At 46.2% G+C, this 137652-nt stretch overlaps 12 protein-coding genes and 2 long non-coding RNA genes across 38 annotated transcripts; 7 read left to right on the top strand and 7 right to left on the bottom strand.

Moving 5' to 3' along the window:
* The first annotated feature begins 1884 nt into the window (after window positions 1-1884).
* Window positions 1885-4872, top strand: LOC120643832 (serine/threonine-protein kinase RIPK-like). The gene is made up of 4 exons (XM_039920314.1): window positions 1885-2605; window positions 2740-2876; window positions 3825-3948; window positions 4052-4872. The coding sequence occupies exons 1-4, from the start codon at window positions 2104-2106 to the stop codon at window positions 4570-4572; spliced, it is 1284 nt and encodes a 427-aa protein (XP_039776248.1). The 5' UTR covers window positions 1885-2103; the 3' UTR covers window positions 4573-4872.
* A 41-nt stretch (window positions 4873-4913) lies between these two features.
* On the bottom strand, window positions 4914-7119 carry LOC120643838 (anamorsin homolog). The gene is made up of 8 exons (XM_039920319.1): window positions 7007-7119; window positions 6739-6880; window positions 6157-6317; window positions 5971-6073; window positions 5730-5882; window positions 5501-5637; window positions 5320-5394; window positions 4914-5194 (listed from the first exon to the last, which is right to left on the bottom strand). Exons 2-8 carry the CDS (start codon window positions 6860-6862, stop codon window positions 5156-5158), a joined length of 792 nt encoding a protein of 263 aa, XP_039776253.1. The 5' UTR covers window positions 6863-6880; window positions 7007-7119; the 3' UTR covers window positions 4914-5155.
* A 1386-nt stretch (window positions 7120-8505) lies between these two features.
* On the bottom strand, window positions 8506-36412 carry LOC120643810 (protein OPAQUE1-like). 4 transcript variants are annotated; one of them, XM_039920285.1, is made up of 38 exons: window positions 36002-36412; window positions 35146-35295; window positions 34309-34454; window positions 34074-34230; window positions 33874-33932; window positions 33570-33726; window positions 31284-31433; window positions 31022-31158; window positions 30371-30517; window positions 29386-29487; window positions 28865-28922; window positions 28678-28779; window positions 21514-21551; window positions 21295-21421; window positions 21050-21223; window positions 20759-20890; window positions 20008-20117; window positions 18971-19031; window positions 18295-18472; window positions 17293-17498; window positions 17068-17187; window positions 16659-16757; window positions 15775-15996; window positions 15181-15320; window positions 13039-13150; window positions 12795-12845; window positions 12614-12703; window positions 12284-12454; window positions 12042-12191; window positions 10573-10749; window positions 10353-10490; window positions 10165-10235; window positions 9703-9802; window positions 9529-9585; window positions 9383-9439; window positions 9208-9288; window positions 9055-9137; window positions 8506-8973 (listed from the first exon to the last, which is right to left on the bottom strand). In XM_039920285.1, exons 1-38 carry the CDS (start codon window positions 36119-36121, stop codon window positions 8835-8837), a joined length of 4569 nt encoding a protein of 1522 aa, XP_039776219.1. In that variant the 5' UTR covers window positions 36122-36412; the 3' UTR covers window positions 8506-8834. The 4 variants fall into 4 exon arrangements, 3 of the variants coding, with proteins under 3 accessions (XP_039776219.1, XP_039776236.1, XP_039776228.1); XR_005663187.1 differs by lacking the exons at window positions 8506-8973; window positions 9055-9137; window positions 9208-9288; window positions 9383-9439; window positions 9529-9585 and adding an exon at window positions 11766-11799 and having other exon boundaries at window positions 9697-9802; XM_039920302.1 differs by lacking the exons at window positions 8506-8973; window positions 9055-9137; window positions 9208-9288; ... (4 more) ...; window positions 10353-10490; window positions 10573-10749 and adding an exon at window positions 10995-11207.
* Window positions 36413-39548: 3136 nt separating this feature from the next.
* Window positions 39549-47808, bottom strand: LOC120643765 (LRR receptor-like serine/threonine-protein kinase ER2). 7 transcript variants are annotated; one of them, XM_039920242.1, is made up of 27 exons: window positions 47594-47808; window positions 46757-46898; window positions 46601-46672; window positions 46434-46505; window positions 46150-46221; window positions 45987-46058; window positions 45849-45920; window positions 45543-45614; window positions 45386-45457; window positions 45236-45304; window positions 45075-45146; window positions 44902-44973; window positions 44653-44724; window positions 44493-44564; window positions 44341-44412; window positions 44192-44263; window positions 43976-44047; window positions 43823-43894; window positions 43676-43747; window positions 43513-43584; window positions 43296-43364; window positions 43138-43209; window positions 42964-43055; window positions 42750-42878; window positions 41544-41915; window positions 40866-41239; window positions 39549-40337 (listed from the first exon to the last, which is right to left on the bottom strand). In XM_039920242.1, exons 1-27 carry the CDS (start codon window positions 47664-47666, stop codon window positions 39969-39971), a joined length of 2985 nt encoding a protein of 994 aa, XP_039776176.1. In that variant the 5' UTR covers window positions 47667-47808; the 3' UTR covers window positions 39549-39968. The 7 variants fall into 7 exon arrangements, with proteins under 7 accessions (XP_039776176.1, XP_039776185.1, XP_039776181.1 ...); XM_039920251.1 differs by having other exon boundaries at window positions 41544-41894; XM_039920247.1 differs by having other exon boundaries at window positions 41544-41909; window positions 47594-47761.
* Window positions 47809-50571: 2763 nt separating this feature from the next.
* On the bottom strand, window positions 50572-51487 carry LOC120657855. Its single transcript, XR_005668393.1, has 2 exons — window positions 51198-51487; window positions 50572-51085 (listed from the first exon to the last, which is right to left on the bottom strand). It is a non-coding gene; the product is annotated as an uncharacterized LOC120657855 (long non-coding RNA).
* A 7404-nt stretch (window positions 51488-58891) lies between these two features.
* Window positions 58892-62815, bottom strand: LOC120657839. 2 transcript variants are annotated; one of them, XR_005668382.1, is made up of 3 exons: window positions 62774-62815; window positions 61612-61789; window positions 58892-59108 (listed from the first exon to the last, which is right to left on the bottom strand). It is a non-coding gene; the product is annotated as an uncharacterized LOC120657839 (long non-coding RNA). The 2 variants fall into 2 exon arrangements; XR_005668376.1 differs by lacking the exon at window positions 62774-62815 and having other exon boundaries at window positions 61612-61848.
* Window positions 62816-67827: 5012 nt separating this feature from the next.
* Window positions 67828-79777, top strand: LOC120643758. Its single transcript, XM_039920237.1, has 20 exons — window positions 67828-68020; window positions 68837-69148; window positions 69554-69745; window positions 69856-69939; window positions 70962-71021; window positions 71241-71285; window positions 71355-71554; window positions 71868-72434; window positions 72831-72957; window positions 73040-73237; window positions 73350-73439; window positions 74137-74199; window positions 74843-74917; window positions 75007-75057; window positions 76808-76885; window positions 77284-77418; window positions 78066-78173; window positions 78390-78455; window positions 78768-78883; window positions 79238-79777. Exons 2-19 carry the CDS (start codon window positions 68846-68848, stop codon window positions 78834-78836), a joined length of 2511 nt encoding a protein of 836 aa, XP_039776171.1. The 5' UTR covers window positions 67828-68020; window positions 68837-68845; the 3' UTR covers window positions 78837-78883; window positions 79238-79777.
* Window positions 79778-85961: 6184 nt separating this feature from the next.
* LOC120643753 (growth-regulating factor 1-like) lies at window positions 85962-88066 on the top strand. Its single transcript, XM_039920228.1, has 3 exons — window positions 85962-86486; window positions 86607-87539; window positions 87668-88066. The coding sequence occupies exons 1-3, from the start codon at window positions 86270-86272 to the stop codon at window positions 87673-87675; spliced, it is 1158 nt and encodes a 385-aa protein (XP_039776162.1). The 5' UTR covers window positions 85962-86269; the 3' UTR covers window positions 87676-88066.
* A 3471-nt stretch (window positions 88067-91537) lies between these two features.
* On the bottom strand, window positions 91538-101258 carry LOC120643713. Of its 7 annotated transcripts, none has more exons than XM_039920167.1 (18): window positions 100968-101258; window positions 100543-100625; window positions 100339-100458; window positions 100090-100238; window positions 99256-99528; window positions 98968-99104; window positions 95078-95208; window positions 94969-94989; window positions 94548-94637; window positions 94393-94431; window positions 94253-94318; window positions 94033-94155; window positions 93816-93940; window positions 93557-93740; window positions 92964-93055; window positions 92704-92834; window positions 92093-92134; window positions 91538-91999 (listed from the first exon to the last, which is right to left on the bottom strand). In XM_039920167.1, exons 2-18 carry the CDS (start codon window positions 100613-100615, stop codon window positions 91921-91923), a joined length of 1875 nt encoding a protein of 624 aa, XP_039776101.1. In that variant the 5' UTR covers window positions 100616-100625; window positions 100968-101258; the 3' UTR covers window positions 91538-91920. The 7 variants fall into 7 exon arrangements, with proteins under 7 accessions (XP_039776101.1, XP_039776114.1, XP_039776132.1 ...); XM_039920180.1 differs by having other exon boundaries at window positions 100111-100238; XM_039920198.1 differs by having other exon boundaries at window positions 100144-100238.
* LOC120643743 (ubiquitin-like protein ATG12) lies at window positions 101257-103344 on the top strand (the record flags this gene model as incomplete). The annotated part of the gene is made up of 5 exons (XM_039920218.1): window positions 101257-101479; window positions 101584-101642; window positions 102126-102194; window positions 102278-102340; window positions 103027-103344. Coding segments are annotated over 5 exons (474 nt in total), but the record flags the coding sequence as incomplete, so codon positions are not given.
* A 444-nt stretch (window positions 103345-103788) lies between these two features.
* Window positions 103789-107156, top strand: LOC120643683 (replication protein A 70 kDa DNA-binding subunit A-like). 3 transcript variants are annotated; one of them, XM_039920136.1, is made up of 2 exons: window positions 103789-104269; window positions 105151-107156. In XM_039920136.1, exons 1-2 carry the CDS (start codon window positions 103992-103994, stop codon window positions 106832-106834), a joined length of 1962 nt encoding a protein of 653 aa, XP_039776070.1. In that variant the 5' UTR covers window positions 103789-103991; the 3' UTR covers window positions 106835-107156. The 3 variants fall into 3 exon arrangements, with proteins under 3 accessions (XP_039776070.1, XP_039776083.1, XP_039776074.1); XM_039920149.1 differs by lacking the exon at window positions 103789-104269 and adding an exon at window positions 104297-104720; XM_039920140.1 differs by lacking the exon at window positions 103789-104269 and adding an exon at window positions 104297-104789.
* A 51-nt stretch (window positions 107157-107207) lies between these two features.
* On the bottom strand, window positions 107208-116901 carry LOC120643694. 2 transcript variants are annotated; one of them, XM_039920157.1, is made up of 9 exons: window positions 116620-116901; window positions 115120-115280; window positions 114848-115013; window positions 114604-114665; window positions 113336-114292; window positions 108401-108514; window positions 107973-108224; window positions 107844-107900; window positions 107208-107696 (listed from the first exon to the last, which is right to left on the bottom strand). In XM_039920157.1, exons 2-9 carry the CDS (start codon window positions 115219-115221, stop codon window positions 107523-107525), a joined length of 1884 nt encoding a protein of 627 aa, XP_039776091.1. In that variant the 5' UTR covers window positions 115222-115280; window positions 116620-116901; the 3' UTR covers window positions 107208-107522. The 2 variants fall into 2 exon arrangements, with proteins under 2 accessions (XP_039776091.1, XP_039776087.1); XM_039920153.1 differs by having other exon boundaries at window positions 116676-116901.
* Window positions 116902-119199: 2298 nt separating this feature from the next.
* On the top strand, window positions 119200-120663 carry LOC120656390 (protein BIG GRAIN 1-like). Its single transcript, XM_039934469.1, has 2 exons — window positions 119200-120053; window positions 120606-120663. The coding sequence occupies exons 1-2, from the start codon at window positions 119200-119202 to the stop codon at window positions 120661-120663; spliced, it is 912 nt and encodes a 303-aa protein (XP_039790403.1).
* A 5139-nt stretch (window positions 120664-125802) lies between these two features.
* LOC120643653 (nuclear transcription factor Y subunit A-4-like) lies at window positions 125803-131634 on the top strand. Of its 6 annotated transcripts, none has more exons than XM_039920091.1 (6): window positions 125919-126116; window positions 126728-126773; window positions 127846-127952; window positions 128086-128169; window positions 130605-130775; window positions 130897-131634. In XM_039920091.1, exons 1-6 carry the CDS (start codon window positions 125934-125936, stop codon window positions 131299-131301), a joined length of 996 nt encoding a protein of 331 aa, XP_039776025.1. In that variant the 5' UTR covers window positions 125919-125933; the 3' UTR covers window positions 131302-131634. The 6 variants fall into 6 exon arrangements, with proteins under 6 accessions (XP_039776057.1, XP_039776051.1, XP_039776025.1 ...); XM_039920085.1 differs by having other exon boundaries at window positions 130590-130775; XM_039920123.1 differs by lacking the exon at window positions 126728-126773 and having other exon boundaries at window positions 125803-126116.
* The last annotated feature ends 6018 nt before the right edge of the window (window positions 131635-137652 follow it).

The following is a 137652-nucleotide window of genomic DNA, read 5'->3' as shown; positions in this document are numbered from 1 at the left end:
GTAATTTCCCTAGGTAAGACAGTCCAACTTGGACACTCCTACCCGGATCACGTGTTTCATGATGCTCCGCGACCTTTGGTGATGGCCTTCGCCGGGCTTTGCAGGGCTTCGCCTTCATTGTTCATCACCTCCGCGTCGCCCGCCACGTCCCGAAGGTTCTGGATGTCACCTTCGGGACCTTGGGTGATGACCTTCGCCAAGCTTTGTGGGGCTTCGCCTTCATCGTTCGTCAGCTCCGCGTCGCTCACCACGTCCCGAAGGTTCCGGAAGTCACCTTCGGGCGTCGGACATCGACGAGTTCCTCGGGCCTCAGACATCGAGGATTGATCATCATCCCTACTTTTCACAAACCGAAGGGGAAAAATGACCCTCAATGGTTGGTGGGTGTCGCGACCTTCGGCGGACCTTCAGGTCGCGCCACCTTCGCGAGGGGGCGATCCCCAACAGGGTTGTGTTTGGACTCCGATTTGGTCCTCTCTTTTGACACCGATTAGATGGACTAAATAAGGGCCAATTTTCGAGACAAATCCATTAAACCTAATAAATTCATAATTAGCACATGTTTACTGTAGCAATATTGCCAAATCATGATATAATCACGCTTAATGGATTTGTCTCTACAATATTAGTCTCCATTTATGTAACTGGTTTTGTAATTAGACTACATTTAATACTTCTAATAATTAGTGTTCAAACATCCAATGAGACATGACCAAAGTCTAAAGGTTTTAGTCCCTAGAACAAAACAGGGCCTAATTCATTTTTAAATTATCCCTACCTATGACGACGTTGAAAAAAATTATCCTAAAGTAGTAGGAATACCTGCATATAAATTCACAACTTTACTATAGCAATATCTACGTATACTCGTTGATCCATCTCTGTCATTATTTTTAGAAAAAAATAGAGTGAAGAACACAAGTGATCAATGTGTTTTAAAAAAATAATTGCTAGCCCATGAATCTATACGTATTTCTAAAGCAAGTAAGATTTTCACCTAAATTTTTTATTTGATCCGATCCGTCTTGTGTCATTGACGGATAGACCTAGTCTATTCTGTATGCGAGTTGAAATAGTTCTCCATTCATGACTCCATCACGTAAATCCCTACTACATATTAAGACACGGGCAACTATATGTATGTGACACTCACGTCAGCTTTGTTCGTGACAACGCACGGGCATATTAGCCTATACATTTAAACGGAGTCTTTGTAAAGGCGTGTTCATTTCCAGGTCTTTTACAAACAAAAAGAAGTAGGAATACATTTATTTTCTCAAAGCATGGGAAAAAAGTTCCTGCGATAGAAGCATCTTTGGATGCTAGGGTTGTGGTGCGGTGTCACATCTTTCGCACGGGATGCCGTCATCATCCGATACAAAACATAAATTAAACTACTAAAGCGCAGCCATCAAGTCCCATCCTTCCTAACAAGTCCAAAAACAACACCTTCTCCACAGTATCTCTCCCTCCTCACCTTTTACATGTGTGTACAACAAATCATTTTTCGAATGGACGCCAAAAATGGATCGTTGATTCTTCTTACTTGTGTGCACGTCGTCAATGGCGATTTTCCTATAGCAAAGTCGCATTCACCTTCATCATCCGTAAAGAATACTAGTACCAAGTCCCAGTCACCGATCCGTTTAACTACTACTGTAACCCACACGGACCTCGCCTGAGGACTCACCGTCGCCGAGCCCAGTCCTTCTCATTCTCCATCCGCCGGATCCGGTCAAAACGGTGGCCGTTTCAGACTCGCCTCCGCCGGCCCAAGCCCCCAACCAACCTAGCTACTCGGCCAACCGGGCCACGCCGAGCCGAGGCCACCCGTCGCCCGCAGCCGCGCCCGTCCCCCACCCGCTATATAACCCCGCAGCCCCGACCCCTCGTGTCAAACCATCCGATCCAACTCGGTCTCACGCGCCAAGAACTCAACTGCACCGGAAGAAGCAGCAGTGATCGATTTGTTAGTTGCACTCGATCGATCGATCGCGTCAAGAACTGCATCAGCGCCACCAGTACGTCCACCACCACCGGCACCTCAGCTCAGCTAGCTCGCCGGGGAAGAAGAAGAAGAAAGATTAACTAGGACTAGTCACCATGAGGATGCTGCTCCGCTGCTTCGTGGGCTCGGAGGCGGCGGGGGCCGGGAGCGAGAGCGGCGACGAGACGAGGGAGAAGAAGGCGGTGCGGCGGGTGCGGAGCGCGACGGCGCGGCTGCGGTCGCTGTCGCTGGACGACCTGTCGCGGACGCTGGCCTCCTCGGGCCTGCACGCCTTCACCCTGGCGGAGCTCCGGTCCGCGACGCGCAACTTCTCCAGCAGCCACTTCATCGGCGAGGGCGGGTTCGGCCCCGTGTACAAGGGCTTCCTCGACGAGCGGCTCCGGCCCGGGGAGCTCCCGCCGCAGCACGTCGCCGTCAAGTACCTCGACGCCGACGGGCCGCAGGGTCACCGCGAGTGGCTGGCGGAGGTGGTGTACCTGGGGATGCTCAGCCACCCGCATCTGGTGAAGCTCATCGGGTACGGCTGCCAGGACGAGCAGAGGATGCTCGTCTACGAGTACATGGCCAGGGGCAGCCTCGAGCACCACCTCTTCAAGAGTAAGCTCGCCATAGTTACTTACCTTGCTTGCTGCCACGATCGATCGATCGATCGATCACCAGCTATGCATCTTGCATTGGGGAATGAATGAAAGGCACTGATCGACACGAGTGTGTGATTGTGGATGGTGCAGACCTGCTGTCGAGCCTGCCGTGGTGCACGCGGCTCAAGATCGCGGTGGGCGCGGCCAAGGGGCTGGCGTTCCTGCACGAGGCCGAAACGCCGGTGATCTACCGCGACTTCAAGGCCTCCAACATCCTGCTCGACGCGGTGAGTGCCTGCACGATGCCTGCCTGGTCTTACTTACTCCTAGTCTGCTACTACCAAGTCTCATCTCTGTCAGCTCGACCGGTTCATCTCTTCTTCTTCTTCTTCGTTAGCAATAACTGCGACCAGTAGGCCGGGTTAATTAGCTTTGCTTTAATCCCAAGGAATTCCTCTCTCTTTGCCGACGCTAGAACCAGTACCAGATGCCATGCCACCACGTTTAATTTTCAATCAACCAGTTGGCCAATCTCTGTCGATGTGTCGTACACACCCATAGATACATCTGTCTGAGCGAGAGGACTTCCATGATAATGCTCTTAATTATCTCATTAGTTGTGGCCGCCAACTTAACTGAAATAAAAACAATCATAAGTAAAATACCTGGGAGTGAACCCAGCAAATTAGTAATTGAGAAGAGAAATTAGGTGTCCTTTTCTGATTTGTTTACTTCTCCTACCCAATCTGACAACAAAATCATTAATGCTCCTATCATTCTAAGCAGGCAAGAAACGTACTTTTCCGGTTAGTTGGCGCATCCCGGCCGGACGACGATTACAAATTTGGTTGTTGCCTTGTCTTAGCCTAGCAGATAGATGGGATAGACCTTGGTACCAGCTAGCTCCAAGCCTCTACAGTACTGCTAGAATTGGCTAACCTAACACTCTTCTCGACTCTTTAAACTTGAGCAGAACCACAAAAATGGGCAATCGAGAGACGATCCATGCGTACTTTTCCCAGACTAGCAAAATGCGCGCAGGCATCGAATTTTAACACGGAAACAACGTACCAAACGTACCAAAATTAGCAAACACGACACGCGTCGACCTGACACGTACAGTTATCTATTTATCTAGTAGGATAACGGTCGAAGCAAATTAAAACGATATGCCAGGATGAACATTGCGGCTCCTGAACCTGAACTGACCCAAGACGATGTCTGTTCTCTCGCAGGACTACACGGCGAAGCTGTCAGACTTCGGCCTGGCCAAGGAGGGCCCGCAGGGCGACGACACCCACGTCACCACCCGCGTCATGGGGACCCACGGCTACGCCGCCCCGGAGTACATCCTCACCGGTAAGCACGTCGTTAATTAACCGCGCGAGCACCGCGTTAATTAATTACTGGCCACGATCAGAATGAAACTGACAGCGTGTGCTGCTGTGATAATGATGCGCAGGGCACCTGACGGCGAAGAGCGACGTGTACAGCTTCGGTGTGGTACTGCTCGAGCTGCTGACGGGGCGGCGCAGCGTGGACAGGCGGCGGCGCGGGCGGGAGCAGAACCTGGTGGACTGGGCGCGCCCGTACCTGCGCCACCCGGAGCGGCTGCACCGGGTGATGGACCCCAGCCTCGACGGCCAGTACTCCGGCAAGGCCGCGCACAAGGCCGCCATGGTCGCCTACCACTGCCTGCACAGCGTGCCCAAGGCGCGCCCCACCATGCGCGACGTCGTGGACGCGCTCGAGCCGCTGCTCACCATGTGCGCCGACGTGCCCGCGGGGCCCTTCGTCTACACGGTCCCGGCCGACGACGGGAAGGCCGGCGAGGAGGCGGCGAAGACGACAGCCAGGAAGAAGTGCCTCGCGTCGGCCGTGCACGCCGAGGGCGAGCTGCCGGCGGGGGACCGACGGTACGCGAGCTCGGTGGCGGGGCGCAAGAGCTCCTCGCCGATGCAGAGCAGGGACAGGGGCGCGTGAGTGCGCGACGGAGCAGGCATCAACTGATCAACTTACGGTCGATGCATGCGTGCTAGCCTGTGCATTTCTTCCAGACCAAATTGTGAAGTGTAAATAGTTAGTGCCAGCAAGGTGCAAGCTTAAATTGTTCGTTGATTCATTTTTTTTTCTTGGTTATCCTGCCGTGGATAACCGAGAACAAATTGTATTTTTTTTTAGGAAGAAAGGATGTCCTTTTTTCCTTTACCTTTCTGGCATGCACTGCCAACTCTAGCTTCCGGAGAACAAAAGGAAGATAAGATCATTGTGTTACTATGTTCAGTTGAGAAGTAAGATCATTACGCAGATATGAATATCATCCGTTCAGGTCAAACAAATTATATATGTTGCCCGCCTCAGTTATGTATATCATCCGTGACGCGCATTGCTCAATCTGCCACACGCGCACATAGGTCAACACGGCAACGTCAAATTCATTTGTTCTTCCAGTGATAATCACCAATTAACCACCAACGCGACGTCCAAACAAGCGGACAAATTGATAAAGGTAAGCTTTCTGTCCTGCTCTTGCCGACGTTCACTTGCATAGTTGTATCTGATACCATCATATGTCTGCGGCAAGGAAGTTGTCAGACAAGGAAACCTGCCAATTAGAGAAAGTAGTGAGCAGCCAGCATCACAAATCAGTATCCGGAGTACAATTGACATCTTTGATCTACTCCATTATCTAGAATTTAGGGAAGGAATTATAAAACTATAAACTGTTACCTTCTCGCCAGGCTTGAATGGGGGCAGACCTCTGTACGGACAGGTGCCGCACCGGAACGCATCACCCAACCCACACTGCAAGAATCATTCGCAGAGATCACTTGAGGAAATATAATGATGGATGAATGGATCCTCCACACGAAAGCACTAATGGAACTATAATTCCAGAAGCAATACTTACACTGCCACAAGATGACTGAGGATTATTGATCTGCTCGGCAGTGAGCTCTAGCTTCTCTACCTTTGCCTCAGCCTCAGCTCGGCCACAAGTACAGTTCTTGCATGCCTTCCTTGATGCCCCCACTTCACAATCCCCAACTAGTGAAACACAAGAGGGACTTTTAGAACCTAAACTTAAGTTGAATATATTGACAGATGTCAAAATAGGTCGAACGGTTTTATGACTGCACCAACTGGAAGTTGTGGTTTCTTCAGGTCCTCCTCAGTCAAGAGGCTGTCTTCATCAATAAGTTCCGAGTCATCATCAGTTTGAATCTTAGGAAGGGCCTTTGTTCCTTTCTTAAGGGGGAAAGAAGAACCCATGCTCCAGGCCAGCTCGCCTTCTTTGCCTTAACCTGTAAGTGGTTAAAGTTAGCATCAAATTAAATCCTGCACAACAACATTAACACGTTGTAATACATAAATTTAGACCACTCACAACAATAGATTGCACATTATCTTGTGAGCTTGCAGCGGAAGCTTGCACTTCAACAAATCCCCCCATCAGTAACTTGCATTCAATATCAGTGTTTGGCTGACAGAGACAAACATAAAATTAGAAAACTCTCTATATAAAACACAGGAAGGTTGTCAGTAAGATATATTCAAATAAGTTACCTTCTGACTGGAGGAAGGTGCAGAGCTCTGAACCAGTACTCTTCCGCCAGCTTTCAGAACCCGGCTAATTTCAGCAACCAACTGTTCCCTCAAGCTTTCCACATTCTTTACAACAGCAAGAACAGCGCCAACTGAACCATCGTCAAAAGGCAACTTCCCACCTGTTCCATGTCAACATAATAGTTAGATAATAACAGGTTCATGATTAAGCAAAAGTTCATACATTAATTAGTTCAGGACACCGAAGCATAACACAAATCAAAACTGAACATTAATTAATTATTGAATATGGCTTCCCAAAATTCGATATACTAGCCTAGCTTATGCATGCAAAAAGACACCTGCTCAAATTCACAGCTGTGAAGCATCCATGGCTAAGAAATCGATTTCATTTCACCGTATTGTTATTACAAATCCTAAGAAGCCAACGTGCATTACAAATTTGATTGGTGAAGGAGCACCCCTTGCAACAAATTTCAAACATCCAGGGAGAGGGGTGATAATCGATCGGTTTCTGAATCCATACAATCCACTCACGGACTTCGAGCTTTATCAACAAAAAGTGGGGGCCGAAATGCTAACCGAGCGAAGCGCACTGAGTGATGACGGCCACCTCCTCGCGCGAGACATCGGCGGCTGCGGCCAGATCCCCCACCGCCCGGATCGGAACCGCCACCTCGTCCGTCAAGGCGAGCGCCGCCGCCATGGAGTCAGATTAAGGCACCTGCAAAACGCAACCGAGAACCCAAAGCGGAGACGATGAACACGAATTCGCTCCGACAGAAGCGATCGAATAACAATACAGTTACACATTTTTGGCTGCCCACGACGCGGATTCAAGTCACCATACCTGAAACTAGGGAGCGGAGGTGAAAACCCTGGTGGAAGCAAAATTGGGTTTTGGCCACCGCCGAAGTCCCGACACGTCTTTAAAAAAAAAACTGGTGGATGCGAATTTTGGTTTTATGTAACTATTTTATCTGAAATTTACAACTAAGCCCCTAGTTTAATCGTGATCCGATAAAGTGGGTCTTTTGAAAATTACCAACCCCGGATATTTATAAAATGACCCCTGGCGGGGGTGTTCTGCAAATATCCCGGGCTGATGCCGGAGAAGACGACAAGCCCACTGCCGCCGTCGCGATGAATATCGCGCAAGTCTCCCACTCCCAAATGCCTATCCGTTGCCTCCAGATCCCTGCGGGAGGAGAGGCCGAGTGTGAGGAGGAAGCGGGAGGCGGAAGGGGGCAATGTTGGGGAAGAGCTCGGCTAAGGTCTTCTCCATCTTGTACGGTGCGAGTAGGGATGGTAAAGAGATTTAAAATTTGATTTGGATTATCTAAGGGCCAGATCCTACTCTAATCTAATACAATTTGAGCTAAAAATATTTAAAGACCCACTTAAATTGTGAAGAGACGACTAGGAGCATGATCCATTACTGCACCAACGTGCGAGTGCCGTACATATGCGGAGCGGGCAGTAGGGGCGGAGCTATGTGTACTCGTTGGTATCAGCTGACATCAATAGTTGGCTAAAAAACAGTAGTGAATTACTGTTCTATACTGAATTACTGTTCTATACTGTTCACCAAAGGAGCTGACATCGGTGGCTCCACCGGCTAGCTCCGCCCCTGCGGGCAGGATGTGTTGGCAGGGGGAGGAGGTGACTAAGGCTGACCTCAGTAGCGTGTATAAGCCGCGTCCGCCCGCCCGCGTGAAGCCGCGTCCGCCCGCCACCTCAGCAGCGTGCCCCGCCGCGTCGGCCCGCCCGCCCACCACGTCAACGCCCGCCCGCGTCCACCGCATGCTGCTGAGGTCAGCCTAAGGAGATCAAGATCAGCGCCACCGTCTTTTTGCCGGTGCCCGTGGGCATCTCAAGCACAAGCAGCGCCACCCGCGTGAGTCGAGGCCGCGCTTGAGCTCCCCCATGTACACGTGCTTCTCCGGGTAGATCGCCATTCGACACGAACGGTTAGTGGACCAGCAAAGTCCGGCATCCAGGTCTCAGTGCTGTGGCCCGTGGAGAAGACGGACGATCACTACCGTCCGTCCGTCCCGGCGTGCTTCCCTGCTGAACAATATGTTTTAGCCTATGCATTTGTTCCTGTCGAAAACTGTGAAGCGTATATAGTCACACTGGCAGTAAGGTGAAAGGTTCCGTTGATTCATTTTCCTGGTTATCCGGTACAAACCGAGAACAAATTGTATTCCCGCTGTTTTTTAAGAAAAAAGAGTCCTTTTTTTCCTTTACTTTTTATGCCATGCACGGGAGAATAAAGGGAAGAGAAGAATATTATTCCGTCCTACTGTGTAGTTGAGAACTAAGATAACTACATAAATATCCGTTTCAGGGAGTCAGCACTATCCCTTGAGATCAAACAAATAATGTTGCGCGCGTCAGCACTATCGGTCATGCTCACTGTTCAGTTTTCCGGATGTACTCATTTTGGGCCAGTGCAACAGTTCTTACAACAATCCCCTGTACAACGAACTATATATAGCTAAGAGTGGACGCCCATGATTTGGCATCTAGCAACAATTGTTGCTTTTAATAACTTAAAAGACCACTCCCCTTTGCCTGCCTAGGCACCTAAACAACAATACAACATCGCAGATGGATGTAACCCCATAAAAACCTGGAGACCAACAAATCTTCAAGGCAGCCTTACCATATTCATTCTATTGGACAGGCTGTGGGTCCTGCTGTCTGAGTAGAAACTGTACTGATGTATAGTGCTGAAGAGATTCTGGAAGATCGACGTCAGCATAATCCATTGCCGGGATAGCCATGGACAGATCCTCGGTCGAGAATGGTATACTGTAGCAAGCATGCATCAGATGTCAGTGCAAAACAGCAAACCACTCTAGTCTGCTCCACATCAGCAAATATTTTCCCTACCTTAAGTCATCATCCAACAAAAAAGAATTTGACACAAGATTCTGGGTATCCTTGTTGACCATCTCCCGCATTGCAGCAACCACCTGCCAAATCTTACTTTTCAGAAATGCATGAATCCTAGAAAAGTGTAAAGTTGAAGCCAAAAGGACCTACCTCGTTTGATATGCCTTGGGTATTGTATTTGTCATCCCAGTACATCGAGCATATCCTGTAGATTTGGCGAACACTCAAGGACTACATGAAGCAACAGAGAAATTACTAGTTAACACAATCGTTCAGAAATTACTAGTCTGCTATAGATGAACTGCCATAGATATGCATTTCATACCGGGCAAAGATCTTGCCTGATCTCCTCAAGTGTCTTTTTTCTTTTTTGATGTATAACCTGCGTTATGTAATTAGTGAGAATAGCCAATGACATAAAACAACCAACAAATAAGAGGGGGGAGGGGGGGAGCTTGCAGAATGAATTACCAAAAAACCAACAGCTTGTCTGATATAATTTAGCTCATGCCAAGATGTCCCCGCAAACTGAAATGAATATAAACTTTTGAAGAAAACTGAAAGATGCTACCCAATACTCTTAGTAAAGAAGAATCTAAACCAGTTCCAACAGGTAACAGAAGGATAAGAATGTAAATATGACACCTCCTCTGTGACATCAGTAATCCATTTCTCCAACAAGGATAGCCCAGCTTTCACGTATTCCCCATTGGAGAATGTACAACATTCACGCCGGAGAAGAAGACTGACAAAAGAAAATTGCTGTCAGTATATTCATGAAATTGAAGTGGTTATTTTCCTTCTTATTTTATTCCAGCCGTATTAGAACAAGCATGTATCCGGCAGTGTCTCCATCCCATCATCCATAACCTTCAACGTTACTTCAAAAATAAGCAGGCCCTTCTCTCGTATTCAACATTCAATAATTTCCAAATTTAACAAAGATCGAAATGGAATTATATTATTCATCGAAAATTTCTGGTTGTAAAAATGATATAGATATTCCAGTAATCCATTCCTAGACATTCAATGGCTAGCATGGCCACACTGTTTGCATGTTATAATGCATATATACCTATTGACAAGTTTCTGAGAAGGGGAAAATACCTGTTAAACAACTGTATATTGATGAAGGAGAATAATTGTGTGATAAGTTTACGAATAAAGAAGGATGGCACCTGCAGCAAACTGATATTAGACTCACTTGGACAAGGCAATAAAGGCTATCAATGCCTCTTTGATGAAGTTTGCAAAAGATCAATCCTTACTCAAAGCAGGATGATAATAAGGCTTACATAATTTTCTCGCAATGTATCCATAAGTAAGTCAAGGAAATTGACAATGTTGTCCCAGTTAGAATTTAATGCCGGTTGGGCACCAACCCCAGGTGACTTGGATGCTTTTCCGGGTTGCCCACGTGTTGATTTCGGAGCCTGCATGTAATCACGAAGAGTTACCATAAGATCCAGTTGACCAATGCAGTTGTTATTACTAATTAAAGAAACAATCGTATACCTGGATGCAAACATTAAGAAGAGGTGATATTTCCTTTTTCAGATTATCTCTGAGCTGCCCGAAGATCTTTTCGACACATGCAGTAAGCTGCTGTTTGAATAGTATGGCTGGATATCGCGCATCCACTTGTGGCAGAGAATCACTGTGGCCTACAAGCTTTGAAGGAGACCTCAGCGACTGAAAGAAACATAAAGCGCTGTTATTCCAGTGATCCAGTCAGAAAGCAAAATCAATTCTATTCATACACAATTTCAGTAGAAAATCATCAAGCCACTATTACAACAACAACATAGCCTTTTTTCCCAAGCAAGTTGGGGTAGGCTAGAGATGAAACCCGAAAGAAATAAGTTCAAAGTTCAGGCACATTGATAGCTAGTCTCCAAGCGCTCCTATCCAAAGCTATCTCTTTAGAGATCATCAAGCCACTAATATAGTACTCAAATTAAACTGTATACAACTATTTTTGCGCACCAGTTACAAAATGTTACGAAAGGTAATTGCCCCTAAAAAAACAAGATTTGAAATGAAGGTAATTGATGCCTCCCTTGTTTTCAGGTAATTGCTGCAGATTTAATTGTTTTAGGGGCTTTTGTGCAAGAAATCAGGGGCCTCTCCGTAAACCTTCATTTCAAATCTTGTTTCCAAATCAGCAAAACTTGTTAAATCCATTAAAAAATCGTAGAAGCCCTCTGCAGCACTGTGCTCGCCTCTGGCAGGGGGGCCAAGCAGGAGAAATGACACGAGACACAGCCGGGGGGAGGGGGGGGGGTATGTGGGGGGTATTAGGGAAGGGGCAGTGGTTGGGGTGAGTCAGGCCCAACCGAGCAGATGCATGGTGTTAGGGGTATTTTCGTCCATGAATAAAATGTTTCACATGCCAACAGTGTTTTATAATGGAAGATACTCACAGAAGTGCTAGGAAAGGAACCAAGAAAACTTTTCGGTGTCAAATAAGGAAGAACGAACTTTCGAGTGCTAAATAAGGAACCGAGTTTTTTCCCACTGCTAAATAAGAAATTTTCTCAATATTTCACGCAAGTATAAATGTTACCATTTTGTCATTCTGTTTTATCAACTAGACTAGAAATTCCCATCAACAATTCGAAGCAAAGCAACTCTCAATCTACGTACGGCATGAGCAGGGGTAAGGCTACATACAAATTGCCTTCATCAGACCCCCAACACCCACCCACCTTCTGTAGGAGCTTTAAGCACTGGGTATGCCCCCTTCATACGAAAATGTCAGTCAAAAGAGCATTGTGGTTGGGTGCAGTCAACTATCCTTTTCTGTATGTAGTCAAACTCAAACTATCTAAATGCTAGCCATCAGTGAAATTTCGTATGTAACAACTGAACATCTGAAACTGTTTTGAATAGCTTTGTCTAAAAATATATATTATGATACATTCTGTGACCAGGAAGGATTCAATATCAATAGAAATAATAACAGACATGTTCGAATTCCTTACTTGCACTAGCTTCCCGCCTAGCCCTAGAGCTCCAGACCGACGAGATGGTGTAGCAAATAATCCATTTGACCGCAGATTCCTCTGCAGAAGGCATAGCAATGCAGAAGTATTGGACAACCAATAAGGTAATCTCCCATCAGCTTCCTGCCCCTGTATAAAAACCAAAACAGAAATTCCCAAATTGTAACCTTGAGAACCCACCTGATGCAAACAGAAAAATATATGGGTTCAAATTATTTTACCTTTAGGACATCATTTATGGCCTCAATTACATGATCAAAAATAGCAGTCCTCTCTGATTCAAAAGCACGCCAGTGTAGAAGGCATTTGTAAATGATACAGGCTGCAACTGGTTTGCCATCTTTAAAGCCTAAATTTTCTTTGATGCATCTTAACAAAATTTCATGATTTTCCTGCATGAAACAATAAGCAAAATATTGAGATACCTGAAATTCTTTAAATAAGACCAATGGTCCCTAATAAAATATTATCAATACCAAATGAGCAGGCATGAACTGAACAAGAATATGAAGGCGCATCTATATCTGAAAGTCTACCACAGACAAGTTTACCTCATGCCTTTCAACAGGCAACCTTGATCTTCGCGATCCAGTCAAAGTCTGCGGAAGAGGAGCCAGATATTTTGTTGGTGTTGGGCTTTCCTAAAATTTTATTACTTTTGTTAGATCAAAGCTTTCAGACAGGAATTTGAATGATTGTGATATCCAAGTTCAAACAAAAGAATAAACTTACAAATGTACTCTTCGACTCACAATTGGAAAGCCCGGTTGATGCAGCAAATTTCTGCATTCAGAAATCATGTCGGTGAAATAAACAAGAAAGATATCGTGGCTAGGTTTGAAATCAAATAGAGGGTTAAAATATCAATAAGAAAACTTAGTAGAGTCGGCATCACATGTCAGCTCTAATTGTATTCCAGGGCAGTGGAGTCAACAACAAAAGCATTGAACTGGGAAAGGGTAACAAAAAAAATCACCTCAGATAACGTCTTTGGAGCTACAGCTAGATTGTTCATTGCTGGTGTATTAAATGCCTTCTGTCTTAGGACATGATTTTCGTTTTCCAAATTAGTGAGTTTCTCCTGCAATCTGAATTCACGAAACCATGAGAGGTACACCAAAAACATAGACATCACATATTGTTTCCAGTATCCTGCAGTTTTAGATACAGATACAACAACAACAACAACAACATAGCCTTTTTTTCCCAAGCAAGTTAGGGTAGGCTAGAGATGAAACCCGAAAGAAATAAGTTCAAGGTTCAGGCACATTGATAGCTAGTCTCCAAGCGCTCCTATCCAAAGCTATCTCTTTAGAGATGTTCCAATCCTTAAGGTCTCTCTTAACCGCCTCATCCCACGTCAGTTTAGGTCTACCTCTACCCCTCTTTACATTATCGACTAGCTCGAGGATCCCATTACGCACCGGCGCCTCAGGAGGCCTTCGTTGGACATGTCCAAACCATCTCAGCCGATGCTGAGTAAGTTTCTCCTCAATTGGTGCCACCCCGACCCTATCCCGAATAACTTCGTTCCGGACTCTATCCCTCCTTGTGTGCCCGCAAAACCACCGCAACATCCGCATCTCTGCTACACTCAGTTGCTGCACATGTCGTCTTTTTGTAGGCCAACATTCAGCACCGTATAATATCGCCGGACGAATTGCTGTCCTATAGAATTTGCCTTTTAGCTTTTGTGGCACCCTCTTGTCACAAAGGATGCCAGAAGCTTGCTGCCATTTCAACCAGCCAGCTGAAATTCTATGCCTAACATCTTCATCAATGTCGCCATCCTTTTGTAACACCGATCCTAAATACCGAAACGTATCCTTCTGGACCACCACTTGCCCATCTAGACTAACGTCTCCCCCCTCATGCCTAGTCACGCTGAAATCGCACATCATGTACTCGGTCTTGGTCCTACTAAGTCTGAACCCTTTCGACTCTAACGTGCGTCTCCACAGCTCTAACTTCCTATTAACCCCTGCCCTACTCTCGTCAACTAGCACCACATCATCAGCAAAGAGCATACACCAAGGGATCTCACCTTGTATATCCCTTGTGATCTCATCCATCACTAAAGCAAATAAATAAGGGCTCAAAGCTGACCCCTGGTGTAGGCCTATGTTAATAGGAAAGTCAGTGGTGTTGCCATCACATGTCCGGACAAACGTCGTCGCATCTTTGTACATATCCTTAATGAGGGTAATGTATTTGGTTGGGACTTTGTGCTTCTCCAAAGCCCACCACATGACATTTCTCGGTACTTTGTCATATGCCTTCTCAAGGTCAATGAAGACCATATGCAAGTCCTTCTTCTACTCCCTATATCTCTCCATCAATTGTCGTATTAAGAAAATCGCCTCCATGGTTGACCTTCCAGGCATGAACCCAAATTGGTTTTGGGTCACACTTGTCCCTCTTCTTAGGCGATGCTCGATGACCCTCTCCCAAAGCTTCATCGTATGGCTCATCAGCTTAATCCCACGGTAGTTAGTACAACTTTGAACATCGCCCTTGTTTTTGAAGATAGGTACTAATATACTTCTCCTCCATTCTTCCGGCATCTTGTTTGACCGAAAAATGAGATTAAAAAGCTTAGTTAACCAAACTATTGCTCTATCTCCTAGGCATCTCCACACCTCAATGGGAATACCATCAGGACCCAACGCTTTACCTCTCTTCATCCTCTTCAAAGCCTCCCCGATCTCTACCTCCTGAATTCTCCTCACAAAACGTCTGTTGGTATCGTCAAAAGAGTCATCTAACTCAAGGGTAGGGCTCTCACTCTCCCCATTAAACAGCTTGTCGAAGTACTCTCTCCATCTATCCATGATCTCATCATCCTTCACTAGCAGTCGATCTGTCCCATCCTTAATACATTTGATTTGGTTGATGTCCTTTGTCTTCCGCTCGCGGATCCTAGCCATCCTATAAATGTCCTTTTCCCCTTCTTTCGTGCCTAGCCGCTGATACAGGTCATCATACGCCTTACCTTTTGCTACACTCACAGCTCGCTTTGCAACCCTCTTCGCTAATTTATAGCCCTCGATGTTGGCTGCACTCTTGTCAAGATGACCTGATACAGTTTTAGATACAGATGCAAACACGAAATACATACTTGTCCAAATTTTGCTGTAGATGGTTGCATTTTCCCTCCACATCCTTCAATTTTTCCATTGTATCATCGCTACTTTTACGAGCCACATTAAGTTCTTTCTCCAGTACTGAATTTTTCACAGATAATGATTCGACTAAATTCTGTAGAATGTAAAAGAGATGCTTCAGCAAAAGTACAATAAAGGGATATGTCAAAAGGCCCAAAAGGAAATAACTGTAGGTGACAGGTGACAACAGAGCATGCTGCCCGCTGGAGAAGTGCAGCAGCACGCATCAGCTTACTTCCTTAGGGACTATGTTATATCATAAAGTTTATCCACTATGTTATATCAAAAAGTTTATCTGCTCCATCTTAAATGAATAAAAGGATGCCAAACGACGCCAATTGAAAACAGAGGCCAACCAAGCATATTCATGATCATGGCAAACTTACTCTATAACAACACAAAGTCTCGCACCCTAAATTTTTAGTGTCCTTTAGACAATTGTCAGCTTCACAGCGAGCTACAGCAAATGCTACAACTATGTAGTGCCCTAGATCGGCGGAACCAATTCTTTTGATGATAGAATAAGAAGATGATAGAAATTATAAAACCTTTAGGTTGGAGTTTTCTTTTTCTGCTTCTGCGGTCATAATTCTTTTACTCTGCAACATGGTGATCTCTCTCAAAGAATCATCCAGCTGCCTCTGGAGCAACAAATTTTTGTCATGTTCAATTTGAGCAGCTGACTTAGCAGCAGCACATTCTGCGCTTAATGATTCAATTGTTTTGTCACGCTTCAATATTTCTGATGACTTTGACTCTTCAACGGCAGCCTGCAATTAAAAGTTCAGCCACCAGATACAGATGAATATAAAAACAACTATTATGACAAATCAAATCAAGAAAAATTACATTAGTAATTGCTGTAGCAACTTGCGTCTCTACCAGAAAATCAAACCAAATGTAAGAAAAACTTTCAAATTTTTTTGCAAAACTAACCAATTTAAAGGCCTGAAAGTGGTAATGTAGATAAACTTGGGCCATCTAGAGATACATAATTTTAAAATACAATCCAAGGACTGATTTCAACCAGGGTTCAGACACTGCCTCCAGTCTTTTTATTTCACTTGTATTACAATTTTTGTAATAGAATTGACAAAAAAGATGTTTCAAAAACCCAGTATACGCCTTGTACTATTTATTTCTGCCACTATATCAGTTCCCAAGTTTCTTTCGTTCTTTACATACTTCCCAGGTTTTCGCAAGGTGAAGTAGAAGCCCTTCCCGTCAGTTCATATTACTAATGTATCTGACAGGAAGTAGCAAGCTTCAAATGCTTATAAAAAAATAACTGGCCGAATATAAGCACAAACAAGAACCAAATCAAATACCATGACACAGTAGAAGAATACAACAAGTAATAGCTTTCAAAAAAGAATACAAGTAACGTTAACATATAGTACACTAATGCAATAAAGTGGCACATAATACTTACCCGCAGTCTCCGTTCAAGAGTAAGTCTTAAAGCAAGATCGTCCATCTTTTTCTCAAGCTTATTCTTTGCCTCACGCAATGCACCAGCTTCATTTGCAGCCTATCACATGAGAATTCCCATTACATTACAATCACAGGAGAGAAGAGAAGATTCCATCCAGGCTACTAGAGCATACAAGGATAGAAACTTGAAAAATAAATACTATAGAAACATGGAGGAATAAAGAACAGATATAAAATAATATCTGAAGAACATAAGAAAAAGATTGCAAATACTTAATGCAGGTTCCAGTCATTTATAGAGCTTTGCTGTGCAAAAAGTTTGAGGTTTGGAAAGCGCCAAGCAAATATGGACCAAATTTCTTCACTTAGAATCAGCCTAAGAAGATATAGGATAGAAACCATATCACCATTTTAAGTCTCCGTAGCTCCCTTCTTGCAAGCTTTTGTCTCCAAGCACACTGAATTGCCACAGTGGCTTTCCTGTAATGCTGGAAAAGCATTACAACCTTCCGCCTTCTCCATGCAGACTGCAGTGTGCCAATATGGTAAATAAATCCAACCATGAAATCCCATATGTTGAGTGCAAGAGGGAGAGTGTGTGTGTGTGTGTGTTGGGGGCGCGGGGGGGGCACCTGTATCACTGTAGCAGCCTTATGCTCCCTAATGGCTGAGAAATAGCGGCGAGTGATAAACCCTCGAACATAAGACTGAATAAGCAAAGCAGCCAAACACGCTTGCTGGTGAGCTCGGCGTAGCAGCCATCTTCGGACATACTTCTGAACAATTACAGCTGCAGCTGTTTCTCGTCTGATCGCATACATCTTCCTTGCCAAACAGCCTAATTAGCAAACAGACTGCATTAGCAATTTAGTATCGGAAAGAGCATCCATTCTTAACAGAGAACTCAAGATGATCAATCCTAAAATGTGAAGGATTGATTCTTCCCCAACAAATAAACTATCAACCTCCAGTTCAATCAATATACTTTTCTGTAGTAAAAACATTTAACTATTAACCCAATAAGCTACACCAGTTGCCAAAGATTGGTATTTTTTGGGTAGTTTATAAAATTCATTGTGATTCATGATGGATGCTTACAAGAACCAGAGGATAAGTTTTGAATTTGCCAGTCATGCAAATTGCATGCATGAGAGTAATAAAATGAAATGAATTGTCCACAGTGAGAAATAAATTCTATCCTGGTAGGTAGCAAGGGTTTGGGGATAATTGGCACCCTATGCAACCAAACCTCTCATGAATTACAACAATCTAACAACCATCAACCGCGTTTAACAATAACTACCCCTGGTGGCAAAAGAATGGTTATGTTTGAAGCATGCAGTCAAAATTTCTGACACTTGGCCATTAATATTCCCCGGTTACGTTGAAACATGAAGATAATGTATTTGGATGACTGTATTTATGTAATGATGCCTGCAGTCTAACTTTTTTTTATACTTGGCCATTCATTATCTTTTCAGTTATATTGGGACATTGAAAATGATGTATTTCATTCCAGTTCATTTGGAGGACAAAGAATAAGTCTCTTTAGTGTTCTCTGTCATCATTTGACTGTTGTATGTCGCTTTTACAGAACAAAACAATAAAGCAATATGATAGGCCCACGTGTTTACCTCTGCAATATGCTTGTACAGAAATTGATGCCTCCCTTGTTTTCACGAATTCTTTGCGTGCGACAAATGTTCTGAAACGGCCTTGAATATGTCGCGCAGCATTGCCCAAAACCTCAGCACGACGCAGATCTAATATGGCAATTTGACCAGCCCTAAGGAATACCTTTGTTCTACCAAGCTATCATGTAAAACAAAATGTCAATATATGATTTTAATACCTTTCTCAATCAACTCAAGCTTATTACCAAATCAATTACTTCAGTTTCAAAAAAACAAATCACAAGCACACAGGAGAGCTGAGCATCACCTCATTAAGAACAGAATAAAATTAAATACCAAAACAAAACACAAAGTACTAGAACACATGCCACAGTGCAAATAGTAATGCAGCACAGGTTCCACATGTAGACCTCCTGGCAAACAGGTTCCACATGTCCTTAGCACAGCAGCGGCAGTAATGCAGCACTAACAATTCTATTTTCTAATTTCTGGATAATTGGATGTTTTATATAATAGAGCAGTGGTATTTTTTTCCAAATAAAGACCTAAACCTTATACAAAGGCTTCAGAGATATATACAAGATTCAGTTGTGTAAACATGTTTGATTCATTTAGAGCATCTAATCAACAGAAAACTTGTACATTGAAACAATAGCATCTCAGCTGAGCAGATTACTTGAAAATTATCAAGCTTCATCTTTTCGAGAATTCCCTTTGTCAGCGTTCTTTCGTCATAACTGCAAAAGTAAAATAAAAATGATATCAGGAAAGGTGATGCAATTAACAAACGACCATTCTTTTTTTAATAAACAGACTTTATAGACTCCCAACTTATTATCATAAATGAAATTACTACGATAGTGCTGTTCAATTAAACATTTACAAATAGTCAGATGATGCGCACATTTTTCCATACTGCACTGCACTGCTGTTGTGGACTCATTTGTGGGCAAGCACGTACGAGAGAAGGAAGAAGAAGAATGGGTGAATTGGCATGTATTTCTTAAGATAGGAAGTAATGTCATTTAATTAGGAAGTTAAGATTTTCTAGACGATTGTAATCCTCCGGCCTCTATATAATGAGGCCGGCTTCATCAATGAAAAGCAAGCAGAATTAGAGTCCAATTATCCCAGAGCCTCCAACGTGAGGGCGGGTATACCCTAATCCTGCTAACCACCATATCATCGGCTGAGGACACTTCCTGGGAGTCTTTGGAGTCATTCAAGAAGCGATATCCAGCTTTTCAGCTCGAGGACGAGCTGTTTAAAAAGGAGGGCGGAAGTGTTGTGGACTCATTTGTGGGCCGCACGTACGAGAGAAGGAAGAAGAAGAATGGGTGAATTGGCATGTATTTCTTAAGATAGGAAGTAATTTCATTTAATTAGGAAGTTAAGATTTTCTAGACAATTGTAATCCTCCGGCCTCATTAGGCTTCATCAATGAAAAGCAAGCAGAATTAGAGTCCAATTATCCCAGAGCCTCCAACGTGAGGGCGGGTATACCCTAATCCTGCTAACCACCATATCAACTGCGTAGTGTAATAAGTTTTGACCAGAAAAGCCTTATTTCAAGGACAAACTAGTTTGTTGGTACGTATCAAAAAGATCGAGCCATTATGCATGGTGTTTCCGGCCACAAAGAAACAGTAACTCCCCTAAATTTACATCTCTTTATATAACTACTTAACTAGTTTTTTGGGATATAGGAGATACCTTCCAATCATCAACTCTGGAACTAGAACAGCAAACCGATCAACAAATTCAGCGTAAGTCCTTCTGGTAGGATAGCCAGCAAGACTAATACGGACAGCCTCTAAGACACCCTGTCATGCCACCAAGTGACAATTTCAATGAAAATGTCAATTAGAAAAACATGAATGTAACAAAAATACAGAACCAAAAACAATGAAACGTCAGTTAAGTATGTCTCACCAGCCAAAAAATAAGTATAAACCTAGGAAGTTTTTTTACAACAACATTTCTACGAATATCTAAACATACATTTTATTTGATTTTGCAAATCTGTACAACAGAAACTAGTGGTCAAACTATGTTTGTTAGTTCTGGAGTATATGATGTATAGCTTGAGAATAACTTAGAGAACATATGGTGGAAAAATGATAAAGATATCTCAAGCAATCTCAAAGATATGGTCCAGTTACTGCCCAAAACTGCCCACCCAAGTCAAAAGTTGGGATGGTTTAAGATTGAACATGACAACAGTAACATTTGGCTAAGCCAGCATAGAACCACAAATCATTTCACATAATCTTATTGATATATTGCATGAAAGTACAAGTCAAAGCAAAAAAAATGAATACATTTTAATATTAAATGCTTAGTGCATGCAGCAAACAAGACGATCAGCAACGAACTGCTACGTCGGCAGATTTGCTGACTATTAAAACAATGAGAAAAATTGTAATACTGCTTTAGTATTCCATGCTTCAGTGAAAGTTCTTACTCCACAACGCAGTTGATGCAAGACGCTTTGATTTTCAAAAAGCTGAGGTCGATTGGCAGAGTTAGGCTTCACACAACGTACATAGTGAGGTTCCGTTGAGTTTAGAGTTTCCATGAGGGCATGTAGTTGTAGCTTCAAAGAAAGCAATAAAGTGACATATGAATCATAAGAATCGAGAAAAATGAGCAGAACGGCAATAATCAGTGTTTTAGTTGTATGTACAATCTAAGAATGAAACAGATATAAATATTCAAAGCTGTAGCAAAATGGCAAGGGACTTTTTATTGATACCTTAAATCTGGAAGCAACTGACGAAAACTTGTAGGAGGATCTTATAGATTCTTCTGGCAACGAAGTGAAAAGTCCAGAAACAAATGGGCACCTTGAAGATGATAGAAGATTGCAGTGCTCTGCAACAATATAATCTCGATTCTTTTCCAGAAAAGAATCCGTTTGATATGTAACCTGCAGATAGCTGGATGCTATTAATATAAATACAGTAATAATTAATGGCATAGCTGGCGATCCTGGCTTACCTTCCCAGCATAGTGTGAGATGGTAAAATCTGTTTCTGAGAATTTTGTCCTCTCAAGCCTAGGATGGCAAGAGAAGTTTCTGAACATCTTTGTTGCGAAGGTCTCATGAGTAGATTTTGGAAACATGCTGTAAATGAGCAAATCTTAGTTGAGGACAGTGATTCATTCTATATTACTATGTAAATGGTATATTCCAGGAGAAACAAACTAGCAGCTTACCAAGCTTCATCCAGCAGTGCAATAATTCCAATCGGTTTCTGTTTCAAGGACATAGAATACAATTAATACCAGTTTACAAAACATGTTTGATAGCGTCAAGTAACAGACTTGGTAGCCGTGAGCCCATGGTACAGATTTTAACAGCAAGCTGAAATGAAATTCCTGCTCATATGTCTTCCACTGTAAGCATATTCTCTAAACGCTTTTACGCAAGGTTCTTAAGGCATACCCAAGTAGCCACAGGATGCCTCACCACCTTAAGAACCTTGATTTAAGGAAACGGCAACATGCTGCGCCCACTTACAGAGACGAGAGTACTACCAACCATTGTACACACAAATAGTTCTAAGGGAACATATCTAGTGCAAACCACAACTTCGTGAAAATTCGTGCAAACCATGACAAAAAACTCGTCTAAATTCAAAAAAAATAACACATCTAGATGATATGATGATACACAACCTTGTAAAATATCTTGTCCAAACTCGACTTCGTCTGTGAGATATAAAAAGAACAAATTTCAAGCCAGGAAGTTGTCGAGATGATTTGTTAGAAATTTGTTATTTTTATATCTCACAAACGAAATCGAGTTTGGACAAGATATTTTACAAGGTTGTGTATCATCATATCATCTAAATGTGTGATTTTTTTGGTGAATTTAGATGACTTTTTTGCCGTGGTTTGCACGGATTTTCACAAAGTTGTGATTTGCACTAGATATGTTCCCTAGTTCTAAAGCCTATTTATAATCTTAAAAGAAAGGTAGACTTTGATCAAACATATTCCTTACAAGCAAATACATCGTTCAAACCTATACCACAAATGACCACAAGAAACAAAAACTATACCACAAATGGAGACACAACAAATTAGATGATTATTTCCTAAACTTGCTAGTTATGCAAAAGCCAAAAACTGGTGCACCATCAGTGTAGAAGGGATAGAATTGGTGTAATTGATGGATTGCATTGAGGCCTCGGCCGGTATATATTAGAGTACAAGACTTGGGGGGTAAGGCTCCCCGGGATACATATGGCAGTTTACGATACGTATATCTACAACTACCAAATATACTCTAATACTCCCCCGCAGTCACAGCAGGAGCACCGCAAACGGTGAGACTGGAGAAGAAGCCGAAAGCAGTAGCCAACAGACTAACATCCCCCCCCCCCCCGCATTCATAACGTCGGTGTGGTGCGGATGCTGCGACTGGAGAGAAAACCGGCGAGTAAATCATGCGGATGGTAGCCCTTTGTGCCGATGTCGAGGTAGCCGAGCTGGAGCAAGTAGCCGTGGTCGAGGAAGTCGTGCGTAGGGTAGCCGTGGTCGATGGTGAGCTGTCGAGGTCGCCGATGGTAAGGAGCCGCACAGGAAGCCGCGGGCGCACTAGGAAGCGCCATGGTGGAGGCGTAACGGAGACGACGCCGGAGACGAAGACGGCGAAGCGTCGAGGCAGTCGAAGAGAGAGTTGATGCCGCAGTCGACGCAGACACGCCATCGAGCGACACATCCCCGGGTTTGCCAGACACGTGAATGCATCGGGGACGATGGCACGCACCGGTGTTGCCAAGACCGGACGTGCGAGGGAGAGTGCACCACCAAGACGCCGTTGTCTGAGGGACCAGCAGAGAAGGCCTCCATGACGGTCGCAGGCGCAGAAGAACGGCGAGGAAGAAGATGCCGATGCAGCCCGCAGTTGCTGGAGTAGGGGTAGAAGTGGACGGCGACGATGGCGACGAGGTGGTGCTGGATGAAGCGACGAGGTAACCCCGGACGATCTGGTGCAAGGCCTGATGATCCGGAGGACGCGGCGGTGGAGCTCGAAGAAGGCGACGAAGAACTCGAACAGCTCGGTGAAGACCATGTGCGCGCAAGGCGCGCACTGACGTAGTCATAGACGATGTCGAAGATGCGGTCGAAGTGGCCGGCGTGGACGAAGTCGAGGACGTAGTCGGCGGCGGTAAAGATGCAACGACGAGGAACACCACGGACGGTACCGCTGCTGCCCGAAGAGGCGAAGCAGCGACCACCCTCCATACTCGGGGAAGAGGCGCGCAATACGATGACGGACGTCACGGGAGCCAAGGGGATCGCGCATATCGGCTGATCAGACCGAGTATGTGCGAGGCGAGACGAAGATGGGCGAAGTTGGTGGAGGCGGACGATCAGTGGAGGCGACGACGAGCCGGCGAAGATCGACGTGCGGACGCGGCGACGAGGTGGGCGGCACAGATGGGCGGGACCCTAGGGCACCGTCCATGTCGCTATGCCGCACAGTCGAAGACGAAGAAGAGGCCGATGAAGTCGATGCTGATGTCGAAGTAGAGGCGTGCGGTCGACTCAATCTCGAGCAGTGCTCGAGTAAAAAACAGAGGAATTACCAAAAAAAACAAATCAGCAGCAGCTCGTGTAGCACCTCTGGGTGCGCGTAGTGCAATCCTCTCAATCTCCTCTTTTTCTTTCTCTCCCGTCACGGTCAACGACCGCATCTGAAGTGGAAGAAACAGAGTGAGAGAGAGGGACGGCGATGAGGGAGGCGGGCGGCCGGCTCCCTGCGGCGGCGCTGGAGGTCCTGCGCCGAGCGGCTCCCCGCCGGGAGGGGCCGCGGAGGGGCGGTTGAAGCCGGGTGGCTCCCTCCCTTGCGGCGGCTGGAGCCCGCGCGGGGAGAGGCGGCTGGAGCCTGCGCGGTGAAGGGGCGGCGCCGTCATGCATGCCGCCGGTGACGAGGTTGACGCACTGTGCCGGGGCCCTGCTGCCACCACGGCAGCACGGGGTAGGGCACGGACGCCAGAGGAGACTGCGACTGCCACCACGGCAGCGCAGATCGGGGTCGTCGACGACGGCTTTCATGGCGGCGGTGACGAGGTACGTCACGATCTGCTGCTGCTAGATGCGAGGACGGCGGCGGATTAACTCGATCCACCGCGATAGAGGGCGCTGCCCCCGGCGGAGGTCATGGGGGACCTCCCCGAGGGCGCGCTAGGAGGCCGTCGAGGGGGCGCCCTGGATGGGAGCCGTGGGGGACGGCCGGCGGCGCGCAAGAGGCAGGATGTAACATCCCGAAAACTCACCAAAATAAATCATGCGCTAAAGTTGTTTTTGTCATTGAGCTCGACTCAAACCCTGAACCCTAATTCCCAGAACCTCTCCTGAACAACCCGACACCCGAGTTCAATCCACGTCACATCTCTTTCCCCATCCAACGCGACACGTCGTGACCGGCCGCCGCGAATCCCGCCCCCTCCTTTTCCCTCTCTCCTCCAACCGCGTGCCCCACCTCCCGCGTCCCGCACGCCACGCGTGGCCGACCGCAGCCGCGGTCGCCGCTGGCGCGCACCGCCCCCCCCCCCTCCCTCCTTTTCTTTTCCCTCCCTCCCATTTTTCTTTTCCTCTATTTCCTTTTCCTTTTTCCCCATTTCTTTTTCCCTTTTCTCTTTTTCCTTTCTCTTTTCTCTCTCCTTCCTTCCTTTCTCCCTCCTCTGCCTTGCTCCCGCTCGCTCCCGAGCCGCACCCCACGCCACCCCTCACTCCCTGCTCCCTCTCCGGCCTGCCCCGGCCCCCCTGGCCGCGACGCCGCCACGCCACGGCCGCCAGCTCGCGCTCCACCCACTCCCCGCGCGCACACGCTGCTCCCCACGCACGCCTACATGTGCGCACCCACGCACACCCGCGCGCTCGACGCACCGAGGCACACCGAGCGGCGCACGCTCGCCCGACTCGGCGCCGCCGCGCACGCACGAGCGCCCCTGCACCCCGGCCACCTCCACCACACCGCGCACCACCCAACCCTGCCGCACGCCTCGCCTCGTGGACGCGCACGCGCACTGCTGCCCTCGCCGCGCGAGGCGCTGCTGCGCGCACGAGCTCGCTGCCCCGCTCGGCACCGCTCGCGCGCACGCGCCGCACCGCCTTGCCCCTGCGCGCCACGACGCGGCCACCTGACCGGCGCCCCGCCATCACCGCCCCGCCGCACGCCGAGACGGCCGCCGCTGGCACCTCGCCCCGGTCCCGCTCGCCCTGTGCCCATGTGCAGCCGCCGCGCCGCGCGTTGCCTAGCAGCAGTGCCGCCGCAGAGCCGCCGCCTCGCCGCCCGCGCCAAGGTCAGCGCCCAGCCTTCTCCTCCACGTGCCACAGTGGGCGGCCTCGACGCCCTCGCCGCTGCACGCCGCTCCGCGACAACCTAACGCGGCCGCCCGCCATTACTCCCGCCCGCAAGCCTCGTCGAGCCGCCACCCACCTCCACCGCCTTAGCTCGGCTATAAAAGAGCCCCCGAGCTCCCCGGCCATCCCCGCAACCGCACTCACCAGCCCTAGCCCTTCCTCCTAGACCGCAGCGCCGCCGCCGCAGCCACTTCCGCCGCCGCCGCCTGCTCCCGTCGCCCCGCCTCTGCGCGCCACCCTAGCACGAGGTGAGGCCGGGGATCGAATCGCCTCCCCACCCTCTCTCTTTTCCCCTATCCCGGGCCGCCGTCGAGCCCCTGGCCGCCGGGATTGACCGGCGCAGAGGCCCCCTCCCCCTCCTCTGTTCCACGCCGACGGGAGGAGGAAGAGGATGGCATTTTTGCCAAGAACCCCCTCCACTTCCCTCTAATCAGTAAAGAGACCCCACCCTTTTAAGCCCCTTTTACATTTAAACCCCTTTTTTTGTTATATTCCCAAAACAAACCCCTGCCATATAAACTTAATTACAAATAAAACCCTGACTCTTTTAGATTAACCCTAGAAATTTCTAGAAATTACTAATAGGCCCCTACCTCCTCCAGATTAATTACAATTAGGCCCCTGACCCTTTATCTGATCCCAAACCTTTACTAAACCTATCATTTCATGTACCAAACGACCCCGAAACAACCCGAAACTTTACCACGCCTCACTTAACCAAGTTTTGGCCTTACCATTAAGAAACCACTCAAAAATGCCACTTCTATCTCCATATTTTATGTGATTCCGATTCGAGCTCAACGATAGATCCTGTTTTGATTGAGTGCTTGTTTGTGTGCGCTGTAGACCACGAAGTGATCGAAGGAGAGCCCGTCAGCGAGCAGTACTGTGAGCAGGTGAGCGAGGACCAGTTCCGCGACCCCGACCCCGAAGGACAGGACTTCCCCGAAGGCTACGAAGACGGCAAGTTCAATCCCATCCTTTGATGCATGTTTCTGTCCTAGCTTTTATAAACACAACCCAATGGCTTGTTTAATAAAATTGCATATGTTTTACTTGCATGAAAACACGGTTGGATAGCCACCCCTTGATTTGTGATGACCATTCCTTGACCACCTAAATTAATGTCTGATTTTGCTTGGACGTTAATCAATATTAGAACGCTTAGGACTTTATTCATAAATACTATTTGATTTATAAAGAAAAGGTGTGTGTGTGGGAAGGGATAAAATGTGGATTTTCGAAAGATGAGTATGGACGAGATGGACGGCATTTCTGTGTGAATCGCCGATTGGTGTGCTTATGCCTGTGTGGCAGGGCAAAGAAGGGAGATATCCATTTTGTCGTGTCTAAGGACCGAGTTGGTGTGTCATCTCACCTAACTCCACTATCGTGCAAACCACTCGACCGTTGAATGGGCAACGGCGTAGCATAAACCCCACTAGTTGGTGTGGTAGCCATCAGGAGAGCTGAGAGCAACGGGTGACTAAGGAAAAGGGATAAGCCCCGAGTGACTTATGCCCGGTTATACCTAAGTGAACGGTCAATGACCCCTTGGTGCATCCCGTGATGGCTAGTCAGGCTTAGCTATGGTGGGTAATGGTTATGTTGGGATCTACACCGACACGACGGTGTTCGAGTTGTGGTATCCTACTTGTGGGTAAAGTTGCACACCTCTGCAGAGTTAAGAATCTATTCGAATAGCCGTGCCCACGGTATTGGGCGAGTTATGGTGTGGTCACATAACTAGTGTTTCATTGGGATGGGCTGGTGTGAGTTGTTTTGGAATTGCGTCCGGCAGATGTGCCGTGTGCTACGACGGACGGGGAGTCCGGTAGCAGTTGAAAACTTGAACTCCGTATTACTACAGAAACTGTTTTAAAAAAAAAGGTTTTCTGTTAAATGAACCCCTGCATAAAATAACGTTTTTCCGCAAATTAACCCGTAACCTTATCCTTGATTTACCTATGCATGATATTCTGTTATAACCCTCCATGGGTGTGGTTGGACTTGCTGAGTACGTTTGTACTCACCCCACTCTTACTTTTTCAGAAGAAGACCCAGACTTCGTGCCAGACGACGCTGAGTAGGGTTATCGTTCTACACCCAACCTTGCCTGTGGAATCGGCCCTGTCGAGATGTCTCCGCTGTCGCAGTACTCTGAGCCCGTGGTAGACCCTATGTGGTTCGCGGTCTGGTGTTATGTTGTAGCCTGATTAATTATTATCATTATCTGTATCGAGTGTCCTCCAAGGTTTGTACGGTTTTGAACCATCTGATGTAATAAATGTGGCATCAGCCTCCTGGGACTGGTGCTTTGTATCACATTTAAGTCTTCTCTTATGAGGGGACGCTTCACAGGAGGGGCGCCGGCGGCGCTAGGGTTAGGGCAGCGGAAGATAGCCTAGGATCTTAAACCCTAATCTCATGATACCATGTAGAAGGGATAGAATTGGTGTAATTGATGGATTGCATTGAGACCTCGGCCGGTATATATTAGAGTACAAGACTTGGGGGGCAAGGCTCCCCGGGATACATATGGCAGTTTACGATATGTATATCTACAACTACCAAATATACTCTAATAATCAGTCGGGTTAAACAGAACTCAAAGTGATGGACACCGCAAATGTCATATCGGCACTGGCAATTAATAAGTGTTCCAAACAACCTCAACATTTGGTGATTCCATCATACAAGTAATGCTCAAGGCGGAAGAGTGGCAACCGATCCCAGCACTACTGGTCCACAACAAGCACCACTACATGTTCGAAGTTTGAATGAAGAATCAAGGTATTGGACACAGATAACTTAATGCATGTGCAAAGCGCCAAATGCAAGGTGATAGTAATATTTAAACTGCAAATAATCATATATGAGAACATAGTTCATAAAAAGATAAACACAGTTGTTTACCAGTTACCACACTAAAATGAATCAAGGTCACTGAGACAGATCACATATCACTCAGCCTATGTCAATAAGTAAAGTTAAAGAAACAACCTTTTCAATCAAATCCAGCACATCCTGATTGTCAATGAACTCAATGTAGCTCCAATTAATTTCCTCACTTTTGTACTCCTCCTGTTCCATCTTGAATACATGCTGAGGGAAGACATTTGCAACATCCAATGTTAAGAGAAGTAAAGAACACATCCTTCTAAATCAAACAGACAAATATAGTACATGCCTCATTAAAGTGTTGCTGTAGTTTTTCATTTGCAAAGTTAATGCAGAACTGCTCAAAGCTGCACAGGTAAATCAAGGAATGTTGTTAGAAACTAGCTAGAAATGCAAAATCAATATTTCAATGTGATGGCTACTAATAGCAGCATTCACAAACGTTTCACCAGAATTTTAGTTATAATGTGCCAAATGCATGCCGGCGCGCAATGACGTCTTTCAAGTAATTCAAGTATATATCGCCAATAAATAGCCTACCCCAACTTGCTTGGGACTCAAAGGCTTTTGTTGTGGTGGTGGGGTGGGTTATATAACGAAAGGAGAATACTTAATAATACGGCGAAACATTTATACAAAACACCTATCCCGAGCACACAAATGCTGTAAGTAAACAGTTAACTAGGCTCTTTACTTGCTAATGGCACACTTCATTTGGAGTTTGGACAAAAGAATTAAAAGGTACACTGCTACGGAACATTAGTGCATTGCTATAAATGAAATGAAATAAATGACAGGCTATCTGTATACCTATTGTTTTTGAAGCTTTCAAAGCCGTAGATATCCAAGACACCAATTTGTACCTTGGAATCAACATCTTGACCAATTGACTTATTAATATTCTCGACAAGCCTGAAAATAGTTTTAAAACAGAGTTACTTAGATCCATGCCATTACAACTTTCTCGTTTTTGAAAAATACCACCACAAAGGTTGAAATCGGGCCAGTGCCGTTACAATTTGCCTCTTGTTTGAAACACGCCACTGATATATGTATTTTACTTGCACTTTGCAAGTATTGGACATAAACGCCCTTATTCAACCTAGTTATCTCTCGCTCACCTATCAGAACTATGCTCATAGCTGCTATCGCACACCCAACTGCCCTCATGTGAGTTCTCCCAACCTGCAGACGTCCATCCCATCTTCATCCTTGGTCCATTCAAGCATTCCCAACTTGCACCTCAAACAGCACGAGTGAGCCCAGATTTGATTTAATCATCTCTATTGATGAGGATCCCAAGCTCTGGCTCTTTTTTGTGGACCTCACGAGAAGGCTAAGTCCATAGTGCTCCAGCCAGAGTTGAGCTTTGGCGAGTCCATGGTGACGATGAGACAAACGTCAGGGCTTGAACTTGAGCGGCCATGGTGTTGCCGTCACCACTGTAGATCTAGTTCCTCAAGGCTCAGCTCAGCGGTAGCCATGGGAAAGCTTAGCGGTTCCCAGATCCAGCTACTTCCCATGGGTGTTGTGTAACAGGGCCTACCCAGGCATCAGCCATCTGCGCCGCAAGCTGGTGCGGCCATTTGGGGGGGGGGGGGGGGGGGTGAGCATTTTTTTCCAATTTTTTACATAATGGCATGTTTCAAACAAGAGGCAAATTACAATCGTACTGACCCCATTTCAACCTGTACTGATATTTAAAAAAAAAAGAAAACGAAAAACTACAATGGATCTAATCAACCCATTAAAATAGGCCATCACATGTGAAATATAATATTGAAGAAGAAAATACCAGTCAAATAATCTGGCATATACAGTCTTCGCTAGAGCATCACGATTAGCTGCAGCCGCAGAACAGTCTAATGCTTTAATAATTATTCCTTCACGAGTATTTATAGACCGACTACATAATGTTGAAACCAATAGATCTGCGTCACACCTGTTGCAAGAACCAAAAATGAAACTATAAGCAGCAAATTCAATTAAGGTAAGGAACAGTATTATCTGTCAGTTTCAATAAACGGAAGTCTACTACAAGAAAACAAGAGTCCTAACAACAGTCCATGATACTTTATACATGGAAACATAATTTGGCCTGTAGGTGCACGTACATTAATCATTAATGTGCATTTTCAACATGTGCACCAGATTTAGAGTTCCTCTGATCTTCTCTGCCTATAAATAGGCAGCATGAAAAGTGACCATAGACACCATAGTTTTAATTCTCTACGGTGCAGGTTCAAGGTGAGGTCTGGAAATTAACTATTTTTTGGGTGGATATGGTCATCCTTTGCTCGTCCTCGTCTAGAACAAATTAAATACCAATTCATCTAATCGACACAATTGCTGAAACCTAAATTCTGGAGAATGACAATTATGAAGGGGGGGGAGGAATAATTTCCCCTAAAAACATCATGATGCATGAAGCAAAGAAAAAACATACATAAATAAGTTAGCTGCCGTTTGGAGGTGAAAATTTGAAGTTGAATCCTTAATTTTTGAGGAATCAGAATCTTTTCCTGGAGCAAACTCAATATTGCCAAGATGAAGAATGGCTGCCAATGTCCGAAATATAGCATCCTGAAGAAAATACAAAATGCAGTTTCATTTTCTGAAATACGGAAAAGAACTACACAAAAGTACAATGATTCTCTAGGAAGATATTTTCCAAGATACATCTAGGTGTGTTAGCATCCTGTTAGAACCTGATCTTTTCTGCTAATCCCAACAATGTCCATTGCTCTTTTCGTCTTCCAGTACTCGTCTTTGTTGTTTGTCCCTTCCAAAACATAACTCTTGCTTTGGTTCAAGTAATGAAAACTACTTGCATGCCCAAGCTTGTACAGCTCTGCATCCTTTAAAGACAAACAATGCAATATCAAAATTAACCTACCACGTCATCATATCATTAACATAATTTTACAGCTAAATATATAGTTGAAAAAGATTAAATTGGAAGATAATAAATCGCAGCACCCCTAATCAACGAACACAAACCTCTGAAATAGTGCACCCTCCAAAATAAGTATAATTTAATAAGCAAGGTAAAATAAAGGAACTTTGACTGGCAGTTTTAGAAAAAATAATAGCCACGTAATTATCAGTTCTGTGGCTAGAAATGTTTTCATATTTTTTTCCAATTTTGCATAGATTTAGGAAAGGCAGGATACAAGTATCCATATATGCCAATATGCATCGGAAATGCACCTGAAACATGCTAAGAAAGTTTGGTCGCTTTTTTTTTTTGTTGACGGGTGATTAGCTTCTAGTTTCACTAGGGCGTGTTTGGGTCTACGTAAGACTCCCTTCTATTAATACAAGGGTTAATTGAATCCGTGCCATTACAAGTTTCCAAGTTCTCTAATCTACCACTACAATTCAGCTATTTGGAGACATAACATTACAACTGTTTCTATACTCGAGATATGCCATTTTCATATCGCCCAAAATACCCCTGCTGCCTCTCCTCTCTCCACTTTTGCTTCCTCCTTCCTTTCTTCTCCAACCGGCCAGTCCATCCATCTTCCCAATGGAGGCTGTCCACCCCCGTCCACCCCCCTCCCCTTCAGCTTCTGCACGGCGGGATCACGAAGCCGGTCGCGCACGGAGACGAGGATGGCCACCATCTTGAGCCCCAGCGCCGCCGCCTCGTCTCAGAGGAACACAATGCAAGGCCTAGGAAGAAAAGGGAGGAATGCAATGCCGGGCCCAGGAGACCGCGGCGCCGGCGGAGCACACGCGGCGGACTAGGAGTGGCGTCGTGAGCTCCAAGAGGATGAGATGAGGGGAGTAGGTGCACCCGCCGCAGAATTCTTCTGCTGATGTGAGCGAAGGCGGAGAGAGAAAGATTGAGGGGGTGGGACAGCCCCGCCACCACAACCAGGAAGGCAGGCGCCCCCTACCGCTCCACGTCGGCGCACGGCGGCAGAGAGCGGATAATGCAATCCAGCCTGGCGGATGGAGCATAGCAAGAGATCAAGGCGACGCAGAGCTCGGCGGCGTCGGCGACGGCGCGGCCGGTGCCTTGGTGGTGCCCGTGCATAGCGGCTGCGCTGCTCACCGACGTGCTACCCGGGAGCGCGGCGCAAGAGCTAGCGGCGCCGGCGATGGTGCGGCGAGGATGGGTTGGGGAAGAAAGGAAGGAGGAAGGAGATGACATGCCAGGAAAGAGATAGAGCTAAATCTAACAATGGATAAAAAAGAAATGCACCAATACGTCTTGAATGATTCCCAACTAACTAAATAACCCTATTGTAAATTGTTTGATTCTTCATCATGCATGCCTATGTTTGATGTAAGCTTGCCTATGCACTTAATCTTTGTTGTAATTACAGTAAATGAGAAAGAAATAGGTATTAGATGCTTGTTCTTTCTTCCTTCACGTCATATTCTACTTCCCTTGAATTGCATGGGTCACAGGGTGATAGAATAAAGTCATTTAACATTTATACTGAAAGTTTCAGGCTTGTGCTGTTTACACTTGTGTGCATCTAAACAAATTAAGCTTCAAAATATGCTACTGATGGTACCTTCTGACTTTTTAGTGAATAACCATCATATCATGTTATAAATAAGCTCAAGTACTTTTAAGGAATTGATGCCACATCATGAGCATTTTGAGCAGCATACAATACTACAGTGATTTCCTTTACGAATATAATAATAGATAGAAAGATGTATACACATTTCAGTAACACTAGAACCCCAGGACAAATACCAAAGAAAATGCAAGCCACCAGTATAGTAACAGAAAAGCATTTATAACTACATACAAGTCAAATTAATAGCTTGCAATTGGGATTTTGTAGAGCTGTAAGTTGTAAAATGAGCATGGCTTACAAATTAAGTTCAAGAATGTCCTCCACAAGTCCATTTGGACACTATCAACTTCACATGAAAATGTGAATTATGTCATGAAGTAATCGAACTCGTATGGGGTACATTCGCATGATAAATAATTCAATCGAAATATTAATAGTTGGTAGATGTACCTTCCCAGAAGCACACAACTGGTAGAAGCAATGAAAATTCCTTTCAGGATCAGTAATTTGCACAACACGGGACCTTTCCAAAAGATAGGTCCTAATAGCTGCTCCAGATATCCTACCACTTGCATCAAACTGTATCTCCACGAATTTTCCAAATCGGCTGCAACCAAGAAAGCATTTAGGGTAATTATGCAAAAAGAAAAGGTGGTAAAAAAAGGTTCGCTTCTACAAATTAAAGAAGAAATATCTGGATGAAGAAGATACGCGAAAATCGCACAGTATTGATTAACACTGAGTGAAAGCTCACCTTGAGTTGTCATTCCGTACTGTTTTCGCGTTGCCAAATGCCTCTAAAAGAGGGTTGGACTGGTGAAGGGAACAAATTAAGAAATATTAAGATAATGCTATCATCAGCAATAGTGACAAAAAATGCATACCCCGCAAAAATATAGATAGAGAACTCTTAGTTTCGTAAATTATAGTAGAGAAACAGTGGTAAAAACTTACTTCTAGGACCTGTTGTTCCACTGTTCGATCATCAAGAGCAGCTCTACCACCAACAAAGGTGAGATACTGCATAATAAGCTTAGTCGTTTCGGTTTTGCCAGCACCACTTTCACCACTAACCAGGATGGACTGGCTTCGGGATTCATTCACCATAGCCCTAATCAATCAGCCAATGCCAACAAAATAAATAAATTGTATAGAAACAGTGCTTTGCAATTCAATCTATAACCCCTACCTGTACGATGCATCAGCTACTGCAAAAACATGCGGACTCAACTCCCCCAATCGGACACCCTTATATTGCTCCATCATGTACTCGTTGTACAGGTGAGGTAGCCTCGTGAAAGGATTAACAGCAATCAAGATGCTTCCGGTGTACGTCTGTCTCAATAAAGGTGAAAGACACTATAAAAAGTAGTACAGAATTGAAGTGCCAAAACTAAATTACATGTACCCATTAAGCCATGCCACTCAATGGTACAATCAGATCATTAATGATTATTAACGAGTTACTAAAATTCTTACAAAAAAATCCTTCCATACTCGCTGACAACACAAATTTTGGAAGTAATAATATACGCGAAAGAAAAAATAATACAAAAAGAACAGTCATGATATTACATATGGCACTGATTATTTCCATATTAAGTATAGATATCAAATTAAAAAATAGCTACAACTGTTCAACGTTTGGTTCTATAAACTGCAAAAGGATAATTATTATACCATGAATTAACTGAAGCGGAAAACCATAAGATGAGTGCATCAATATTGTGTTCATCGACAGATGATTTTTGCCTTAATGGATCAGATTTTCAACAGATTCGGCAGAAATTCTACAAGAAATATGATTAAGAAGACATCTTAAAATCAGAATCCAAGAATGTGCTAGGGAAAAGGTGCTCCATACAATCAATGTGACATGGACACTTAAATATCATGACTGCCTATTCGAGTTCGGAAATTTGCAGCGAGAAAGTTAGTTTCTGGGTAAGCAATTCACCGACATTTCAATTAGGTTCAAATGAAAATTACAATAGTATAAATAAAACAGTGCTGGTAAACCACTTACATAAATCTCATTCAATGCATATCTTTTCTTCAGATTGTAAAGAACACCTGGTTCATTCAGATACGTCAGTTTGGTCATGTCATCAACATGACCCCCACCCAGATCTTCATCTGTATCCCTGGGCAATAATTTCTCGGGCGAAACTGTAATCTGAAATCAACAAGGGAAAGCATCAGCTAATGAATCAAGTTTCCAATACGACAATGAAACCTGGTCTTAATAAACCAGTTATAATTGGTTCTGATGGGAAACAAATTAAGCATTCCTGATACAAAAAAAAATGTCAAATACAAATGTGCTTCAACATTGTCTGCAATTTGATCTAATATAACATCAATTCCCAAGGATCTCAACAGGTGTAACAAGAAAAAAAAAAGGTTGCCAATTTCTATCATGTGCTATTTGTGCTATCCACTCAGAAGTCCGAACACTTTCAAGCAGAGTGCTGTTTGCAATTGAATAACTCAACAAGACCTAAATTCGAACATAAAAGATCATAACATAAAACAAAACGATTATAAGTAACGTGTACAGTAAGAATCTGAACTAAGGGCACAACGATAGCTAACTTGACAGAGTGGTGCAGGCAGACAACTCCTTTAAAAAAAAAAAGACACTAACTAGTGTCAGGAAGACAGCATTAACATTATAACATGAGTTCTCGGTTTGACCGCTCGTACAGTTGTACATTAAATTCCTCAGCAGCGGTAATCAACGCAACTAGCAGAACACATAGAGTGAGTTCAAAAAGTGATCAAATATAAGAATCAAAATTGTAATCCATCAAAGTTCAAAGCTTCGAACCACCGCACGGAATGAGGCGACAGCGACAGGAAAGGAGGATAGAATGCTGAACCTTCTTCCGCTGGCTCGTGAGCACGAGGACAGCGCGCTCCTTCGCCTCCGTCACCTCCGCCTCCACCCACCCCTCCCCCTTCTCCTCCACCCACACCTTCGTCCCCTTGCGGTAGCTCATCCCGCCGAAACCCTAGGCTCCCGCCGCCTCTCTGAACCCTAGTCCCGCAACGGAAACTAGTGGCCGCGAGCACGAGGCGAGCGCGGCGGATTCAGGCGCTCAGCGGGGGAAGCGGCGGCGTCTTATCGGAGTTCCGATTAGAGCGGCGCGGCCGCTGCTGCTTCAAGTCGTGGTGGACTCATGGCGAAATTTTTGCTTTGGCTTGGCGCTTCTTCTCCCGTGCTCCTTTCAGTGGCCGAAAAGAATCCAGTGGGGGATTAAAAGGGGCAAATCTCGAAGTGTGCAGGGTGGTGAGTGCAAAATTCCTACAGAGGTGGCACCAGAATTTGAACGGCCGAGGGGTGGATGCGTCATTTCAGCCTCAGTGGCGGGCACGGGGCCCGCGAGTATCAAGGCGGTGTGCAGGTGACGGGGCCTGGGGGCAGAGGCGTCTTTCTTGGGGGAGGAATTGTGGTGGGTCCCACAGGGACGTCTGATCTGTTCAAATCTGATGATCTAGCTTACTTTAATCGTTTGAATATGGGGTGCTCTGCTCAGTTAGGTCCCTAATGTCATTAGTAATTTCAAAATCCGCCACTTGGGATCAAGGATTTGATGGGATTGTTAAGGAACCGTTCGAAATGGCCAGTCTGCCAGCCTCTCTTTCAATTCGTTTTTGAAAAAGACAGTTTTGTCCAAAATGCTCCAACTCTTTCTAGTGAGTGCATTGTTCTAAAGAGAGTAGTTTTCACAAGACAAAGGCAAGAATACGGAGCAATTATTTGAGGCGCGAACATGTTTGCATCTATGGTACGCATTATTGCATAAGAAAAAAAAGCATTTCGATGTCTTGTCAGATGAGTTTGGGTTTGCAGGAAACATCAACCAAATGGCATCTTAAAATAAAAAAATAATCCCGGTTAAAGAAAGGGGCACACATGCTATCATGGGTTGTAGTTTTAAAATGATATGTGGCTGTCGATCAAACATAATGGGAAGGCAAGACAATCCATTTGGTTTTAGCTCCCATGTTGTAGAGATTAATCGAAGAGGAAAATGTCCTGATCAAAGTCTAAGCCGAGGTAGCTGGGGTGTAAAATTCCACAAGCAATTGAAATGAAACAAGTTATGTCGTTTATATATGGAGTTTACTTATTCATTTATCATTTTATGTGAAAATGTCCTTACTAGAATACGATTGAAGAGTCATTAGTTCAACATTGTATAGAACAATGATTTCTATCTAGGAATAATAACTAGAATGGCATTAGGAAACTGTCAGGAGATTATATATTGTGAGAACTTGCTCAGAGATAACGGGCATGGTTTCATGTACAACTTTGACATCCAATAGGGCAGCAATGTCTTTTGCTTAACATTTTTTAAGCATCTTTTCCTTTTAAAAAAACCATCCATAGGCACGGAAAGCATATTTGTTTACGTGGTCCATGTAATAACCCGTAACAACAGCTCCTCGTTCAAATTTCAAACAGGAGTTGCGCTACGGGCCTCAAGAATTCGCCCTGTTTTTTTTTCCTACGCTGCAAAGAGCACGTGCCTCGCACGGCCTATTTGATCACAACGGATCGACGGCCCAGATGCACCAAAGACAGAGATAGGGCGAGTTCAAAACCCGGGCCCAGCGAACGCGCCGCGATTCGCTCCAGCAGTCACCGGGCCGCGGCTTTTACGAGACCGTCGGAGGCCGGCGCTTATTTTTTTTATCCCCGTTCCAGCAATTACGGTCTTGCCGGCGCGGCGAGGCGGCGAGCCAGGGGCCTTGTGGCCGCGGCTGGTTCTTGCGACGCGTCGTGTCACTGAGGCCGGGCCCCACATGCAGATGTCGGCCTCCACGTCGCGTTCCGTGACGGTGTCGTGGCCGATTGGTCCACGGGCTCGCGGGCGGTGGACTCGTTCGCCTAGCGGCGGGGTACGTGCAGGGGAGGAGTATTCGGCAAGCTGTGCACGCTAAGGAAAGCCTTTTCTTGTTGCTCTCTCATAGACTGTTACTAAACTATCTTTTTAACGTCGCGGTTTCTTCGCTTGCTGGTAACGATTTCCTATCGAATCCTTTTCGCACCGACCAGTATGACGTTTACTTCGAAAATACCGTGGGTCCTAAGAGATAACCACAACCTAATAAGAAGATGGATACGTGGCATAAAAGTCAAGATCTTAAGAAAAAAAATTTATATGGTTCCTTTTGACACGTTTTTTATATTTTTTGAGTAAAACATGTTTTTTATATGGATTTTACCTAGCGGCTGTCCGGATTTACATTTTTTCCCGGATTTACAGACACGCTTCAGAAAAAAGAAAACGAGAGAGAAGAGATCCTCTACGTTGTAAGACGGGCCCGGAACTTTAGCCCAAGAAAGAAAACAGCCTGTGCAGCATCAGTAATGGGCTCTTGTAACAGCCCAGTTCAAAATACATCCAGTTCTAAACACGCGGGCCCGTCCATGATTTACCAGTGAGCTTCACTTTGCTATTTGTCACCGAATCGAATGGCATCGCCAGTCCTGCTCACGTCCCAGGAGTTCAGTGACTTTCCAGCAGCGTATGCATTCTTTTTCATTCTCAGTGTCGCTTATCAAGAGCTTAAAGGCTTAAAGCTTATCACCGGTTCATGTTCATCTATCTTTTTACTCTTTACCAAAACTCTAAATGAGAACAGCGCCCTCTTTCCATTGGCCGGGACCTCGCCTCGGCGCGGCGACGCCACAGTACCGCGGCACGCCACGTCCGCGCCGCGCAGGAAGCGAGCAAAAGCCTCTGCGCCGTCGGCCACTCGTGCCTGGCGCTCTCTCAAGTCTCACCGGTCACCACTGAGGCACTGACCCTGACCACCATCAAAATCATCACGAAAACGCATGAAAAGCTGCGTGCGGCAGGGCCCTTTCCCTCGGACACGACACGGGCGGGACGCAGCGCTCTCCGCTCGGAGCTCGCCCGCGCTCCCGCCACTCCAGGCTCAAGCGCCGAGGGGTCACGAGGAACTCGCTCGCCTCTTGGCTCTTGCCCGTATCAATCAGGCCAGGCGAGTCGGCAGAGGCTTTGGCCCATGCCATCACCGCCCTGTTGCACGGTTGTCCCCCATCAATCATTCGCACGGACATGGGGCCGGCCCTACGAAAAATTTCCAGTCATCCCTGACAATCCACGAGACAAGGTCCTCCATGCAGGGGCAGGGCCCGGTCCCCTTGGATTTCAATTGAACAATAAGTCGGGACGCAGGAGAGAAAAATTTACAGCAGCGGAAGTTTCCGGTAACATAACTAACCATATTTCGAGAGAAAAAAAACATAACTAACCATGCAGCGGCAGGGTAGCAGCCAATGCTAAGACAAGCAGCACTGCTGTCGCCAGGGAATCACAGTGGCCTGATCGAGGAATAGGAGGCCCAGGATAATGTAACAGTAACACTGCCCAGAATGATTCTTCAGGCTTAAAACAGTGCTCTGATTGAGCAGAGCTGAATTGTCATAAGCTGAACAACAGAACAGGTCAGTAAAAGCTCCATGCCCCAAACTCCATTTTTCCTTTGTTGAGCTTCGTTTTTTTCACAACAGAACACTCTACTTTAGTACACTTTGCATTGTCTCAAAACACTAGGAAAAAAGGTGGAAAAACGGAGGAAAAAAATAGCCGGAGAAGTCCCGACATATTTACAGACTCACAGGGCGCCAGATGCTTGTAGATTGTAACCAAAATGCTGCGCACTGCAGGCTGAACTGATTTTTGAGACCTGACAGACAGCCGATCAATCTATTCTGTGTTCCGCCAGATACCGTTTGTAGATTGTAACCAAAATGCTGCACACTGCAGGCTGAACTGACTCTAGAGACCTGACAGACACACGATCGATCTATTCTGTGTTCCGCGATATCACTTCGCCAAACTTCATGAAGAGCTCGGCGTCCGACGCACTAGATGAAGTGGCGCAGGAGAGCGAGCTGCCGCCTCGAAGGCTAACATACTCACTGATGTAGCTAGGAGCTGCGGCTGACTGCCCCGATTCCTGTGGTTGTGCCTGCTTCGGGGGTGGGTCTGGGCAGACTAGGCTGTCCAGGACACGCACAACCTCATGCATCGTCGGTCGATCCGACGGTTGCCTCTTGCTGCAAAGGAGTGCCAACTGGAAAACCTTCTTGACCTCGCCGAGATCTTTGCACGTGTCGGTGATGTCTGGGTCGACCATCTCCATGACCGTGTTGTCTGCGGCTTTGGATAGAATCTGCAGGTAGCAGATAGCCAATGAGGACAACTATGATTCAAATCATCAAGTTATGAATACAAGCATTCACCGAAGCACTGTGCCCCTGCACAGGGACATCCAAGAACAGTAGTTTTAATTCAGCTTTGGGATTTTATTTCCGAAAAAAACTAAATGATGGAAGAAATAACCAATCTATCAATGATCTGTTGAAAAGTAAAAATCAGCTACCAGAGTTTATAATAGTATGCAGCATGTAAAAATTTTAGACACATGATTGAAGGTAGGGGACAAATGTGGCAGGCTTTATAGGGCACTGGCAAGTTATAATTGAACTTTCACCAGCCATACAATGAATGGCACCACCACAGTGAGCACAGATCTATCACATGATGGGTTTCATGTTGCTGGTCCCCTCCAAGGAACATAGATCTAGAGCACATGATTGAGTACATATTAATCCATAAAATCTAAAGGTGTAGGTGAAGGGAAAATAGGGGGGAAATCAAATAAATTATGCAAACAAGTAAAAAATGGTAAAATAGTTACCAAGTGATGAAGATTGCACTCATCATCGACAGGTTTTTTGCCAGTAAGCAACTCCAGCAAGACGATGCCATAGCTGTATACATCTGATTTCTCATTGAGCCGGGATGTGCGTGCATACTCAGGGTCAATGTAACCAATGGTACCCATCACGTAAGTTGATGTGTGTGTCTTCGACACACACAAGCTCTTGGCGATACCAAAGTCAGCAAGATGAGCTTCATAGTCTTTGTCTAGAAGGATATTCTTTGACTTTACATCCCTGTGAATTATTCGCGGACTGCACTCGTGGTGAAGATAAGCCAGGCCTTGAGCAGCACCAAGAGCGATCTTGAGGCGAGCTTCCCAATCAAGTTTTTTCTTCTTGGATGAAGATACTAAAATCAACAGACATACAAATTATGAACAGTTGCAGAATGTTCACAATTTTCTGTCAATCTATGGGAAATTGGAAATACCCTAACCAAAATAACAGTGAAATCATGCAGGCATCTTTATAGGAAAGGTACCAGTAGGTGCTTACTGACAGATGAATAGGTGAATGCTAAAACAAGTGAAGAGAGTAGTCGTTCTAAATATTATGCATGTTGCATAAAAAAAGAATTATATTAAAACTGTTTGTAGCACTAGCCCAACACCCAAATGCGTTCTGTGTAGAAGGTTTTAGCAATCTGCACTCACCATGCAAAATGTCCCAGAGGCTGCCATTTTCCATGTAATCATAGAAAAGAAGATTCCCAGCAGGTGACAGGGAGTACCCCTGAAGGCTGACAAGATTTCGGTGCTTGATGCTTCCAACAGTCTCAAGTTCGGTCTCAAATTCCTTCAAGCTCTGTGGGTAGTGAGCATATAGCTTTTTTATCGCAACTGACTTGCAGTTCTTCAGATCACATCTATAGACAGTACTTGATGCTCCATATCCAATAATGTATTTTTCACTCAAATTTTCAGTCATCCTCATTATATCATCATATACATAGAGGGCCATGTTCATGTGGAGGATCACAAGCTTGGGAGGAACATTGCTTGACACTGCACCAAGGTTGTCTGTCACTATAAATAAGTAATATTATTTAATTTACAGCTATACAAGTTACATAAACAACCGGCAAATTTGAATTCTGAAATGGGGAGACACAAGAAGGAAATCTAATTGAGACAAATAATTATAGATTTCAAACTACTTGTTAGAGTGCGCAGCGGAAACCAGCCTGGCCTGCTATACCCACGAGCCGGCGCCCTACCAGGCCTAGGTCCATCGGAGCCCAACCAACCAAGGCCTCAGGCCTAACTCAACCCAAAAGACTAGCAAAGACTAGGCTGATAGGTGAGGACTGCCCCACCTTATATGCTGGGCTCCCCCACCATCAACTTCCGATGTGGGACTAAATCTAACAATCTCCCCTGTCACACATCGGGCCCAACTCTTCCATCACATAAGCCCATGTGATCTCCCGGAAGACGTTCTACCAGGTCCTGAGTCTAACTCTCCAGCCACACACAACCCCGTTCGACCTTCCGGAGACGTTCACGGGCTCCCCCGTCATCATGTGACCCCGGAGATTATTCCAGATTTTTCAACCTCCGGCTGTGATACCACTTGTTAGAGTGCGCAATGGAATGCGGCCCGGCCCGCTATACCCACGAGCCGGCACCCTACCAGGCCTAGGTCCATCGGAGCCCAACCAACCAAGACCTCAGGCCTAACTCAACCCAAAAGACTAGCCTGATGGGTGAGGACTGCCCCCACATTATATGTTGAGCTCCCCCCACCATCAACTTCCCATGTGGGACTAAATCTAACACTACTAGTATGACAAGACAACAGTTACAAAATAGCTATCTATATGTTAAAGCAACAGATAGGAAAGCTAATAGATGTATCACCTGGCTTGCCTACAGAGACATCTTTGAGAACAGGTGAGCTGTGCGGCCAGCAAGCAGCTACTAGGATAATGAGCAGGATAACAAGCCCACCGACACCAATACCAAGAAATGCAGCCTTTGAGACAGAGGCTGCAAACAAATATGAAAGGGTAGGGTTGATCAGTGATGAATTATGCTCCAGAGTGCAACTTAATGAAGGTAACATTGTGCATACATCTCTTTTTGTGTTCAAGACTGGATGATAAAGGAGAGCATGAAGTACGAGAACCAGGCCAATAGCCACAAAGTCCAGGGTTACCCAAGAAGCTGGAAAGATAAGATATTAACAAGGATTGGTAAGAATATTATTCTGAAGGGACCATTTAATACCACAGACACAGAGTACCACCTGTCAGGTGAAAATCGGGTGAAGTTGTTGTCTGTAGGTACAATACCAGCAAGGTTGTTATACGACACATTTCTGTAAAAGCACTCAAGAATAAAGTCGAGATTAGTGAAAACCAGACACAAACAGTTTAAAAATAGCATTTTTGGCTGTTAGCTTACAAGATATTAAGACTGAAGCAGTTAATAAGTGGCAAGACATCTCCAGTAATACTATTATTTTCTAATTTTCTGGAAGGACAAAAAAATACAGATCAGCCTGTTGTAATTGGATGCAGAATACAGAATTAATATGCAGTCCATTGGCCAAAGCCTTTTTAACTGTACCTTAACAATTTTATCAGTTTTAAAGGATACAAAAGGAAACATGTATACTTACAACAGTATCAGATTTTGAAGCATCCCAACCTCTTGTGGGATCAGGCCACCAAGGTGGTTATTGGACAAATCGCTGAAATAAAATTGAATGTGTCAACATTACGTGCATAAGAAGATATCAACATAGTAGAGATTTGAGCAATGGTAGGTCAAAAGGTGCTTACATCTCCATGATGCTCCTCAAGTTCCCAAACTCGGCAGGAATGTGTCCAACCAGAGCATTTTTGCTCAGGTTGCTACAAGAATAAGGTAATATCATGTCATGACATCATACAAACGTTTATGTTAATATGATAGGTTATAAGACTTACAGCCTCAGAAGATGCTCTAGTCTTCCAATAGCTGAGGGAATCAAACCATTGATCATGTTACAGGACAAGTCCCTACATATATCTTAGTTTAACATTTCGTAGCATCCAAAGCAATTACCTGAAAACAATTACCAATGAGCTGCTGGAACTTACAGCGTGTCTAAATTTCTCATTCTCGCTACCTCAATTGGAAGTGTTCCACTGAGATGATTTGATGACAGATTCCTAAAAGGTATGAATAAATACAAATTATTAGGCAATATGATCAGAGATGTGTACTGTTATTATTGTAGCAGCCTGGTTGAAGAATCAGCTTACTAAAAATACAATCTAAACGATACAAAAAACAGGAATCAGCAAATCCCTTACAGATAAGTCAGACTCTCGAGCTTGTGAAATGAACGTGGAATGGTTCCATTTAATTTATTGCCATAAGCATTCCTGTTACAAGAGCCAGAAGGTTAAGTATCTGACAACCAGAGATGCCATAAAACTTCAGGAGAACAGATGGAACTTACAAACTAATGAGATTTATGCATGAACTTATATTATCAGGGATAGGTCCTCCTAGGTTGTTGTTTGCAAGGTTCCTGCAAGCGACATGCATCACCATATCGATTAGCGTTCCAGTAAGCATCATACATAACAAATCATGGGCAGAATTACTTACAAGTCAAACAATTCTGTGAGCTTTCCAAGATCAGGAGGAATGAACCCAGTCAATAGATTGTCATTCAGTTCCCTGAAAACAGATGATGTGTAAAAAATTGGGAAGAATTCTAATTAATAAACGACCAAGAAGCAAAGTAACATACAAAATACACCCTTACAGGTAATGCAGTGTCGACATATTACCAAGCTCTGGCGGTATCGATCCAGTTAGCCTATTGCCTTGCAGGTATCTACCACCAAAAAATACTGTCAGGCATCCTTACTTATGATTAGAATGAAAGTTCGAGTTTTCTGTCAGTACTACTATTAGAGTATATATATGGCAGTCTACAATACTACTTTACAGGTAAGAGCATCACTTATCAATCAACTATAAAATAAATGCGAAAAAAAAACAGAGAGCTTACAGTTTCTCAGTGTATGTCAAGTTGCCCAGTATAGATGGTATGGCTCCAGATAGCTCGTTGAAACTCAGATCCCTGGATAATTACATGATAAAAAAAGTATAGTTCAACTCTATCTTTTCTTTACACGTAAGTGCCAATGCCTCTTTTCAAAATTCACAAAACAGATAACTTACAGCACTGCAAGCGCCTGCATAAGTCCAATCACTGATGGTATGGGGCCAGAGAACTTGTTCCCTTGCAAAGACCTGGTACATAGTTTACATTTTTCAAGTCTTTGCTTGCAGTAATTAAACCAAAAGTATTTCTTCCGAGATAAAGAATTAGTATCACATACAACGTAGCCACTTGCAGGAAACCAATGTTGAATGGGATTTCTCCAGTAAGCTGATTGTTTGACAAATCCCTAAAAAAACAAAAGTTTAGTGATACTGTACAATTGAAATTGTGTTAAGTGTGTTCAAAAGAATAGAATATATATACATACAAGACCTGAAAGCTTGTACAGTTCCCTATAGTTTCTGGTATCGTACCCACCAAGCTATTGTTCTTCACATCACTGAGATAAACAAAAGTAACTATCTGAATATAGTAAAGAGCATAACTTACAGCACTAATGATAAACGAAGTGGCAATGCACTCACAAGTACCACAGGCCAGTCAATTGGCACATATCAGGAGAGAGGCTTCCTTCTAAATTATTGCTTCGCAATCCCCTGATGTGCATGCGAAATTTAATTTAGATGCGAACAAGTGAGCTTGAAAAAACAAAAGATGGCCTACACTATACATTATTAAATTATGTGCATATGAGGTGCAAATGTCATATCTTGAATACATAACTAGTTCATGCTCTTATTGTAAAAGTTTATATTGTAATAAGTTACTAGGCTCTTAAACTAGGCAGCTGAGGTACTACCCTATTCTTTCAAAGGAAACAAAGTACTTACAAGTATTGAAGAACCTCATTCCAATAGATTAGGTTTGGGATTTCACCACTTAGCTTGTTCTGAGCCAAGTCCCTATTGCGCATATCGTATTAGATTAAAATCCAGTTAAAACAACAGAAAACTTTATTTGTAACTTACAATATCTTCAAATTCGGAAGTTGAGAGAGTGTAGATGGTATCACCCCAACCAGCTGGTTGTTCTTCAAGATCCTACAAATACAGGAAACAGCAGCACACACGATGAAACAGGCACCATGGATCACTTTTTTGGCGCAGATCCGGTGCAAAGAATACAACTTACAAGTTCTCAAGATGCTTCAGCTTAGATAGGGAGAATGGTATGTCTCCTTCTAGATGGTTAGAGGACAAGTCCCTGGATCAAAAGAGGGGTGCTGTTAAAAATCATAAACAAAAACAGGGGTGATAAACTGATAATCAAGGGCACAAAAAATGTGAATTTAAAAAGTAAAAACATGTAAAAAAAGGCAGGTGCTAGAAGGTGAAAAATCCATTATTGAGGGGAAATTTTGAACTAAAACATTTTTAAAAAAGAAAATGGCATATCCAAAACTGGAACCCACTTACAGAGTTTCAAGCAACGAACAGTCGCCAATCTCATCAGGGATCTGCCCGGAAAGTCCATTCGACTTCAAGTCTCTAAACATAACCCAACATTCAGGGGAAAAATATCAATCACAGTTCACTAGTTCAGCATCTGAAAGTTCATAGCAGGATACAATGCACCATCATACATTGAGACGACACGTTTCAGGTTCCCAATGGCTGGTGAGATTTCACCCTCGAGATTGAGCCCCGAGAGGTTGCTGCATCGTATACAAGAACGGCGTCAGCAACCGTGCATCGGAACAAGCAATAGAGTAGTAGTTTGGCTACAAGAAACTTCTTACAGAGCCCGAACAGCAAAGGTGACGTTGTCGCATAGCACGCCGCGCCAAGAGCAGTAGCCCAGCGATGCGCCGTCGCCGGACCAATCGTGCAGCGCGTTGGCTCCGTTGCGGAAGGACTTCTTGATCTCCAGCAGTGTTGCCCCTGGATTAGTAAAAGCAGCCGCAGAAGAAGAAGAAGAATCAACACAAGAGATTAAGGAAAAACCGGAGTCGGTTATGCAAGACGAATGAAAAAAATCAACGCCGAAAGAAAATGCTAACACCATGCCTTACAAATCGATGTAAAGGCCAAAACAGGAAGTAACAACAAAGTTATACAAGTTACTACATCTTTCTCCTTAAATGAAAATGCAGTGCTCCTGCAACTTTCTTCAAAAAAAAAAAGGAAGAAAGGAATCTCCAACTACAGAAATGGCAGTAAGAACGCATTTTTACAGACGGGAAATCAGAGAGACCAAACAAAAAACAGAATCACAATAGGCCGCATTCTAGTATAGGGGTGGTGTGCTTGCGAGTTCGACGGCGCTGCAGCAACTGATCCCCAAGGACAGCGGAGAACAGAAGATGCTACGACTAACAGGGAGCCAGGATTAGATTAATCAAGTACTTTACCAATAGGAAAAGTACCAGCTATAAACAAAGACCCACACGCCCCCCCTAATGCTAAAACTAAAAGCCGCCGCGTCCTAGCATCAGCGGCGGCGCTAATAAAATAGCAGCGCCGCACGAGCAAGCAACGGCAGCTCCCCTGAACCTCTCCGCTCTCGAGCAGCGCTAAACCCTCCGCCGGTAAAACCTCTGCGCGAAATGAGCACAGGAGCCAGGCAGGGCACCAACCGTCGTCGGCGACGGCGACGGCGACGGCAACGAGGAGGAGGAGGGCGGCGAGGGCCCGGAGGAGGCGAGTCATGGCCGGTGGCGCTGAGCCGCGTTGGGGCAGCGGCAGTGGCGCTCGCGAGGAGGCGTGGTTTTAATGGGCTCGGGGTTTTGGTTGGTTTCTCGGGCTCTGCTGCGAGGCGCACGCGGCTGCGCCTCGCTCGCTCCTCGAGGGGAGCGTCGGGTTGGCGACAGGGGAGGGGAGGGGAGGGGATTTCGTGTGAACACTGGGGAGCCGGGGCCCACGTCCATGTGGTTCACTGCCGCATTGGTCGTCACTCTCTCTCTCTCCTATTTTGATTTTGGTCGTCTGGATTTACCTTCAGCCTCGCTGGATGCCCGGGGGGGTTAGCTGGAATTACCGTCAGCTGCAGAGGATGGCCTCTGCTAGATGCTACCATCAGTTTTCCGTTGTATCTCTAGTCCTTCCAAAAAAAAAGTTTCCGTTGTTCGCAATGCAGTAAGATTTTCATTTGCGGATAGCTAAGTTTGTAGCTAGGCATAAGCCACGTACCAAGATTCCTATTTGGAAAAGTAGAATATCAATTGTGCATGGCTAACTTTTTTTTTGAGGGAAGCCATTCGGCTCTACTGATATGATAAAATAGTTACATAGTTCTAGTACATTCCCCAAGAAGCTAGGGGATCATCAACCCAAGTACAAGAAGATTTTTTTATCAAAAAAAAAAGTAAAAGAAGATTTTAAAGAAAAAAGCTTTTCTAGCAAGCTCATGAGCTATCCGATTAGCCTCCCTGTTACAATGTTCAATGGATATACTATCGAATCTGCTCCACAGAAGGATGCAATCATCATAAATTGCTATCGCCGCTGTTGCTGAGAACCCGCCATCCTTCATCGTCTCCACAACCTGCATGCAGGCAGTTTGGATAATGAACTTATTGCATTCATCCTTCATCGTCTCCACAACTTGCATGCAGTCAGTTTGGATAATGAACTTACTAGGTAAATTGCGCGCTACGCCACGCGCCACTTGAAAATATGGAGCAAAATGGTTGATGCGTTGAGATTACATATGCGTATAGAGCAAGCAGAAAAATACGCTGGAGGACGCAAAAATAGGTTGATTGTTGCGTATAGGCCAAATTCATGTCTCGCGTCGGACTTTTTCTCTTCAGTACACGAATGGACTGATTATTGCATATGTGCCGAATCCATACCCCGCGTCGAGCTTCCTCTCTCCAGGACACGTGTCGCGCCCACAATGTCCAGGCGCTCCCAGCCCACCCTTTCCATGGCGTATAAGAGTAAGAGTATTGCATCCTATATATTGCGCCAGCATCAATCCTTCTTTTAAGTGCATACGCCTCCGCCATTGGAGCGTCGAATACGTGTGGTAAGAAGCTTTGAGCAGCTGCAACTCATTGTCCTTTCTCATCTCTGATGATAACTCCAGTACTCTCACTTCCCGTATCAGTGTCAAAGGTTGCATCCACATTCACCATCAGTTTACCTTCCACAGCATCAATCCTTCTTTGTGCATGGCTAACTTTATGGCACATTACATAAAGCTCGAGCGTTTCGGCTTTTCCTAGCGCTCGATTTTTCCAACCGCAAGTTTAGTAACAAAACTAAGTGATTGGTTATTAGCTAAGTTGTGACAATCAAGCTACACAATAGCCGTGTCTTATTTCTATAATTTTTTATTCTATGTTCCATCTTCCTTTTTGGAGTCGTCATCCCATTCTTTTAATATATGACTCACCACCTACATATGTTTCCATGTTCAACTTGGTGTTTGCATGGGGTCAATTTTAATATGGGTTCCATGGAGAATTTTATAACATTAAATTTTATACCACATCATTATTTTGCAGACATAGCAAGGAGAGAGAATAGAGATTTTCATGAAATGAGAAGTTTCATCCACAAGCCGACACAATTGCCTAATTCTCAAATTAGATAATTGTCACATGAAGCTGTGCATTGAGATTAGCATGAGAGTCAAGCTCTCCTCTCTTTTCTCCTCAGCATCACAGCATTTGTTTGGCTATAAATAAATTATTATACTTGGTCTTATATCAAGATCAAGAGTCATGATATTTTATTCTACTTTCGGTTTTGTCTTTCTTCTCCCTTCATGTTGGCCATAGATTTCATCCTTCCTTGGCTCTGACGAACTGACCAGCCGATGAAGTTGCCCCGCCCTCACCTCTCTTTGTTGGTTAGCCTATCGAGAGATGGCATGAGCGTCTACACGCGCCGGCGACTTTGCTTCTGAATTTGTGCAGAAATATTTGGACACTGAGTGATCCTCTGTGCGGAACAGGATGGAAGGAGAAAAGAAAAGGTTTAATTGGATTGGTACCATTACAACTTTCATAAGTTGGAGATATGTTATTACAATTTATTATATTAGAGATATGCCATCAGGATACCTCTTTTCCCTTCTTGGGCCCACCCGCAGCGTATTCCTTTCTTGTATTTTCCCGTATAGACATTTTTACCCGTCTCCATCATCTGCTACCCTGTACGCGCGTAGGGGTTCGGCCGCCCGCCGCGCAGCTTCGGGGCTGATTGGTTCGCTTCCCAATCGAGCCTGGCTCGTACCAGTGAATCAGGCCACGGTTGGCCAGGCTCAGCGTGTGCAAGATGGGTTTGTTTGGTTTGGGTTGAAAAAGTTTTCATGTAAATTTTTTGTCTATTTGACTGCTAATTAGAGGTATTAAATGAAATCTAATTATAAAATAATCTTCATAATCATGGTACTGTCGTATGTGCTGTAGCTAATAAGGCATTTAACCGCATGGTTAGAGGATAATTAGAGACGGTTACTGTAGCAATACTGTGGCCAATCGTGGTGGAATTTGGCTCATTAGATTTGTTTCGAAAAGTTACACCCATCCGTGAAAAGATTTCGCAAATAAACTTCGTTTAGTACTCCATGCATACATTCGTTTTTTTTTAAAAAAAAAATTTGGGGTTGTAACCAAACATAGCCATGAGTGCGTTTGGTTGCTAGCATGTTCCAGCCAGGCTGCAGGGAGCCGGTGATTGGTTGCATGCATGTCTAGCTACAACAGGCAAATTTTCGGTGCGCTGCATGCTCGATTTTGCCGTATCCCGGGAGCCTGGCTGCGGAGCGCTAGTTGCATCTCGTCGACCTGGCCCAAACGCTGATCCGGGCATCCAATCACCGGCTTCTTGCATCCAGCGGGCCTGGTCACGCTCGATTCACCCAACCAATCACGCCCTCGTCTCGCCCCCCCGCGAGGACGCCGCGCCTCGGGCCCGCCTGGAGGCCGCGCCTGCCGGGCCGCCTGGAGCATCTCGAACGACTTTCTGATGTGGCTAACTTCGTCGGCGAATGTCTCCCGGCTCGGCGGCGACCAGGCTGCCGACGTCGCCGTTGTAGCTCTCGAGCTTGTCGACATCCTCCTTGGTCGGCGCCATCTTGATCAGTGCCTCCAGATGCTGCACGGACAGGCCGTTCCCTGAACCAACGCGACCAAGAAGACCGTGCCCCAAAAAAAAGACGAATCAAAGATCCGCGCTTGTCCAAATGCGTCAGTTCATCAGGGAGGGGGAGTTTATTGGAGCACTCACCGTGCATCAGGACGGCGTAGATTTGGTCGACGGTGGCGTTGACGGCCTTCATCAGGATGGTCATGTTCTGCAGCCTCTTGGGGTCCAGGACGTGGTGCCCGCGCGTCTGCGAGCATCGCCGGCCAGCGCGGCCTCCAGGCCGAGTAGCGGCGGGCGCGTGCTCCAGGCAGCCCGGCGGCGCGGGGTCCTCGCGGGGGGCTCGGCCGGCAAGGTGGCGTGGCCAGCCGGCAGTGCGCGCTGCCGGCAGGCAGGGGGTGCGGCCGCTGGCAGGACGTCAGGCGGGCGGCCGAACCCCTACGCGCGTACAGGGTAGCAGACGATGGAGAGAGGGTAAAAACGTATATAGAAAAAAATACAAGGAAGGAATACCCTTCGGGTGGGCCTAAATAAGTGAAAGAGGCATTCCAATGGCATATCTCCAATATGATAAATTGTAGTAGCATATTTTCAACTTATAAAAATTACAATGGTACCAATCCAAATAACTCAAAAGAAAACGGAGAAGAGATGAGTTTTAGTTTCTCTCACCACTCTTTTACCTTCATGGGCCCGTTTGGGGCGTGTTTGGAAAGGTGGCCCGTAGGCTCGGCTGCGCCCTCGGGAGCCCATTTCGGTGTTTGGGTCCATTATCCCCTCCCTCGGCCTGGCCTTCGAGAGCCAGATCCGCCTCCTCCGTCTGGCTCCACTCATACGCCATTTTCCTTCGTAGCTCGGGGGCTCAGCTCCGCGCGGCACTAGGCGGGCGATTTTAGGGCGATTCCCGCCGGCGGCGGGTGGCTTTGGCGGGCTCGCGCGGGACAGCGGAAACTTTCTCCCGCCATTCACCGCCGCGAAATCCATGGCCTATAAAGCCGACCGCCGTCGCCCCCTCTCTTCTTCCCCGCTCGCTCTCCATTTGTGCACTCTCGTGAGACACCAGCTAGGGTTTCGTGGTGGTGTGCAGCGAGCTCGGGTCCGCCACCGGCGGGCTTCCTCTCCGTTCCCCCGCTGCGGATCTGCTCCGTCTCGCCGACGCGCCTCACTTCCTCGCTGGGACTCCGGGCGGTGCGGTTCTTCTTCCTCGGTGCCGGCGTTGACTAGAGTTTGCTTCCGAGCCGATCTGCTTTCTCTTCCCGCTGGTCTTCTGTGCTTGTTGTGGCTCCTCCGAGCTCCCCAAGGTGAAATCGATCCCCAAATCTCCATCCTTCTTATGGATTTCTGATGTGCGTTGGATGATTTTGTTTCGATGCGTTGGATGATCTTGGTAGATCATGAGAAATTGAAACTGGCCTATGATGCAAACATCTATACTATAAGGTTCACAGTCACAATTCACAGTCACTTATTCACGGTCACAATACCAATACCAAGTTTTCACAGTCACAATTCACTCACAGTCACAATTCACAATTCACAGTCTCATACCAAGTGTTCACAGTCACAATTCACGATCACAATATCAAGTCGCAATCACAATTCACGGTCACAGTTCACAGTTCACAGTCACAGTTATTGTGATACATAAGGTGACTGTTTTTTTCATCTGTTAACTGCTTCTTTTATGACTGTCATCAAGCTATTGTGATACATCACTCAGTTGCAACACGAAGCTGTTGCTTGAGATGATGGCACTGAATGATGTTCACAGGAGTTCCATGACAGCCATGAGTTCTGATTTGCTTCTTCTTGGATCTTTGTTAGCAGCCACCAATGAAAGGAATCATGCAGTGAGTCCACCCAATCACAAAAAGCTGGGGCCTCATTTTATTATCAAATCTGTGTTAGAGTCAAATGTGTGACATTATTATGTTCATATGAACTTGTGAAATTGTAATTTTGATGATGAATTCATATATAAAAATGTGTACGTGAAAGAAGTTGTTTTGATCATGTGTATGTGCTCTTCTGTGAGAGCTGGCGGTTGGGCGGCCTGACGTGGCGTCAAACACCAGCCCGTATGAGCGGTAGATGGCAATTGGACTGCCAGCTCGGCTCCCTGGTGGTGCCCAAACACCAGCTCATCGCGGCCAGGCTGGGCTGGGCCAGGCAACCAAACAAGGAGGAGTGACCCGTTTTAACTTGCCTCTGGCTGACCACGGCCTGGACGCTAGGCCAGGCTGGCCAGGGCCACCTTTCCAAACACGCCCTTGGTTCTGAGCATGGGCGCCGTGGCGGGCCACGCCCGAACGCTTCCGAAAGAAGAGGGCAACGAGGCCCAGGCGGCTGCAGGGCCCAGATCATCGTAAGCGTCGCTGACAAGCACACACCCTTCCTCCCATCTCGCGCGGAACAGTGTCGTGTCGCTCTGGTCCGGCAGGCTACCATGCCCGGACCTGTGATTCTCCACGCTTCATCAGAGATCTAATGGCACCGCCTGCGGCCCGGCCGTAGCGAAACAGTGCCTCGTCGGGCACAGCTTTGAAATCAATCAAGGCCCCGAGGGGCAGTGGTCCCGACTCTCTGCCGTCCTAACCAAAATGCTCGTGGGCAGATAAACTGTGCCTGTTTGCTCCAAAAGAGGATGGACTGCATCTGTTTTACGAGTCTCAAGAAAACCAGGGTAAACTTTTTCAGGATGGACAGCGTGTGCAGCGTGAACATTGCGATGAATTCCCTGGCAGATGAAACAGTTTGCCTCTCCTATAGGGTATCTTAGCAGTATAAAACCAAACCGTCAGAGAGCAAATCAGCAGTGGTAGCTATATATAACTAAGCATACTGACACCGTGGTAGCTCTAGGCAGCAGCATGCAACACGGCGCAGCTCGGGACTCTGTTCTTCTAGGCAGTATCATCATCTTCCATTTCTCTCCCAAGCAGTAGCAGCAGCTCCCATCAGCATATGCGTTCCAGTAGCGCGTGCAGACAGGAGCAAAAAAAAGAAGACCCAGCATGGTAGATTAACGAGCTGACAGGTTTCATCTATCTTGCTTCGACGCCAGAGCAGCAGCCTTTTGAATGCATAGTATGTTGCTTGTGCACTGCGTGGAAAGCTCATTAGCATAACGCTCAAACATACAAATCTCAAAAAAGACTCGCCGTGCAGACGTTCCACGGCTTAATGATGACAGTGCGATAACTTCTCTCGAAGCGTGCATGCATGTCGTCTAAAACGTCTCCAGCATCATTCGTGGTCTTTCGGATTCATCTGAAGTTTTTCAGGGCACCAAACTTAAAGTTATCTTGCTAATGCTGGTGGACGAGTTCGCAACTTCTGTACCGCAACCTGATACGATGCTACCTTGGGTACCTGAAAAGAACCGATCTGACTCAGAATTTCAGATCGACGCCTCCATCCTCCAGTCCCCGGGAAACGGCATTGCTTGAGCTTGGGCGTGGACCTGGAGATCGATAGTCCCGCGTCAGGTCTGACGGATGATGCGAGACGAGTGCGTGTGCGTGTGTGCTGTTCATCAACTGAGCAAAAGTAGAACGCACCGTTCCGTTCCGTCCCTGCTCGCGGTACGGTAGCCGGCCGGTCGGTACGTAGACGAACACATGTCCGGTACGCGTACGTTCCACGCCCTCGCTGAAGATGACAAGATTCCGGTCAAGTAAGTCTCGCACTGCACTTCAAGCGTTAAATCAAGGCTACCAACCCGGTGCGGCGGTGCCGTGCCGTATAGTACCTTACTTGACCGGCCGTGTACGTAGATGCGCCGCCAGCACCAGTAAATAATCGCAAGACTGGGTCCGGATCCGGGACACGCACTTCACTTCACGGCTGTTTTACCATCACGCGCGCATGCAATGCAACGCAGCTGTACAGGCGCGACTCGATCTCCGTACGTAATGACCGAGCTGAATCTTGTACTACCCCGCGGCCGAATACTAGCGACCTGCCCGAGACAAAATTTCCACAGCGAGAACCGGACGAGATCGAGCATCGAGGACCGCGAAATGAATGGGGGCGGGACGCCTGACGCGGCCCGGCCGGCGCAGCGAGGGCCATTTACTCGCGCCGCTACGAGACCGCTCGGGCTCGAACTGGGCAGTGGCAGGTAGCTAGTGCCTGGTTCTTTCGCCGCGGCGAGCCCATGACTCGGTGCTCCTCGTCACCGCCGGTGCGGCAGGGAAGCCGGCCGAATCCTCCTAGGCCGTGTTTGGATGTCCTTAAAAATTTTTGAAAATTTTTCGATGCTTTGACTATTAATTAAGAGTATTAAATAAAATTTAATTATAATTTTTTTTCACAACTATAGCACTGTAGTAGTTACTGTAGCTAATGAGGCTTTTGACCGTACGATTAGGGATGATTAGGCGCGGTTACTGTAGCCAATTATGATGGAACTTGACTTGTTAGATTCATTTCGAAAAATTATACTTATCGCAAATAAAATTCGTTTAGTACTCCATACATACATTCATCTTTTTGTGAAAAAAAAATTACAGTGTAAACCAAACACGGCCCTAGCCGGGCCGGGGAGTAACGCCAGCGGTATGGGGCGCGCCCGCGGAGCGGCAGGATGGCTGCCTGGCTGCGCCTGGATGGGTTGGAAGCACATGCCCATCCCGCACGACTGCACGAGCAGCATGGGCCTGTGGAGTCTGTGCACAGTGCACACATGGCAAGCTGGCAACTCCTCGGCTGGGCCGCTGGGGGGACGGGACACCCCTTTTCCCTTTTGCGTCCGAGACCACAACGCTTGGGGCTAGTGCGTGTCATGCAGCACCTGCTCCGGCCGTTCCCGTTGGGGCATGGATGCCGCCGTGACCGTGAGCACTGAGCAGCAATCAGTACGCGCGCGTCACAGAGGCGTCGCCAGCGGATGGGCCGCTCTATTTTCGTCATCGAAATAAAAAAAGGCGGAAATGAAGGCGCAGGCGCAGGCGAAATGGCAGTAGACGGTCCGCTTGGGATTGGGATTTTTTTTCTAAAGAAAAACTGCTTGGGCTTGGCCCCTTGGGTTGGTTTTGCCAGTTTCGACTTTCGAAGCATGCTCGCTATAGCCATAGTTAATGGGCTGGTACTGTACAATTACACACACTCGGACTCGGCGGCGTCGGCGTCATTGGGTTGGGTCTTGATTTTGTAACCGGGCCGACCCGTAAGAGACTCTTGTTCTTCTTTTCTGAATTTCTCTGTTCAGTTTAGGCTTTTGGTTGATTTTCAGAAATCGACCAGGCACGCATATATCATACCTTCAGTACTGCTAAAGTCTATTAACGCTCCCGTATCTGAATCCACTGTCTTGTGGTCACCCGGAAGATCTGAAGCACAAGGTTTTCTCGCCGATGCTCCCCGGTTTCTTCGCTAACTTTATTCTGTCCACAAGCTGCTGCCGCAGATTGGCCGGATAAAAGCTTCGTCTTCCCTGCTGTCTCTATCCAAGCAAGGATCAGACGATGTTATCCAATCAGTGCATATCCACTCTACACCGACCTACCGCGAGGAATCTCTCCTATTGGATCAGTACACGGACGCCTCTATTTTCTTCTGCTTCTGAAGGGTTGGGCGTTGAACCTTGGGAGAAGAAGAAGAGCGGAAGTATTCAAAGAAACAATCGCGACGGCGGCCGTATTCAACTGGGACATAAATAATGGGGTTCAGAACATACCAACCCCTGCTCCTAGTCATACAGGTGCTTGACTGGAGATGAAATTAGCTGGTTGGTAGGGCATTAGCGTCTGACATCGCGATTGAACAGGCAACAACGCAACAGCAGTGCCACTGGCCTGAAGACCTGGATGAACTGTCCGTCTTGTTGCTTTGCTCTGCCACTGCCAGACCTGCTAACATCAGGATATATATACAACCACCATCTTTTAAGGCGGAGCGTGAGAGAGCGAGGAGTTGGTTAGATGCTGGAGCCAACTCCTCGCTATAATCCTGCTAACATCAGTACGTATCCTGATGGTTGTTGTACACATCCTGCCAATATCTTTTAAGGCGGAGCGTGAGAGAGCGAGGAGTTGGTTTCAAGAAATGGTCAAATGGATTGCGGAGAAGCCAAAATATTGGCAGGCTATAATTTTGTTGGCTTAGAGCCTTAGACTAATTGAAGTTTGAAGAAAATCATTTTATCCGATCATAGTTGTCAGGTTGATACAGACACATATAGATCAAAGTTAGGAAACGGTCATGTTCTTTGCATCTGCTAGGCGTAGCCTAATCATGTCAACTGATGGAGGATGGACACGGCACTCCGGAGGCCTTGATAAGGCAACGTCCGATTGGGGATACACGCAGGCCAAGCGAGATGGACTACACAATTCAGAGACTGGTTGATAGCTATGCCAGGTCATCGACGATCATGACGCTGGCCGTTCGTGACGAATAAATTAAATAAAGCAGATCCCTTTCATCAGAAAAAGGTCCCGATATTCTTGTTTCAAATTGGACAGCGATCGTAAAGCTAGGCTAGGGCGTGGTGCTTAACTCTATCCAATTGTTTGGTCATGCCCCACTCGTTCGTTCCTCCTTTTTGCAACAAAATCAAAATTAATCGCCTTGGCGTGTATCCTCACCTTGCTCTGCCCCTTGTCACGCATGTGTCGTCAGATTTATATCCATGGTTGCTGTGCTGTGCACCTCATTCCGCTGAAGCTGAATGCGCCAGAAGCCCTGAAGCAAACGTGCACGCATCATGTCGAGTTTCCTGTATGCACACTTGAGCCCATCAAATACAGTTGATTTTCTGAACTTGAATGAAGACCAAAGCTCCTCTAGTCTAGTTGGTTAGAGAAGCTGAAGTATGGTCGTCCTCACGAGGTCGCGAGTTCGAATCCTAATTGGTTCGAATTTCTGCCCGTGGGTATAAAAATCCTTCCGCCCGTGGGTATAAAAATTCCCTCACTGTGCTCGCAATAAGGGCATGTGCTAGGTAGGGTTTGGGGTTTTTTTCGCGGCCGAGAGAAGCCGTGTTACTTCCTAACGGTGGGGTCCGTTCACCTCTCCCGCCGCGTTTTTTTTAACTCGACAGAAGGCACAAACTAGTAGAAGAAAGCTCTTTTCCAAGAGCAGGGAGGTGTCGTGAGCGTGGTCTCAGCTTTCGTTTGGCAGACTGGCTTGGAAAACTGGCGATCGGGATTCAGAAAGTGCACTCGGCAGTCGGCACATGCCATTTTCCGTACCCATGTCCGCTCCGGCGCTCCCCGCCCGCCATTCCGGCATGGGCTGCCTCAACTGACACGGCGACATCCAGCCGCCCAGAAACGCGCTAGGGTCCACAAGCGTCAACTGCTTGCCATCATCGACGATCAAATCCAAGAAAGCACCGTGGCAGATGCAATGCTTGGAGTCCACAGGAAAGAGAAGCTTTTCTTTGTCACGGGAAATGGAGTCCCAGTTCTCAACATTACCGTAGAACGGAAAAATCAGAGTTGTTCGGTATGATGAACTGATGATGCGATTTCTGACAAAACGCATGACGGAATGGAGTATGGTATTAGGTGTATCGGCTGCTTCGAGCCTTTGGCTTCCGCGATGTCTCTGTTCCATCTTTCAACGTATTCTGCTCGAGGTGTTATTCTTTAGGTAGTAGTTCAGATTTCATCAGAGTGTAAAGGCACTGCGAAATCTAGAAGAGCATGTCATATACTGTGGCAGAACCGCCAAGTTAAACGATTTAATTAAGCGTAATGGTCATCATTTGAAAGCATCAGACGCATTAGCTTAATTAAGTGTAACCTGACAGTCTGTTTCCAACCCACAAGCCGATCGAAACACACCAGAAGTCTCGCGCGACGGCGAGCACAGACGGTACCAGAATAATATAATTTCACAAAATAGTAAACAATATTAAGGTATTTATCAAATGACTTTTACAAATTAAAGTTCACATAATAGATAATATCAGCGGTAGAGAGAGTCTAACCTGAGGAAGATTTTCATTAGAAACCAACTGAAATAAATTGAAATAAAATGATTACTACGGAGACGTGAGGACATCACATCAAGCCCACTGATGCGAATCCTGGTTAGCTTCTATACCTGAAACAGGGTAAACAACAAACCCTGAGTATACTAATACTCAGCAAGACTTACCCGACTTTTAGGTATACTTAGCCCACATGTCTAGATATGCAAAACTTTCTGGCTGGTGGATTTATTTGCAGAAAAGCATCTAAGGGTATATCCTTAATTTCAAAATTTTAGCCCCAAATTATACTTATAAAGTTGCTACACATCTATGATTTGCAGATCTATAACAATCAATGTGAAAACACAATTGATTAAATAACATCAACATGTATCATATCATTTCGTTTCATTTCCTTACTACGATGTGACTCGGAGATCAAGGTGCTCATGTCCGAGAGCGACTGACGGCGAATCGATCCGATTTAACCTTGCAAGGTGAACCTAACGAACACGGCACGTATTAGCCCCGTCGGACCATACGGACCAACCATTCCCCTCCCCACTTCGAACTACAGAACCGCCCCGCCTACATATAGTCAGCCGGGCTCAACGAGAGACCACCAAAAGTAAACATATGCATCCCAATTCTCCGCGACTACCCGACTCGCCCTAAGGGGTGGTGTAACGAACATGGCACCATTTATGCCATTTCGAGTGATTTTGGTGATCGAATAACAACACAACACTTTGACTAATATGATTGTTAAGATTATCATTCTCAGGCTTTTAGGTTCAAGTGATGACAAAAAGAGAGAAGATAGGCGTAGCAAGACCCGAAGGGCCGCCCCTACGGGGGTTCCGATCAGGAGCACCGGAAAATCCGACGCCATGGGCATCGGAGCATCCGGTGGTATTCGGAAGAACCGATGCCATGATGTTTGGTGCAGGATGGAATCGAAGCCAAGTCAGCCTTTAGCCATCGGTTGAACCGACGGTCCAAGAAAGGGCATCGGTGCATTGCCAGTCCTTTGTACCAGAGACGATGTCAAGTGCCCAGAAGAAGTTTCTTCAGCACCGGTTCAACCGACGGTGCATCGGTGCATACCACCGGTGTAATGACGTCAGCGTCCAGGAGAAAATTCCTTCAGCACCGGTTGAACCGGTGAAGCATCGGTTCAACCGGTGGTCACTGCGTCAGCCGTCAGGAGTCCAACGGCTACTTCGGGTTATGAGTGACCGGATGAACCGACGCTACCCCGCCAAGAGGCATCGGTTCTTCCGGTGATACGCAGATTTTCAGCTGACCGTTGGAGCAACGGCTACAAGACTTGGTGGCCTATATATACGCCTCACCCCGGCAATTTGAAGGGTGCTGGAGTTGCTGGACATCCCACACACACCCAAGAACATCTCCAACCACCATAGAGCTTAATTGTACATCATATAGGCTTAAGCACACTTGTGAGAGTGCTTAGTGCTTGTAATAGGGATTAGTTCTTGCGAGAGCTCCCTTAAGAGAAGCCTTGCTGCGGCAAGCAACTTGTGATCCGTCGTGTGACCCTCCGTCTTGGTGTGGAGTGGCAACGACACTTTGTGCAGGGGAAGAGGAGGCCCCTTCCTTGGTGGAGAAGCTCCGTAGTGGATTTCGGCCGGGTGACCGAGAGAGACGGTGGCGGTGCACGAGACTCGGTGTCTTGTGGGCACTTGCCTTTGCTTGCCGGCATCGCCATTGGTGGCGTAGTGCAAGACGGTGATCGGAAGAGCCTCGGTGTCCCGTGGACGTAGGCGTTTGTGCCGAACCACGTTATATGACCGTGTCTACTCTGGAGTTTGCATCCCTCTTGCACTTACCTCTTTACTTACCGCATTACGTTTCCGCATTTACTCTATCTTGCGTACCTTTACTTTCCTAGTTAGTATGATTAGGATTGGCTAGGTTGCAAGTCTTTTAAGAGTAAGTAGAGAGTAGCATAGATAAATCTTAGTCATAACTAGCATGTATAGGATGTGTTAGGTTTATCTTATGCAAGTAGTTTGAGCCATAGGTTAAAAAGCGATTAGCGACCCTATTCACCCCCTCCCCCTCTAGGGTCGGACACCCCGGTGATCCTTACAGGTGGTGATGAAGTTCTGTACTTTCGAAACAAGGCAGTACTAGGCTTACCGGTTTCGACTACCTCCTACTCCCGGCATGCGGTTAGTACAGTTCAAAAATGATCAGCAGGGCCAATAACGGTACGGTTCTCAATCGACACAGACGAGGCTAAGACACCAGGAACCCTGTCCTGTTGCCATACCTATATCTCATCGTCATTCCCCCGTCCGGTCTCAAATTTTCATTCATTTCATATTGTATTCCATATCTCATATACTGGAATATAAAGATAACTATAAATCTCGCGAGTAACCGGAAATTACTCGACTTTTGCCCTATAGCTCGCGAGTGACAGAAAATCACTCGACTTCTACCGAGACTTATTTAAGCATAGCAGTGCTATCGACATATCCATACTAGTATAAGGCCAAGGGAACCTAAGGATCATGCAATTAAGATTCCAAGCAACTCCTAACAACATAATGAACAAGTAATACACATATAATAATTCATAATTTAAAATAGTGGGTTATGCACCGGGGCTTGCCTGGGATTAACACTAAGTCAGTGTTAGTTAGATGATACTCGCTTGGCGAGCATCTTCCTTTGGTCATGCACATCGGGTTCCATCCATCCGTCTTCGGGATATGTCCACCAACATCGTCTTCGGGTTCGGCTCCAGTAGCACGTCCTTCATATGATTCATCTATCGTACCTAAATGAGATGCGACAATGTATATGTATGAATGCATGGAAGTGCAACACGCAAGGCATTTATAAAAGTACAACATACTAACATAAGCACCTAGAGCTATTTAACTTAACCATCACTCAAGCATCTCATAGAAGATGACAAGCACATCAAGCATGCCACAAAAATTAACTTAAATTAAACCACTGCAAGCATCCACCATTCAGGAAATTAGCCAAACCTTCTAGCCAACAAAATTTAACATGATTTACCCAAAAATAACATACTTGATGTATCAAACCATGCAGAAAAGAATGGCTTAGCAATACTTTTGGAAAGTGAAAGATATAACTAGAAACTAAACAAATACAAAAACTTAACTTGAGGACATGATCTAGCAACCAAAATTTACCAGAATGATGAGCTATTGATAAAGCATGCAACAATATTTTGCCAACATTTATTGACAATAGAAAATATTTAATTTAGCCATAGCAAAACAAACAGAACAAAAATAGATTTACAAACATGCACATAACTTCTGGTTCTGAAATTTTTACAGTGAACTAAACATGCAAAGAGTAAGCTACTGCATAAATTTCATAATTTTTGAACATTCAAAACTGTAGATATTAAATAGACAAGCGTAAATAAGCATTAACCATGATTAAATCAATACATCATGAAAAAATTAAACAAAGAGCAGTTTAAATATTTTTCCTAAGTTCTACATGCCAAATAAAAGCTAATCCAACTGGTTTTATATTTTTACTATTTTTTTTACTATTTACTATGCATTTTCAAAGCTTGCAACCACTTAAACTAACATTTAAACTAGAGCAAAAACTATTTAGAAACGGAAGATCAACCTGTAAGGAAAGTTGTAGATCTTAGGACAAGGAATCCAACAAATTTTATTTTGTATTTTTCTAATTTTTCTATGATTTACTATGATTTTTCAAATTTTCAGCCAATTATTACAAAACAACCCTTCGCAGTACTATTAACCTGAGTCATGGACTTCGCAGAAAACCCACTGGAATTGTTTCTATTGCTGTCCCTGGCGCTTCGAGCCTTTGGCTTCCGCGATGTCTCTGTTCCATCTTTCAACGTATTCTGCTCGAGGTGTTATTTTTTAGGTAGTAGTTCAGATTTCATCAGAGTGTAAAGGCACTGCGAAATCTAGAAGAGCATGTCATATACTCCCGTCGTCCCAAATAAATGCAATTCTAGAGTTCAAATTTGTCCCACAAAAAATATAAATTTTGACCCACCTATCATAAAAGACAAGATAATTTTCAGAAGATTCTCACAAAAGACAACTAACATCTCATTCACTCATCACAAAAAGATAAGAAGTATTTTAGTAATTTTACACATAACATTGGTTTGCGTGCTCAGTCCTACAATTGCATTTATTTATGAGCGGAGGAAGTATATGAAAACTAAAGAAGTGAAGATTGTTTTTTTAATCACACAGTACAACTCCGACACTTACAACGCATGCACACTCACATCTCTATGAACACACGTATGCAAATCCTACCCCTATGAGTATCTTCGAAGACTAAGCCGTCAAATCTTCGAAATTGAGGAAGTTACCACAGACGCCTTGCTGTTGACGGGAACATCGCCTACCACTGAATGCATAACGCCATTAAATCCCAAAATATTCGCTCCTATAAAGAGTCGAACTCAGGATCTCAGGTGCTACCGAGACTCATGTAATAACTAGGCTACGTGCCCTTTCGCATAAGGGAAGATTGGTGAAGCGGTGCGTATAAGGCTGTTTCCAGCAGTGCTCCTATCGCGATACGGATGCGGAAATAACGAATCCTGAGCCTGGGCGGATGCGGTGCTACCGCTTCCAGGAGAGTGCGGATGCGGTTACGTAAAATACGAGATGGCCCTGGGTGCACTGCATATTGACGTGTTCTCTCTCCTCCCCGCATCTCTCACGGTCTCACCTCCCACATCCGCATCCGCGTTCCGCTAGAATGCACGTTCTCCTATCGCGAAGCGGATGGTGGGTCCAGATGCGGATCAGGAATATTTTCCGCATGCGCAACCGCGTCCTGCTGGAACCAGCCTAACAATTTTCCACCCGGTTCGGCTCATAGTGGGCCCGTGAATCACGCACGGGCCGGCGGGCCCAGGCGGCGTGGGCGTGGCCCAGAGAAAACGGAAAAGCTGGAACCAGCCTAACAATTTTCCACCCGGTTCGGCTCATAGTGGCCCGTGAATCACGCACGGGCCGGCGGGCCCAGGCGGCGTGGGCGTGGCCCAGAGAAAACGGAAAAAGAAAGAGAGAAATCGGAGCGAAGAAGGGACATCCGGCCCTCCGCATCGCTGTCGCCGTCCATGGCGTGATCATTTGTGCCATTTTGTCCTCCCAAAAGCAAAAAAAATGTGCTCGACTCGTGCTCGCATGTGCACGCGGCACGCCTGCTGTTTGAAGCTCCGAATCGATCCGTGTGTCCTGGGAACAGGCAGAGGACCAGATGCGCAAGTGATGGGGCGTTTAGTTCCCAAACACAAAAATTTTTGGGTGTCACGTCAATATTTGACCAGATATCGAGAGGGTTTTTCAAACACTAATTAAAAAACTAATTTTAGAACTCACTTGGAAACCGCGAGACGAATCTTTTGAGGCCTTTGGCCACATCATTAGCACATGGGGGTTACTGTAGCATTTATGACTAATCATACACTAATTACGCTTAAAAGATTCGTCTCGTCGTGTACATCTAAACTGTATAATTAGTTTTGTTATTTAATTACATTTAGTGCTTCGTATATGTGTTCAAAGAAGAGGTGAAAACTTTTAGGTGAAAATTTTTTGTAACTAAACGGGCGTTGACATCCTGACACAGTACTCCAGTTCCGGTGCCCGTATCAGCCTCTCTCTCCGGTGAAGTACAAATCCAGCTGACAAAGGGTACGGTACTTTGTATCTTCTTGGGCTGTGTTTAGATGCGAAAAATTTGCGAAAATTGAAGCTGCTGAAAAGTACTATAGCACTTTTCGTTTGTATGTGGTAAATATTATCCTGCCATAGGCTAACTAGACTCAAAAATTTATCTCGCAACGTACATTCAAACTGTGCAATAAGTTATTTTGTTTACCCACATTTAGTGTTTCATGCATGCGTCATTTGCTATATTTAATGTTTCGATGTGACGGAAAGTTTGGAAACTTTGGGGGAACTAATGCTGTGTTTAGTTCCAAAAATCAAAATTCCAAATTTTTTTCCAGCACCTGCATGGAGACTTAAATCTAGACGAAATAAAAAACGCATTGCGACTGCTGCCTGTAAATCGTGAGACGAATCTCACGAATTAGGCTCATTAGATTCGTCTCGCGATTTACAGACGAGTTCTGTAATTATTTTTATGATTAGTCTATATTTAGTACTTCAAATATAAAAAAATGTCATTTCAAAAATTTTACAGGAGACAACTAAACACGGTCTAAACACAGCCCTGGATGGATCCAGCTTCTGAACGTATGGTAACGGATAAGGATGGATTCAGATGTTTATTCGAATGTTAGATTTTTGGTCATTTTTCTTCGATTATGGACAAATAAGATATAGAATTTACTATGTAAATTTATAGCCTTGTATTTAACATTGATCTTGTAAAGATTCATAAAAACTAAACCTCAAATTTATCATATATATTCTCAAATAATAGATATAAAAATTTGAATACGGATCGGATACGGATTCGAATCTTTTTTCACCTTTTTAATTGTAGGGAGCAAATAATACATAAAAAAATCTATACAAAATTTTATTCTTATGTGTAATAATATGTTTGATAATATAAAAAAAAATTAGCATAAAATTTTAAACATATCTATTTTAAAATATCAAATTTGTTTTAAGAATTCGGATGTCTAGATCCATCCTTAGTAACGGACTAACGGTCTAACGGCTCCCCACAGCTGGTTTGCTAACTTGTCAGAACGGAGGACTTCTGGCACGAGGATCTGGCCTCGAACTCGGTGTGATAATCAGGTTCGGCAGTACGTATTCAGATCAGAGAACGCGGTGTTAGGTCAAAAGCTCGATCTGACGTACAGTACCACTCAATCCTTAAAAGTGCTGGCCCTTAATTACAGTCAATCCATTTGATTTCTTGACACTCCATTATATTTTTCCACTGGATCATCTCTTGAACTTTCATTAAAAAGTGAAAAAAAGAGAATCTTCTTTAGCAACATGATTCTCGCATGTTTAGGTATTTGGGCACAGGTGTAGGCTACATTAGTTCGTTAATGGTTACTTAAACAACCACTGCATTAGCATCACAAGCAGTATTTGCTGAATTGTGCTACTATAGCCAGTGCTCTTTTGCACAGTGTAGAGTTGAAGCTAAACTTTTGTAGACACGAGAAATACACCTCCCGGTCGTGCGTGCACGGTTAGATGATATAAAGAGCTATGGTCACCAGAAAACGAAAGATTTCCAGGTGCTAGGCTGCTAGCTAGGGCCCATGTCGATATACTGATTCGTGCACCGTACGAATCAACGTTGCCATCAACTATTGTCCGTTTGATAGGCTCAAGCCGGATTGCCCTTTCTCCCTCGACCAGTCTTTGCCGCGCCGGAAATCCACGTGGACTTGTATTGTGTTCATCACTCGTTTGACAAGTTGACATGTACTGCTTCCTTGATGTGTTGGCCACTTGGCCTGTACTGCTGTACAGTAGAGGAGACGAGTGTTCAGGACCAAGTAAGCTGAAGATAACCTGATACACGCAGTGGAGCCGTAGAGATATTCGCCACTTACCAAAATTCTTTTGTCTTTCTCTGGACTCTGAAAGAAGAAAGACAACAGTTTGATGGATGAAGACAGGAAGAATCTGCTCAATCAAGCACACGGAGGTACATATCCACAAGCACTTTGCCGGTCTTGCCCACCCAGAATCCAAAACACAGCTATTGCCATGCTCGGTAGGAGCCAGAGCCAAGCAGAAAACGACTGGAAAACCGATATCATATCATCTTAATCAAGCAATATAATGACACAAAAGAGAACAAAGTTGATCGCTGGAACTAGGCTACTTGAACTCTTCCTACGTCCTTTATGCTCGACTAATAAAAAACTCAAAAACTCACACAATTTTTTTTATTTTTTTTTGAAGAACCGGCAGGAGCACTGCCAAATCATTTAAGAAGAAGAAGAAGCAGAGTGTAACAGTTAGTTAAGTCGATATTACATAAAACAAGGAGCACTCATACTCAGCAATGAACAAAACTATCATAAAAAAACTACGTGGCGCTCAGCGCTCTCAAAGCTGCTTGCCCTAGGCCCATTTCTTCCAAAATGCAATTAAATACCAGTGGAGTTGTCATTGTTTTCTTTTCAAAAACTCTTCTATTCCTTTCCTTCCAAAATACATTTTTTTTATCAACATTCATCACGCAACCAGAATAAATTTCTGCGTATAAAACAAGTATCGCGCCTGCCAAACAGCCGCCGTGTACACCGTAGGTGAAAAAAGAAAGACGAGGCGCCACGCTGGCTCCAGCCAGAGTCGTCCACGCGTCAGAAGACGTGGCGGCGAGCGCACCCCGCCACACAGAAGGCCACACAGTCCGGGTCAACTCAACTAGAACCCTGCTTCCTCACCGCTGGGCCCCGCATACGAGGGTTCCCGCCCGGCCCCACGCGCAGCGGCAGCATATCGAGTCCTGGTTCCAGCAGAGTTCAACTCCGCCACGAAAAAAAAACTCGCTTTCGAAAATATATCCTCTTTTGTCCAAACCGAATCAAATCGCCACCACTTAAGGCCCCGTTTAGTTTCCAAACAAATTCACACAATATCTGTCACATCGAATCTTCGAAAATATATATATATAAACCATTAAATACAGTTGAACAAAATAACTAATTACACATTTTAACTGATTACAATGAGATGAATTTTTTAAACATAATTAATCTATAATTAAACATTATTTGTCAAATAATAACGAAATATACTATAATATCAAAACTCAAACTTTTTCACCAACTAAACACACCTCGATTCATAACGAATCGTCATAGTTAATCGAAGCATTAAACCAGGGAAAAAAGAAAAAAAAGGAGGGGAGCAGGCGCAAGGACGAGGGAGGGAGGCCATCCCATTCGCGGGCTGGTCCAGGTCCATTTGGGCGGCGCCGCACACGCAGCAGGCAGAGATCAGCGCGGGGCGAAGCGTCAAACCCATCTCCGCCGCCGCCACCGCCGCGGGCACCACTGGTAAGCGATTTGTTTTGGTGTTTTTGCCGATTTTTTCCCCACCCGGCGGCTCGTCGATCGGAGGAGGCCGCGGCTAGCTTTGATTCCTGCGTCGCCGGTCGCTGCTGTTAATTTTTTGAGGCATCTGGTGGCTTAGAGTGTGCGGATTTCCCTCCCTCCCTCCCTGTTTGAACAGCGCGATTGATGGATTTTGGAATAGTCAACTAGCAATTCTGACCGAGTTTTTCGACCCCTCTGCCGGATTTCGTTAGATTTCCCCTCCCGAGGGAACGGGGTGTGAATAGGCTTATGTGCATCTCCCGTTCTCCACCAGAGATGGTCCCTGTCACTCCGCAAGCTGGGAATGTAAGAATAGTGTAGGATTATGTGGTTTCATTTGATTTGATGTTACTTTTATGAGTGATTCTCTATGAAAAGTGGGATGCGTGCTCAGTGGGGGGTCTTTTAGTTTTGTAAAGTACATGCAGTTGGTTGTTAGGTGGCTTTCTGGCTGGAGCTGGATATTAGATTGAGATATAAGCTTGTTTTCATGCTGTTCTGTTGTCTGTTAGCTGCCAATGTTTCGCTGTTTTTAGAAGTGAAATTCTTAAGGTTGTGTGGATGACTGGAGTTTTATCGGATTGAGAATAGGTGATCCAAAGCTGATACTGATAGCATGCCTTACAGTTTACTTGTTGGGTACAACTGGATTATGAACGCCACCTTGGAATTATTTCATGATAGTTCCTAATTCCAGTTTCTGTATGGCTATGACTAATATCTGAGCGCTGGGTTACACCACTTAAATGGCAATCTCCTTGCTTGCATATTTATCAGGCATTTAGGATGGCGGACAAGAATGATGGGTCAGAGGGTCTTAAATTCAATACATCTCACCTCATTCAGACAACCGAAGAGGTTGCAAGAGCATTTATCGCTGCGGCTTCAGCTGCCACTGCACAGTCTGCACGGCCATCTGTTGTGTATTCTTCCAAAGATGAGAGTGGCAGCCCAATGCAGAAGCTTCAGCAGCAATTTTCGAAAATTATGAAGGGTTTTTCATCCTCACCCGACCTGTCTGGACCTTACAATCCGGAAGTGCTCACAACGCAGAAAAGGCAGTGGTCGAGGTTCCAGCTGAAGTCATTGGTGTGCATCTCACTCTACCTATGTTGTATTCCTTGTCAATTTGTTGTTGTACATACTATGCAAAATAACTAAGGTTATTCAGAGCTGTAAGTTGCAATTCATTGATGTGAAGCCCTGCTATTTTATTTACTAGGAAGGAGTGAAACATAATTAAATTGGACACCATTTTGAAATCAGTTATTTATTAAACGATTCACAAACTGGAAATTTCTTCATTCCCTATTGTTATCATAGCTCCTAGACTTTGCAATTCATCGTGGGAATGCTAGTGCTATTTTCTTTGTTCTCTTTACTCTGCAGTGAGTTCGTATAGGATAGGTCTACAGCGGGTCATTACTTAATAATGATTTGAATCCCAATGTTGTTATGTTTGGAGTACACTCCTCTTAAAGTTTATTGGAACAGGGTAATAGGTGCATCAGAGAACCATCACATCTGTTTGAGAGCATAGTGATTGTTGGGCTTCCACCTCAGGCAGATATCCATGAGCTGGAAAACATTGCACTAGGGAGAAATGATGAGGATGGAAAGAGACCAAGAAATTTGTTTGGCAATAATCACCACCAAGTTCATGCAATATCAAATTTGGAACCACAGGTTATCATTCATCTTACCTACTGTTTGATGTTGTTTGATTTGATGAATACTGCATACCATTGTTTATATAAAAAAAAGTCCTTGTGTTGATGTTATTTGTTTTCCGTTAGGTTCTTTTTGCATACCCTCCAGAGAAGCCTCTTCCACTCAAGTACAAGGATACCCTCTCTTTCTGCCTTCCTGGAGGTGTACAGGTCTGCCATATCCAAGCTACATGCAACTTTAGTTTTGATTCCCTTATGATAATAGAGTGCAATTGGTATTCAAGTCTTCCTTTCTTGTTCGTAGGAAAGCACATGAGTGCTTATCACCCTGTAGTGCTAATATTTATCCATCATTGTGCGCTGGGTTCTTGATTCTTGATACAACTTCCGTTTATCCTGTGTTATTGCCTGCTTGCATTTTCTAGCAGCAAGGACTTGATGCTGCTTTTCCCATGACTTGCGTGATTCCCATTCCCTTGAATCATTATGTAATTTATTTGCAGTACTGTTGTTATTTCCTCTGACCAGTTTGGTTCAAATCATAATGTTAGAGTTTGCCAACTGGTTATCATATGTGCGTCAATGGGTGACATAATAGAAGCCATTTATAACAGTGCTTATGAGTAAAAAGACAATGTAGGCATATATTGTGCTTATATGGAAATGCGAAAACCTTTTGAGGATGTAAAGGTTGATCAATGAGCATAGCTAAGAACTCTTGATGTTTTCTTATAGTTATTGAGTATATTGGAAACCAATCCCTCACTTTCAAGGTGTTTATCACAAACACACTAGCATTTCTTCTCTGGTAGCACATACACAAGAACATAACGACAGCACAGATATTTTTGTTGATGTGACCACTCTAGCCCTCATTGTTTTCTCACATACATATAGCAGATATAAGGCTTCACACCTGCCCATGATATCCTCCTAATTAATGCAGTCAATGCCATATGATCTGCATATTATTCTCTTTAACTAGAAGCTGACAGTAGCTGGACCTGGACATAGTCAGCATAGTCTAGTAACAAGATTAATGGTAGCAGAATACTATAGATGGGAGTCATGTTTTCAGTTTATCTTTTTTTTTAATGAAGTAGTTAACAGCAAGTAAATATGCTATCAGAATCAGCAGTACTGAGTGTATTTAGATTCCTGTTCTCCGTACATCTTTTTAATCATACCTTTCTTGTTAAGCGATCAACAATTTATCAATGTTTCTGCTCTAGGTTAATGCTGTCGAACGGACTCCTTCCTTCAGTGAGCTGAATGAAATTCTCCTGGGTCAGGTGATTGTTACTCGTGACTTAATTTTGCTTCAATCAGCAGATATCTCTTTACCTGACAAATTCATCACTTCTGAGACATAATATACCAAAAACCCAGTAGATTAAGAACTTCTGTCATAGAACTCTTCTCGTCTCATGAATTCTACTTGCAAGTACCATTATCTAGTCTCTCGTTGTTTTTTTGGCTGCGAGTCTTATAATCTTTGCTACCCATTTCAGGAACAGCTTAAAGAAAGCAACCAATCATTTGTGTTCCGCTTACAGGTATACCTATACCTTTCAGTACTTCATCCTTTTTGCTGTACCAGGTGGCTGATAATTGAGATACTGCAGGTTGCTGATGACTCTACATTATATGGATGCTGTGTGCTAGTTGAAGAGATCGTACAGAGACCATCAAAGCTGGTATCAATGCTCATGAATGAAAAGCCCATCTTTCCACGCCGGAGTCGCTACGTGATAACTACACCCCGGTGTTATTGCATCCTGTCCAGGCTTCCGTTCTTTGAACTGCATTTTGGGGTGTTGCAGAGGTACCCTCCCTTCCTCCCCCCCTCCCCCTCCCCCCCCCCCCCCCCCCCCCCGCTCTCGCTCTCTCGCTCCCCCTCCCCCCCCCCTCTCTCTCTCTCTGAAACCATCATATCTTAACTTGTATTCATTGTATCTGAATTCTGACACCTGCACAAATCATCTACTTCGTATTTATATTTAGGCTAGTGGACAGAGCAGTGACCACTGATGTTTATATTTTCTTTTAGTTGCATAGCAATTGCATGCTAATCCAGGAAGTTTTGATAGTACCACTCTCAATACACTTTCATAAGTAGCTTTTATATTCTTATGCAGTATTCTCATGGAAGAACGACTCGAATGGCTCACAGATGGTGTTAGCATGCTAACTTTGTTATCGCTTGAGGAAGCCTGTGAGGAGAATGGTATCTGTGAAGGAACTGAAGATACAGTACAGAAACAGTACTTAGATGGTAATACAACTGAGGTGGATAAATCATCTGAATCAAGCACGGGAGTTTCTTCAAAGGAGCTGTCTGACACTGACAGCAGTTCTGGGTGTAAGGAGACCCAACTTGACTTTGTTTCTAAAGAAGGGCACCGGCAGGATAGTTCTTGTGCTAAAGAACAGAGTGATGTTGAAATGGAAACTGTCACTCGTTGTGATTCCCCTAAAGTGTCTGACCATTGTGTTCCAGAAGATATATCATCTGATCAATCTGGAGTTAAGCATCATGAACTTGATTCTGCACCTGATATCCAGAATGAATCCTGTGCAAGGAAGAATTGTGATGATTCTCCACAGGGAAATGCGGATGATGGGCAGCTTGATCTCTTTATTACTGATACTATTTTACCACTTATGCGATCTCGCCTTTGTGAAGATTGTGAATCATCCCCAAGGTATACCCACAAATCAGTCACTAGTATGCTGCTTTGTTGACCTCAGCAAAGGAGAATAAGAATCTTATTACTGTTATGAGTTTATTTTTTTTCATTCCTGTTTGTGAGAAGTCCTTATTCCTCACCTAAGTACCTGGTGTTTAGTGAACATTGAATTCTCTATTTTTCTCTCTTTGAAATAGAAGTGTACAATCTTTAATCACATAGAGGTTGGAATATCAATGAAGGTTGATAGAGAGCTGTGAGCTTCTTCTGATTGAAATCATCCTTCTACTCTTGCTATTGATTGTTGACACCTAATATCTAATCATTACCTAATATCATTTGCAATGCTTACTTTACATGATCACCAATTAATATTTGGAGTCACCAAGTAGTTACCGTCTTTTGCTGCAGTTCACAGGATTCTCCTTCTGAAAGCAGAAATCTCAGAAGTGACACCCTGGAATCGGATTCAGAGGAGCCATCTTCCATTGGACATGGGGACTTAGTTAGACACAACAACATACTGCAGTGGGCTAAGGTTTATGCACGAACTGAGGCACAACTGTTTCCATCGTCTTCATTTTCTGTGTTTGTTTTGTTAACTTGAATGTTTTCTCCAGGCAAAAAAATATGGTTCTCTGCAAGTTGTCTGTCAGTACTACCAGCTACAGTGGCCTGCCAGGGGTTCATCACTTAATTTTCATCCCTTGGAGCATTTGCATCCTTTGAGTTTTCACCGGCCAGGTGAAACAGTTCTTCATATTGCTGGTTCTACTATTGAGCTTCGGTCACGGGATACAAGCTTAGAGGTTGCTGAGGTATTTGATGCACTTGTGGATTAACCTATTTTGTGTGATGAATCTATGATATATATGTATAGCGTCTTGGAATGTAAGACTATTATGCCTTAATGTCATATCCATTTTCTAGATGCGCAATGCACTCTTTGCTGAGGAGGAATCAACTGCTTTATCCACATGGGCAGTGGCATCCATATGTGGATGCCTCAGGTTGGAACATGTAAGTATCAGATTATTCCATGATATAATTCTTTCTTAGCACCTCATTAGTTTTGTCGCTCTTGCTTGAAACTGTTGTTAGAAGATGGACATCTTTTGAATAAGCAACCATTCATGTCCAGTAAATCAACCTTTTTGTTTTAAAAAAAAAATAAAACTGGACCTCTAGTGCAAATTATTGCAAGTTGGTTATTTGCATCTTTGATGTAGAAGTCTATCAAAAAGGACTTCATTGCAATACATCGTCAATTGCATAAACTCGATAAAAGCTTTTGCGTTATAGTTGTGGTTTATTCTGTTCTAAGAACGCGCTATTAACCTTATTAGTTGTTAGGCATAACCTTTTTCTTTTCTGCTCTTTTAATTGATGTAACAAGGTGTATTTCCAATTGGCTTCTGTGTATCTGTACTCTGTAGCACATGGGTTGTGTAATGCCTTTTCTTTTCTTTGGCTTCTTGTTCACTGGTAGCAATTCTGTAACAAAAACATGCGCTAGTAACTAGCACTGGATTATTTTGTCCTTTTTAAAGAAAAAAAATGTAATCACTAATCAGTGATCTAGCCTTCGATGTTCTTGTGAATGTGCTTTATCTGTTTCGGGGAGAAAAAGTAAGTAGATTACTTGACATTCATCCATTTCCGAAGAAAAAATAGATTACATAGTTGTATATATCTTTAAAACAAATAGTTTTGGCAGGTAATGACACTTTTTGCTGCTGCGCTCCTGGAGAAGCAGATTGTTATTGTCTGTTCTAATCTGGTATGGTTCCAGGCCTTACAAATTTTTGCATTTAAGCATTGAAAATTGTGGCGCCCTTCCGTTTAGCTGATTATTCATTAGCTAAAGCATTCTGCATAATGTTCTTTTCATGAGTTTATCTATTATAAATAGAGGAATGTGCGAAAGGGTGCCTAGCCGGATTGGTTAGGTGGCCTCAGTAGCACTCCTCAGGTCCTGAGTTCCACTCCCGGTGGGAGCGAATTTCAGGCTGAGGTTAAAAAAATCCCCTCGCCTGCCTACACGCCAAAGCACATGGAAATAGGTCCCGGCTCACCCCGGCCCGCTCTCACACGGGTTACGGTATGGGTTACGACACCCTTGTGTAAGGGTGGGGCAGGGGTTCGCGGGTTTTCTCGGCCTGCGTGAGAGGTCCTCTTCTTACGTTAATGCCCGGGGGGTGGCTTGCCCCTTGCAGGTCGAGTTTTTTTTAAATAGAGGAATGTTAGGAAGAAAGATGTATGTAGGTGATTTTCTTGAAAATAAAGTATATGGTGACTGAACAATTATTCTTATTCCTGCAAATCATATGGTTTTGCTGAACATAGAAGATTTTGGTTATCTCTCTATTGATGAAACCATTGAAAGTTGGCACTAACATGCTCTGGCGATTTCTAACGACCAGGGAATGCTATCGGCTTCAGTTTTGTCCATCATTCCTCTAATACGCCCGTATCAGTGGCAGAGTCTGCTAATACCGGTACTTCTATTTTTTGTGTTTTGTCGAATTTGCACTTCATGTCAGGTACACAGTTACTTTAACCTTCATATGTTCTGTTTTTTTTCCAGGTTTTGCCTATTGACATGATGGATTTTCTCGATGCACCTGTTCCTTACATAGTGAGTTCCTGATCTAATTAATATTAGAGTTAAATACACCAGCGGTCCTCGAACTTGTCCCTAGGTGCCACTTAGGTCCACAAACTCGCAAAATCGAAATCTGGCACCCTAAACTTGTTAAGTTGTGTCACTTAGGTCCATAACCCTTCAAGAGGTATGGATATATGCAAAAAAAGCCCTGGAGTTTTATCATCTTCGCCGTCCGCACCCCTGCTCCTCCGTGCTCCCACGCGTGCCGCTCCGGCTGCGCGCCGCCCGCTCCGCCCGCCTGCGCGCAGGCCACGGCCGCGCCGCGTGCAGGCCCCGACCGCCGCCGTGTCCACGAGGTGGAGCTCGAGGCGAGGGGGCCGGGAAGGTCGTGCGCGGCCCTCGCGCTGCACACTCGCCGTCGTCCCGCAGGGCCCCGCCGCGCCGCGCCGCAATTCTGCAGGGCCGCCCTTGCGCTGCGCGTTCCCTGCGGTCCCGCTCGCCGGCCGCCGCGCCGCGCACTCACCGCCATCCCGCAGAGTCGCCGCCGCGCCGCGCCCTCGCCGCCATCCTGCAGGGCTGCCGCCGCGCCTCGCATTCGCCGCGGTCCCGCTCGCCGGCCGCCGCCGCTCGCGCCCCCGCCTCGCCGCCCGCCGCGCAGCCCAGCCGTGCAGGCCGCGCAGGCCTACCCCGCGGCCCCAGCGGCGTCAATAACGGTCGCCGCCGCACGCAGGCCACGGCCGCGCCGCGTGCAGGCCCCGACCACGGCCGTGTCGCTCAAGGCGAGGGGACCGGGAAGGTCGTGCGCGGCCCTTGTCGCCTGTATTCACCGCCGGAGAGGAGGGAGGCGCGGCGGAGAGGGGGGGTCCCGCCCGGCCGCCGCTCCTGCGCAGGCCGCTTGCGCCGGCCGCCGCGCACGCAGATCAGCATGCCGGCCACCGCTCCCGCCGCGTGCTGTTGCCACCCGCGCGGATCCGGCGTGGTGTGGCCGCGTGCGGGGTCGGCAGATGGCAACGAGCGGCGGAGCAGAGCCGGATCCGGCCGCCGCCATCGTGAGAGAGAGAGAGAGAGGAGGGAGCGAGGCCCCGCCACTGCTCCGCGCAGGGTACCGAGCAAGGGAAGGAGGAGTGCCCGGTGGGGGAGAGGGAGCGTGGAGGGCCGGCGCGGCGAGGCGGGGAGGAGGGGTGCGCGCCAGCCGCTCGCCGGCGGTGGGGCGGAGGGGGCGCACCGGCGTGTGGCCAATGAGGGAGGGGGCGCGGTGAGAGGAGGGAAAAAAAGAAGGGCTTTTTTGCATATATTCATACCATTTGAAGGGTTATAGATCTAAATGGCACAACTTAACAAGTTTATGGTGCCAGATTTCGATTTTGCGAGTTCGTGGACCTAAGTGGCACATGAGGACAAGTTCGAGGGCCGCTGGTGTATTTAACTCTTAATATTATTTGTTTTATCCAGTGTAGTGGCAGCAAGGAAAATAGGCAGCAGCGTACCTAGGATTTAGAGAAGGATATGCCATAACAATTTTTTTATATATAATTTACTATAATCCTTATATTTTACTTTGGTAATGAGATTTAATTGTATGGCTAATGTGCTTAGATTAGAATTTTAGGTATGCCATGGCATATGTGGCAACCCACTAGGTACGCCACTGAAAATAGGGTAGGGAGTCAGGGGTCTGCATGCACACATTGAGGAGGCCGTGGGGGGACTTTTGAAATGAGCTTTGCATTGGGTTTATTTCCATTTTCGATGAAGCATTAACAGCTGTTGCCATCTTTAGGTTGGTGTACAGAACAAGGCATCTGATGTACTCAGCAGGCTATCAAATGCTGTAGTCATTGACGCCAACAGGAATCAGGTACCTGAACAGTCCCTTACCTACTCATTGCTGCTCTTGCTTTCTTGAGTTCAATTATGCATGCAACTGTAGATAAATGTTTAGTTATTAGAAATTGTTACGAGAAATAAGTCGTAACTTTGTTGACTTTGCATTGAATTTAAAGGCTGGGCTAGTTATCTTGAGTCTCTATATGTTGAAAGAAACTTTTCATAAAAGGAGATGGTTAACAGTTCTGGTGCATACATTTCTGTGTAGCAATTTAACTCAACTTCTGTGAACCTGGAGGTCTCTGTGACTGTTAATGATTGTGTTCTCTTGGCCATTTAATTGTTTTCTTAAGAACACATTGTTGTAGCATGATTGATCACTGGATGTTAAGGGTTTCTGCTGACTCATGAATTCCTTGTGATGTTCAGATTAAGTCTTCTTCAGTCCCACAACTACCGCAGCACAGAGAGTTGCTTTCTTCCTTGCGTCCATACCATTCCATACTTGTTGGAGAAAGTTATCTTGCAAGAAAGCGTCCTGTTTATGAATGCACGGATGCCCAGGTAGTGTCTTGGCTATCTAGTCCTTCATAATCTGTCCATTTTCATCTTTTTCCGTACGCACAATCACGATGTCTGCTTCGCTGTGATTACCATTTTATTGCCTTCAGCTTCCTTTTGAATTCTCTTGGACTGAGAGTGATCAAATGGACATATAAAATATCCGCATTATTTCTCTTTATTTCTGCTTTGTCTTGCAAGTATAGAATCACTAGGCCTATGTTCTATTTGTTTCCAGCAAAATTTAGAGTTGTTCATGTAGAAAGGTAGTGCGAGGGGTGGAAGTGAGATTGGTAGGATCGATATTTCCCTGATACCATGTACAAAGGTAGAGAGAGAGAGAGAGATGGGAAAACACCGCACGCCCTATGCCGGGGGGGGGGGTTGACTTTCATATATATAGCCAATGTAGCTTGGAGTACAAGATGCACATGCCCAGTAGGCCTACATGCCCAAGATGGGCCTCATGTATACACACACAGCTATACATGCCTAATAGCTCAGAGCAGTTATATATTCAGTGCAGTTTCTGATATTTTTTGGCTGGTAAAGCATACTGCTGTTTTATATTCAGTGAAGTGAAGGCTTTTAAATTGTATCTACTCACCTTGTTTGTTTTGATATATGTATCTAATCTTTTAAGCATGCAGGTGGAAGCGGCCAAAGGTTTCTTGGCAGTTCTTAGAGACTACCTTGATACACTGTGCTCGAACTTGAGATCCCATACAATTACCAATGTGCAATCTAACAATGACAAGGTCTGTCCTCCTGCCCTTAGATATATTCTGTCTGACTTTAGTTCCTTTTTCTACATATATGAATTATTATTGGTATGAAATCTGGATACTTTTCTTGTCACTGTTTTTGTTGGATGAAAAGACCTTCCCATGTGGTGTAGTATCACTAGGAAGGCTTTTTTTGTTTGTCATGCTTATACAATGAAGGATGTTGGTTGCTAATGTTCCTTTGCACAGGTTTCCTTACTTTTAAGAGAGAGCTTTATTGGTTCTTTCCCGAGCCGGGATAGGCCCTTCATGAAGGTATTAAATTGCATTCTTTACTTGCCTACTTGCCTAGAATTTCTGTGTTTGGTTTGCATAGAAGCAAGTCATGCTAGTTTTGCCACCTCATTAATTTTCATCAAATTGAACACTGAAGAAGTAGTGACATAGAATCAAGTGATATTTAAATAACATTTTCAATGTGAGATGCTCCTTTCTTTTCATGACTCAGCTTCATCTTCTTTGGGGATCAAATTTGCATGCTCAAATCCATGAGCTCTCTGGCCATGTCTCTGCAAGAGAGTTATCCACTGCACAGACCGATTGACCTTGTGCTTTTTTTGTTGACAGCTTTTTGTGGACACACAACTGTTTTCGGTACATACAGACCTAGTTCTCTCCTTTTATCAAAAGGACTAAGTGTCTGTTACAGACTTGAATGTCTGTCACTCTGTCTCATTGGCAAGGTGAGACACTGCATACCATTTTGTTCTTTGATTTTTATCTTGATTATTTCCTGATTCCTGAAACTGAGTATTGTTTGTTTCCAAAAAAAATGCAAAAAAGAAAGTCACGAGCAGTTGCTTCTTTCCTGTTAAGTGTCCACAGTGACTCTAGTTCTGGGTCTCATAGCTTTGTTTGTACGCCCTTGATATTCTCCAGAAACAGTTTTCTTGTTGTCAGAAAAGCTCTGTGATATCCTCGCTGTCAGCTTTACTGCCTTTCTTTAATTTCATCTTTAGTTAGCACTCTTTACTGAGAGTTAAAGATTTTACTGAATCCAAGATCATATCGTGTTCTGATGTCTATTTTTGCCGCAGTCTTTAGATGCTGAGCTCAACTGTACATATCGGTTTAGAAGAATGAGCTGCCTTCATCACTTTGGCAGCTCATCACTTTGGCAGCTCAGAGATGGGTTAAGAGCTGCAACGGACAACTCATATACTGTCTGAAAAATGGTAGATTATCATGATCCAGTTATGGATATTGAAGAAAAATGCCCCAATAGGTGTTGTAAATTAGTATGGTGTGGTGATCCGCCATCTAAGATTTTGTAGGCAGCAGTAGGTGCCCATATGAAGCCTCCTACCTGTGCTGTAAACTGCGATGGAACCATGCCTGCTGCAAAACTCCAGGCGCAAATATGTTCGTTTGGCAATTAATCAAGCCTGCAACGCGTCATAACTTATGCTGTAATTTGAAGAATGTCAAGAATCCAAGACAGTTTCCACAGTGCGGCTTGTATCTTGTTTTGCTTGATCTGTAATTTAACGTGCGGTATTTTTCTTCTAGGCATCAGTGTGGAAGCGCAGCTTGTATCTCGTTTTCTTAAATGTGATGCAATGTTTGGCTTCAATCTATGCGACTATATGAGGTATTTCCACTAAGCATCAGTGTAATGTTCCAGTTTCGCTAAATAAGCAACGTAACGTGAGTGATGTGGTAAATTCCAACCATACCATATCGCGCTAGTGCCTTTGTTTCATCTAGTTACTGTGTGTAGTGTTGCTGTTTGAACGCACTCGTATCCCAGGGAAGCTCTAGCCCCCTTCTACATTGCGACACTAGCGCCCTGACAGTTCATAGTATGAAAGTGAGGCGAGGAAGCATCGAAAGAAGAGTCTCGTTTCTGAGCCTGCCTGGTTCCGTGGTTCGCGCATGGTGTTTGACTGCCTAGCCATATAGCCTCGAGTTCGCTCACGGCAAATGCTGGACAGATCCAGACAGAAAGCCCAAACTCGACGTGTTCTCTACCCCGGCCTATCATCCACCAAAGCCTGTTGTTTCTTCAGCACTTGAGCAGCAGCAGCAGCAGCCAGCAGCCATGCTTTTTCCTACGGAATGGCACTTTTGACCGGGGGATTTTGGAGTCTGCAACGCGACGCAGGATCTGGGTAGCTTTGCCACAGTGCGCCTTCGTGCGTGCGCACAGGAAAAAGGCCCCCGCCGCGTGGGGCGGTGGCAGGCGCGCAGTGAACCGGTGGTCGTCACACTGCCCCTCGCCTGCCTGCAGGCAGCAGGCTGCAGCGTTGCCTCCGGTCTTTCTGGCCGCCCCTCCCCGCTCAGCCGCTGCATGTGCTCGCCAGGGTCGCCATGCCGCAGACCTCGCTGGCTGGCTGGTTTGGCTACAAAGCGGGTGGCACGTCGTCACCCGTGTCCGTGCGTGTACCGTCCGGCTCACTCGGAGTGACGGGGGGAAAGAGAAAGATGCCGCGCCGTGCCACTGCCACCACCTGTGAGACTGTACTGCGCTTTAGAAAGGCGCTGCTGGCGCTGCCCTGCCTGCTGGACATGATGACTGCCTCCTGATGCTGCTGCCGCGCTGGGGCTCGCTCCCCTCTCTCCGGCCAGGCGTGACAGGAACCACGGTGGCAGGCAACGATGACCGCGGATCTTTTCTGGTAGCCTGGTAGGGCTGTGGTGTGTAGCACCTAGTACAATCTAGCACTCCAGCGGCGCGGGCGTCGCGAATCAGCTGCCTGGATCACGGCTTCCTCCTTTCTACGCGAGACCAAACGGGACGCGCGCGCCGTGGTCCTTGGCCAATGGCCATGGATATGGTCCTGATGACGCAGAGTAGCCGAGCGAGCAGCAGCAGCCCGTGGCTGATGCGGAGAGTGATCAGTGATGCCATGGTCCCTGCTCCTGGGTTGCCGGCAAGAGCCCGCTCGAGGTAGCCAGAAAGTCATGGCCGCCGCCTGTGCGCCGGCCCACACGGAGCAATATTTTCCGCGGAAAGGGGGCGTGGCGCAATATGGCATACTGTAGTTCAAAAAATCCAAATCGTCACTAAAACAAAACCAGCATTTCCACCACCAACCATGGCATCTCCATTTAATTACCACTGGGGGCAGTGGGCACTGACGCGGACTGGCTCACCGCATCGCTCCGAGCCTGCGCCGCACTGACCGCGGCAGCGAACTGCGAAAGCCGGAAACCGACGGGAATGGGAACGTCTCTGACGAGAAGCCAGCGAGTCCGTCCACCCATCCGTGCATGACAAGCAGCACACTCGCATCGCATGCCCTCTGGGCTCTGGCTGAGGCTGACCTTGCCTGACACGACCGGCCGGGAGCGTGCATGCGCGCAGCGCAGGCAGCGAGTGACCAGTCCTGTCCTCCGGGTACGAGTCTGCCGCGCAGGCAGGCAGAGGCCACGGGCCAGAGCCCAGAGGGGCGGCAGGCCGGCCGGCGAGGCGACTGCAAGGCTCGGCGGCTCGGAGAGGAGTACGAACGGCGACATGACATGGGGCGCAGAACTGAACGTATGCCACGCATCTGTTCTGCGCTGTGTGAACCAGCAGATGGGAAAGCCTGCGCCCCATATGCGTGACCGCTTCTTTGACTCATCATGGAAGGGAGAGGCGCGCGACCGGGGATGCCTGCTGCCTTCACCTGCGACCTGCGGGGACAGCGAGAGGGCGTCCAGCCTTCACTACTCTCCTGACACAGCGCGCAGTGTTGTTTCTTGCTCGCTTGATCAGCGTTTTGGAAGTGGAGGGTGAGTGAGTGAATGGAAACCGAGGTCAAAATGGGGGGAGCGTAAGGGTTGGGCACGCACTCATTGGGGATACGTTTGGTGTCTGTAATTTTTTCCGTTCCTTTGGACAGCAACATGTAGTGGCTCCTTTTTTGGCAACATGATGAATTCAGGCATGCTTGAATCATAGGGCACCAGAACATGTGCTTCCAAGAAGAAAGATGCACCTCTACTGTTGAGTCTTGACCAATCACGGAGCCTGCCAAAAAGGCCACGGGTCTGCGTTACTACTAGCTGTATTAGAGCAAGTATAACAACGGAACAACGGGCTAGAAGCTGGCTGAGAACTACGTGGAGGAGAGAGAAATGAAGAAAGAGAAAGAGATGGGCGTCTGGCGATGCGCCGGCTTCAGTCAGGCGGAGACGCAACACGCCTGCTGCTATTGGCTAAGCTTGCCACTGTGCTCCCTACTACTGGCTGTTGCTGCTGCCATTCAATAAATAGTGGTGAGTCCGCCTCCACCCATACATACGTTGCAGCCGGCTATCAGCGAAATCATTAACCATGCTCTTACAGACAAAATGAACCAAGTTCGGTAGCTAAATTAGACTCCAAAGTAGTATATTTTTGCTACTAGTACGACACATAGTCAAAGCAGCAGAGAGACTGGGAGAACCCTGTACTTGTGATTACAGTGTGGATCCCCTGCGTGAGCCAAAAGAGCGCGCGCTGTGCCTGCCTGCCCACTGCCCTGCGCTTATTTGTCACGGCCAACAGAGAGGCCTCGTCAGCAATCACTTGCCTTCTCCAGAGCCTGCTTCATCCACCTCCACGCTGCAGAAAAGAGACCAAGGTCTCGTGCGTTGGAGGAGAAAAACTCAGCAAAAAAAAAAAAGAAAAAAAAGAAAAGAAAACTACACTTCGAGTTCGTACTCGCACTCGTAAGCTGCAGATGTTACTCGTACTCGTATTTCAGTTCGTAACCAACCAACATCAAGTTCGTACTCGTAAGCTACTAGTATTTTTTTTTCAGTTTTACTACTACTTCTCTGCATAGTCGAGGCACATCATCATTATGGCAGAGTAACTGGTGTTTCTCTGAGCGGTGTCATGCCCATTTATCTGAGCCCAAAAGTGCCCCACGGTTGCAGGCCCATGGGCCCCATCCGTTGGTGTCAGCGAGCATGCTCCCCCTTTCTCCTTCTACTTTGACCAGTCAAGTACAGTAGTATTTGATGCCTAATTATTGTGCGCTAACTCTACCGTGCGGGGGGAAAAGCTCAATAATGACGCTAAGCTGCTCTTTGTTCGTAGAACAACACCTTTTTCTCAGCGTTGATGTGCTTAAGATGGCTGCCACTATTCTTCATTCAAAAGCCTTTTTTGGGCGATGTGCTGCTGCTCCAAGTTTGGCTATCCTTTCCGGAGCATTGGAGAGGCCCATGTTGGTCCGCTAATGCTTTGAGTTTACATACAGTTATATTTACTGCCATTTTACTTGCTAATGGTATTTTTGTAAGGGGTAAATCAGGGAAAAAGTTATTACTGGGCTCGACAGAACCATCGCATCAGAAGTCAGACAGCGTGGGCAACAACGAACCGTTGTTTGCGTCATGTGCTTGAAGATCAGAGATCTAGTCTTGTGCTTGTGAGAGTTAAATGAAAAAGGGGAAAAATATATAGAAACCATGATTGCGACGAGCCATGAACCATCACATCTGTCGGAGAAAGAACGAAAGAAAATACACAGTAGGCTCGTTTCGTCTTTCGCCTGCAGGAACGAATCAGAGGCCCCTGAAAAGCTCGCAGCCTATCGCCTGCTCTTGCCTGCACTTTCGGCTTTTACTTTTATCGGCAACGAACATCTATGCTTACTGTTTTATGGATTTAATTTTATATGCTCATCTTCAGTTTTATTGGACGAAACAAATACAAACGTGAAGTAGATCTTTAATCGTCATGAGAAAACTTTCGCAAAAAAGGTCTTGAATGAAGAATAGTGGCAGCCATCTTAAAGTTTTATTGAACGAAACAAATACAAACGTGAACGAATGCTTCAGCCGCGCCTTCAGCTGGACAGCTTCTCCAGAGGAAATAATGGAAACGCGACGGCACATGGAGCAAATAGGCAGCTGCCGCATGCACGAACAGGGGGCGAAAGCCTGCGCGGCGTGCGGGAGCGTACGGTGCAAGCTGCGTGCGCTCTGATTCAGCGGACAGTAGTCGCATGCATACGCAGGTAAAATCTTCTCGCTGTCTTCTCGCTTTCTTTCGATTTGCGCAGGCAGGCCACTTTGAATTGAACAACACACACATGTACTGTACAAGACCAGATTACCAGTGGAGTCACCAGAGATGGGAGACGCTCGCTGCGCTTGGGCAGGCAGGCCTTTGTAAAGCTGGCCGTCAGAGACAGCAGCAACAAAAGGCAGAAGAGCACAGCAGCCATGCGGCCAAGCCTGCAGGGTTCAGAGATGGGTGCTATACTGCTGTTCCCCACCCCCATCTATAACAGTAAAAACAGTTCTGATTAGGCTTTGTAAGCGCTGAGTACATGTTTTTATTCCTGTTTTAGAGTTGTTCAGGAGGACTTGGCTCGAGAGCTGAAAGCTTCCGCTGCAAACAGGCATCTGACCCTAGTATAGTAGGATGGCTGGATGAGTACTGGTTTTTGCGTGATGGGGTACCCACCGGCAACGAGCCTGACTTGGTGCGCTACAGTGCAGATTTCTGGAGTAGACGTACTCCTCCCGGTACACGTATCGGTGGGGTGGTTTGGGTTGGGTGGCTGCAGGCTATCTGCGTGGGGTGTCAGAGTCTGCCCGTCTCGCTCTGCTTCGCTCTCCACTGACCACTGCCGCCTGCAGCCTGCAGCGTTGCAGTCAATAAACAAGGAGTATGACAATACTGTACTACTGTTCAGGTGGGGCCACCAGGTGGCGCTGCCGTGGGGTGGCACCGTGGATCTCCTCCGTCCACCAGCAGCTGCCGTTCACACGCCCCGGCAGCAGAAAAAACTGGTTGGCATCATCGCGTGGTCCCTCCTGCCCTCTTGTGAGTAGTATTAACCCGTGCAATGTGAACAACACCATCATTTTCTGAAACTACTCTGACCGGGTATGGGATCCACAGCCGATTACAAAGGAACGCCGTTGAGGACTACGGCCAGGAGCCACGACCACGAGCCATACGCGGCGCGCGAACGCCGTCGCCAGACGGTGGCATCACAGTTCGCAAACCCAATCGCTAGGTCGCCGTCCGGGCTGGGATCACGTCTGAGAGTGGCATGGTGGCAGGCTGGCAGCGAGCGAGTCGTCCCTGTCTGGCTGGGCTCTGGGGAACGCAGGCTTGCAGCCGCCGCGCCCCTGCGCACAGCAGATTCTGCAGCGCGCCCCCTGATCTGGGCCTTGTTTGGTTGTGTATCCCAACTACGACACACGATTTCCGAGAAAAAAATCTCACATGCATGGAGTGCTAAACGAAGTTTATTTGCAAAACATTTTCACGGATGGGTGTAACTTTTCACGACGAATCTAATGACAGTAATTAATCTATGATTGGCTACAGTGATGCTACAGTACCATCCTCTAATCGTACGGTCAAAGGTCTCATTAGGTTCGTCTCGCGAAGTAGCGCACGATTGTGGAGTTAGTTTTACAAATTGCCTTCATTTAATATCTCTAATTATCGGTCAAAATTTTTATACTACTTGTACTATCCAAAACCAAACAGGGCCTGATGACCGACCTGGGCTCTGTGTGCCCCACACCTTGAATTCGTATGGAGCAACCGTCCAGGATACTGACCGGACGCGTTGGGCGCCTGCTCCCTCCTCTCGCTTGGGTCACGCGTACGGGCCGGGGGCGCACGCACGCGCAGGTTGAACGGCATGGTCCCGTCCGCTCCTGCTTACAGTACGAGACGGGTTACTCAATCTGATGGTGTCATGCATTTTGTTTGTCATGCCACCGCCGCCGTTGGATGGTCGCAAATGCCGCGGAGACACTGTCAGATGGGCCAAACCTCTTGCAGCCCAAAAACCACACGCCGACGCCTGCATCTTTTTGAGCCGCCGCCGCAGCAACCCACGGACGACCCCTTCCTCCTCGGTCCTCGCCGAGCTCTCCCTACAAAACCCCTTCCCCCTCAACCTGACCGAGTGCTCTGCTCACTCCACTCGCCGTTCCGCCTCCACCCTGCTGCACCTCGGCATCTCGCTGACAGACCACCACGACCGCACCCGCCGCACCACGCTCCGATCGCCTCCTGCGTATCCTGCCGGCGGTGCGCGTTCCGGTAGCTGGAGACCGATCTTCGCTGGTAGGTGGTAGCTTAACCTAGCTCCCGGAGAGAAGAACCGCCGGCCGCGGAGATGATGATGATGAGCAGTCGCGCGGGCGGCGGGGCCGGCGCGGGGCGGTACCCGTTCACGGCGTCGCAGTGGCAGGAGCTGGAGCACCAGGCGCTCATCTACAAGTGCCTGGCGTCCGGCAAGCCCATCCCGTCCTACCTCATGCCGCCGCTCCGCCGCATCCTCGACTCCGCCCTCGCCACCTCCCCCTCCCTCGCCTTCCCGCCGCAACCCTCGCGTACGTGAATCTTTCCTTTCTTTCTTTTTTTCCACTCTTGTTTCCGTTGTTCACGTAAGCATTGGGCCATTGGCACTGGATGAACGACTGATCGATCTGATGGTTTGGTTGTGCATGCAGTGGGGTGGGGCTGCTTCGGGATGGGGTTCGGCAGGAAGCCCGACGAGGACCCGGAGCCCGGGCGGTGCCGGCGGACGGACGGCAAGAAGTGGCGCTGCGCCAAGGAGGCCTACCCGGACTCCAAGTACTGTGAGAAGCACATGCACCGCGGCAAGAACCGTTCAAGAAAGCCTGTGGAAATGTCCCTTGCCACGCCGGCGCCGTCCTCCAACGCCACCTCCGCCAACAGCGCCACCGCCAACGCCACCACGACCTCGTCCCCCGCGCCCACCTACCACCGCCCTGCCCCCGCCCCCGCCGCCGCGCACGACGCGGCGCCCTACCACGCGCTGTACTGTGGCAGCCCCTACGTGGCCTCCACCCGCCCCGGCGGCGCGTACCACGCGGCGGCGCAGGTGAGCCCTTTCCACCTCCACCTGGACACCACCCACCCGCACCCGCCGCCGTCGTACTACTCCGTGGACCAGAGGGACTACGCCTACGGCCACGCCGCCGCGAAGGAGGTCGGCGAGCACGCCTTCTTCTCCGACGGCACGGCCGAGAGGGACCGCCAGGCCGCGGGGCAGTGGCAGTTCAGGAATCTCGGAGCGGAGCCGAAGCCGAGCGCAACGTCGCTGTTCTCGGTCGGCGGGTACGGGAACGGCGCGGCGACGGTGCCGTACGCCGTTGATCGGATCAAGGAGGAGGACGAGGAGGAACGGCGGCGCCAGCAGCAGCACTGCTTCGTGCTGGGAGCCGACCTGCGGCTGGAGAGGCCGTCGGGCCACGATGCCGCCCCCGAGCAGAAGCCGCTCCGGCCCTTCTTCGACGAGTGGCCGCACGAGAAATCAAACAAGGGCGGCTCCTGGATGGGTCTCGATGGCGAGACACAGCTTTCCATGTCCATCCCCATGGCGACCAACGACCTCCCCATCACCTCCCGCTACCGTAATGGTGCGTACCCTAGGTTTTTGTTCGTTAAACTCATTAACGTTGTGGCTCTAGGCTGATCTCCGCAACTTATTTGCTTTTCATGGTCTTGTTCTGATCATAGTTTCGTTATTTGTGTGTCCAATCTGCAGATGAGTGAGTCCAGCTTGTCTAATTGCTGCTAGACGAGAGAGAGGCTGAGGCGAGATCAACCTGAAGCACAACTACGGGTGCCTTCCAGGCGTGTTGATCCTGAGATGTACGGTTCTGCTCAAGGCCGGTACAGTTCGATGAAGTTGAAAGTCCTGAACCTCCTAAGAATGAATTTTCCTTTTTTTTCTCTCTCCATTTTTTTTCTACGCGTTGTTGCTTCTAGTGTTACACTTCACTGTAATGCTTCTTATGTGTTTAGTTGTGATGAATTAGTAGGAGCTGAGGCCTTTCTGATTTCTGAATCGTTTATTTGCCTCTGTTCTGTTCTTGTCAGTAGTGCCATGTACTGGTAATATTTTGGCCCACCCCATAAACCTGTAAACGCAAAAAAAATATCACATCGAATGTTTCGACACATGCATGTGCATGAAGTATTAAACGAAGTCTATTTACTATGTAATTTTTGTATAGATGGGCTGTAAACCGCGAGACGAATTTAATAAGCCTATTTAATTCATGATTTGCAACAGTGATGCTACAGTAATCATCCGCTAATTATTAATTAATCATGGATTAATTAGCATAATTAGATTCGTCCCGCGATTTACAACCCAGTTGTGCAAAAAGTTTTATAAATAGATTTTATTTAGTACTTCAAATTAACAAGATTTCATCGCAAATTTTTTTTTTTTGTTTCATCTGAACACACCCCTTGTGAGCGAGCTCAGATCAGTTATGAATTTCCTCTTCCCGCTGTCGGATTCCCCTGCCTGTGATAGTTTGTCACATCTGTGGATTCCGCTCAAAGCTGATCAGTTGCCCATCTGCTCCACGGTTTACTTTATTCTTTGAGCTCAGAGACTGCAAGGAATACAAAAGAGTAACCACCATGCTTGATTAGATAATAAAAGTATACTACTCATTAGGATAATGGTAATGACGCAATGGCTGCTACGGAGTAGTTGCATGCATATCTTTGACTGATAGTAGGGGCGAGCCAGCTAGGACCCTCGTGCTGCTTCTCTTTAGTCTGCACTGTTCATACTCTGACTGCAAGGTTTCGGGCCTGTTTGGTTTGTGGGCTACGTCGCCGCACCGTCACTAAGGTGCGGCGGCCGATTCGGCCGCCACATCTGCAGCGCAGAATGTGTGGCGCGGTGTGGCGCCGTAGCCACGAACCAAACACGCCTTCATACTGCAAGTTTTCCTCGGCGTTTTCTCTACTCCGCCTGACTATTCCGTTCCCATTGAGCCCAACGGAACTGGGCAGAGATGCAGGGTTACAGTCCAGCATGCCCTGCACCTGCACAGAGCGCCGAGCTGACTGGATCGGAGCGGCCCAGGCGCCCAGCTGACGGTGTCAGGTGTGGCGTCTACTCGAGTTGAATGGTCTGTAGGCTGAGACTGCGCAACCGGCGTTGCTGTCCCCTGCTGTCCTGCTGCTGCATCTTCATGCATGCACGCACACTGTGCTCTGCCTGGCGGGGCCGCTACGCCACTGTAGCCTCAGGCGTAGCCGCAGCCTTCAAAGCCTGCACTTGCTGTCTGCCCGGCGCCGTGCCTGCCAGTCTCGCGAGTCATGGGCGCAAGTTCCGGTAGTAGCGCCACTGACACTTTGGTCAGCTGCGCCCGCCCAAAGCAAAAAAGCCAGCGCTAGCAACATCAGTACTCTGCTCGGTGCTCGGTGCTCGGTGCTCCTGCTAGTGCTGTACTGATAGCAGCTTGCCGGACGGTCCTAAACCTGGCCTTGTCTCCTGTCCTTCTCACTCCAGATAGGAGTACTACACTAGCCCCATGTTAAAACTTAACCCTAGGTTTATCTCCTTTTACACTCAGTGACAGTGTACAGGATCTTGCCGAGTACAGTAAAAGGAAAAGCCAACTTTTCAAAAAAAAAAGAAAGAGGAAAAGCCGAGAGCCAATGCCCGGTCGACACGGCCGCGCTTGGCGCCAATCTGCACGCCACGGAGTGCGGCCGGAGAGGGAGTGGCCTGTTCCTTCTCTTCGCCCGCGTCGTCGTCCGGGCACCGCACGTGAGGCGCTGAGCGCCGCGTGAGCCCCGCCACGAACGGGTGGCGGTGCCAGTGGCAGGGCCTTCTCGATGGCTTTGCTCGATCTGGCCCTGGGTTTCCATCCACGATCCATCCATCATCCCTTTGCGTGCGTGGTGCCAGCATTATTGCGGGCGAAAAGTTGCTTACTACTGCTACAGTCGCGGCGGCAAGATAAGGGCACCCCGACTGCAATACTATTCTGCAGGCAGTGTTCCCCACCCTGGCCGAGCCTGACCGGCCAGTGACCATTTTCTGTGTACGTTTTGCATGTGGCGCCTGACCTGATCCCGTGGCACGTTGCGGCGGTGAATACTATCTACTCCTACTCTAGGCTGTGTTTAGTTCCACTGAAATGCACTGTAGCGCGGGGGGAAATATACTGTAGCGCACTGTAGTTCTTTTCGTTTGATTGTGGTAGATATTGTCCTACCATGACCTAACTAGGCTGAAAAGATTCGTCTCGCAACGTACATCAAAACTATGCAATTAGTTTTTTTATTTACCTATATTTAGTACTCCATGCATATGTCATTTGCTACATTTAATGTTTTGATGTGATGGAGATGTGATGTTTTTGTGAGGGTTTTTGTGAGAACTGAACACAGCCCTAGATGGGTTTGCCAGTATTGAGAAGGAGGCTGCCCGGCACGTATTTCCTCGTTCCTGCACACGGCACGACGGCGATGGTGATCGAGAACTGAAAAGCAGGCGATCGAAAAGCATGTCCGGGTCTGCTTGCCTCGACCCCGGAACGAAGTCTGATGATGGAGAAGGTTGTAGTAGTTATAAACTGCAACCAGTGCACGGAGCAAGACGGCGGGGTAAAAACTGCCATGGAGACAGAGGGGAGCAGCTAGTGAGCACACAGAGGCTACGGGGAGCTCAAGCTCATGATCATGTGTGTCCACGGTGCAGCACACGTGGACAACCTAGGAATCCGATATTTTCGCAGAGGCAAAGTGGTTAAACTAGTGTCACGCGCAGCCTGACGGCTCGACATGTTAATTGCCCGATTATTCGCGGTTCAGTGCCCGTGCTTTGACGAGGCACCCTCTGACACGACGCCTCGGGATAAGCGGCCCTGCAACGTGGCCGCGGGCGTACGAGCGCGGCTAAACAAATCGGGGAGGAGGTCGGTGTAGATTCTCGCTGCAGGCTGCGGCCTGCGGGTTGATTAGTAGTTTCTAGTTTAACTAAGCGCCCGTTTTGTGCGGTAGTGTAGCATTTCTGCTGCGAAGGGGATCCGATGCAGGGATGTAGCGGCCTGATTTTGTGTTTGGCAATGTCAGATCCCGCGACAGCATTTCTCGTACCAGGTGTTTAACTAACCCCTATCTACCGGCTCTGCAGCTGCGCAGCTGACCGGGTCAGGTGAGCATCAGTTCATACTAGGCAGGACTGCCCCCGCGTCAGAGATGCACACGCTTCAGTTTGCTGGTGAAAGATTCCGTTAGCGACCAATCGATACGACGGAGCGAGACACAGATGTTCAGTTTGCTGGCCTGAGTGTTTTTTTTTGAAGGATGCCCGAGTGATTTTCTGCTGATCATCTACATCTAGACACAGCTCAAAGTGTCTTCCCGCAAAAAATAAAAATGTCTATGGTTATAAATAAAACTGTTTGTCGTTGGAGAAACCAGCCATTCGGGTACTACGTACTTCTGATCGATCCACTTATTAACCAACGATATCTTGTTTACCAATCCTGCACTTTATTACCAATCCTGTACTTTATTATATGGTGATGTTCGGCGGGATTATGATGTTAAACCAATAATCAGTGAACATTGTGCATACAGTCACAAACACAAGGCATAAATAATCTTTTTCAGAGTTCTCAGAATCAATCAATTAAGACTACCACCAGTAGTGGGTTCTCACGCCATTATCAGATTTATATTTACAGACAAACCAATTAATGATAGAACCATAAATAAGGCCATTGAAGTCCTCACATGATAACCACAGGGGAAAAAAAACATTCAGGTCGCATCCATTTCCCAGAGAGTATGTGCTGACTCAGGATGTATGTCACATGCAAATATGCAAATCACGCAGGCCAGTTGAAACATGGTAGAGGTCGAACCATGTTACATCTTTCACCAGGGAGTTGAAATTAACAAGCAATTCAACAATACACGCTAGGACCCTGACAACCAGCTCAGGAGGATCAGGACTTGTGCATCGATGATGATAATTCAATGCTTTCTCCTGTGTTCGAAAACAAAGGGCGGGGCAAGGGAAGGATACCACCAATATGGCCCAGGCACAGAAAATCTGATGTCCAATAAAATGTATTAATGAAAATCACTGAATTATTTGTGTGAAACAAACCAAGAAAATGGTATTGACGTGTCAAATAATACCTACCTATTTGGATCACCATCTTCGTTAATCTTAGCAGCAGCAGACCTACGCATAAATAAAAATTAGTTGTCATCAAATAATTCAGATACTTGCTTAACCAAAACATATAGATTTGGTCACTCAATCAAGCAGCTTAGCATTGCAACTTAACTAAGGATATGGCTAATGTGGCTGATGATGCTCAGTTATTAAGCCAACATCATACATAGCTTGGGAGAATTTACAGCAAGACTATGGATATCAACAAAACCCCTTTATGAAGAGGATCGAAATCATGCAAGATCAGTTCAAATCAAATGATTTATGTTCAAACAGCACTGAATGGTATATTGAAGCAAATGCTTGACATTGCACATGAGCATCAAACTAAGCAATAACAACCAAGACACATGAGCATCAAACTAAGTAATAACAACCAAGATAGAACAGCCATCTGACCCTGATTAATCAATTTTCAGTTCATTGTACTAATGCAAAAAAATTCAAGTAGAAAATATGGGAACGGTCACAACTCACAAGTCGTCGATAAGTATAGTGCACTAGTGCAGTCCCCTTAAACCATAATATTATGTACATGAATGTACCAAAAAAAACTACATAAATGAAAGGCATACCCTTTTCTATCAAAGTACTTCAATTGCTCCAGAATTATATGTCTTGGTAGATAAGGAGTTCTTTTCGCACCATAGAAGTTCATGCCAATGAAATTCCCACAAAGATCAATAAGGGGGCCTCCAATCCCAGCCTTAAAAAAAGAAAGAAAGTAACACACGTGAGGATGAGATTTTTAGTGCAATAAAGATGTAATGTATTAAATTATTCAAATTCTGATGCAACAACTAATTCCACCACAAGAGAAACCACTGCAGTGTACCTTGGTGATCTTACAAGTAGAGATTCCATGCTCTTCGCTGACAAGATTGCTTGAATTGTCAGTCAGCACCCCAATTGTTGCCATGAGTTTTCCTGTTTTTTTTTTCTCGAACACGCAGGAGAGCTGCGTATCTTTGTATTAAGAGAGAATAAGAGTAGTCCAAATACATAGAACACTCTACACCTGGGACCAGAGTGAGGAGCGTGCAGATCTAAAAAAGACTATTACAAAAAACATACAAAGTTGGGACCAGACCACATCCAAACCAGCTAATGGGCATGCCTTTCCCCCAACTCAAGGCTTAGGGCAGCGAGCCTCTTAGCCCCTGAGAATTGCCAAAGGTGTGATTCCTCCTTGAAGGCTTGCACCGCGACCTGTAGGTTTGGAGACGCTCCCTCGAAAACACATGCATTCCTATGCTTCCAAATGGTCCAGGCTCCGAGGATGCACAAAGAATTAAACCCCTTCCTGTGTTGTTTCTGAAGTTTCCTCTCAGCTTTTTTCCACCAATCAGCAAAGCTAACCGTCCTTGTTGGTGTTAAGCGAGCCAGGTTTAATGGCTGCAAAATGGCAAACCAGAATTGCCACTTTTCCTGTTTCAAAGGTACGCCCTATAGCTACTACCTCATTGGGAGGATAAACTGCCTTCTCAAAGTGGAGTTTTGCTATTCGACGACAGTGGAAATTCCTGATGCTGACAACAGCAATATTATAATGTAAATTATGATGTTGCAGTTTCCCTGTGGCATGTTTCTTATTTGGAAGTAACACACGAATCTGCAATGAATGACAAAATGATAATTAAAATATGAAATAAACAAGCAGGGGTATAGAATAATTTGCAGTACAAACCTTCAAGCTGCGATTAATCTCGTTTTTATTAGCAAATCTAACCAAACTCGCTGATGTCAGGATTCTAGTGATGGATTTGTGGCGGCCTATAAGTACACCAGTGCAAACAAAAAACCTAGTTTCTCCTACAAAGATCATTGTTGCAATCATGGTATTGAAATTAAAATAAAAGAAGTAAACATGGAAAAGTGACATGATCTTATAACAGCAAAATCACCACGGAATGAAGCAAGTGAGACAACACTTAAAGATGTGTCTAAAGCAACTTTTTTTGGGAGCCTGCTGTTCCACACGTCTCTTCCGAATTCCTCCTCAAAATTTCTACACAACTCCATGTCTCCTGGTTGAAGAATCATAGAACAACAATTGAGTGTGCTAGAAAAGACTAGACATGTGCAACAGAAGAATGGTCAGCAGAAGCAAAAGCAATAACTCACCATCAAGCATTTTTGGCAGGGGATAACCACGGGATAGTAGATCATTAGTAAAAGCCTTCATGAATTCTGGTGCAACAAGGTGAAGTGATTAATGACTATGGTTAACTAATGGCTTGCAAAACTGAAGGCAAATTACTCACCATTATCCGGCAATGGTGAACCCGATAATTCACTGGTGTCTGGTGCAACAAGGTGAATCAGTAATGACCATGTATTAGTAATACTCAATAACAGTATAACAAAATATCAGCAATGATAATCTAACAGCATCAGAAGTGACCCAGCTTTGATTCACCTTGTGATGATTCGCTTTCTGAATCACTTGTAGAGGATACAGAAGACTTCTGATTCGTTTCTGGGCTCTTGTCACTTCCTATACCTTTTCCTTTTTGATGGTGAGGGGAGACATAAGCTTAATTAGTACATTCTCATACAACATGTCAGCATAGAGGGCAGTTGGCACATACGATATTTGTTACTATAACAATATAAGTACTGGTATTTTTTAATAGTTTTGGTATTCCATACTGCAAAACATTATTTCTTAAACTCTTAGTCACTAATACTTATCCACCTTTTCACTTCTGTTCACATGTATACATATTGCATAAAGAGATAATAACTGAGGGTGGTTTAATCATTTGAATGCCTTCTTGGTCTATGCATAAGTTAAAATACAGAATAAATTTATGGACAGAGGGCATCACGAAATGCACCTTGCGCCACTGGTGAAGAACCTACAAACGTTCACTAAATTAAACTTAATAAAGGTGTGTTTCACAACAGCACACATTAGCAGTCTTCACAAGTAACTACTATTCTCACCTTCTGAATTAAGAACAACAGGAGTTGAAGATTTACATATCTCACTTGTGCTTCTTTCAATTTGGTTATCATGTCCTTGCTTGATCTTCATAGTAGCCCTTAAGCTGAATGCTTGCCGCAACACAGACGTGCTGTTTCCAAAGGAAAATACACCATGGAACATATCTAAGCTAGGCAAAACGATACAGTTCTAATTAAAAAAAAAGATACAGTTCTACATATTTTCTTTCTCATGAGATTACCGATAAAGCTAGTAAACACTGTTACCATTTTCACTAGAATCCAACACGACAGTCTAATCAAACTTGAATGCTAAACTGTTTAGGTGATTATGGGCTGACTCACCACCCAACAGGTTTCAGCAAAAACAATGCTCCAAATACTGTATGTAAGTAGAATTACTAAGGGGAGAAAACAGGTGCTAGAACCATGCTCAGTCCCTCAAAGGCTCAAACAGCCCAGCTCGCAGGAATTGTAACAGTCCAAAAATTAGAATTCAAATAAACAAATTTTCTTACACGTGGCCCCCACATGTCAGTCTCTCCCTCCCCTCTCCCATACTTCTTTCTGTTCTGCACGTCGCAGTAATGGCACCGACGCTCCCGAAGCCTCCCCGCGGTGTCGTTGCCGTCGTGGAGGCCGATCCCGGTTTTCCGGCCGTCGGTGACACCGCCAAGTCGCCCACGACGTCTCCCGAGCTCGCCACCTGCCTTCACTCTCGTTCACGCTCCCGTTCCGCTCCTTCTCCTCCCTGCATTCGCCATGGACGGCGTTTGAAGCAGTTCGCGCTCGCCGGCCCGATTCGCGAGCTCCGCTCCACGGAATTCAAATCCACCGCAACCAAAGCTCGACAACCTTCCTAGCTTCCTCCTCGACCCCTCCTTCGCGAGCCTCATCGACCAAATCGCCGGGAACCGAAGCTTTTCCGGCCGCCAGCCATTAAAGCCGGCCGAGCTCCATTCCGCCGTCGAACTCCTACCTCCGGTCCCCGTTCTCTTCGCCCAGCAGCTCAAATCGACCTTAGGTGAGCCACTGGTGCTCATGCTCTCCACGTTCCTTCGCGTTCGCGAGGTTTCCACGCTCATTTCGCGCCATGCCGCCGTCGGCCACCGTGTTCACGCCGCCGCACGCCGGCGCCACGCTTGCGCCGCCCCCCTGCCACCCTTGCACGCGCACCAGAGCCGCCTGGGTGCGCTATTGCTCGCGCCGCCCCGCCCCGCCGTCGCCTGAGCCACCGCCGCCGGTCCGAGCCGCGCCGCCGCCTCCTCTGCTTAGCGCCGCCGCCGCTAGGGTTCGCCGAGCCGGCCGCCCTGCCGCCTAGGGCTACGCGCGCGCGGGCCCCACCACCGAGCCGCTGCCGCGCGCCGCCGTGCGGGCCGCCGCCAGTCGCCGCAGACCGCTCGGCCTGCGCCTGGGCGCCGCCGCGCGCCACGGCGTGCGTTGCCGGGCGGGGAAGAAGCCCCTCCCACTGACCAGTGGGACCCGCTGGTCAGTGGGGTAAGGGGGGGAGTTTTCTTTATTTTATGTTTTGTTTTTGGCTGAACTTTATAAATTCCATATAAATTCAAGGAAAAATGCGAAAAATATGAAATAAATTTTGTTGGATTTGTTAGAGTAAGATCTATAGAGGAAAAATATCCACAGTGGAAAAATGACCTTTTTACCTCTGCAATAATTTAGATTGTATTTAGTCTTGCTTAATTAATTTCTATAGATCTGTTAATCTAAAAATTATGAAGTTTTTGCAGTAGCTTACTTTAAACATGAGTGATCCACCATAAAATTTTTATGCTCATAGGACCTAGTTTAGTATATGAATATAATATGTAACCAAACTTAATTATGTGTATAGGTATAATAATATTTATATTACATGTAGGTTTTTATACAAGCTATAAGAGGCAAATAATAATGTCTTTGCTAGTCATATTTTGTTTTATAGTAAATCATGCTCTAATTGATAATTTGGCCTTTAATTGTTTCTAGCACTTAGGGTTAAAGTTAGTTATCACCATACTTGCATCCTTTTGAGTAAATTGTTAAATTGTTTAATGTTTATCATCTAATGGCAAAGTCATGTTGGCATTTACTCGTTGTATCATATGCATGACAGTTACTCATTGTTTCATATGCATACATATAGAATCCGCGACCGAGGAAGTCGTATACGAGGTGATCGCGGAGCCGCAGGAGCAGACGGAGCCAGTTCCGCAGGAGTTTCGTGACGATCCGGCCCAAGGCCCAGTGGACACTAGCTCTGAGCAGCAGCCCGCAGGCAAGCCCCGGAGCATAACCTACTATTTTAACTTATGAAATGTATATATATATTTACTTGATTATGCATTAAGTTTCTAGGCATTGGATGAAACCCTAGTTGCATGATTCCTAGGTTCCATTGGTCGGAATACTAGTATGTGTATATCGTTATCCTTGCCATGCTAAAAACAGAATTCGGTAGAAGTCGAGTAATTTCCTGTTACTCGCGAGATATAGGATGTCGTTATGGTTTGATTATGGAATGTTGGATTATGGAGGAAAGGAAAAGAATTGGAGACCGGACGGGAACTGTCTAGCCCCGTCTGTGTCGGTTAAGGACCGTACCGTTGTCGGCCCTGCTGATCATGTTTGAATTGTACTAACCGCATACCGGGAGTAGGAGGTAGTCGAAACCGGTAAACCGAGTACTGCCTTGTTTCGAAAGTACAGAACTTCATCACCACCCCTTAGGGCGAGTCGGGTAGTCGCGGAGAATTGGGATGCATATGTTTACTTTTGGTGGTCTCTCGTTGAGCCCGGCTGACTATATGTAGGTGGGGCGGTTCTGTAGTTTGAAGCGGGGAGGGGAATGGTTGGTCCGTATGGTCCGACGGGGCTAATACGTGCCGTGTTGGTTAGGTCCACCTTGCAATGTTAAATCGTATCGATTCGCCGTCAGTCGCTCTCGGACATGAGCACCTTGATCCCCGAGTCACATCGTAGTAAGATTATGGCAGTGAATGAGATGATCAGTATAATTGTACCTAATCAATTGTTTTTCCACACTGATTGGTATAGATATGCAAACTATAGAAAATAGGTATCATTCCTAATCTTGAGCTAAAATATTGAAACTAAGGACTCACTCTTAATTGCTTTTCCGCAAAACAACCCACAGCCAGAAAGCCATGCATGTCTAGATAATGGGCTATGTATACCCATAGTCGGGTAAGTCTTGCGGAGTATTAGTATACTCAGGGTTGTGGCTCAAACTATTTCAGGTCAGGATGAGATCAACTTCTGTCCTTGTTGTGCTAAGTTTATCCAGCTTGGAGCGGATGGTTGGGAGGTGGCTGGGCCAGATGTTTAGACTTGCTAGTTATCAAATCACACACCCGTGGGCTGAGTGTGTGATTCGATACGGTGTATCGTGTATTATAGACGTCAAGTTTCTATATTGGACGTTGTTTTAAAATAAAGTTGCTCTTGTATATTATTTATGTATTCAAACCAGGTTTGTAGAACTTAATGTACGCTACTCGGTATTATAATCGTATTCATACGTACTTGTCATGTTGTACTGCCTGCGCTCACCTTCGTGTGGGACTACTGGTGTTTGTTTCGATCGGAATGTCGGTTTCGAAAGGACTGTCAAATTAAACCGTTAAGCCAAATGTGCCTGATGTGTTCAAATGATGGCCATTTAGCTTAATTTGAGTTTTAATTTGGCGGTTCTGTCACAGGAATACTCATAGACAGTGCAACAGCATCCGTCTTGACTCTTGAGTTATGCGTTTCAGAGTAGATCTGAGACTAGTAGTTACTGGTTGGGCTTCGAACTTAGGTTTTCTGTGCCCGGCCTAAATCCTGGTCCCACCTCTGTTTGAACAAGAATGAAGTTATAGCAAACATACCCAGGTAACCAAAATGGTACAACCGAATCAAGAATTGTTTCCCTTGGTAGGAATAGAGTCCCTTCATTATTCACAAGAGACATGTTCATGCCAACAAAGTTTCCCTCAGAGTCGACAAGGGGACCTCCAATACCAAACTGTCAAAAAAGGGAAAAGAAAGGGCGATGCTAAACCTATAGCACAAAATAAAGCCCACAAGAAAATGAATTTTTCATAGCCAATCATATCACAACACAATTATTTGTTTCCACAATTTCAAGAGAATAAGGAGAGAAATCAGCAGTGCACCTCAGGAATAATACACGTGGACATAATAAGCTTTTGACCATAAAGTTCATTTGATTTGTTAGTCACTACCCCAGTAGAGGACATTATTTTTCCTGTACTGTTGCAACATATAGCTGTTACAGTGTTATTATATCCAACTTCCCCGGGCTGATCCAGACTTGCTTCTTTAAAAACATGGAAAGGGCCCAAGCCGATACCAACAATATTGTAGTCAAAATCAACTGATAGCAAGGACCCCCATATCATTTGCCCATTTGGAAGGCTCACATGAATCTGCAATCATAAACCAAGACAACAGGTTACAGAATTATCACCAATACCTTAAACAGACTACCAATCTTTCAATACTGAAACAGCGTCGCGGTCCTGGCCAGGGAGATGGGCCACGTAGCCCGGAAAACATCGGCCGTCGGATCGCGATCCGACGGCCAGGAATAGATAGGGACGTAAATTTTGCAAAAAACCCCCGAGCTTTATTAAAATGAACACGGAGTCCATCAATTTAATGGAAAACCCCTCGGGCTTCGTGGAGCCTTACTTTACGAAAAAATCCCTAAACTTTTAGTAATCGTGCCGTACTCCGTGAATTTTGTAAAAAAAACCCTGGACTTTGTTAAAATGATTCTGAAGTCCATCAATTTTATGAAAAACCCATTGAACTTTTTCAGTAATCGACCGGTACTCCGTCGACGCCAAATTTACCAAATAACCCACGCAGCCTACCAATTTTACGAAAATCCCCCCGGACTTTTTGCAGTTCAATTTTTTAAAATAAACCTGAACTGGAGGGCATATTTCTGCGCGGCAACGCCGCGCAATGTTCTAGTGCAGTACCGAAAAATTGGGAGAACCAACCGACATATCCCTATTAATCTTTCTGCCACCTTCCTTAGATCTAATCGCAGTTGCTGAAGTCACAAAACGACTACCATATGCGTCACTTTGGATAACAAGGCCTGTGTATTGATATTGTTCATGATCTCCTGCACAAGATTTTAATTTCAGTTTTGGAAATGATCATTATTATAGAAAGCTAAAACTGATGATCAAATGCAAATATAGGAAGCCAGTTTGTATTATTACCAATGAATGACAGTGAGACAACACTTTCAGATAATTTTTGCACAACTTCTGTATGCAGTTCTACCTCGGCATCAAGGCTGTCAAATTCCTTGTGAGATGAATCATCCAGATCAAAATTTCCTAGTAAAGGAGAGGCTGTTGTTATATAACAAGTTGTGTAAATATATGAAATAAAAGGGTGAAACAACAACACACTTATCATACCATGACTTTTGTTAGCTTTCTGCTTCTCATTTGAGCTAGATGAGTAATCACCTTCACCTCTTCGCTTTGACATATTTTCAACACTGAAGCAAAAGGAACAAAATCCAAATACTAAGCCATCAGTATCAATTCCACCTTTTTCACTTAGAACGAGACTTTTATGAAATAACAAAAATATTATAAGTTAAGGTGGAAATTATTCTAGCTTCAGATAAAAATATGTTCCAAGAAAACAGATAATATAACAGAAAATAATTCATCTCAATATAGTTGCAAACAAATATTTGAACATCAGTAGCAAACGATTCAACACTAATCATTAGGTACAGATGATTATAATGCATGGACAGAAGATTTAATACCACGAACTAGAAAGGAATCAAGTATTCAAGAAAGGTAGGAATTGAAGGGGAGTGGTGGAGTACCGGCGTTGGAAGCAGGCGACGCGCTGCGCTCCTGCGTGGCGGACACTCGGCGTCCTTGCCCTAGCCCCTGGGCCTCAGAGCCGGCGTCCTGCGCTGGGAAGGGGAGGAGGAGGGTCCGAGTGGAAGGAGGAGGCGGCACCGGGGCGAGGGCGCGAGGCGCTGGCGCGGTGGCGCCTGGCGACCGTCGCGTCGTCGCACGTCGGGGCCTCCCTCAGGGGAAGCAGCACTGCCGAGGGGATCGATTCCGGGAGCGAGACATTGAGCCCATGACCCGTTGCTCGATTTCTGAGTCACCTTGGGCCTAGACGCTCCGAGATCGACCAGTAATAGGCCCAAAACTCCAAATCGAGTTCCGATAGACTCGAGAGAAGCTTCTCAAAAAAAAAAAAAAAAAAATAGACTCGAGAGAAATCAGAGCTGCTTGCGATTTCCGAGCTGTGCTGCCTCTTGCCTTCGCCGTTGCCATCGACGAAAAACACCGGCTCCTCGTCAAAAAAAGGTGGATCAAAAAGGTTGTTGCAACTCCGGCCGCCATTCTATGCCTTGCGAGTTGCTATCTTCTTCCCCACCTTCTAATCTTTCCTGTTCTGACCTCTCTAATGCTACGGGATTGCAGCGGTGGTGCACGTGCGGTCGACGGGCGATGCCCCGATACTGAAGCAATCCAAATTCAAGGTGCGAGTTCCGTCTCCTCGTCGTCCCTCTCCTTGTTTCCGCTTGCAACTCAAGATCTGTTCTACTCCCCGTATAACTGGAAGTTAGGGTTTCATGCTTTAGTCTCTAGAAGATCGCGATTTCACAATTGGGAACTTTTCTATCTTAAATCCGAACCCATTTCATGCCGTGAGAAGGGTAGAACACTAGATTCATATATTTCATGCAATGCTTGTGAAGTACTTGCAACACAGTTGCTTACATGCTGCATATTGATATAATTTATTTTTCTATTTTCAGAAGTAGTGAAATCAGAATTTCTCGGTCGTAGTTCTATAGACACATCACCCCCCCCCCCATTTAACTTAGGAAACCTTTAGTTGATTCACTAAATCCTGCCATCGTTTGCTATTGCTGCGGACTGTCCCTGAAATTGGCTTAAGGGGTTCTCCTTATTTTCATACAATGAACTTGATTAGGCTGTTTTTTGTGTATTCCTACCAGATTTCGGGACGAGATAAATTTTTTAAGGTCATTGAGTTTCTTCGCCGACAACTTCATCAGGATACACTGGTAGGAACAAGACTGTCAGTTATTTGAGAATTTAATCTGTGACATGCTGGAATTTAACTAACTGTTGTCTGTGTTGCCAACAGTTTGTCTATATCAACAGTGCATTTTCGCCAAACCCAGACGAACTGGTAATTGACTTATATAACGTAAGATTCTTACTTAAAATGTACTTACACCAATTTTTCTTGTATCTTTACTCGAAAATTGATGTCTCTGCATATGTTCTGTTTGAGAGGCTGGCTCCATATGTTTTCGTATCACTTTGTTACAACATCTAATAGTTCTTGACTTTCCTTTAGTAGTTTGTTTCCATATATGTTCAAAGATGTATATCAGAAAAACTTAATCACATGAGTTTTCATCTAGAAACATTGGCGTCTATAGAGCCCTGGTATTACATTCCTGTCTGCCAATGTCTATCAGAACAACTTAATCACATAAGTTTTCATCTAGAAACAGTGATGACCATAGAGTCCTGGCAATATGCATTCCTGCCTGCCAGATTGATGCCTATCACAATTACCGAATGATTTCATGATTTCGGATAGGTTACTTATGCAAACAACAATCACTGCGTTCGGCAGGCTGGAGCTGGAGTGCTGTGAGAGAAAAATACTGTTAACTGGCTGGTGGCTGGAGGCTGGAGCTGGAGGGATGTGAGAGTGAAATATTGTAGCGCTGGAGCCTCATCCACCAGCCGAACGCAGGGAATGACCACCGACCACCATAAAGTGCCGGCCTTGATTGTACTTACTATTTTTTAGATTTCTTCTGTCCATGTGACATACAGACCAGAAAAAAGGTGGCTAACTTCGTATCTTTGACACTGCAGAACTTTGGAATTGATGGGAAACTGGTGGTAAATTATGCTTTATCAGCAGCATGGGGCTAAACTTGCTGCATGAGCAAAGAGATAATAGAGACCCTGAAAATTATCCATGGCAATTGTAAATCACATCCAGTTTTTGTGCTAATGAGTCTGTAAATCTAAATTTGTAAAAGTTATTATTCACATGTCACCATCACCCAAATGTATTTCTCCTGTAAACGATTCCACCCGTATCGTTCATCACGTTGCACCACAGCCCGTGCTCGTGCATGTGGCTGTCTGGATTGGTGGATTGGAAGGACTGTTCTAACGACTTCATTATGTCGACCCCATTTGTCCATGAAATGTGGTGGTTGTTTCTGAAACTGGGGCTCTAGGGTTCTCTTGAGTTTGGAAGAGGTACTCTTTTAGCTGGCTGAGAATTCGAAATCGATCGATTCCTTGGGCTCTGGCTAGAACAGTGTATTTGTCAGAGTTTTTTTTAGGGGATTTGTCAGAGTTGATTGCCATCAAAGTTCCGTTCAAGATTTGTAGCATGTGACGACGAGACGTGATCTTTTTTTTTTGAGAAACAAAAAACGAGACGTGCAGTCTCCGTCTGCGGCCCAGCCCATTCACCCAGCCAGTTCATTTCGCACCAGCCCAGGAAAGCGTGCGGCCTGCGGACCCGTGCCAGGCTGCCAGCGCAATAGCAGCCGTTCGATGCCCGTCCTAACCCCGATCCAACGGCAACTTCTATCCATGAGCGTGGGAGTCTTCCTCGGGAAGAAGCCGCGACGGCATCAAACCGCCCTCCCCGTCTCCCGTGCTGCTGCCCCTCCATTTCTTACCCCCACCTCGAACACTCGAACGTTCGGATCAAATTTCCTCTTCGCCTTCGTCCCGCACCCTTGCCGAGTACATACAGCTGCTCCCACGGATCGAGGCGGGGAAGGGGAGGAGGAGGCTAGGGTCGCTGCGAGCTCGCGATGGCGGCGGCGAGGCTGACCCCCAACGCCGTGACGGCGACGCTGGCGGGGGACGTCAACCTCAAGCCGGTGGTGCAGGTCGTCGACCTCCGGAGCATCGCGGTCACCGGCCCCCCGGGTGCCGGGCCCAGGTTCCGCGCCATCATCTCCGACGGCGTCGCCACGACGCAGGCACTGTTCGCCGCGCAGCTCTGCGACCTCGCGCGCTCCGGCCTCGTCCGCCGCGGTGCGATCGTGCAGCTCCTCGACTACATCGTCAACGACGTCCGTGGCAGGAGGTATCTCTCTCTCTGCAGCCCTTCCCCTCCCACTCGACTGAGTCGCGTGCGCTTTGGTGGGGTTTGGTTTAGGGTTCACGCCCGCGCGCCGTATGGAATTGGATTGTAATTTTATCTGGTTGTAATTTTGTGCTTGTTAGATCTGTGTAGTTGGTTCGTGCGAGTTGCATTCGGTTGTTGGCTTGGCCTGCAGTCCGGATTATTCTAGCGGTAGTTTTTGAAAGGGTTTTGTTTCTGCAGCTATGTATTCACGGACCTAATGTTAGTCGATCTGTTTTGGCCAGAATTTTATTAATGATTATGAACTGTGTTGCTGATTGAATTGAGCTTATACTTAGCCTCTAATTTTTTTTGTCAGAATAGGCTAATATGGGATAACAGCTATGTTCCTAACCAAATTGGTCCTCAACAGCCTTGAATTGAATGGAATTTTCTTCGTCATGATATAAAGGTAGCATGCCTGTGCTTTGGTAGATCTGGCCGTGCACCTGATGGTCAGTGTTCACTGATATATGGTGAGGTATTGTCCTATGTGTCAGATTGGTGCCTTCATTTTGTTATGCTCAAATATTTCCTAGGCAGCTGCCATGTCCACGTAGTTTCCATTTTATTGATCCTGTCATGGGTTGGGATTTGATCATTGTAGTTTACTTCTCACGCCATGGCTGTGCACAGCGATTCAGACTTCTATTGTCTGATTTGGTTAGTTTGTAGTTTGCGCCTTTCAGCTTAGCGATACCAGTTAAGGAGTATTTGCAGGGGTTACAATTTGTGGTTGACTAGCCTTTTTTTTGCTGTGGTAATTTATTTCTTGTTCTCTGTAAAGCTGTATAAGTTATTTCTTGCACATTATGATAAGCTGATTGGTTGCAATCTCACAGGGCTATGGTCATTCTTAACATGGAAGTTCTTGTTCCAGAGTGTGAGATTATTGGAAATCCAGTATTGCCTCCTGAGTCTGGGGTTTCTATTTCAAATTCCATGAGAGCAGACCAGTTTAATAGCGCGCCTGGTTCAACAGCAAGGAGTACTTTGACCACAGTAACAAGGTCCAATGAAAATACTCCAGTAATCCAGCGACCGATGACAGGGAACCCTTCGAACATGATCCCTAGGCCAAGTGACAATGCACAGGTCTTCCAACCAACAGTACAGCCATCATATCGCCCTGCACCCAATTACAGAAACCACGGCACAATCATGAAAAACGATGCTCCCGCTAGAATAATCCCCATATCTGCACTAAATCCTTATCAGGGCCGCTGGGCTATCAAGGCTCGAGTTACTGCCAAGGGAGAGATCCGCCGGTATCATAATACAAAAGGTGACGGCAAAGTGTTCTCTTTTGACCTGCTTGATTCTGATGGTGGTGAGATACGGGCTACATGTTTCAATGCTCTTGTTGATCGCTTCTATGAAGCTGTGGAAATTGGTAAGGTCTATGTGGTATCAAGAGGAAGCTTGAAACCTGCAAAAAAGGACTACAACCATCTGAATAGTGAGTGGGAAATTTTCTTGGAATCTCAGTCAACCATTGAACTTTGTCCTGATGAGAACAGCTCCATTCCTGCCATGCGGTTTACCTTCACATCGATTGATAAAATTGAAGATTCAGAGAACAATGCTATTGTTGATGTCATTGGTGTCGTTACATCTGTCAACCCTAGTGCCACAATACAGAGGAAAAATGGCATGGAAACTCAGAAAAGGACCATTACCCTGAAGGATATGTCTGGTCGAAGTGTTGAGGTTACCATGTGGGGTGACTTCTGCAACAGAGAAGGCTTGCAGCTGCAAGAAATGGTCGAACGTGGGGCCTTTCCTGTGCTGGCTGTTAAGGCTGGAAGAGTGAATGATTACAGTGGTAAGTCTGTTGGCACAATTTCTTCATCTCAACTCCTCATAAACTCTGATCTTGCTGAAGCTCATAACCTTAGGCAGTGGTTTGATTGTGGAGGAAGAGATGCTTCTAGTCAGTCCATATCCAGGGATTTCACTCCAGCAGCATCAAGGAATGAGATCCGAAAGACAGTAGCACAGATAAAGGATGATGGTCTTGGAATGGGGGACAAACCTGATTGGGTCACAGTGAAGGCTACTGTTGTATTTTTCAAGACCGACTCCTTCTGCTACACAGCTTGCCCCAACGTGATTGGAGACAGGCAATGCAGTAAGAAGGTGACAAAGTCTGACTCAGGCAACTGGCTCTGTGACAAGTGCAACCAAGAGTTTACAGAGTGTGATTACAGGTACCTCCTACAGTTACAGATCCAAGATCACACGGGAACAGCTTGGGCAACAGCATTCCAAGAGCCTGGGGAGGAGCTACTCGGTTGCTCGGCGCGAGAACTCTACATGTTCAAAGAGAACGAGGATCCACGCTACACAGATGTTTTGCTCCAAGGCTTGTACCGGCAGTATCTGCTGAGGCTGAAAGTGAAAGAAGAAACATACGGAGACGAGAGACGAGTGAAGAACACTGTGTTCAAGGTGGAGAGGATTGATCCTTCGGCTGAGAGTAAATTTCTGCTTGATCACATTTCAAGGTTGACAGGATCATATTAACAGCTTCATTCTACATCTAGCAACTGATGGTCGTCCATGTGTTGCACTTCTGATAGGTGTGGTAGTATCAGTAGCTCACTCTTACATTCCCATCGCCCGACCGGTGGTTTCTTTGGCTAATTGTATCTTTATTCATTCAGTACTCTTGTTCTGTAGATTTTTTATGTTTTGTGTCTCAGCTGCTTACAATGTGATTTCCTGTTTAACTAAACAGCCTTCTTGTAACTGCAGTTTCTCTGAAAGTTTTGTTTTGTAAAGGTACTTCGGACAACTTAGTTTGGTATAATTTCATGCAATAGAACATCAATATGTCTCCCAAGAATCTGTTCACTTACTTCACTCTTCCCTGCTAGATTTGTACTTGCACTTAAACTTTGTGTTGTTTAAGCTTTATCGTTCCTTGCCCAGAAGCATCTTTTACATAAGCTTGCGGCCAGAACACGTCCGTTAACTGGTGCTTGTTATTCAGCGACGGCGCTGCCTGCCCTTTACACGAATAAGATTACACATGTTCCAGGAGATTTCACAGGAGAAAACGTGTGCATTGCGCGTGTTGACAACATTTTGAAGATGGAACGTGGCTACGCCTAAGTTACAATATTATGTACTCGTCCTCCATCGCCCAAAAGAGAGCTATCTAACTAGTAACTAGTATCTTCCTTTTTCCCCTATATCTGCATGGCACGGATCACAAAAAACCTGACCCTTTTTCCTGTACAACCTTGCTGTTCTGCCCGGAGAACTTGACTGGCGCTGCGAAGCCGCCCCCTTGCGACTGCAGCTCATTCAGCTCCTTCACTCGTAACAAAATGGATGGTGGAATAGGTATGATTGAAGGGTTAATCTTCCTTGGACAGGCGCCCTGCTCAGAATGGTGATCAAAATGAAACAATTGTTGGATACTAAACAAAATGGAACATCAGAAGGCAAAGAAATTGCAGGCAAAACGTAAACGATAAGAATTAATAAGCAAAAATGGCATTCGTGTGCGTTGAAGAGAAGTGATTACATCTTTTTGTGCGGGAAGCTGTGTCTGGGTCGCTCTGATCAGGTTCCTCCATTTGTCCTATACAAACAGCAGGTTTGATTGGAAAATGAGATAACAATTAGTAAGTTTCTGATGAACAAGAAAACACACCTTGAGATCCACCGAAGTACGGTAAGAATACGAGGAAAAGGACAGTTTCCTAATCTCAGACCACTTGCCAGCTCCAAACCGGGCCACACCATCAACCAGCTTCATGACTTCACACAGTGTCCATGCTCGATGATGCTTCCGTGTCAAACCTCGCTTTATTTTGGGCTTGGAAGCAGCGTTATAAACATTTGGTTGTAGGTTCTGAATCCTCTTCCTATCAACTGCTTCTATATGTCCTCTCCCAGAATTTACCTGGCAGCGGGTTTGAAGAGAAGGAAAAAATATTTTTAATGCATGCATTATGTATGAAACAGGTAAAATTGCAAAGGCCAAATTGTTTGGTGGGAGGTGTTTCAAGATCTAATTCCAATTAGTTGTTTAGTTTCTCAACCTTGCATTTTATAGATGTAACATGACAAAACACATACCGATAGTGGAACTTCATATGCTTTCCTCACGTGGTTCCCCTCTTCACGCTCTTTTGCCAACGTCATCTCAACTGCTGTCTGAACCCCATTATGTTCCAAAAAAGGTTCCTTATCCTGTTATAGAAGGTAATGAAAACAAGTTTAATAAGGAAATACAAGACAGCCAAACAATCTGATAGCATATTGTCGTGGGATTTCTTGGGTACCCACAGCCGGGTGGCGGATCGCACCCGCCTATTCCCCGTAAGGGAAGACTCGGGGAAGTTCTTTGGCGGTTGGACTGATCTAGCTTTGGGAGGAGCTCACTAGAACACACGATTTAGAGTGGTTCGGGCCGCCGGAGCGTAATACCCTACGTCCACTGGGAGGTGTATTGTTCTTAGCTGTGTATGAACCTATCCTCTGCCTGGCCTTTGGTTTCGCCCAGCCTGAGGTCTTCTAGCGGCGCCCGCTCCTTTTATAGATCAAAGGGGGGAGCGGATACATTGGTCGTTGGGGCCCCGACAAGTGGGCCCAACGTGCTGTGCAGAGTACTTAAAAGACTACAGTGGTCTCGAATCTTTCCTCCGATATGCATACTGCTGCTCCTCTGACTCAGGGGGGTCTTCTCTTGTCCCGTCAGCTAGGTGCCCGTTGGAGTAGCGTAGCTTGCGGCGTGACCTGCTGAGGCTATTATGTAGCGTCATAATGGGCGAAGCCGAGCCGTCGTATCCGACTGTTACGGCAGACTGGCAGACGCGGCATGGGCGGCGCCAGCGGCTCCACTGCCTTGGTAATACGCGATCAATAGTGTCCCCTGGTCAATCAAACGCCTCAGCTTCCGCTATATCAATGCAAACGTCCACCTACCGCAATGAATGCAATGGTGGGTGAACGTCTGTATGGAAACCCAAACAGTCATATCTTGCCGACACGTGGCGTCTCCAGACCACCCGGATGTGGGGTGTCGATTCCTTCCCTTAGTGAGGGGTCCGGTTACTATACAGGGGGTCCGGGACCCCATGAGGGGTCCGGGACCCTGCGGGGGTCCGGTCTCCTTGGGAGGTCCGGAGCCCCGGCGGTTCGCGCACGAATTCCTGCCTCCTCCGGGACACGTGGTGTCTCCGGACCTTTCCCAACCGTGGGGGCGGGTTCGGACCGTTGCTGGGAGAACAGGACTCCGGACCGCAGGGGTCCAGCTGCTTGGATGTAGTTAAAGATAACTACAAGACCCTTGCCTAGGCACAGCAAGAGGGGGTACCCCAGTCCTGGGGTACCGACAGTGGCCCCCGGGCCCACCTCGGGAGAGGTACGAACCCGCAGGTGGGGCCACTACCGTAACGTGCTTCTACGCAGCTTGATTGCGTTGGTGTGCTCATGGAGAGAGCGGGTGTCCCGGACCCCTGAGGCCGGTACACCTGTTGCCAGGTTTAGGTACTAGAGTGCTCTCCATAGGGCGACGAAGGTGTAGGCTTAGGGTACGGACCCAAGCTAAGCGGCTACACAGACTTCGGATCGCTCAGGGAGCAAACACCGCTTCCCGGACCCAGCTTTTGTCGACCGTGGCAAGCGGTCTCCGCCGGAGCGGGCCACCGGAGTGGACTTGGAGCGACCGTGGCGAGCGGTCTCCGCCGGAGCGGGCCACCGGAGTGGACTTGGAGCGACCGTGGCGAGCGGTCTCCGCCGGAGCGGGCCACCGGAGTGGACTTGGAACGACCGTGGCGAGCGGTCTCCGCCGGAGCGGGCCACCGGAGTGGACTTGGAGCGACCGTGGCGAGCGGTCTCCGCCGGAGCGGGCCACCGGAGTGGACTTGGAGCGACCGTGGCGAGCGGTCTCCGCCGGAGCGGGCCACCGGAGTGGACTTGGGTTATGGCTGTCGAGCCAAAGAAATATATCACCGGACCTCACAATAAGGTGCAAGAAATCAAGCCTTATACTTAGAAGGGAGCCCGGGACCCCTAAAGACAGCAGTCTCGGATACTAGAGTACTTGTAACAGGGTAGTGAAGTACGTAAGCTTAGGGTACATTACCAGGCTAAGCTACGCGGAGCTCCTCTACCCCAGGATACGAGTACCACTTCTCCAGAGCAGGTCCTTAGGGGTCCGGACTGCCTTCCAGCTAGAAGGGGCGTCCTGTCCTGAGTTTAGGCCGGCGACTTAACTTGGACCAAATGTCAACAAAAGAAAAACTCTGTTTGGGGGGAAGAGACGGTTAACCAAGAAATAGCCAACGAGAACGAAAGAATGTAATCAGGGTGGAGTCAAGACAAGACTAAGAAAATAAATCTCCTTTATTATTGTGGTTATCACGGTATACATCAGAGGTCGGGATTACGAGGTCGGACCTCCACCGCTCCGGACCGCTTTTTGCCTGTTTGTGTGATAGGGCCAGAGGTCGGGTTTACAAGGTCGGACCTTGACCGCTCTGGACACACACGTAGGCGCCACGTTATTACAAAGGAAGAACTCTCTTAGTCTTTTCTTAGGAGTAACCTACGGCTGCATGCTATACAGCGTGTTCTTCTTCGGAGGCGAAGGCGCCCTGGATGTGCCTGAACCGCATCATCCAGCATCACCTCGGGAGCTCGGGGGACTCCTCCTTGGCTAAGAGCTGTCACATGCCTAGATGGCATGAGACAAATTCTTTGGCTTTGAATGGGAGAGGCCCCCAGCCGTCGTCGTCATCCGCCGATGAAAGCCAGACCCCTTGCGCAGCAGAAGGACCGGTGCGACGCGTGGAGAAGTGCGGTCGTTCGCCGGCTTGTCCTTGGTGCTAGCGCCAGGGGCCCCCGCGCCTGGGGGCGGGGTCCTGTCTGCAGCAGCACCAAGAGCCCCGGGTGGAGCCGGGGATGACACAACGACACGGTCAACTTCCTCCGGGATGGCCGTCGGCTCCAGGCTCCATGTTGAGAGAAAGCCTTGAGCCGACGCCATACCGTCGCAGAGGAAGCATGACCGTTGCTTGAGAGAAAACCTTGAGTCGACGCAGAGGTATCAGCGCCCAGCGGCGCTTCCGCTGTGCGCCGTCGCGCCGACTCTGCGGTGTTGCCGTGGCGACGCACAACAGACGCCGCTGTCGTGCGCCATCGGGTCGTGGGCGTTGGTGCCCCAGCATCACGGCACGGGGCATGAGTGACGCCCTGCCTTCCTTCATCTTCTCGTTTGTCGTTGCAGAGGATGAACACGAAGCCAGAAGCCGAAGATCCAACCAGCGCCCGACTTCCCCACGGACGGCGCCAAAATGTCGTGGGATTTCTTGGGTACCCACAGCCGGGTGGCGGATCGCACCCGCCTATTCCCCGTAAGGGAAGACTCGGGGAAGTTCTTTGGCGGTTGGACTGATCTAGCTTTGGGAGGAGCTCACTAGAACACACGATTTAGAGTGGTTCGGGCCGCCGGAGCGTAATACCCTACGTCCACTGGGAGGTGTATTGTTCTTAGCTGTGTATGAACCTATCCTCTGCCTGGCCTTTGGTTTCGCCCAGCCTGAGGTCTTCTAGCGGCGCCCCCTCCTTTTATAGATCAAAGGGGGGAGCGGATACATTGGTCGTTGGGGCCCCGACAAGTGGGCCCAACGTGCTGTGCAGAGTACTTAAAAGACTACAGTGGTCTCGAATCTTTCCTCCGATATGCGTACTGCTGCTCCTCTGACTCAGGGGGGTCTTCTCTTGTCCCGTCAGCTAGGTGCCCGTTGGAGTAGCGTAGCTTGCGGCGTGACCTGCTGAGGCTATTATGTAGCGTCATAATGGGCGAAGCCGAGCCGTCGTATCCGACTGTTACGGCAGACTGGCAGACGCGGCATGGGCGGCGCCAGCGGCTCCACTGCCTTGGTAATACGCGATCAATAGTGTCCCCTGGTCAATCAAACGTCTCAGCTTCCGCTATATCAATGCAAACGTCCACCTACCGCAATGAATGCAATGGTGGGTGAACGTCTGTATGGAAACCCAAACAGCCATATCTTGCCGACACGTGGCGTCTCCAGACCACCCGGATGTGGGGTGTCGATTCCTTCCCTTAGTGAGGGGTCCGGTTACTATACAGGGGGTCCGGGACCCCATGAGGGGTCCGGGACCCTGCGGGGGTCCGGTCTCCTTGGGAGGTCCGGAGCCCCGGCGGTTAGCGCACGAATTCCTGCCTCCTCCGGGACACGTGGTGTCTCCGGACCTTTCCCAACCGTGGGGGCGGGTCCGGACCGTTGCTGGGAGAACAGGACTCCGGACCGCAGGGGTCCAGCTGCTTGGATGTAGTTAAAGATAACTACAAGACCCTTGCCTAGGCACAGCAAGAGGGGGTACCCCAGTCCTGGGGTACCGACACATATGCTGCAATTTATTCCATCCATTTAGTTGGGAGCTATGGCAGATAGCATCAGCTTTCTGACCTCAAGCAATTAGGTGAGACTGCTAAATTACTTTTTCCATTCAGGCACCCACCTGACAGATTAGCCTAAACTCCAATGAAGACTTGATTTCTTAAATGGATTATGGCACAGAAAGCATTCTGCACCAATTAAACAGACTACTGGCATGTGAATGAAGACAAGATGCATACAATAAAGCCTGCTGAGCTGTTTTAGAGACAATATCGACATGGGTGAATGGCTCAACGATTTTAGAGATTTGCTAAATTTGAACAGAGGATTGAAAAGTCATCCTAATGAGATCAGGTTTAGATGAAAGAAAAAGAACAAAACATAATTAAAAGTAAGGCTGGAATATGGATTCATTGGATTGCATCCTATAATTATCATATTTAGGAGGCATGTTGAAAATTACGAGTCAAAATGAACAAAAAACTTTGTACAACTCATTATCATTTTGAGAAACAAAGCTGGTGAAGTTACTTCAGTGAAAGAGATAGAAAAGGAAATGATAAGACATTGTCTTGTTGTAACAGTAAAGGATCGTCAAATTGGCAAAAAGCTGTTAAAATATTCATGTGTAAGTTATTACCACAAATGAAATGAAGTCCTTCCTTGGGCGCCCCCTTCTCGTCCTTGAAACATAAGGAACATGTACACTAAATCCTCCAAGAGTATCCTTTCTAGTAGGATAGGTAGTGCCCAGAGACTCAGCCTCATGGAAATGTGCTACTCGTGGTTTCAGCAACACTTCATCACGTGCAGTCCCTTTTGCAGGTGAAGAAAGTTTTCCAGTGGAGTCATGAGTTTCAATATCTGTAAGCTCCTCTATGTATCTTTTCGTTGGCTTTCTAGTTCTCTTGTTAGTGCTTTGTTCGGCAAGGATTACTTGTGGTTCATCATTATGTATTGGTACTCTTTTGAACCTCTTGGAAGATCCTTGTTGGTCCTCACTATGATAGTAGCTAGATGGTGAGTCCCCTTCATTTCCTGGATATATAATTTGATCCCTAACCAGAGAAGTAGCTTGAAGCCCAATCTTGGGTATTTCACCTGTGTTTGGCATATCTTGTTTTGCATCCTTGCCAACAATTTTGTAGTCTTTAACTACACAACCTGAACTTGGAACATCACAGGAATTGGTCAAGCCCATCGTAATCCGTCTTTTGAGCCATATCTTGTCCTTGACAGTAGTCTGCCGCCCAAATGTGGCTCTAAATGCCTCCTGAAGTTCCCTAATAGTAAGATCATCCAAACGGACTTCTCCTCTTAATATGGAAAAATCAGGCACGGAACTATTAACTCCAGAAACAGATGGTTCTGTAGATGTGTCATCTACAGGTCTTGAGCAGGCATCAGCCTTGTCTTTTTCAGCATTGCAAGAGTCATTTAACACTGTTGATTTTGTAGTCTCAGTTGAAGCATTGTCCTGTTGTGCGATGTCGTTGTCTCCTTGTTCTGTAAGAAATTTATCTGGCTGCTGGCCGTGAACAACTGAACACTTCGAGGGAGGACTAAGGGAGTCGTCCATTGATTGTAGCCTGTTTTCCTGTGCAATGATATGCATCTTAAAGTTGCATCGACTTGAACATGTACAGAAGTAGTTCTTAATTAAAGTTGACATTATATATAGTAAAATTAATTGAAGAAAACAAATTGAACCCTCAACTGTGAATTCTACAAAACCAGATAATCCATACTCTATATCAAAACGATGCCAAATTTAACTAGAAATATTGACAATAAGGAACAATGTACTAAGAGCACTATCTAGTAGCGTAAACATATCATCTTGCAATGGAACTAAAAAAACTACTCCCGTGGCAGATAATTATGACGAACAAGAGATAAACAATATACCTCTAAGTCAGCTCCCGATTTTTGTGTGTGTAGTTCTTTAGTCTTCAATTTGGAAGTGCCATCTGCGCAAGTTTAGTAAACAGTGAGCATCACTGGAAGTGAAAGCAGTTGAATTAAACAGGAATTATTGTCAGTTTCTAGGCTAGCAGACTGCATTCCAAAGAGACAGCATAAAATCTTGTTCTATTGAAGTGAGATTTAGCCAAAAGAAAAACATGTAACAAAGTTATTCTATTGACATCACCTTCCAAGTCAGATTTCTTCAGTAAGATGCAATCATTGCTGAAAAACTCTTCCACATGACCTACATCTTCAATAGAAGGAAGATCAACCTTCTCATCATGAAGAAAATGTTCGAATTGCAAAACATCATCCTCTGTAGCAGGAACAAGTGTTCCATCACCTTCAACCTGTACAAATTTGAAGTAAGTGTTTCTCAGAGGTCCCAGTAATCATCAAGAAATATCCTGACGAGTTTTATAGACATATGGGCAGTATAACTAACTATGAACTTACCCGAACTAGCTGATAGACCACGGGATTAGAACTGTCCTTCTTTTCAAAGTCATTCTCTTCACTTTTATTAACTACAGCAGCGTGCGAGTCACCCACTTCCATAGATAAGTGCAAACTTCATCCAAAGCTCATAGCAATCAAAAGAAGTCCAGTATGAAAACCTGCAATCACCAAGTGAATTCAAAATTATAAATTCACAGGACTACTGATACAGTGGTCAATTCATAAACCCCAGAGCAAATGAAGATAAATAATGATATAACACATGCAATGACTAGTTCTGGATACACAGACAAAACAAATTGATGATAATAAATAAAAAGGAGACAGACAAAACATGGATCACATATGATTTTATATGCTCTATGTGGTTTTTGATCATTGTTCATCAGTTTAATGATCAAATGTTAACAATTAGTGTAGAATTCAGTGAAGGGTATTTAAGCCATCAATTCTAGTTTGGTGTGTAATTGTGTATGCGATTATCTATCAGTCAATGAAGCAGAATGTTGATAAAAGAGAACGCAGAGCAAAATCAGCAACAAAGTCAATACCCCAAGCAACAAGGGTTATGCAACAACCCTTGTTTCAATGAGCTCCATCTTATGTTAGACTGAATTTCACAATAAAAAAATAATTTCTTGCATTATGCCAGCATTCAATGTAAAATCTCATGCTCTTGCTAAGAATATATAGTTGCTATGCGCTAGTCAATCATGCAAATGGTAACCTGGAACTGAAACAACAGGACAAAAATTAATTCCAGCATATGGCTAGAACAACAAGCCACATCACTAGTTGCTCCTAAAAGCCAAAACGAAACGATGGCTGCCTGTAGGGTTATGTAAAATAATAATTTCAAAAACTACCCTTAGGCTATACTGAATTTCTTAGCTAAATGAACCTAATCCTAGTAGAAATTAATAAAAAGGGTCACGTCCAAGGCGAGGCCTTCACAAACCTAAACTCATCCGAGTTGTAAGTGAGCACATCAATATCTACCACCAAAATAGTTATTTCCACAGTTTAATCCACACCTAGAACCATTACTCCACTCTAGACCTGTGCAACAACTCATAGATTGACCAAATATTCCGCACGTATTTACAACATAATAGATACAGAGACCGATTTATGGAAACAGAAACCAAATCCCCACCTACAACTAGTAGAGCTCGCTAAAATTCAAAGGATCGGAGCGACCATACCAAATTGGCACCGTTTATCGCTACAAAATGCTCTATCAAAGCCGTCAGAATAGCAATTCCAGTACAAGAATAGGCAGGATCAAGCCTACTTTCCGTGCGCAAAAAAATATTCGCTAATCAACTACCACATCAAAGCTCACGAGCAACCACCCTCCTCAAAGGCGCAAAGCTCGACCAACGCCGTATCACACAAATTCGGGAGCAAAAACGCATCAGCCAAGCAGAAAACTACAAGTATGGTCACACGGAACCCAAATTGACCCACTAACAGCCGAATCGCGCCGGAACTAACCGCGAGAAACAGCCTGCAAGAGCATCAATCGGGCGGATCCCAGCGTGCCGGCTCACCGTGATCAGCAGCGGCAGCAGCTCGATCCACGCAGCATTGCCCCGATCGCCGGGACCGCGGGGCCGATCAGATCGCGCGGCGGTGCCGGATCGCTCACTCCGCTTCGCTTCGGCAGGAGGGGGAGCTCGGTTCCGTCGCGATCTAGAGAACAGGGGAGGAAAAGGTCGGGGAGCAGGAGGCCTCCTCGTTTGCCATCGGGAAGAGGAGCCGAGGAGGTGGTTTCGAAAAGGTGAGGGGAAGGAAGGGGGGCATTCCGGGGGCGGGCGGCCGGGATGGATTCCGGATGCGGATCGTACGGCGGGGCGTCGAGGGACGGGTAGGGGTGGGGCCGCCCAGCGGGGATGGGCCCGCAAAGATTGGCGTCGAGCGGACCGGGCGAACCGGGCGAGCTCATTTCCGCGCAAAAGCGGCGACGTGTAACCAGGGTTAACTATTTCGTTTTCCGGTCAAATCCCGGTGTTTAGCGGAAACGGAATTCCGTTCCGAAATTTCGGTAAATTTCGGCGAATTTCGTTGAATTTCGGTCGAAATTTGTTGAATTTTGAATTTGAAAACGAAATATACCGAAAAATACCGAAATTTCGGATCCCGGTAACTAGCAGAAACGAAATTTTTTCCGAAATTTCGCCAAAATTGTTAACCCTGCGTGTAACTAAACGCGCGGTTCGGTTTTGTTTCTGTGGGCTCGCCTGCTCGGCGTTTGGGAGGGACCGAGGGAGAGCCGGTCCATATTTGCCCCGTGGCACTCGCGTATTTGCTTTTATATTGCACCTTTGCACCGGTTCAGGTAGGAAATCTTGTAAAAATATTGGCATTTTTTCTTCAGTTTTTATTAGCTTCTTCAAAGATTTGTGATAGACGAGGCTAATCGCAATTACAAATACTAGTAGCACACGTTACATCAGATAGTTTTGCCTGTGATGAAATAGCAGCGGTCTAGTTTGCTGTCTCTTGCACGGACACCGGTAGGTGGTTATGGTTGCCGAATTAGTTCCTTGGAGTCGTGCAAATATATTTGCTGGTCAGTAGAGTACATATATATTTGTCCTTTGGAAGAGTTTGTGCGATGATACAGTTTCCAAAAATTTGGTTTCACCTGATGTAGAATCTGGGGACCGTACCATAGCATGAGCACGCGGTGCCTCTATTGGTCTGTAACACGACTTTAGGACGATGTCAAATCGTAATCACGCAGTGGCGGTTATGCAGCACATCAGCACCTATCAGGCACCAGCAATGTGCAGTGCTCATAGAAACACTTTGGTCGTCACTTCGTCAGGAAGGTCATGCGCTCCATCATGGTAGCAGTATATACAAGGCCGAAAGGCTCTGTTGGGCCATTGTAATCGCCGCCCGAATGGATCATGGGCTCCGAATCGTCAGGAAATTTCCAAGGGAATGTGGTTGGATGGGCTGCGGACGAACTGCGTTTTGTACTCGACCCACTGGGCTCGGCTCGTGCCTCGGCCTTCGGGGCTTCAGCCTGGCCAGAGTGAATCGAGCGCGCGCGGTGGATCCATATGGCACGGTGCCCTCAAAAAAAAAAAAACATATGGGTGCCACGGTTCCATGCGCGGCGCCGTGCTCCTTGCTGGTGTGATCGCATGTGTCAACACGGGGACATGAGAAATTTGAGGATGCTACGGTGAATGGTCAGATGCTCAGAAAAGAGGCGGGACATAGATCATGGCGAAGTGATGATCGCGAGTAGTGCTTCCTAGATAGGTTCACTGGTTCTCTGCCCTTCCCTGTAAGATCTGCACTTTTTCATGGCTTTTGTAAGAATCAGGCTTCTAATCTAACTGATAAAAAGGCTCTATCTCGTCTAGCAGCACTCTCTTTAGTCTTTTATGCCCGGGTATTGGGCTGCACAATCATGAACCGGAGTTAGAGAAAGGGAGCGCATCATTCGGATGTCTTGCAACCAAAGCCATCCGTCCATTGCACTGGCTTTTCTTTGGCCCGGGAAACAGCTTTTGCGACACCTGGGATCTGGCATTCATATCATGCGGCACATTGGCCCATTCTCTCTCGCATTACCTCTGCTGTACCTGTACAATTCTCAGTCGTTAGTGCTTGTTTGCTGTCATCTGCAGATGGGATTGCACTGCAGTTGCTTGACCTCTGGGGGCCAATCGATCTCTCGATCGTAGTACAGTCAGTGACTCACACACACTGCTTTCGTCTCCCCCATCAGCGGCGCAGAAAGCTCCCCGGCCCGGCCGTTCCCAACAAACTCCATCGTGGGGGGAGAATCAGAGAAAAGTAATCGGAAACTCGAGTGCGGGCGGTGTCACCCACCTCCATCACCACCTCACCTGTTGTGTGTGTCTTCGTGTGTGCGCCGCACTTCCAAACCCCTGAGAGGAGATCCTTCACCCCCGCACGAACGCGCCACCACCACCAAACCATCCTCCATCCCCCGATCGAGTAGAGTTCCCTCCTCCCTCCCGGCAAGTCCACTGGACCACGCCACCGTCCTCCTCTCCACGCGCACGGCTGCAGACAGCTGCGGCTGCCGCCATGTCTCCTCCACACGACAGCGCCCGCGCCCCGCCGGCTCGGCCCAGCCGGGGGCACCAGCCGTCCTTCTCCGCCGCGCTCCTCGACGCCATCTACCAATCCCTCGAGGCCGACGCCGAGGCGCGCTCGTCCACGGAGACGCGCCCCGCGCCGGCGTCCCCGGCGCAGCGGACGCCGGGTTCAAGCCGTCACCATCGCACTACGGCAGCCGTATCATCGCCGGCCCGCTCCTCGGTCCGGTCTCCGCGGCTGCAGAGGCCGCCGCGGCCGTGCCGTGTCCGGCCCGACCCGCAGCCCAACCCGATCCTCCTGCCGCCGGCACATGAGCTGACGGGGGAACGTGCGGAGAAGAAGAAGACGAGGAGGAACAGGAAGAGCAAGAGGACGTCGAAGACGAAGGCGGCGCCGTTCGCGTGCCTTCTGAACGCCCTGCTCTGCAACAGGAGGCCGGCCAGGTCCAGGTCGGTGTCGGTCGAGCACACGCCGCGGGCGACGGCCGCTGCGTTCGCTGCTGCGGCGCCGGAGCCGGCGTCCGCGAGGTCGATCCTCTCGTCGCGCGCGTCCCGGCGGGACTCCGCGGCGACGGGAGGGGTCCTGACCCCGGCGCGGCGCGCGGTGAGATTCTCGCCCGTGGCGGTGGTTGTGGACGACGAGGGCGGCGGCGGAGTGGTCGGGACCGCGACGAGGCTGCGGGACGCCGCGGAGATGGAGACCGTGGTGCAGGCGAAGGAGTCCGCGGCGGAGGCGGAAAGGAGGGTGGAGGAGCTGCTGCGCGCGCTCGGCGTGGCCGAGGAGCGGGAGAGGGCAAAGGAGAGCAGCGAGTCCAGCTCCGACCTCTTCGAGCTCGAGAGCTTGTCCGCGTTCGAAGACGCCGAGCCGCCGCGCCCCCGAGCTTCCGCCGGCGCCGGGCTTCTGACGCGGCCGCGGCCCCGACTCGTATGATAGATTCGTAGCTGTAATAATGTATGGCAATGAACTGCCTGTAACGGACCATCTGGCAGTTCTTGTGATCACAGTGCAAAGCTGTGCGCTTCTTCTTCTTCTTCTTCTTCTTCTTTTTGTTATGTTGATGGTTTAGCTGCTGTATCTCCCTCTTGATAGCAATGTTGGAAATGGCTGGCGACTTCACTGACAAACAGGCCAGCATTTTCCATTTAGCTCGTCACAAAACCCAAAAACGGCATCCGAAGTTCCGAACGTTTACATTCAAAACGATACTTTACATTTGTCCGTTGCTACTCGCGCAGTATTCCATTGAGCAGTCGCATTTGTCTCCTTTTCCTTTTGTGATGAACTGATGATGAACTGCATTTAGTAATTTGTTGTTGACCAGGAACGTCGATCAAGGACAGAAGGAATCTCACACTCCCTCTGTTTTTGATTCGAGTGCGGGTCTTCGGTTCTAGGATACGGGCCATCCAGCAGCGGGGCACCGGGCACATAAGCTATCTGGACCATATTTAGCGAGAGCGAGCCCAGCCCACAAAGAGCACACCTTGAGCCCACCCAACAGACATGTTAGTGGCCCAGCAATCCCCACGAACCGGGCCGGGCTCTCCCCCACGACCGGTCGATCACGTGGGCCGCTTTGCGAAACTGAAGGAAGCAAAACTGCAACTGCAAGTCTGCCGGCTAGTTTCCCTGGGACAACCGCGATCCATTGCGGCCAGTGGCATAGCCGGCACTCCGGCGAGCCATGGCGGCCGCCAGATGTAACGGTCCGGTCCGGGATAATGGTTAAGATTTATTCTACATGTTGAGTAAATCACACCTGTTAATAACTCTCTTGCATTTTCGTCCTCGCTTCGCACAAAAAGTTCGAACCGGATATAGGGCATGTTTAGTTCCCACCCCGTAAACACAAAAACGTAAAATTCTGTGAAAGAATCTTGCTAATTTGAAGTATTAAATGAAGTCTATTTATAAAATTTTTTGCATAGATGGGCTGTAAATCGCGAGACGAACCTAATGAGCCTACGTAATTCATAATTTGGAACAGCGATGCTACAGTAAACATCCGCTAATTATTGATTAATCATAGATTAATTAGCATCATTAGATTCGTCTCGCGATTTATAACACATCTGTGCAAAAAGTTTTGTAAATAAACTTCATTTAGTACTTCAAATTAGCAAGATTCCATCGAAAAAAAATTTGCGTTTACATGTGGGAACTAAACACGGCCTTATTAACTTCCCAGAGACCGGCTCTCTTTCTCTATTTTCAGTTTGGGACTAAGAAGCTTAGACCCGCGATGCTAAAGTAGCCATGCGCTACAGTAACTCGCGCGGCGCAGTCGGCCCGTGGGCCGTGACACCAGACCTGCCGCCGGCGGACACCCTGCGCGGCCGCACCCGGTGCAGCTCCGTCCGTGCTCAGCTCTCCGTTCTGTTCAGCACAGGTAGAATTTGATCCTGGCAACTGATTGCCGCTGTTCTGTTTGGGCCCTGAACCGTGGTTATGCCGAAGAAATGGCTTCAAGATTGGCAGCAGACTATGCTGTTTCTCTCAAGCTTTGTCTGGCCCTATCATCGATGGGTTGCTTTCCGTCTGTCAGTGGTGAATATACCCTGGCTATCTTTCACAGAATACTGAAAGGATCCCATATTCCCGTCGGCACCACTTCCATTAAAAAACAGGAATGTTCATCAATCACCATTTCTGTTATTCGTATCCGTGTACAAGTACCCCACTGTCCACTGAGGCTCCGCACATGTACTGTCCACTCTTTATTCAGAAGTGGAAACGGGCTGAACTTGTGTTGTTCCACTCTTTCCCCGGCGAATCCTGAGAAAACAAATCTTGAAAAAGGCCTGTTCCAAGGGACAGATGAAGCTTTGTATCGAAGGTACAAAGCACAAACATAATTTCTGATAGGCCAACTAGTACACATGCCGTTGCAGTTGCTCGTCCTCTTGAAGCTGGAACATCCCCTATCAATCTATAATTGCTACTGCACGGTACCGAGTGCTGACTATTCTTCCATGGAGAAAGGCAGGGCTGCCTACCCAGATCTCGCTGCCATTGGACTGCATCATGAAAGCAAAAGTAGCAAGGAACCTTTGGCAGAAATAGCAAGCGCTGGGGAAAATTATGCTCCTTTGGGAACCCTGTGGTAGGCACGCATGGGCATGGACATGGATGGAGCCCCCCAAAGTGGATAGCATTATCGGCTGCATGCAGATGTAGCAGGGCTTTTCTGGGTGCTTCGGTGGTCCGGTGATGCCGATTCGGCATTGTAAATTGCACAGGGTTCTGGTTCTCCATTGCGGCAGAACAAGCTGTTGCTTTGTCGGAATTCTTTCTCATGGGGGGACCCAGGGGCCGGGCCTAGCATGTATGCATGGGTATTCAAGTGAATACCCAAAATTTTTGACAAAAAAAATTATATATGCAGTGTATAACATGTATATGTATAGTAAAATAGCAAATAATAGCATCCCTAAAAGAATTCTTAAATCATACTCCTTATATTCTAAAAACAAGTCATCTTATCCCTTTAGAAAGTATGTAAGAATCAATTAGTGCTAAATATGAGTAATAAATAAAGACAAATATGGTCATTTTAACTTCTTGTTAATTTGTTCTAAAATTCCTAGGATGATTTTTTTTTTGGATAGAGGGAGTAGTCTCTAACTCTCTATATCCTTATGTAGAGGGTCGTCCTAAATATTACTTCTCTCTGTATTTTCATATCCCCACCACAGTTTCCTTATATAAGATATCCTATTGTTCGAACCTTGACATATTAAGAAACATGATCTACAAATTTGAAGGATATGTCTAAGATCCGGTTCTAAAATGGCAAGTATTTGGCATCGGATGTAGATTTTTGTTCTTAGATGTGAAAAAGGGAGAGAGATAATTTATGATGTTGCTATCTTGAGGGATTGTTTTTAGAGTATTGCTGGAGGGAGGTTTTTCACTAAAAATTCTAAATTCGTAATTAGAATAGCCTTTACGGTGTCTCTTGGAGATGATCTACACAAAACAACCTTCACAATCTAATATTACCTCTTGTGCTCAAATAGTCCGCTTCGCCTCCTCCAGGCACAGCCGCGACGGTCCAGCTAGGACCCAATGTCCCCAACCCCAACTATTTCGATTCCACTCCCCCCTCCTGTGTAACCGCTTTCTTCTCTACTTCCGGCCGGTAGCAGCGAATCGTAGCGGCGTGGCGGGCGACGACTGATCGCGAAGAGACGCAAGCGGCCCTATAGCGCATAGCGGCAGCCAAAAAATTTTCCAACCTTTGAAAATGTTGAATACCCAAACTCCAAATCCTGGGCCCGCCCCTGGGGGACCCTTCCTCGTAAGCTACTAGTCTGCTACTATTACTAGTAAGCTTCAGATTCTGAAACATAGAGCACACCTGTAAGCTTCAGATGCTGAAACATAGAGTACATCTGTTTTAATGGTGGTGCTTCGGATAGTAAGACACGGACACTGCACTGCAGTGGAAGAAGATTCTTGGTATCCTTGCAAGACTGCTGATGAGGCTCGCTAACAGCAATGACTTTGTTGTTTCTACGAAGCCGGCCTGAGTCTCAGAAAAACTAAATTCTGTCAGTTAGCAGATTTCGAGCTATAGGTGAACTAAGGGTCAAAATCTTTTGTCTGCTTGTCGGGACAGGCGAAAACACTAAAAACTTAAAAAAAAGTGTACATAATGACTAAAATGCAGGCATCTGTGACTCGTCAAAAGATATAGTTTATCCCAATTGCTCAAGCATAGCTTGTGAAAGTTATCGATCGGTCTCCTTAAAAGTGGTCCTGCTGCTCATTTTCAAATATGTGCTCCAAACGTTAGTTATGTGCAGTGCTAGTAATCTATACTACACGGGACCTATAATGTCGGCAGATTTTGAGTATTGCCACTTGCCTTCTTAGCAGTGTTATACTAGTCTTGAATTGCTAACTAATAAGTACTTATCAATAATGTAGAAATTTGGATATAAATATATAAGATTAATCAAATTTGTTGTCTCGAACTGAATAAGATTCAATTTGAAGAACTAATCTTAATATTTCTAAGCAATTTGTCTGCTTAGTACCAGAAAATGCCAGCCGAGTTTCTTGGAGGTGTTCAGAACATGCGTGCCGTGCCTACACTCAACTCTCTGCCTGCATATGAATGTCTGTGTATGCACGGGTGTATATGATCAAAATTCACACCGTCATGGTCAAGCCTGTGGCCTGTGGGTGCCCGGAAGACAGACTCCATTTCACTATGAGAATTGCTGTAGACAGCAACCCCTGGAATAAACTACTGGGACCTAAGCTACCCATTCATCGAACCACCAGCCCCCACTCCCAAGCTCTATGGACTATCGGATACTCGTCCCAACAAACCTCGATGACCTCAGGGGATGGGCCACGGCCCTGACGTTGTGTATTGGAAAATTTGGTGCTCACGATGTTTAGTACCATTTCCCTCTTTTTAATTACAATTGATGTGTCATGTTAACCGTAGTCCTTGCTATGGGTACATCAACTTGAGAGCTATTCTCTTTTCTTTTGCCGTTTGGAGTTTCGTGGTCAGCCTACGGTTTTTCTCAAATAATTCCACATGATTTAAAATTGCAACATAGCTAGACACACAATACACAGAGATGGAAAAAGATAAATAATAGTGTTTCTCTAACTAGTTTTGCAACTACTTTTATGACAATATTCACATGCCAAGAATCAGGATGGTAAAAGTGGATTATGAGCATTCTGTTCTTGAAAAAGTATGCCAAATTTTGAAAATGGTCATGGTAAACTGCATTATACCATCAAATTGAACTTTTACATTTTATTATTCTCACTAAGAATAAATACATGTTATTACTTTGACAAATCTGGCTAATACAATAACCATATCCAATTATATCATTTATTTGTCATGTATAGCAACACCTACCTATGGCATTTATAATAACAATACAAAGTGGTCCCCTCTATTGATAAAACAAAGAACACTCAACAATTGTTTTTGAAGTAAAACACTCAATAAATAACTCATGTAAACAAGCTACAATAGATATTTTTTCTAGCCATGTGATCTGTCGATGATTTTATCTTTATTTATTAGAAGAAATCATTACAACAACTAATTTAACATTATTTAAATCACATGTGACCGGACATATATAATTTGCCTACATTACATGCTGGTTTTCTTAAAAATATGTAAATATGATAGAAATTCAATTATAATTGTATTGGTCGCGTAACAATTTGTATCATGGTAATGATGGTATGGAGTGGCTCTAAAGGAAACTTGGAGCACTGTATCCCTGAAAAAAAGTCATCACACCACTACTATATTATGCACATCAAGGTACGCCATTATCAATTTGTTGCTCTCTAAGAATAAATAATTATTGCCATAATCTATAGACCAGACCACGCGGGCTAGGTCATAATTATACCTACTTGTATGATTTGTTCCTCGCTTATAGCGACAGCTATTACTTAATGAATAGAATCTAGATACAAATCGATCCCTATGTTAATAAAACTAACAACCACCCTTAAAAAACAGTTGCACCTTCATGTTCCTAATATAAGCCTGCAAAGTCTCGCCTGCAAGAGGGAAATACAACCTTGCCTTCGGGAGCGAAACCTTCGCTGTCTAGTGTTTCCTGCTGCCCCCACTTGCCGTGGCAAAAAGTAGCACACCGAATGTGGCCATGTGGGTATAGAAATTTGCAATAAAATAAACATCTGTGGGGGCTGCTTGGAACAAGATGAGCATAAAAGAACGGCGCAAGTGGAGTGATGCAGTCGAGGGGGGGCAGAGTCAAGACCAGAGGAAGGGACGCGCGGGGAGGTGGCAAGGCGCAGAAGCAGCTTTGCTCGGCGGACGCACCGAGGGAGGCGCGTGGGAGCCATGCTTCTCCCCTCTTCGTCTTCCTCCTCCGCTTCCAAAGGTTTCCAACTCTCTCTCTGCCATGAGACTAGTATGACTTGTATGAGTAACCTGCGTTGATCCTCCATGCATGCGTCCTTTGGATTGAGCAGATAATTAATCCTGCAGCTCTGCTTCCTTGAACCGTGTTTCTTCCCCGCATGCGTTCTTGGTCCCCGAAACAGTGGATTGATTAGATGTTGTTCGCGTAGTTTATTAAAACTTGTGGAACATTTAGGATCTTGGTTGGGTTCTTCGGAGTTGGAGCTAGCATCTTCTTTTGATGTGGGATTGTGTGCTAGCGGAATGGTTGCATGTCCCTTGGACACACAAATTGACTAGTCCTCTGGACTGGGATAGCTGCTATTGGATGTCACCGCGGTGGAGCATTTCTGACATGGGTGCAGTTAAACACAATGGAAGACATGGTGTTTTTTTGGTCTTCCTTGCCATGTAGCTAGTACTAGCTTGGAGTTGTTATTGACTTGTAGTAGTCTTGTACGCCTTATGATCTATATGCATGTTGATGTTATTGGGATTTGAGATCATATCACTGTATATATTTTTGTAATAGTCTGTTAGAGAAGTTTTGTTACTGCTTGGTAGTGACCTTTCCTATATGTGCTTATACAGTGCCAGTTACTTCTTTTGAAAGGTGTTCTATGGATCACAACTTATGGTATTTACTAATCTTACGGCCTTCATCTTTAGGTTTCGTTTGTTTTTTTTCCCCTTCCCTCCTGATGTCTTTCCACACCATACAGTTTTTAGCAGGTTTCCTTGTTATGAGCACATATACAATTTGTAGGTATTGAATTCTGAACTATAGTAGTTTTGTTTCTTGAAGCTTTGATTTGCCGTTCTTTGCACTTAAAGAACACATGATCGAGGTCAGGCCTGCTCAGGTGAAGCTAGCCACAACTTAAATTAGTAATTCAGATATTTAGAATACATTTATATCATCCATCAGGAAGATCAAGCTTTCCAACTGTTATCTCATTATGCCATAGAAAATTTTTATGACGGATGAAAGAGATATTTTGTTAAATGGAGTGGCCCCATAGCTGTAAGGGAACCCAAACTTGGTCATGTTTGAGTCTTTTTCGAGTGACAATGCATGACGAACAAGGACCTCGGGGCATTGAATAAAACATTTCGTGTATGCATCGTCTTCTTTTCTGAGGATAAGCTTATGGTGTGAGCCACATAACATTAATAAGCACATGACTCAAAATTTTCATACATAGTAAGATGCATGTTCCCAGGCAACATACATTCTTTTGCTCTTGCCGAGTAACTAACATGCTGTGTCATTCCCCTCCATGTAACAAATAAGTGTTAATTTGGTTTTTTTAACCCAATACTATTTGTTTTTTTTCAACGTATTTATAAAGATATTGTCGGTGAAAAATTAAAAGTTTGACAACACACTCTATAACTACACTTTCTTCTGCACTGGAGAAGTAACTGTTTTCTAGCTCTAGTATACTAGGGAAACTCTCCAAAATAGGCACAAGTGATGACTCTACAGATTATATGTAGCACACTTCATGGAAATTAAATGAAACTGACAAGAGATCAGTTTTGATCTTTACTCTGTCAGTATAAGAAATACCTAAGCAAGAAGTACTGTATATTTTGGAGGATATTAGTATGTACTCTTTTGCTAGATTCATTTAGGATTCTTTGTCACATTCGAATTTCTTTTATTAATTTACACTGTGTAACAATGCCTTCATTTCTTTTATCAGGTAACTCCTTGAGGAAAACAGTTATTGATAACATGAGATCAACTTTAAGTTTTGAGAATAAGCAACCTCTATTTGCAAGTCAAGCCATTGACTATGGTCAGCCAATAGTAAGATCCATGCGATCCAAAAATTTATTTTTTTTCAACTCTGATAAAGTCGCCATTATAGTTTAAACAATTTGAGAGTTCGCCCTATTGTGTCCATGGGGCTGTGCATCTGACTTCTGTTTTCTGTACCCAGGCTTGCATTTCATACCCATACAATGATTCTGGCTCAGGAGGTGTTTGGGCAGCCTATGGGTCACGCACCAGTTCTTCCACTGTGGTACACCTCTCTAATAAGTTATTGTACTAAAATCTGAGGGACCGAAACTGGCGACCAGAGAAGGGTGAATGGGAGCCGATCAAAATTTCTCTCGAAATTGATCCGTCGGCCTATATCCCGAAAATCACCACAAGCCCTCAAACCTAGGGTGAGAGAGTAGCTATAGACTAGCTATCTCAAGCCAAAAACCCTAGGAAGAGAAACGGAAGCAATGTGGAAGGACTCCCCAAACAGCAGCTCTGCTGAATCAGACCGGTCTAACCACTATCACAGACCGGTCAGACCGGTCGGGCTGGAGTTTGAATCTCCAGACCGGTCAGACCGGTTACACAGACCGGTCAGACCGGTCGCTCCCAAACAGCCCGCAACCAAAGTTCCAAATGGCAAATCTTGAGCAAACGAAGTCCAAATTCGGTGAAACTCGAGGGATACCTTCACATCTACCCCGTAAACGTATTCCCAAGAGATCTCTCCCAAAAGATTAGAGGAACTAGAGAATTCGAGGAAAGATCAAAGAAAATTGGGGTTTTCTCTAGAACACAAAAATTCCAATTCGTGAGAACTCACGATTCCAGGGGGTTTGGCACTAGGCTAGATGCATAGGAATCGTCACAAAGAGTTCGGCAAAACACGAATCCAAGGGCTCGATTCCTCTAAACACGAATCATCCAAAAGAGGAGAAATCAAGCCAAAAACGCAAGAGAGGAAGGGGAGGACGAATACTCAGCACACATAGATGATCTCAACAGGATTTCATTCATGAATTTCAGAGGAATTCACCTATACAAAGCTAGAGCCATCCGCCCATCATCCACCCTCTAGATTGGAGAGATTAGCTATAATCTAACCCTCTTTTGCGTTGGAGTCCTTGGCCCTAACCTAGAGCAGGGAAAGGGAGAAGGAAAAACGAAGAGAATACAAAAGACTCAAGAGACTCAACCAGGCTGGTGGGGGGTTTTTATACCCAGCTGCTGCGGCCAGACCGGTCAGACCGGTCGGGTCTGCTGCAGCCCGCTGTACAGCCTCGATCGACGGCGGAGCTCCTTTCTTCGACCCGAAGTCTTCCCTGCGATGCCGCCACGTCAACGAAGTTCCGGTCCGCAGTTTTGGAGGGTCTGCGAAACCCGGGTAGGTGGCCAGTTTTGAGAAAACCGCCAAAACCTCACGCGCGGGAAGATTCCCGTCTCCACGCCGTGGCCCTAGACGTCGTTCCCGCCTCGGCCTTCTGACGGCCCTAGACGCCGCCCGACGCCCGTCACCTCCTCGCCCGCAGCGAGGCCCTAGACGCCGTCGACTCCGTCAGTCCCGAGACCGACGCCCGTGCCTCCACGACTTGGCATCTTCAACCGCCGTCTACCTGCTTGGTTTTGTGGTGCAAACCAAGAAACCCGTCTTCCGTCGCCGCTTGCGCCCTTGATCCGGGAGTGGACGCCACAGCTGCCGCCCGGTCCAAGCTCCTCCACGGCAGCTCCAAAGACCAAGCGCACGATCACACCGCACGGTTGACAATTCACTCATCACAGGCAGGATAGAGTACTCACATTCCTCAAAATCTCTCATGGATTTTGAGTTAAAGTGCTGATGGCGCATGATAGCATTTCTACCTTACCGATTTTCCATTTCAAGCAGACACCGTTTGGGTTGATCCTTAGTTCCACGCATATGCATGCGTGAGCTATCGACTCAACATAATCCCTTCTGGGAGACATGTTTGCATTGCCTTTTTACTCAAAAAACACTGCCTCTCTGACAGGTATCGATCATAACTGTAATCGGAAAACGTATGGCTACTAGTAATAAGAAGCTAGCCGCAGCTGTTTCTATTCTCCAGTGATGAATAGTGTCTAGAAGGCAAGGATAATGTCACTTAATTTTTGTCTATATTTGTGCAGCTTTGGGCCAGATTTTGCAGTTTTCCTCATGCAGATACATTGTTTCATAAATCTTTCTACTATTTAGCACAGAGAAAATTTCCAGAATCCATTAGTTCTATAGCTGGTTATATGAGAAACTAAAGTAGCTAGTTTTTGCCAGAGTTGATGTTGATATCAGGGTTGAAAAGTGAAAGTAATACTTGAGTGGATGTCATACCAATGCTCTGATAACTCCTTGGTCTAGTACTGTTTTCAGAACAATGGGCATACCAATGCTTTCTGTGTCCACAGGTACCAGCTTGCTGGCAAGTCTCAGACACACATATAGTACTGCTTAGATGGTTGCAGCTGTTCGTACCTGTATAAATTGACCTGTGTTATCGACACATCAAATCTTTTCTCTAGGATTTATCTATTGTACTCTCCGACGTTAATCCACATATAACGCAGGGATATCCACATATTTTGAAGCACATGTCCATCAGATAGCTTACCTGATTTTCTTTTATATAAAATAATATCAGTTTTGTGGGTTTGTCTGATCAGTTGTATATAAAGCAGTTTCATCCCCAAATTGCTGGCGGGGGGACATCTGCAAGAATTCCCTTGCCTTTGGAATTAGCAGAGAACGAGCCCATATATGTGAATCCGAAACAATATCACGGTATACTTCGCAGAAGACAGTTCCGTGCTAAGTTAGAGGCTCAGAACAAGCTAGTCAAAGCACGAAAGGTCCGTATTATTAGTCCCACAGTTACTTTGATCTGATTGTCTCATCCCTCCACCATTCTTGAAACTTCTTTATCAGTAACTCTTCCGATTGGCCTAATATTGGATACAATCTCCATGGCAGCCTTACCTTCATGAGTCTCGGCATCTTCATGCAATGAAGAGGGCAAGAGGTTCGGGTGGACGATTCCTCAATACTAAACAGCTCCAGCAGCAGCCTCGCAATGCCTCCACCAGGTCCACCACAAATGGCACAGCAAGCTCCTCAGGTTCAACTCATCTACGGCTTGGTGGAGGCACAGCTAGAGATCAAACTATGTTGGCACCCAAAGCAATGCCCTCACAATACAATAGCAAGAAGGCTGTTTCTTCAGCTCCTGGCTTCACCGTGACTCCAATGTTGCACAGAGATGACACCTTCTTCCAGCACCCAAGCCATCATCTCAGCTTCTCTGGCCATTTTGGGCAGGCAAGCGCGCAAGCCGGCATGCATAATGGGACTCAGCAAAGGGTTCCAGTTATGAGATGACAGTTGGCGAACCTTAGCTGGTGATCCAGGATTCTAGGGGTCCTCTCCTCGTCCGGTGTGGTCTCGGCCTCTCAGGCAATTCATCCTTGGCTTAGTCTCTGGTGTGTTAGAAGCTACCAAATGTATGACACCGTGTTGTGGTTTGCAGAGCCCATAAATAAGGGCTTGATGGTGAACACTGCTATTGTTACATCGGTGTGTACGTGTTAGAATAAGCTCACACGCTTTATATGGTGATAGTTGTACGTTATGCGACACAGGTTTCAGTTTGCCCTTGTTTCTGTTAAAACAGTCTGACGTAGTATTATTGGTACAGATTATGTCTTCAAGACCTGTCTAGCTGCTTGTCAGAAGAGCTGTTTATAAGACTACTCCCAATGCTTTTTGACGTAGTCTTATATTTAGGAGTTGCATGGACTTCGAGCACAACGCACTGGGAGTAGCCGAATAAGAATCTCAACATCTCAATGTAACCTGTTACTTAGAAGTGATCCTCATTGTAACCTGTTACTACAGAGTCATCACTATTAGTGGTGCTTTCCTTTTGTTTTTAGTAGTCCAAATCACAATGCAGTAGAACCATAGAGACTCGTAGACACAGGCATCGGTCATCTGCTTAGCAAGCATTATTAAAAGAAAAACGTTTGTTGAATGCTGATGTGCTATCTGCTATCCTTCCTTGTTCATATGTTGACTAGAACCCCAAATTTGTGGAACGTTTCGTGTTTCACAGTAATCTCGCATTCAGTTTCTCCAAAGTCCATAGAAAAGCAAAGTGAATCGAAACACCAAGCGCGGCTTGGGATCTGCCGCAACATAAAACCTGATCTCAACCTATCAGAAATTTAGGACCCATATGCAGACATTGTGTTCAGTAAAACTAGCGAGGTGTCCCGCGCAAATAGCGCGGGTAGCTAGTATTGTTTTTTATCCTAATATTTAGGCTCTTTTTAACTTTGAATTAAATGATTTTGTTTTGATGATTCATTTTCATTGTTTTATCCTAAGGGTCTAGAGTCTAGATCAAGATATATAGCATCTTTTTTTATCATCATATTTATAGCACAAAATATGTACTCATGATAAATAGGGATGCTATATGTAGAAACATAGTTTTCATTTTTATTAAAAGTAACATAATCTTTTAGTCACATAATGTAAATTTCCTTAAGTTACCACAATGATATTCTTAGGTTTTAAAGAATCGATATGGGTGATTTTATTGAGAGGAGCTAGCTAATGTAGCCAGCCCTATTCAGCCCAATTATTATGTCCAACTGTGCTAGTTTCTAGCGTATTTGTTTTTTGTGAAACATAGTATAAATGTATAGCTTACATACATGAATGCATATCTGACATGTCTGTTAAATCTTGTATTGGTGGATCCATTCATTTGCGAGTTGATAAAGCTACCTTCTAGCCGCGACGGTGTGGCTTCTTCACATTTTGTGTAGGTGGTGTGGTGTCAAGAGGTTGATATTGTTGAATTTCCTCTGCTCTTCCACTTTGCCACCCCGATCGCCTTATCAATCGATTTCGTCAAAATCTCAGGGTGGTCACTTCACTCCCAAGGTCACATAGCACTTTTGTGTCGATCCGGTAGATATGTCTCTTTGCCACGTGATGCTCTCTTCATGCTTTTGATCACTTTTTTTGTTTTTGTGAATTTATTGATGATTTTCAAATTCTAAGAAAAATAGCCGTATTAGGACACTCAGTTCGCTTTTTTTGTAGTATATTCATTTGTGAGCTGATAAAACTACCTTCTAGCCGCAATGTGGCTTCTTCACTTTTTTTTGGTAGGTGGTATGGTGTCAAAGGTTGATATTGTTGAATTTACTCTACTCTTCCACTTCGCCAGATCCTATTGTCTTATCCATCAACTTTGTCAAATCTCTTGGTGGTTACTTCACTCCCTAGGTCACCCACTTTTATGTCAATCTGGTAGATAGATCTCTTTTTCATGTGATACTCTCTTCATAATATCACTTTTTTGGTTTTTGTAAATTTATTGGTGATTTGCAAATTTTGAGAAAAATAGCCGTATTAGGACACTCAGTTCGCTTTTTTTCCAGTAGTTCACAATATGATGTGTTTTCTTTATTATTAATATGGCAATTTCTAGTCTTTTTATGTGGTCATAGAGACTCTTTTAATACCCAACTCATAAGACAATATATCCATCAGGATTTTGTCTACATCAGGGCATGCTAGTTAGTTCCGTTAAACCAGGAATCTATTTGATTAGTTCATTTATGTTTTTCCTCATAGTGCTACTTTTAAGCATGAAAAGACACACATATATATGACTTCGACAAACTCACTTGTAAGCTATTTTGGAAACATGCTGCAATTTCCTTTTAGTTGTGGGCATAGTTATTACCTGCTTAAAAACCATAAACCGATATAAAATCCAAACTAAAAACATAGCTTGCAGTACATTTGACGCACATTCTAATGTTGCCTGATCAGTTCTTTTGAAATTTCTTTTATACTCCTCTTGTTCGGATGTGCATGTTGCAGCCACGCAAACTAATTTGATCGTGGTTGATTTGAAGTTGCTCCTAAACTACACCAGCCGCCTAGGCTTGCCTCATCACAACTCCTGAGCAGGCTGTTGTTCAATCTAAAATATAAGATTCCATATTTAGTACATGTCGCATGTACAATATTGCATATGGAGTATGGACTCTTGAGCTAATTATTTTTATTCCTAACTTTTAAATATATTTGTTAGTTGTATTTGACATGGACTCTTTAGGTGAGTCTAGACCGTTAGATTTTTATAAAATCTAACGGTGTATATTCTTCTCTTTTTCAGATTAATGTGGAAATTTCTAGACCCTTTTGGCGAATGTGATAGCTTCTTTTAACACTATTGTAATAAGATAAAGATAGTCGGACGACAAACAACAGCATGTCTGCATCTCCAGGTTGGTATGTTGATGTTCACAGCATCTTGGATCTTAAATGTGCTCTTGTTCTATGTTTTCCGATCTGAAAGCACAATGCTTAATCAGCTGGCTTAATCAGTATATGCTTTCATGTGTCTGGAGTTTCAGGCTTTCAGCATCCAACAAAGTGCCAACCTATCAAACAGATTCCGGAGTGCAGTTACTGCTTCCTGTTAAGTTTACAAGCGATGAACTGAACCGTGAAAACATCGGAACGATGAACTGAATGCGATTCCTATCCACACGAATCGTAGCAGAGATAATTGTAGGGGCACTGCCCCTCCTGTTTCATCAACAAAAAAAAAAGTGTAGCCAAGATTTCAGACATGGTTGCAGGCCTTTTTTTTTTGCCTTGCTCTTGCGAGTGTCCTTTGATGTCAAGCTAAAGAAATTGCACTGACAAGTGACTGAAGGCTAATTACGCCGGCCAATAAGGCAGGACCGCAGGAGATTTCCGCGGGAGCTGGGGCGTCGTTACCGGCGCGCGCAGGGGGAACGCCATGGATGGGCTCGCAGGAAGAGGCTTAGGTGCACGCATGGCGAGGTGCTAGCGGAGGTCGGCGGCGGCGAGCGACCTCGCCTCGCCATTGTCGAAGTCCCGAAATTTTATAAATTGTCTCGGATCGCGATTCCAAATATTTACATAACTATCCTGAATCGGATCGCGATTTATAATCATGTTCCGGAATTTTGCACAAAGACCCCTACATATTTACAAACAGATCCCTTCTTAGGGTTAACTGTGTCTCCTCTCACCCGAAACAGATCCTGAATTTGCCAAAGCACAAAAGTTCGACCTACCGAACCCCCCTTTCTTGTGTCAAGAACTAAAGATGCAGTTTAGATGCCTATCATGGCCTCTGCTGTGCTCTACAGTTGTCAATCGATGCTAATTACGTTTCCTTAGTTTTTAGTAGTACAAATCAGGATGGAGTATACGGTCGCGAAAAAAATCAGGATGGAGTAACTTGTAGGCTAAATAACATCATGAATTTCTTTGGCACACATTGAAACTTTGCTATACTTGCTCGTATCTGTATGAGAAGCGTAACAACTTTTACCCATATCTTGCTGTCAGTTACTCCAAGTGGATCATCTAAACAGAACGAATAAAAATTGATGAGTTATTAAGTTCAGAACTTAATTTGTTCACTATAAAACCGCCCCCACAACCCATCAGAATGCACATACGCTCGGTCACTATCTTCTACAGTAAACAGTCAAATCATTGCATCTGTAGCCGGGCATCGTACCAAAATCGAGCATGAGGACCTGCCACGGAGCACTGTTCCTCGCAGTTGCCATGGTGCTACTGTCAACGGGTAACTCTCTTGCCACTGATCTTTCATCACACGGCAGTTCGTTGCACTAACGTGATCTGCATTTTTCTCTGCAGGGATCTGCACGGCGCCGGCGCCGGGCCTGGGCCTGGACGAGTTCCAGCTGGAGTACTCGCCGGCGCCGGGCCCGGGCCTGGACGAGCTCCCGCCGGAGTACTCGTGCCTGAAAACCCTCTACTCCGGCGGCTGCGACGTCAAGACGTGCCACGACAAATGCTTGAGCCAGCTGAAGGGCAACGGACAGTGCGCTGACAAGGCGTGCCGATGCTCCTACTTGTGCAAGCCGCCGCCTCTTGACATCTGATACGCCACACCACGCAGGCCGGCGCCTGGGCATCTACATTGGTGTCTCATATCCAAGTATCCTAGAAGCTATGAAATGGACCATCTAGTACTATGCCGTGGCCGCGGCTGTTGTTGATTGCCCAGAATGAATAATAATAATCGCAGATAAACGGGCTCGATTGCCAACGTTACTGCTTACAGCTTCTTGAATCTTTTTTTTTTGAAAGCCAACTTCTTGAATCTCGTTCTTGTGCTATCCGTTTACGTGTATCAGTCTTGCAGCACAAGGGTTTGTTTTCAGAATGGGGATGCATTATTTCTATATCCTATTACAGAGAGACTTCACTTGGCAACTGCTAGACCGACCGCATGATTTCTTTTCTGAAGAGCTGATCTTTTTTAGGAATGAAGAACTGATGCTGACGCAAACGCCGCGAGAGAGCTGACGAAGATTCGCCGGCGTCTACTCTGAGAACGGAACGATCGGCAGAAAGATCGGCGGGCAGCGACTTGGTGAGCAGCCAAGCGCGTGCTCCTAGTGCTGCCTCGCGTCGCGGAGCCATGGCCGACCGACTGCAAATGTCATTCCCTCACGGTATCCGTTTATTGGCTACCGCGCTGTCCACGTGCCGGCGATGCTACGTGAGCGGCCGTGAGCGTCTCCGATGAGCGCCGCACGCCGCTCGGAGGGACGATGCACAAGTGATGAGCAGCCTCTGAAGTAGCGGAACAGAGGCCGGTTGCCCCAGCGTAATGCGGAATTTAGAAACGAGAAGACGGTGGCGAAACCGCCGGCCCGCGCCACCGCCTCCCCTGGGCGCCGCCCCGAAGTCGTCGCCTGAGGACCAACAGGCCGGCGCTGCCGCGAGAGCATGGCCCGATGAGAAAGAGCTGCTTGCCTGTGAGACGCGTGGGGGTTTCGGAGGAGTAGCAGCCTAGCAGGACACTTTAACCTGACGCGGCTTGCACGTATGCCCGGCGATGGTGCTATAGCCGTGGCTGGCGACGGCGGCAGCCAGCCGGTTTTACATATTGCCCCTAGTTTGGATCGCGATTGATAATCACCATCCGAATATTTGCAAAAGCATTCTGAAAATTTGCAAAACAAACCCCTTCTTTGCCCTTATTTGCCTCTCTTCCCCTCCCCTCAGTTCCTCCTCTTTCCCCCCTCCCCTCGGTTCCTCCTCCCACCCGGTGCACCGACGGCCACCGTAGTAGCGTAGTCGCCCGCCATCTTTCCCATCTTCAGTGCTAGCTGGAACCGCAAACACACATCCCACCCCGGTTCCGGCTCTGATTTTAGGTGCAAAGACCCGGGTTTTTTTTGGGGGGGGGGGGGGGGGGAGAAGGCTAGGACGAGCTTTTCGCCGATCTCCCTGCCATAGTCAGGACCGGAGGGTGCGGAATTCATCGGCATTCAAGCCGGCGAGCTAAATCAAGCAGCTGCGGGCTTCAGCTCGCGCGGCGGCCAGTGCATTGCCATTTGTTCGGCAGCGAACGCGCGTTCGTCTCCTCTGACCCCCGTCCGCAACCATGAACTGTCGTGGCCCATGGATGCGCTCTGGCCGTTTGTCATCTTCTGGAACTGCACGTCCGTGAACATGGTTTTCTGTATCTCACATTCTCACCACCATTATTTGCGCAACAAAACCTTCTAATTTCGCGTCTGATAATATTTTCACGTCAAACAATGTGGTAGGATTAGTCACCGCGGAACGGAAACAACCTAGCGTAACGCCGTTCCAGGACGGGAACACCGGAACGTTTTCGTT

Source organism: Panicum virgatum, chromosome 1K, assembly GCF_016808335.1.
Source record: "Panicum virgatum strain AP13 chromosome 1K, P.virgatum_v5, whole genome shotgun sequence".
Taxonomy (NCBI): Eukaryota; Viridiplantae; Streptophyta; class Magnoliopsida; order Poales; family Poaceae; genus Panicum; species Panicum virgatum.
The sequence above is the reverse complement of the archived record's forward strand: the minus strand, read 5'-3'. Positions and strand labels throughout refer to the sequence as shown.

Coding starts and splice junctions, on each gene's coding strand:
- LOC120643713 (XM_039920167.1), bottom strand. CDS start 100,615: ATGTCAAAGCGAAGAGGTGAAGGTGATTACTCATCTAGCTCAAATGAG. Junction 94,990..95,077: donor TGTTGTTCTTAATTCAGAAG/GTGAGAATAGTA, acceptor GAACGTTTGTAG/GTTCTTCACCAGTGGCGCAA. Junction 93,741..93,815: donor AGATTAATCGCAGCTTGAAG/GTTTGTACTGCA, acceptor CATTCATTGCAG/ATTCGTGTGTTACTTCCAAA.
- LOC120643694 (XM_039920157.1), bottom strand. CDS start 115,221: ATGGAAGTGGGTGACTCGCACGCTGCTGTAGTTAATAAAAGTGAAGAG. Junction 114,666..114,847: donor GAAGAAATCTGACTTGGAAG/GTGATGTCAATA, acceptor AAACTTGCGCAG/ATGGCACTTCCAAATTGAAG. Junction 107,901..107,972: donor GTACTTCGGTGGATCTCAAG/GTGTGTTTTCTT, acceptor CTGTTTGTATAG/GACAAATGGAGGAACCTGAT.
- LOC120656390 (XM_039934469.1), top strand. CDS start 119,200: ATGTCTCCTCCACACGACAGCGCCCGCGCCCCGCCGGCTCGGCCCAGC. Junction 120,054..120,605: donor CTCTTCGAGCTCGAGAGCTT/GTCCGCGTTCGA, acceptor CTTCGGTTCTAG/GATACGGGCCATCCAGCAGC.
- LOC120643683 (XM_039920136.1), top strand. CDS start 103,992: ATGGCGGCGGCGAGGCTGACCCCCAACGCCGTGACGGCGACGCTGGCG. Junction 104,270..105,150: donor AACGACGTCCGTGGCAGGAG/GTATCTCTCTCT, acceptor GCAATCTCACAG/GGCTATGGTCATTCTTAACA.
- LOC120643758 (XM_039920237.1), top strand. CDS start 68,846: ATGGCGGACAAGAATGATGGGTCAGAGGGTCTTAAATTCAATACATCT. Junction 73,238..73,349: donor CAAGCTTAGAGGTTGCTGAG/GTATTTGATGCA, acceptor TCCATTTTCTAG/ATGCGCAATGCACTCTTTGC. Junction 77,419..78,065: donor ATGAATGCACGGATGCCCAG/GTAGTGTCTTGG, acceptor TTAAGCATGCAG/GTGGAAGCGGCCAAAGGTTT.
- LOC120643753 (XM_039920228.1), top strand. CDS start 86,270: ATGATGATGATGAGCAGTCGCGCGGGCGGCGGGGCCGGCGCGGGGCGG. Junction 86,487..86,606: donor CTTCCCGCCGCAACCCTCGC/GTACGTGAATCT, acceptor TTGTGCATGCAG/TGGGGTGGGGCTGCTTCGGG.
- LOC120643653 (XM_039920085.1), top strand. CDS start 125,934: ATGAGCATAAAAGAACGGCGCAAGTGGAGTGATGCAGTCGAGGGGGGG. Junction 126,774..127,845: donor TCTATGGATCACAACTTATG/GTATTTACTAAT, acceptor TTCTTTTATCAG/GTAACTCCTTGAGGAAAACA. Junction 130,776..130,896: donor AGCTAGTCAAAGCACGAAAG/GTCCGTATTATT, acceptor TCTCCATGGCAG/CCTTACCTTCATGAGTCTCG.
- LOC120643838 (XM_039920319.1), bottom strand. CDS start 6,862: ATGGCGGCGGCGCTCGCCTTGACGGACGAGGTGGCGGTTCCGATCCGG. Junction 5,883..5,970: donor GCAATCTATTGTTGTGAGTG/GTCTAAATTTAT, acceptor GTTAAGGCAAAG/AAGGCGAGCTGGCCTGGAGC. Junction 5,395..5,500: donor CTCAGTCATCTTGTGGCAGT/GTAAGTATTGCT, acceptor TGATTCTTGCAG/TGTGGGTTGGGTGATGCGTT.
- LOC120643832 (XM_039920314.1), top strand. CDS start 2,104: ATGAGGATGCTGCTCCGCTGCTTCGTGGGCTCGGAGGCGGCGGGGGCC. Junction 2,606..2,739: donor CGAGCACCACCTCTTCAAGA/GTAAGCTCGCCA, acceptor TGGATGGTGCAG/ACCTGCTGTCGAGCCTGCCG. Junction 3,949..4,051: donor CCCGGAGTACATCCTCACCG/GTAAGCACGTCG, acceptor AATGATGCGCAG/GGCACCTGACGGCGAAGAGC.
- LOC120643765 (XM_039920242.1), bottom strand. CDS start 47,666: ATGACTCGCCTCCTCCGGGCCCTCGCCGCCCTCCTCCTCCTCGTTGCC. Junction 45,921..45,986: donor CTTCCGAATTTGAAGATATT/GTAAGTTACAAA, acceptor TATGCGCAATAG/GGACTTGGCTCAGAACAAGC. Junction 43,365..43,512: donor CTTCAAAATCTGATACTGTT/GTAAGTATACAT, acceptor TTGTCCTTCCAG/AAAATTAGAAAATAATAGTA.
- LOC120643810 (XM_039920285.1), bottom strand. CDS start 36,121: ATGAGCTACCGCAAGGGGACGAAGGTGTGGGTGGAGGAGAAGGGGGAG. Junction 12,846..13,038: donor CTCCAAAGACGTTATCTGAG/GTGATTTTTTTT, acceptor TTCTGAATGCAG/AAATTTGCTGCATCAACCGG. Junction 10,491..10,572: donor TTCTTAATGTTTGCATCCAG/GTATACGATTGT, acceptor GATTACATGCAG/GCTCCGAAATCAACACGTGG.